Source organism: Poecilia reticulata, chromosome 1, assembly GCF_904066995.2.
Source record: "Poecilia reticulata chromosome 1, P_reticulata-male-v2, whole genome shotgun sequence".
NCBI lineage: Eukaryota > Metazoa > Chordata > Actinopteri > Cyprinodontiformes > Poeciliidae > Poecilia > Poecilia reticulata.
In genome coordinates this window covers 23204410-23331479 of record NC_088830.1, presented here as the reverse complement: position 1 = coordinate 23331479, position 127070 = coordinate 23204410, and the positions used below count along the sequence as shown (strand labels likewise).

Here is a 127070-nt window from a genome sequence, read left to right as displayed (position 1 = left end):
TAATAACATGTATCCATGTGATATAGATTAATGTGCAATGTACATCACACGTTAAAAGTGTGACATAGATGTTCTTTCCTTTGACGTGAAGTCAGCTCCAGCTGTTTTCACATCCATGTGACAAGTTTTTATTTTATAGCTTCTCCTCATAAACGTCTCCTAACTTACCCTCCTCCAGGGACACTCAAGCTGTACACACAGCCCATCTGTTAGTGATTGTCACTCGAGTTCAGTTTTTGCTATGCAAGACTTTTGCAGGTTCATGAATCTTGATTAAGCGGCGTTCAGAAAAAAAAAAAACAAAAAAAAAAGTGCATCTTCTCCCTGGGGTTCGAAAGGATTTCCCTCAGAGTCCTGGAAGTAGCTGAAGTAGTTCTGCTTTCACATATTGTTCGGGGTGGTATCAGAACTCCAGAGTTGAGAAACACCACCTCTTGTGCATGTTTTAATCCAGTTGTATGAAACCTCCCCTGTATGACTCCAGTACATCACGTTCTGTGTTTGAATAAATACACTGATGCACCGCAGAGCTGAAATTAGCAGGGTCACTCGGCATCCTCGCTGCCACATTTCGCTTATGCAGCTTTTTATTACAACCCAACTACAGTGACTGACTTGTGTAAGTTATTTATATAAAAATGCTCTGACCTACCTGCACTGTGGTAATGTAGTAGTTGTAAAGTTTTCCCATGCGTTGATGGTAATCAGCTCCAGATTTTAAAGCCTCATTTCCCAAACGTGAGTCACCAATTTTGTCTGTTTCAAGTGTGACTATTCATTTATTGTCCTGGCAACATCATGGTCTGTTTGGTCCAGCACATTAAGAGACTCTGGAAACAGGAAGGAGGTTTGTGGTCAGCTCAAACTCCAGTCGCTAAGCAAATCACACATATTCCGCTTGTGCGCTTTGTTCTTAAAATTGTGGTTAGTTCACCTCCAGGGGCCCATAAACCCATACGGTGCTGTGAAACCTCTATTGAATTTCTTTTTAATACTCAAGTATTTCAGATCAAACAGATTTTAATATCAAAGACCCTGAGCAAAAACAAGGTGGAATTTTCAAATGTTGATTTGATTTAGTTTAATGGGGAAAATTGCAATGAGTGTTTTAAACCGCTGCAGAGGAATTCCAGCACACTCTTCTTTGCTGAATAGTTCGAATTAAGCCACACTGAAGAGTCCGTAAGCATAAACAGCTTGTTTATAGCCATGCCTCTGAATCTCAGTCTCATTTTTAGTCTGGACTTTGACTAGATCGCTCACCAAAATGACCATTTTGTGTGCTTCAAATTATTAATTGAGGACTGCTTTTCGAAAACCTCTGTTCAATCTGACTGAGCATGAAAATAATCAACATTTTTAGACGCGTGTGTAAAGCTGACAGAGTCATAAGCAACACAGGCTTCTCCAAAGAACCGACTCAGTAGACTGAATAGAAATGGATGCTACACTTTTTATTTAATAAAAAAACAGGTTTCCTTTCATCCCACAACTGTGCACTACTTTGTGTTGATCTGTCCCTTTTGTTTAAGTGATAAAATGCTTTTATAGGGAACTCTTTGTCATCTAGCTTTTTACACAGCGGTATCTTTGCAACCAATAAGTTACAAACCTGTTGTTTTTTTATTTTTTTTAATCCAGCACGATTTTCACATGAGAACTTCACATGGTTTAGTTTCTATTTAAATCACGCCTGAATTAGAATCTCCAGATTTTTCTGAACGTAGATAATTGAAACATCTTTCCCCAGGTTCTTTGGAAAACTGTATTAACTGATAGTGGTCAGGCCTTGTGTCTGTTCAGTTGAAACAAAAAGCCATTTTGATGCACGGTACTGGAAATCTCTCATTTGCCCTTAAACAGTATCCAGTGTTCATCACAGCATCCCTGCACTATTCTTTAAATGACCTCCCACAGTGCATGATACATGGTACAACCAGTTCAGAAAAACAACTTTATGTTTTTCCTTTGCTCTGTGACTCACCTCCTGTCATGGCTTTTCCATTTGTCTTCAACACAGTTATTCTTTGCCTTTCTGTCTTTCTTTCTTTTTTAACTCATCTTGCGACAGCTTGTTGGCAAGTGCAGAATAAATCTGTGGTGGGCTCCGTATAGTCAGAACTAACCAGTACAAAAACCTAGATAAATGTTCTGTTTTGAAGTTTCTGGTAAATTGGAACCATAGCATGCAGACGGCTAGTTGTTAAAATTGGTAAAAGATGGAAACTGCACTGGGCTTTGGGAAGGCAGCCTCAATTAGCCTGTCTCCATGGCAGATTTATTTAATTTTGGTTTTTTTTATTTGCTCAGTGTTGGCAACATTAAACAACTTCTGGGAAATTCTTAATTCTTCTCACTTTCAGGAAATATTTGTGTTGTTTTTTGGGGGGTCAAATGTTATTTAACAGACCCCTTGCAACGTCCTTCAAGATCAATATATATTTTACTGGGATTTTGTGTGATGAGCCATATCAGAGAAAAACAGAGAAAAAAATCAATTGCAATAAATTGCCTCCACAAGTTACCTAATTAGTAAATAAAGTCCCTCTGTGTGTGTTTTTATCTCAATGTAAATCCAGCTGAAGACTTCAGATGCTGGTGAATATTAGGGAACAAAATGCTAAAAACTTAAGGAAATGCTTTGTTCTTTGTTTTCTTTTGTTTGCTTTATTGGACTCCTGAGCTAAACCGACAACCCAGGGAAAGAGTTTTTATCAAAAAATCAGGTAAGAGGCCCATGGTAACTCTGGAGGAGCTGCAGAGATCCACAGCTCAGGTTGGAGAATCCATCAACAGGAAACCCTGTTGGTGATGCACTGAACAAATGTGAGCTTGGCAAGAGGAAAGCCACTGTAGTGATGTCAGCAAAAAGTGATAAAGTATAAATTCAGGGGACCCAATGCAAATGGATGCCACTGTCTTCAGACTCATTTGTGTTTCTCCTAATGAAGAAACGTTGCACCCTGCTGACACTGGCTTGACCTAATGGGAGAAGAGTCAACATACAGAGTTCAAATATTTGGGGGGAGAGTTCACAGAGGCTGTGGAAATAGCTGGCAGAAGTGACTGTACTCTAAAGGTTGTGACGGCCTTGTGACCAAGACATTTGTTTCTTCACGGTGATGAAATGTAGAGATCACGCGAGGCCGTTGCTCCTTATTTAAACCTCCTAACCCCAAGCCGCAGTTTTTCATATTTACTGGTGGTTGTCGCAGTTATGTCTTCATGTGCTGGTGTTTGTATGTGGATTGTTCTGAAAGGCATCATTGCCACATCTGGTGAGCAGAGGAAAGTGCTGCTGAGTCAGAGTGATCGAAATCGAGACGCGTTTGCCCGGAGTCAAGTTTCCACCATATGGTGAAAATGTTGCACTCCCACTTTTTTACTGGTAAAATTCACTTCCTGGCTGTCACTATGATGTTATTGCAGGACGTTTTTGCTGAATGACTCACATGAAGGGACCGTTGAGAAAACTTGCTCTTTGACTGTCCTCTTGAGTTATACACACCCATCTCCAGTCTCATAAAGACAAATAAACGGCAGCGCATAAATTACTCATGTTCACAGCTAAGATGAAAGGGAAAATAGGTCATTGTGTGGTACAGACGGTGCGTTTTCGAATGTGCGATGACTGTAAATCCTCTTTCGCTGCAGCGAATTAGATATATCTAAGCTTAGGAACATTTTAACATTGTGCAAAAAACATCTAGACGGAATGTAAAACGCAGCTAAACAGAGGTTTATATTTTAAGAAGCAAAAAAAATTTATTTATATGAAAAGAAAGTTAAAGATAGATTTCTAAGTAACTGGTTTAGTCTTGAAATTTAACAGAATCTCAAACTGACATATGTTTTATGCTGATCAAATTAATGAACGCCAACAGAATAAATGATGTCAATGCCACCTCCCTAAAAGTTTAGATTATAGAAAAAATATTTAAAACTATTTAGAGTATAATAAGAAAAGTCTGCTGTGCATTTGTACTCTGCTAAAATACGCTAACTGATATTTTAGCAGCATGTTTTGAATATCAGTTTGTTTCTAGCCTAAATGTTGCCCAAATGTATCTCCAGAGGCTTTGTTGTCTTAGTAAACGGGAGATTAGATTGTTAATTTTAGACGAAGAGCATTAGGAGAGGAATAAATAATTTTTGTCTTTCTTTCTTTCGTTTCTCATATTTTCTTCCACTAAGCCCAAAATGATCTGTTTAGTGTTTTCCAAAACCAATGAAATAGTGATCTGGAAGCAATCTTCTTCTCTGGTTACAATTACAACCCCTTCAAGCTAAAGGGGCTAAAAGTTCTACCTTTTAATTAAGCACATTATCCAGCGTGGAAAAATACCCACATTAGGAAATAACTTTTTGTTAGTTTTTTCCTTTTTGGGGGAAATCACAATTAGTACCACTCCTAAAATTACCAATGAAGGAAATGGAATTGTACAATTTTTGTAAAACATTACGCACTTCACTTTTTTTTTTTTACGTTGATCAGATTGCGTAGAGTAACTTCTGATTTGGACGGGTATTTTTGCAAACAGACGCCCGTTTCTCTTTGTTGCAAAGCCGAGAGGATTTAGGTGAGGAAGATTCTACTTAACCTAAACTCGTCCGCATCTACAGTCACCACAGTACTAAAAAATGTTTAGTTACATCGACAATTTGGGGTCACAGAGTTTCAATCATAACTATTAGATGTTATTTATATTCAAACTGGTTATTTAGGCGCCTTTTCTGCCCCACTGTGACAAACATAAATATGTGGATTTTAGATTTTACAGGGATTTTATCTGTTCCTGTTTGGTCAGAGAATTCTTTGAGTTTTTCAGCTACCAGGTAGGTCTGGTATAGAACAAGGGGTGTATATGTACAAAACCTTTTAATGGCTGCTGCTTGGTAAGGTGAAGAATCTGTGATGCTGTGGGCCAATTCCTCTGCCAAAGACCCCTGGATGGCGTAACTAATTATATATTTTTAACAAAGCTTATGATAAAATCCACACACGCGGGTCAACAAATTAGCTTTCTTCCATGACTATCTCATCTCCTAGATCTAAACTGTATTAAAATCTGTAAAAGCTGAAAAGAATAGCACGAGGGAAGACCCATGACTCTGGTCAATCTGCAGATCAAAGACCCCCTCTCTACAATCTGTATGCTCCAACCTTGTGAAATGTTATAGGAGATGACTAATTTCTGTCATCTTGGAAATAAAAAGGGGGCTTTCAAAGTCGTCACAGCAATTAAATAAAAGGACACTGTTAATTCTGTTGAAATGGAGTTGTGCCCTATTTCTTAATGTAGGAGTTTTTACCTTCTGCGTAAATGTTTTAAAGTAAAAGCTTTTTTTTAGCATGCAAGTGTAAAGGACATTGCCTCTTTGTGGCTGTGAACTTGCCCTGACTAATATTTTCCTAAACCAGCTGAGCTTAATAACCCTTATCATCCTCCCCCTCATAATCATCATCCTGTACCTGGAGTGTTGACCAGCTGTTCTGGCAGTTCCGTCAATGCCTCTTGCCCTCTGTCTCTGTGCCACCGCTAATGTTTTCCTAGAATTCCTCCCTGCAGGGAAGCAATTTTTAGCTTCAAAAGTTTTCCTTGGACATAACTTGATTGCCGTTATTATTATTTTTTACATCTGAGCTTTCAGGACCATCCATACATGATGGTTGTGTCATGAATCATTACTTGCTGTTACTTTATGTCCCTCAGATTGAGGCAGATTAAGGGACTGATACCCACATAAAAAAGATAACAATGGAAGAAATTGGTGAAGGTTAACTGACTGTAGACTTTGGTTCAGTAACCAGAGTTTGGTTCAGTAAAAAGCCTTTTTATTTCTTATGTTGATAAAGCAGTAATTCGACTCTCTGGTTCTGATCAATACTGTCATGTTCTTAGTGTTTCACTCTGCCTCTCTGACTTTCTGAAACGTCAGCACATTTCTTCTTCCCTCAGCTAGTCTCACATTTTTTGTAAGAAATAAATATTGGTGCTATTTAAAATTACTAATTTGAATTGATTTTTACAAATTTGCAAAAGCCACATTTGGCATTTGGTCAGGGAGTCAGCAGACAGCCTGACTAATTTAGCAGCTAACTTTGCCTTGTCTAAGTAAGCAAAAAGCTAGACTGGTGTTATGTTGTTGAAACCTATTACAGAATTCACCTGGTTTTTATTTTTGCTTTAGTGTATGTGACAGAAAAAAACAGTACGTGTTATAGATAACATAACTGATGTTTTAGCAGTATCCATCCATCCATCCATCCATCCATCCATCCATCCATCCATCCATCCATCCATCCATCCATCCATCCATCCATCCATCCATCCATCCATCCATCCATCCATCCATCCATCCATCCATCCATCCATCCATCCATCCAGTTAATTAACAGCAGTCACATATTTCTTTCTTTATTGCTTATTTGCATGGGGACAAGTGTTAAGCATAAACAAATACAGAACGCTATAACATTTATAGTCTTAGCTAATTTGCAACATGCATCCCCTGATGGGCCTTTAACAACAAAAAACAGTTTAAAAGGAAAACACAATATACCAAGATAAAATATCTAAAATTAACTTTTAAAACAGACCACAATGGAACAAGAAACCCATCACGGAGTCATGGCGCTGTTAGCCATGACTACAAGTCACTCCTTCAGGCTTAATCTAAAAATGTGCCAGTCTGGAATCAGTTTCCAGTCTTCAGGAAATAAATTCCACATATTTTAATGTTCTAGATTTTTTTATCATTGCATTGCAAACAACGTGAAACCGTGATATTTTACTCAGGAAATGGACCCATGCCGAGTTCACTCATACTCAGCCTTTTGATGCCTGCAGTTCTGCAGCGGGCCCAGACAGAGGCAGTGTTCGTCAGCCACACAGCTGCTGACCCTCTGGCCTGTTGGGATGCAGGGCTTGTAGCTCAGTCGGCTGCAACACATCATCAGCCTGTGACGACCTGCTTGACTGGCGATTCCGCCTGCCTACCTGTCTGTCCCCTACTCATCTGCCTGTGTCTATCATCCTTTATGTTTTAGTACTGTTTAGACACACTTCCTGCCTGTCTACCCAGGCAGCCTGTAGGCTCTTGAGACATTTTCTTTCATGCTACTTTGTTTCCCTTACACACCTCCCTCTCGGCCTGTCAGTCCTGCTGTGATAACTGACCAGTTGTCAGTCCGTCCTCCGCTCTGGCCCCCTTTTTGTCAGTCTATCTGCACGGCTGCGTGTCTGGCTGTCTGGCTGTCTGGCTTCCCAGCCGAGGAATGTCTGGATAGGTGCTGGATAACAAGCACCCTGCAGACACAAGAGGAAAGGTACATATGGATGGTGTGAGAGAGTCTCTCTTGCACCATCCGTATGTACCTCTCTTCTTGACACAGGGGGGAAGGAGGAGGTGGCCATGAGAGATTGAAGGAGAGATAAATAGGAAGTTAGGAGAAAATATGTAAACCTGGCAAGGGAGGCATCCTGGTGTGGCAGAGAGGAGCTAAATCAGATGGATATGTGGCTGAGTGGAAGCTGTGGAGTGACAAGAGACTGGGAAACAGAGAGTCTCGCTGCTTATTAAGAGGCTTACACTCTGTGGCTGGGCTTTTATTGAATTAACACGTTGATGTACTGCTAGTCTTTGGAGGAGCAGGAGTGCGACTCTGCCAGGGTTTCTGCATGTGCTCTCTCTCTCCCGCTCTCTCTCTGACATCTCCTCTCACACCTTCTCAGGCAGTTGTCTGCTGTCATACTGGGATGAGAGTCACAGCTGAGTTAGAAAGGAGAAACTGTAAAGGGCTTCAGTCTGAAACATGCAGCTGATTTGTATAAGGTGAGACTTTTAGATGATATAATTCTCACAGAGAGATAGAGGGAGCGGGGGAACTCCCTAAAGGAGTATCTGCCTGCAGGCGTTTCTTCCTCTAGTTGAATTTGCATCACGGATATTTTATGCTGAATTGAAGTCAAAGCCTTCCGGCAGTTGACAGATGAGTCCAAATTGTGTTGCAATTTCTCTCCTCTGTATGAGCTGACGGGGCTTGACTGTCAGCTCATTCCACTGCATTTGCTCTCACCTTGCAGAGGTTAGTCAGGAATTTTTTGCCGTGTGTCTTTCTGGCGAAGCACACCTTACTGTAACAGCTGGAGTTTGTTTATTTTAAATCCAGTTCTCTAAAACAAAGACTGAATCTTGGAAGCTGCAGTATGTAACTTATATATATAAAAACAAGTCACTGTGCCATGGTAGTGCATTATGAGACAGATAATCTGTGAAGCATTAGCAGGCATTTAATTATACTTTTCCATGAAATTTAGAAAAAATAAATAAAACCCACAGCGCTTCAGGCCATAAATTCTGTTTGGGTTGAAGCATTTTGTTAAACTGTAATTACATTTGTGGACTGACCTAATCATGAGTTTGACTTCTCTGCCCAGCTCTTTATTCATTAAGACAGAAAGGGAGAGTGATTGCTTTACTACAGGCAAGACGCCGATCTGCCAGTTGATCTGCTCCATCTCACTGTCACTGGAAAACAAGACGCCGAGATACCTGAACAGCTGAGTCAGTACACCAAATTCCTGTTTAGGGTTTTTTTCCACCAAAGCAGCTGATGATAGAGCCGGTTCTATCTGCTTCTGGTTTGGTTTTCCGCAGCCGTAGAGCCAACGCTGAACCATGTCATTATATCTCTGTGACAGTCTCCTCTTTTCCTTATTCAGAATTTTTGTGCAAATCCACTTTATCCAACCAAATAAGCAATGATTGTGAACTCTTCACAGTCCCAACCAGCACATCTGTTCAGCAGCGGCGGCGCTGCGAGAAGCAGGTATATAACTTTTTACAGCAGGATTTGTTAACTTGATGATTATAATAGGCTAATTATTATAATTGATTGAGTTGAAAATACTGGTTGTAAACACAGCTTCATTATTTATTTCCTTAAACTCTGTGATGGACACAATCAAAATAAACATGCAGACAATAACAAAAAAGGAGCTAATCTGAACTTTTAATGTTTTTCTTTAATTAACGTTATTATTTTTGTTTTGTCTTACATAAGGCAGATCACATCAAACTCACTGCAGAGTTTATTACATAGTGCCCACAGTATTTGTACATGGTTGTTGGTCTTCACATCCCACATCCAGCTTATGGGGAAAAAAACCCCAAAACTGTTCTTTCCTCTTGCCCAGGTCAGAGCTGGTGCTAAGAAACAACCACTTGACCATTGCCAGAGCTTGAGGTTGTGGAAACACAAAGAACCGGTGCAAAGTCAGCACAAACAAAACCCTGTTGAGAGCCAGAGGATTCAACTTTTATACAAAATAGAACCACATCATCAGCAAAAAGCATAGAAGAGACCTAGTGACTTTATCTTTGTGAAGCAAAACCAGACAATCTCCACTCCATAAATACACCTTTAGATTTCCACGATCACCACACACACAACATCAGTGGCCAGGGTCAGCTCTGGCAAAGTTCAACCAATACTGGCAACAAGCTGGTTTTTGTGTTAGCATTATACACAAAACTTCCCCCAACTTGCCTTGGGGGACACAGTCCTGGGCCTGCTGTAGATATAGACCCTCAGAGGCAAAAGTAATCCATGCTATTTGGTTGCAAGTTGCAACTCATTTGTATCAGATAATGATTGTGTCAAAGTTTGATTTATTTATTTTTTATTTTCAAATGTATGCATCCTGCTTTATTAGCTCAGTATGCAATATGCAGATCAGGATTTAAAAGACTTAGTGTTTCAGTGAATACTTAGTCTAATCAGCAGTTTTTAATATCCTGTTTATGTGGCTGCTGACAGGTGTTTGTTTTATTTTTGACATTTACGTTGATAAGATTTGGCTAGGTGACAGAAAACCGTCACTACTTTTGGCAAGACACGCTTGGCATCCGGATGTACATTGAATTCAGACTGCATTCTCAGAAACAGTTGACATTTTTTTTGACATTTTTTTTTTTTATTAAGCTCACCGAGATCCATATGAGGTCCATTGAGAGATCACTACTGGCGTAAGCCAAGCGTTAAACATTGGTGTGTTTGTTTGAGAGGGCTGGAAGGGAAGAGAGACGTTTGTGCATCAGCGTCTCCATGTCTTTGATCAACAGGCAGAACCTAGAATCCTCTTTCTCCACATTTCTCTGTGGAGAAGTAAGATGAGTTGTAGCTAGCCAGCTAACACCTCCTACGCCTGTGTGTGCAACACACACACACACAGACACCATACATCAACCAGGAATCTGCCCTTTTAAAGATGAATCACTTTCACTTTCTTGTCTCTGTCTGCCTCTCCCTTTTTTTCCTCTCTCAAACACACACACGCAGACACACACGTCCAGTCTCCCAGCTGAAACATTCTAATACACGATTAAGTCCAAGATTTTACAGCATGTTTGCCATCCATTCAGAAAAAACTTGCCCTTTTTTTTCTTTTTTAGCCCATCTTCCTCCCTTGTTTGCCTCGGCCCATGCGTTCTGTGTCCAAGCCTTTTCTAGCTGCGGTCATCAGAACCATTGCTGCTGTTGCATTCACAGTGGTAACAACAGCACATAGCAAAGGAATGTGACCCGACTGTCACAGCTGATAGAGATATCTGTGTTCCTGTGAGTTCTTTTGCATCCCTACAGTATCTGGTACTTGCTAGCCGCCAGCTTCAGCTTGATTTGTTTGTGTCAAATAAGGATGTTAAAGAATGTCTCCATCAGTCTTTTTTTTTTTTGTTCACTCCCGGTTCCAACACCTTTAACATTACTATCAGGTAAAATCTGACTTGAAGTTGTATGCATCCTTTCATCTGAAAGGATGGTGTTGTAAACACAGCCACATTATTGATTTCCTTAAACTCTGTGATGGATGCAATCAAAATAAACATGCAGACAATAGCAGACAGGAAGCTAATATTTTTTTTTTAAATTAACATTATTTTTGTTTTGTCTTACATAAGGCAGATCACATCAAACTCACTGGTGTTTGGAGTTCCTGATTGGTCCTAGGTTTTCTGCTAAACTCTCATATTGCTATTGATGTTCAGACTTCTCACAAATCATTTAGAGCAAATAGTTAGGATATATAGAATCCACTGAACTGATGAGCAATACCAACGGTGTTGGCAAATTAATGAATGAAGCAATTTTACCAAATTCTTTGAAATATTAGAATTTTCAGTGAAAACTCAGATTTCTAACATTTATTACGCCTCCACGGTTGTATTATCAAAAACTAGAATGGTTAAAGAAGATTATTACCACATTATTACCATCTGCAAAAACTACATTAAATGTTTGTTAAGCTCGCTGTGAGACAGACGGAGCTGTGTTTTTCATGGAGCTGCACCTCTGTGCTTGTGGCTCTGTAACCTGGCACCAGGTGCAGGGAGGTGACAGCGGGCTGGGAGTACACTTGGCAGACAAACGGGGGAGCGGGCACCATATTCAGGACAAGCAAGGACGCCTGCCGGTTGATTGAGTGCTTGTAGGTGTGGGTGACCTCCTTCGCTTCCCCTGGGTGGCAGAAGACAGAGGAGACTGAAGGGAGGAGAACGCAGGAGAGAAGATGAGGCTGCTTATGAACATTGTTCTGATGCTTGTCTGTCCCACTTGCACTTCCCTCTTTAATTTTGGGGCTGCACGCTCAATAACAGACCAGATCTGCCATTAACAGAACTCACCTCTGTACATAGTCATCAGGCCAGACTTTAACTCTCCCTTCATACTTACAGTTTAGTGTACATATTATATATTACATAGTCTGTGTATCTTGTGTACAGCATACAGCAAAATGTGATCCTTTTCACATTTTGTTACAACCACCAACTTCAATGTACTTTATTAAAATGCTATGTGTTACACTAACACATAGTAATTGTGAAATGGAAGTAAAGTGTGATGTTTTTTTTGCCCTCCTGAGTCAATACTTTGTAGAATCACCGTATGCTACAATTGCTACTCCAAGTTTTTTGGTTTGTTCTTCAGATATATTTTCTCATTCCTCTTTGGAAAGTAGATCAAGTTCAGTGAGAGCAAAATGAAAAGTAAATTTCAAGTCTTGCCATTAACTCTAATTTAGATATGTCTGGACTTTGACTGGACCATTCTAACACATCTAAACCATTACACTGTACTTCTGCCTGTGAGATGATGCTGTTGTCCTGCCAAAAGGTCAACAAGGCCCTGGTCAACAAGAGAAAGGTGAATGATGGTGATCCACTGAAACTAGTAAATAAAGGTAGAGGGCAGAGCTGCTGTATGCAGCCAGAAAAAAAATTTAATTGCTCTTGACAAATATTTGTCTGGGGTTTTATTTGAACCCATAAAAGAGCTGTGGCAGAAACATTTTGTACCATAACTTTCTAAAACCATGTTTAGAATGATGTATAGTGTTAGATTTTCCACCAAATATAGCATCTCAGACGTAGATCAGAAAGTTCATCTCAGTTTCTGTTAATCTGAACACCTCGTTCCACATGTTTGCCATGTCCGCCGTGTGGCTTGCAGTTTTATTTTCACAGGGGATTAACTTATAATGCTCTCATAAAGATCAAATTTGTGGACTGCACTAATTGCTGTCCTTTCAGCAGATTCAAGCTGCGGATCTCTGCAGCTCCTCCAGAGTTACCACGATTCTCTCAGCTGCTGCTCTGATCATTGCTCTACTGTAATGTGAGAAAATGTGAAAGACTCGAGTGGTGTAAATACTTTTGCAGGGCACTGTATTTTCTCTTTCATCCGACGAGGCCGCGGGTTTATATTTATCCGTGACGGCCGTCAGAGGCGGATCACATCTAATCACTGTGCCAGATAAGCATGTTGGTGAGTCAGTGGACATGTACGTGTCCGAAGATGATTTGTGACCGAAAAATAACAGACAAGCTAAAAAGTCCATCTGTCCAGACATGAGAACGCACCAGAGCTGATGCGTGGCGAGCGAAGAGGAACTAAAGGATCTGCACTCGTTAGCTTTCTGCTGAGGCTGAGGAGACGGGCTATTGGTTTCATGCCTGGAGGCTAAATGTGAAGATACAGATAGCAACCCTTTCACGCCTCTTAGCTCTCAGACTGGTAACAGGAGAGATCTGCTAATATAGGTGACTTTGGGCTGGGATGGTTCTCACTTTGATGCAGCAGAGCTCTGTCTGTCCCCACAAACTTTACAGTGACAAGATCCTACATGTAGTGCGACAGAAGCAGAGCGCTGTTGAAGTGTAGGCTGGATGGGATTGATCTTCGCTGATCTGTGAAGACTTGTAGACATTTTTACAAAAATAGCAAACAGTTTGAATGGAAGAGAGCATGTTCTGCTTTACTCTGTAAATAGATTATTTTTGCTGATTGAGGCATTAATGTTTACCGATAATGTTACTGTATCCGTTCAGCGAGTCACTTCTTGTAATAATTTGACCCTTGGAATAAATGCTTGGGTAAAATGAGCTACGTTTTGCTTCGATTAAATGGTTTATTTTGGAGAACAACAATTTTGTTAGCATCCCAGTACCACAGTCCTCTGCAGCTTTTTTCTCCCTGCTGTATGTCTTCTTGTGTGTGCGTTTTTGTTTTCCATTGCTTGTTTTGTGCGTGTGTGACGGTGAACCAAACTAGGCAGTGCCGTAAATTTCAAGCGTAGAGCTGTGAAAAGGCAAGTTTGTCCACCCACTTGACAAACGAGATGCAGTCAGAGCCTCCCACATTCTTTTGTGTGCAGTTTCATGTCTGGTAGAGCCACCTTTATTTTAGTTAACGTACTAGTGCAGCTTCTTATTTAGTCAGTTCCTCTTTTATTTGTTTCTCTTCGCCTTAATGATTTGTTTAAGTTGATGCAAGTTCCAGTGTAGCTGTTGTCTAAAAATAGTTGCATTGACTTCTTGTACACCTATGAACTCTCTCTGTGGGTCTTCTCATTTCCTCATCCTTGGCAGCTACATATTCAGCATTCTTTGCTCAGTTTAGCCACTTTCGCCCTTCTACCCATGCCTGAGATATTAACATTATTTTTCTGAAGTCAAGTCTCAGGTGTTTGAGAAGTTAAATCCAATTCAAGTCTCAAATCTCTAATAACTAAAGTGTCGACTAGTCTGCCTCCAAGATTAGAAGTTCCGATCCTGTACTGCTGTCCTTTGGCCTAATCAACTCATCCACCTTTAGTGGCTCTACTCCTTCCATCTTTGTTATTTCCCCAGTCTTACTCTGGTTCACACACATCTGAATTCAACTGAGTTGCTTTCTTATTCTCTTCACAGTGTACCACCACCTCTCCATGATGTCACTTCTACTACAGACGATGATATCATCATCCGTGAACCTCTTGACCTCGTCTATTTACCTATAAATCTACCTTGTGAAGCAAAAGGAGCTCCAAGTTGATTCCTGATGTAATCACACCAGCACAGTGAACCTATCAGTGGCTCCCGCTGCACACCTCACCACTGTCTTACCGTCCTTGAACCACACCACCATCACATTCACCTCACTTGACTTCTTCTTATGGTGTCACACTTTCTCAGAGTTACCAGTGATAAGCTTTCTGTTGGCCTACAAAAATCCAGTGCAACTCCTTTTCTATAATTCTCCTGATTTGATTTTTTTTTCTTGTTGAATAAGTAAAAGAAATAAAAATAATTCAGAAACTATCTGGCTTTGATTTGTCATCCATTTTCCTCCATCCATTTATTCCTCCTTCCTTGTAATTTTTTTCTAAGGTTTGTATTTTGTATGTCCCAGGATTGAATAAATCTCCCTTTTCTTACTCTGGTATGTCCAAACTGTTGAAGCAGAAAGCAGCCTCAAGACAAGTTTCAGTGCAGAATGCTCTGATGATTAGAAGTTACACCTCCAGAAATTATTCGACATTCTGAAATAAGTGGAGCATTCCTGTAAAATATGCTACATTGCATGATTGTTTTTCAACATGGTTGGCTGAACGCAGTGTGTCACATATCATCAGGGAAGAATAACAAAGTTAGTCTCAGATATGTGCTCGGCTGGCATGCGATTTAGTTAACTGGATGCATTAGAGGGAAATGTGCTCTCGCTTTTTAAACAGAATGGATCGATTTCTTTCTCTTGATTTGAATGGAGGTTATGTCTACATCTATGTAGAACAAATTTAATTATTTATAAATTGTGTTAAACCGAGTTGGGACTAAGGAGTTTGATTTTGACCATCTTTGAGGGGTTTCTTATTGAAACTAAAATATTTTTCCCTCCTTATACCCTCCGTGTTTCTATTTAGACCAGGAGAGTTCTAACCTCTCATATAAGCAGTTTTTAAAAGCAGTTAGTGGAAGCAAATGAGTCAGAATAAGTTAAATTTAAGGTTGACCGGTGCCAAATACCCGGTAGGGGAAAACATACACTGCTCATCCTCTTGAACGCACCCTCCCCAAGGTAGAAAGCATGGTGGTGGCAGCACCATGCTCTGGGGATGTTTGCCTTACTCAGGGACACCAAAGGTGGAGATAAACAAGCTAAGTAAGCTAATATTTAGCTTAACAAGCTAATAAAAAGCTGTAATTGCAGCAAAATTTGGTCCTGAAAATATATTGACTCAGATGAGCTGATTTAAAATGTACGCCGCACTTTTCAGATTTTATTAGTAAAGACATGCGAGAACCCTCACCGACTTGGTTTGTTGCTTAAAGTCCTATTAAATTACATCGAAGTTTGTAGCCGTAACGTGAGAAAATGGGAAAAAGTTCAAGGAAGGGATAGGAATACTTTTTGCAAGGTACTGTATATGCACGCTGTGTGTGAAACTGAGCACCCCTTCCACCCCCCATATGTTTCTAACAGGTGCCTGTGGACGCTCTGTATCTATGTCTGCTGAGATATGCGCCTGGGATGATGTGTTCGTCCGTGTGGGCTTGTGTGTACGTGTGAGTGTTGGCACCGCTTCCTGCATCCTCTCGGGGAGGGCGGGTCATCGAGGGCACTCAGTGTAAACAGATCTTCGTGGGCATCAGCAAGTCCTATGGCTCCAGCACGTGCTCTTTACCATTCTATTATGCTCTCCGTCACATGCATGTAAACAAACGCAGGTCACAGCATAAACACGCCCAGCCGTGCATTAACACGTTTCCTTTATCTGCTGGTCGGAGGCTTTGGTCTCGCTGCGCGCTCCCTGTCACACTTTCTGCCCCTTTCCCTGACAGCGGGGCCTCCCACTTGCTTGAGTGTTTCCAAGAAGTGGGCAAAACCAGTTTTGAGTTTCCCTCCCCTCCGACCCAGAGCTTCCAGGTGAAGAAAATAGACCCTGCTGTCACCCTTGTCCAAGTCTGTCCCCATGCTGGAGTAGAAAACAAACATTGGAGCTGCCTGAAAGGTCCATGGGGGGGAAGTCATGAGAACCTGCAGGATATTTGAACAGAGTCCAAGACAAGGAGTGAAGAGACCTTGCAAGCTGCACTTCTCCATTTTAATCTGTTCTCCATCTCCTCCAGGGTCGCGTTATCCGTCATTTACACCAACATCTGGATTCGACAGACTTTAACTTCATCAATCATCAATCCTCACTGATTCTCGCAGCCGTCAAGTTGATTTAATGGCTTTTTCTAAGATGCTGGATACTAGAAAAAGATTTGAAAATAGGCGACGATGTTTCTTCAGAAGGACTTTGATGCTTTTAAGAAACCACATGGGATTGTTTCTCGGTAGCACCTTTCGCTCCTTGGTTTCAGGGGCCCAACCCACTGACATCTCTCCATAGACGACCACAGACATTTCTAGGGAAGACAGCAACTAAAATGACAGTTTAGGTGAAGAAGGAAAACGTGATCATCACATTTTCTTTGTTGTTGTGTGATTCACTGTACTGGAGGTTGTTATTATGTAATTACAGGTTGCTATTCCTAATTTCTTCCTTCCATTGTCATGTGTTTCTCGAGATAACACACATAGAATGTTTTGCACAAGTGTTCCTAAACTGTGAACTTTTTGTATAATCACAAACTTTAATGTATTTTATTAGCATAGTATCTTAGAAACCAACACAAAGTAGTGCATAATTGTGAAGTCGCAGATATTTTTTTTTGCAAATAAAATTCTGAGTCGTGCATCTTTATTCAGCCCCCTTGAATCAATCTTTTGCAGAACGCAAGTCTTTTTTGTGCTACTTTCCTACCAACTTAACACATCTGCAGACTGATGTTTTTGCCCACTGTTTTTTCAAAGCTCAAGCTCAATCAGACTGGATGGAGAGAATCTATGTACATCAGTTCTGAAGTCTTGCCGTTGTTTCTCAGTTTGGACTATGACTGGACCAAACTACACGTTGTCCTGCTGGAAGGTGAACCTCCTTGCCTATTTTATGTCTTTTGCAGCCTCCAACGGGATTTCTATCAGTATTCCAGTGTTTTTAGCATGATTAATCTACCCATCAGTCCCCAGGGTAGATGCCGCCTCTCCCACGTTCCACCTTTGGGATGGTGTGTTCAGTTTTATGTGCAGTGTTAAATGTTCCACTTTAAATTGGATGCCTCTCCTTCAACAGTCCGTTACTTATTGCCAATTTTCCAAACAATCATTATTGTATTGCACATCTTGCAGTTGTCCTGTCAGCAGATTCTACCATATGAGTTGAGGATCTCTGCAGCTTCTGGTCTGTCCTTCGGTTTTCATGTTTGTTCTCTAATGATTAATTTACACCAAGGGATAGATGAAAGCAGTTGGTTGCACTAGATTTTATTCAGGGGTACTTAGAGAAAAGAAAATCTTTGTGGAGGGTGGCATTTGTTGACACATGGATCAGTGTACAGGGGATTGTTGATCATTCTAGGTTCTTCTGCATAATCTTTGAAAGAGCATAAAGTGTTTATGCTGTATAAACACTTTATGCAGCTTCAAATGTTCCTAAGGATGCTTTACCAGTGATTTTTCTGCCTTTAGGCAGAGAAACAACATTTCCTCCTAAAGTTCTAAACTTCCCACACAACAGCTCCCCACCGTCCTGGCAGCTGAGTGACTGAGCAGTGTTTTGGCATTTCTCCCGTGTGTGCGCGCGCGTGTGTGTGTGTGTGATCGCTTTTTGCTGAGTTTCAGGAAGGCTGTTGTTGCCAGAGGCCCTGAAACAATGGAGCACGGTTTTCTGAGCCTGTTGCTGCTCAGCGTAGGCCTTTTGCCTGCAAGAGCAAGAGGGAAACTCTGGACTTGCCACCTCCTGTCTCTCCTCCCCCTCCTTCTTCTTCTTTCTGCTCTTCCCCCTCCGCCCTCTCTTCCCCCTCCGGGATGACTCAGAGAAATGTGCTTGGCGCCATTCCCTGTGGCCAAAGCTCAAGCCCGAGTTTGATAAAAACTGAGTAAAGCAGACTGAGGAGTCCTCTTGAAAAATTTGGCTGGATTAAGACTGTAAGCATTTTCAGATGTGTGAGCTCCGATAAGTCCAATAAGAGACAAAGATAAGTTGGAGATAGAGCAAGCAGACCCATGTTTCTAACTCAAAACATGACCATGTGCTGTGTCGTCGTGCTGGAATCAGTTTCAAACACAGAGTTTCTGCCAAGAAACTCTGTAAAAAAAGAAAAGTGCAAAAAGATAATGTGGTGAAAACTACTAAAGATTTATTTCAGGATAATGTTGATTTGTACTGTTAGTTTTCAGTGCAACACTGCGTAAATCTGGAGTGTATCTGTTCTAAAGTTTTCCTTTAGCTCATCCATAACCAGTGACATTGCTCTTATTTATTTTCAATAAATTAATATCGATTTTATCTGCAAATAATTTAGATTAAAATTTTAGTGGTTAATGGATGTTTAAAAAAAAAAAAAGCTACTCAGAAAAACTTGATTCACGATAAAATGTATTTGTAAATCAAAAGGAAAATGAGTTATTTATATTTGTATCATTCTGTCATTTTTTGACAACATTTTCTGAAATAAGCAGAATAAAGAAAATCTAAAATTTTAGTAACTAAACAAAGCTGTTCAAAGCTACCCTCACACACACACATGAGCACACACACACACACGCATGCACACACACACACACACTCACCAATTTTTATTCTGATAAAAAACGAGACGGGTATCTTTCAGAAGTTAATAAAAAGATGCAAAAGTTTGAAAAAGTCATTAAATCTCTACACGCACACACACACACACGCACACACACACACACACACACACACACACACACACACACACACACACCTACACACACACACACACACACACACACACACATTTTGCATGTTTCTATTGCCTTTCTCTAATTTGTTGTGTTTCCACTATATTTAAAGGCAAATTTAAGGTTCTAATAAGAACAACATGTCATCAATTAAAACATCTTGCTGAGCTTATATTTACTGATAAATATTTAAGTGGGTTTTTTTGTATATGAAGGAATATTTAAAAAAATTTAAACAAACACTTACAGCCCTGAAAGCAAAAGCACATTGTAGGTCATATAAATTATCATGACACTCCTGCTTCAAATGTATTTTTTTAACTGAGAAAATAAAGGGCAAAGTCCAAAACAATTTACTCTGAAAACTGAATGAAAAGTTTCAAAATGAATCATCAGCCTCGCTGCTTCTTTATTCTTGTTATCTGTGCTCCTTAAAATAGGCTGCTTCTGTTTTTCTGTCCTGCCCTCTGAACAAATGTGTTTCTCTTTTGCTCAGTGGATAATACTATAATAGCTTGTTGTTGGTAACTTGAAATATTTGTATTTGTCTTTACCCTGATCGCGGTTTTTCCTTCTCCTATTTCAGACCTCCTTTTTCCCATTTTTGTTTAGCTGAATCTCTTACCAACGCTCTGCTGTCTGACGCTAATATTACTCATAGAAACAGATATTTGTGGGAAATGCTAGCTCACTGTCTTCGTGTGTCACACACCTCTGACAACAAGAAATCATACACAACATGTAAAAACTCCTGATCGTACTGTCAGAAATGTTTACCTCCTCATCACATTGTACAGTTTATGCAGAAATTTGATCAGTTTGTAATCTCAAATGAGAAGTGTGGTCAAACAGAGATGGCTGACTTGTTCATGTAGCGCTGGTAGAGTTACTTGGCACTGCCTCTGTGGGTTAGATTACAGCATTAGATTGAATAGTGTCAGACTGCTGTAATAATGTAATAATTACTTTAACGCCGTTGTTCTGAATCTGGAGGGCCTGCACCCATAAGAGTGGCACCAAAAACCCCAGTCGGGGGGTTTCAGGTGTAAAGACATCCAATTGCACATGTGCAAAATCACTGTCACTGACAGAGGAGGACAACTGGGCCAACCATCAAATTATGGTCAAGATTATTTTTTCCAAAATTAAAAAAAATAAAAAAACAAGTCCAATTGTGTTATGCTTAAGTTATATAAGTGTAATTTATAACTTTACTTCATGTAAATCTTATAACTTATTACTTATTACTGCTAGTTTTCTACAGCAGAATCAAATTTATAACCTCTTCCAAAAAGGAAACTAAAATATCCAACATGCAGAGCAGATTTTAGTTAATTTTCTAACAGTTACTGAATGCCGTAGGTGGGGGCGGGGGGCATTGTCTAAGATAATTTTGGGAGAGTTGTGGATTGAGGGTTGGTGTGTTGTGCAAGAACAAAAAAATTAAAAAAGTTGGAAAAGGTTCGGAGGAGTTCCACAAGGTTAGAACATTGATTGGACCCTTGTACATTTTAATCTGGAATATAATCTACAGTTGAAAATAAGTATCAGAAACCCAGCATGAATACACAGGCGTACAACGAGTGCATGGATGGATTATATAACTACTTTAATTTAAGATGTAGATCTTCATTTTTGTTTTATTGTCTCGCTAAATTTGTAAACTATTTAATTAAGCTGTTAATCTTGGGGTATTTGGTGCATTTGAATTAAATTATAAAGTGCTTGTTCAAGTATAAACACAACTGCCTCCTAATATAATATTTCATTCTACTGAAATTGCTTCAGGCATTCAGCAGCTTTATAGACATAATGCATGTAGAGGTGATTGATTCCTTTATGTTTCTAGATATTGATTGTTCACGTTTTGAGTGATCAGGAACACATCTAAATGGTCGAATTGTTTGTGTCTTCTAGCTTGGATAAAGTTTTTCTTCAGACAACTGACTGGCGGTGTACAGCAACAACTAAGAGAGAGGTATGGTGTTTCATCACTCTACACTCCACACTGTCAAAGAAAGCTTGGGCCACTTCCCGTCTCTGAGGCGACACAAGAAGTGGGTGAAGAAGTGCATAAAAACTAGTTACTTGAATGCCTTTTTGTGAAAATAAGTGCGTCTAGGAGAAGTTTTGCCGCCATGTTCTTCAACATTTACTTGCTTGAGATCACTTTCTGGAGACTCTGTTCACCTAAAGTTACTAATCAAAAATAAGCAACGTTTTAACCAAAAATGCACCAGACAGAAAAAAGTATTTTACTGTTTTTTACAGTGAGACTTACAAACTTCATTATTCTATGTCATTTTATATCTGCTGAGCCTGCTAAAGCTTTGGAGGTCAAGCGAATATATAGCAAATGGTAGTTATTGTCACTGAAAATATCTTTCACTGTTCTGACATATATTTTACCTGCTGTATGTATTGGCTTCAAATTTGACTTCAATTTGACAAACATGTTTGAAAAACAATGTTTGCAGCTTTACTTTGGGAAAATTTTCTTTGGATTTTTCAAATGTTTGTTTCTTCTTTCTGAATTTGCAATTTTATCATTTATTTTTTACTCACATTGTACTCTTAAATCCAAAGGAGACAGAAACGTCAAAGGATAGCTGATCAATCTTAGAAATAACACAAATAAAGATACAGGTGTGTAACGCTGGAGGTAAACTCTTCATGCTGAAGAGGAAATATCTTCGCTACATCCGTTTAGTCAGCTCTCCTTATGATTAAAGGCAAGTGTAGTATGTGCATCCTGTAGGTGTGTCTTTGTGTGCACGCTGCATTATTTGACATTTCTGTTGTCTGCATGCTCAGTGTAACTGTTGTGTGCTGCATATGTGCACAAGTGTTTAATGCATTGGTCAGCATGAGTGTCTCAGCTTACAGAAGTTTTTATTTGGTGGTCAGTATTGGTAGGAGTCCATGTGTGAGCTGGAAAAAGCAGACCACACTGAGGAAGCAGTGTGTGCATCGGAGTGTGTACTGTTTGCTGGTGGGCAGAAATGTGTGTGTGTGTGTGTGTGTGTGTGTGTGTGTGTGTGTGTGTGTGTGTGTGTGTGTGTGTGTGTGTGTGCATGGTTGTGTGTCCTGTCTGTCTTTCTGTGTTGACCTGTCCAGGGTGACCCCGCCTCTCGCCCGGAACGTTAGCTGGAGAGGCACCAGCAACCCTCCCGACCCCATTAAGGGACAAGGGTGTAAGAAAATGGATGGATGGATTACAATTACTAATTATTCACATGTTGTATTCAATAATTTACACATGAACATGAAAGGTACAACACAACATGTCAAAGAACATTACTAATAAATTGGAAATACTTAAACTACCCACTTGTTCAATGGAACTTGGTTGAACAAGCTCATCACCTGCTTGACCATCAGTTGTTTCTGATGAAAAGTTTTCTGTATTAAGCTATTTGTGGGAGGAAAACATACAAAACCATATAAAAAAAGCATGAAGACGGTTGATGGAGTCTTCAGTGGAGAGTCAAAACTTGTGCAGGTCACTTGGAAGAGAGCGTCAGGAATAAATAATTCTGTTTTCCTCAGCTCGTTGCATGCTCGTACATACGTGGTGGTTTTCACACGCCCATGTGCTCGAAGCTAAGGTTGAACGAAATGACACGCTGGGAACGCCGTCTTTAGGCCGTAGCTTAGATAGCGGCCAACAAAAGAAATTAGAAACTATTGTTAGGTTCCTCAACAAAAAAATGTATTGATGAGAAAAACACTGTTGAGCAGATTTAATGGGAAACCAGGTTTATTGTGTTTTGCACATTGTAAAGACTAAATCAGTTACAGCCACATTGGCTGAATCTTGTCTAAATTGTTGGAAAAAGTTACATTTGTGTTAATATGAATGAGTTTATTTGGAAATGTTTTGATGGGTTGAAACATCTCCTTCACTAGGGAGTGTGAATCACTTCAGAGCTTTTCCTGGTTACCATAGCAACTGTTACACTTCTACCCAACTGATGATGTCACTAGGAACCCAGGCTTTGTGTCATAGATTCTATGACATCAGCTCTGAACCCTTTGAATATCTTGTTACGTGTGTTCTAAAGCCAGATGCGCAGAACTCAACGGATTTATAGAGAAGTGCAATTTTTCACCCAGAGACTGAAACGCAAGATGGAGCCCCGTCGATTCCCCAGGAGGCCTGATACCCCTATGCCTATGACGAGAAAGATATTTGACCCAGACCTCCCATGTGATTTTGGATTCAAGAAGAGCGTCAAAATTAAAGATCAGGACCATACTTTAAGGAACTCGATTTTAAAATTACCTAAAATTAAAAAAGATATCCATCCTACCCCAATACCGCAACAAAAAGTAGATATTCGGGAGAATTGCGTAGATATTCAGGAGAATTCCGCCACAAGTGATTCCAAATCTAGCACAAGCTCATGTTTCCTTCTAAGTTTGGTAGACGGAATTGATATAGATGGAATTGATATTCAGGCACGCATTAACCAGTATAATAAATTTCGAAAAGTACAGGAGTTGAAAGAAAGACACGAAGCTGCTCTTCGTAAATTAGAGGAAAAGAAGCCAAGACCAACGAATGCCTACACACAGGATGTGCAAAACTGGAGAGACAAGCGGGAGAAAACTCCATCAAAAACGTTGCTGCAAATTGACAGAGATGTGCAAAAACCTCTCAACTTGTCCACGGATGTGGACAAGTTGAGAGCTGACAAGTTGAGAGCTTGTCCAAAACTCATTGTCCTTTCCAATGAGGATTCTGGAAAGGACAAACATGGCATACAGTTTAAAAAGTCTTCGTCACGTAGAAATGAACAAAAACTCAACAAACAGGTTAGAGAGAAGGCAGAGGAACGATTGGTAAAGCCAAGGCAAACACCCAGAGTTAGTGAAGGCAAACGGTCAGAATATGTACATGACGAGAGGGAGAAAAATGTTCACGAGCAAGTAAAATTTCAAGAGAAATGTAAGAAGATGGCCTATGAAAATATAGAGAATATAAGGAGAAAAGAATATGTCAAAGAAGCTGTTGAGGAGAAAAAGCTTAATCAAGAAAAAGCTAAGCAGGAGTTTGCCCAAAAGTTACTTGACAAACAGGAGAAAGAAAAGAAAGTCAAAATGCAAAAGTATTTGACTGATGCATGGGATGATCAAGTTGAATACAAACGGCAAAAGCAGATTGAAATGGACAAGATAATAAATAAAGGGTCTGATTCCTTGATGGAGCAGTCGCATCGAACGGAGGACGTTGAGAAGAAGAAACAGAAGAAGCAGCAGAAACTCAGAACACAGGACAAGACTGAGCAAAACATGAGGGACCAAAAGTTTAATTCTTTAGAGGAATATAAGCAGATTGTTTATGAAAATCTGGATAATTTTAAGAAGAAGGAAGCTGCCAACTTCGCTCTTTTGGAGGAAAAGCGATTCCAAGAGAGGGTTAAGCAGCAGTTAGGCCAAAAGTTACAAGAGGAACAGGAGAGGGACAAGAAAGCTGCAGCTATAAAGAGTCTAACTAATTCTTGGGATTCCCAGATTCAGCTCAAACGGCAGGAGAAAAAGGAACAGTGTGAGATTGAAAGGAAAAACATGCAGACCTTGATGGAATTAGACAGAGTGTGTGGAGCTGAAAACAGTAAGCCAAGCCACCAGACTCTGCCAGGGAGAAGTACCTCCCTGGCAGAGTCTGCAAGAAGATCTGCAAGAAGATCGGTGGGTACTGCTGACCAACATGACGACACAAGAAACAGACCTATACAGAGTAGTCAGAAAGTTAGGAAGCCTGTCACATTACCTTTACTCAAATCCACCTCTGTGCACTTTGCTGAGGATCACCAACAGCAAAATAAAAGAGTAAAATTCCCGTCCATTTCCAGTCCCAGATAAAATGTCTGTTTCTCAGCTGGCCAAGGAATGTGATGGGAATCCCCCGGAGGAGCTGACTCAAGTGGCTTAGGAGAGGGAAGTTTGTGCCGCCCTACTTAGGCTGCTGCCCCCATGACCTGAAGAAAATGGATGGACGGATAGATGGATAGATGTATAGATAGATGGATAGGTTTTCTCTGGGTGCTCCAGTTTCCCTTCAAAAACGATCGATTGATCGATAGATGGATAGATGTATAGATAGATGGATAGGTTTTCTCTGGGTGCTCCAGTTTCCCTTCAAAAACGATCGATTGGTCGATAGATAGAGATGGATAGATAGATAGATGGATAGATAGATAGATGGATAGATGGATAGATAGATGGATAGATGGATAGATAGATAGATGGATAGATAGATGGATAGATAGATAGATGGATAGATGGATAGGTTTTCTCTGGGTGCTCCAGTTTCCCTTCAAAAACGATCGATTGGTCGATACATAGATGGATAGATGGATAGATAGATGGATAGATGGATAGGTTTTCTCTGGGTGCTCCAGTTTCCCTTCAAAAACGATCGATTGGTCGATAGATAGATGGATAGATGGAAAGGTTTTCTCTGGGTGCTCCAGTTTCCCTTCAAAAACGATCGATAGGTTTTCAGCTTCAGAAGGGAGGCCCAGACTTCCGTCTCCTCAGCCACTTCTTCCAGCTCCTCCGGGGGAATCCCAAGGCGTTCCCATGCCAGCCAAGAGACATAGTCCCTCCAGCGTGTCCATGTCTTTCTGATTAGCTTCCCTGTGTATTTAACCCCACCTGTTGTCTCTGTCCTTCGTCGGGTCCTCGTCATTAGTTCATCGTTCGTCTGTCCGTTTCCAGTGCCGCATGTCTTTCTGAGTTTGTTCCTGATTCTTTATTAAATACATTATTTCCTCATTACTACCTGGGTTTACCGGCGTCTTCCTCACCTACAACCATGCACATATGACAGAATGTCCCTAGTATTAGCTACGGCAGATATAAGGCCAGGGCCGTACAGATACCACTACAGGGGCAGGTGCTCAACAACAAAAAAGGGCCCATCTAACCGCCTTCTAGGACAGAATATTAACAGCCTCTCAGCTTTCAGAGTTTAATAAACAATGATAAATTACAAAATTGTGAGACATACAATCAGAGCTAAAGGAAATCTCTACATAGAGCATAACACTATGCATATGTAAGATATTTTATTAGTAATTTCTTTCTGCAGGTCTATTTTGTAAATCAGAGCTGGTGGTCTAGCTCTGGTTTACATATTTTGTCTTTACAGAATTACACTATTAAAAATATAAACAAGGGCACAAAGCAACCTTTGTGCCCTTGTAATCTTTTTATAGATTACAGATTAGTGGACTGTAATCTATAAAAAGAGCTTCCTGTTTGCTGCAGTGGAGATGAAGACGGTCCAATCAGGAAAGCAGAGCTGCATCAAACTTTAAGGTGGAACTGCAGAAAAAAGAAAAAAACAAAAGCAAAAATTGAATTGTTAATGTATGTCACCATGAGAAAAGCCTACTGAGTTTTGCTTAAAAAAAACCTTTTTAAACATTTAAATCACACATTTGTCTCATGAACAGCAGTCTCATGTCTCAGTGATTGTTTTTGTTAAACTTATTTGTGCTTGTCATAAATCTTTTCCTGATATTCTAAGTTTTTGTTTGACTCAAAGCCAGAGGGGGTGCCAGGGGGGCCATTGCTCCCCCTGTCATCTGATTGGCCCCCCCAGTGGCCCCCCCTGATGATTGACATGTAACGGCACGAGGTTATTCCTGTACATTATTTGGAATCATTCTAAGTCAATCTATCTAAAGAAGAAAAACAATAATAAATATATGAAAAGAAAATGTATACAACTTTATATAAGTCCATGTGATGACATAAATAAATAGATTTTTATCAGGCGCGATACCAGCCTCCTTTATACTCATAACAACAAGCTGATATTCTTCTCCTGGATGTTTCAGTTGTGCTGCGCTGTGGTGCAACTCAAAGGCTAAAGCACTTCATACCTGGTGGTGATGGTAAAACACCAATAAGTTATTTATTGATCCTCCGCAAAAAGAGAAAAACCGAAGAGGGGCCGACAATGTTCGTAGTTTGGAGCAGAGGTGGCGCTGGAGGTTTTTTGTTGTCCGACAAAGAAAAAAATCATTTTATTTCCAATTTGTAGTCATCAAACGCAACATTTATTATTTCTCTGCGAGAACGTTTTTAAAATCAGGTAACATTTCACGAAATGACGTGATTAGAAGACGACAGAACTCTGATCGGTTCCTGATCCCGCATCACTTCCCTCTGCGGGAGAAAAACCCCGCAGAAGCGGATCAGCTGCGCTAGGCGCTTCAAAGCCTCTGGTCCGTTAAAGCGTCCAGATCAGAGTTGATTCTCTGGCAGATATTGTTCTTAGTCTGATTAATAATGAGCTCCACAATGTTCTCTGTGCGTAAAATTGAAACTGTCTGCGCACCAAGTGGTCAGCTGATCACATTCTGGACGAAAACCAGCGAACTGCTCTCTGTTCTTATCAAAATGAGGCTGAGGAGGGAATCTGACATATTAACTAGGTTAAGTTTTTACTGGTTTTGTTTTTAAAACATCATTAACGTAAGCAGTGTAACTATATATTGTATATTTGGCGTTTGTCATCTCATGTGTGATTAATTGGAGCATTTAAGCGCATTTATTGCCCAGCGCTCTGCGCTTGTTTCTGCTTAACGGATCTGCACTTTAATTTCTTTCCTCTCTCAACAGTCAGCTGTTATTCCTCTACTTAAACTAAGTAGATCCTAACATTCTATTTAGTTTTTCTCTGTGTGCTCCAAACTCATTAATGTAAATTCATCAGAAGCCCGAACCACCATCAGGCAAATAATTCTGGTCCGACCCGAACTATTGTTACCTGTCCAATCAGAGCTTCCTAACCAAGGTGTCCATAACTCTTCAACACGCTGTCAGCTCCCGGTCAGAAAGACGCGTTTAGTTCAGTGTCCATGAGATGATATTCAGAAAGGATCTTTTATTTGATTGATTTTAGTTTCCTCTGCGATTAACTCTTTGCATAAAGTCTATCATGTCTCCATGTGCGCCAGTCAAAGGTGTTAATTATAATATGTCAAATGACAGAGGGGCTTAAAAAATAACCAAATATTCAGTTTGGTTATTTTTTTACATATATATATATATATATATATATATATATATATATATATATATATATATATATATATATATATATATATATATATATATATATATATATATATACAGTGGGGAAAATAAGTATTTAGTCAGTCACCAATTGTGCAAGTTCTCCCACTTAAAAAGATGAGAGAGGCCTGTAATTGACATCATAGGTAGACCTCAACTATGAGAGACAAAATGTGAAAAAAAATTTGAGAAAATCATTTTGTCTGAATTTTAAAGAATTTATTTGCAAATAATGGTGGAAAATAAGTATTTGGTCAATAACAAAAGTTCATCTCAATACTTTGTTGTATATCCTTTGTTGGCAATGACAGAGGTCAAATGTTTTCTGTAAGTCTTCACAAGGTTGGCACACACTGTTGCTGGTATGTTGGCCCATTCCTCCATGCAGATCTCCTCTAGAGCAGTGATGTTTTGGGGCTGTCGGCGGGCAACACGGACTTTCAACTCCCTCCAAAGGTTTTCGATGGGGTTGAGATCGGGAGACTGGCTAGGCCACTCCAGGACTTTGAAATGTTTCTTACGAAGCCACTCCTTTGTTGCCCTGGCAGTGTGCTTGGGATCATTGTCATGCTGAAAGACCCAGCCACGTTTCATCTTCATTGCCCTTGCTGATGGAAGGAGGTTTGCACCCAAAATCTCACAATACATGGCCCCATTCATTCTTTCATGTACACGGACCAGTCGTCCTGGTCCCTTTGCAGAGAAACAGCCCCAAAGCATGATGTTGCCACCCCCATGCTTCACAGTAGGCATGGTGTTCTTTGGATGCAACTCCGCATTCACTTTCCTCCAAACACGACGTGTTGTGTTTTTACCAAATAGTTCTACTTTGGTTTCATCTGACCATATGACATTCTCCCAATACTCTTCTGGATCATCCAAATGCTCTCTAGCAAACTTCAGACGTGCCTGGATATGGACTGGCTTAAGCAGGGGGACACGTCTGGCACTGCAAGATCTGAGTCCCTGGCGTCGTAGTGTGTTGCTGATGGTAGCCTTTGTAACATTGGTCCCAGCTTTCTGCAGGTCATTCGCTAGATCCCCCCTTGTGGTTCTGGGATTTTTCCTCACCATTTTTGTGATCATTCTGACCCCATGGGCTGAGATCTTGCATGGAGCCCCAGATCGAGGGAGATTAGTAGTGGTCTTGTAGGTCTTCCATTTTCTGATTATTGCTCCCACAGTAGATTTCTTCACACCAAGCTGCTTGCCTATTGCAGATTCAGTCTTCCCAGCCTGGTGCAGGTCTACAATTCGGTTTCTGGTGTCCTCCGACAGCTCTTTCGTCTTCACCATAGTGGAGTTTGGAGTGTGACTGTTTGAGGTTGTGGGCAGTAATTGGAACATTACTTTCTAACTAATCATAACTTCCATGGTAATATTCCATAAAAACTGTTTAGCATGAGGTACGTGTGTACTGATGCAGAGGTGCTGAAAGTTTTACATTAAATACAATCGCAACGCTACCAGATTTAGTCCATTCATTAAACATGACCTGTTGACTAAAAACTAAAACATTGGCTTAGTGGACACTGTACACAAAAATGCAGCTCTTTATGCTAGTACTTTAAACATTCAAGCTAACAGGCTGTGAGATTTAATCTTTTATGCTAAAACTCATTGGCATACATAAAATCAACTACTGAAAAGTCACAGTAGAGTTCAGGAAAATGTTTTCTGTATGACATTCTTACAGAAAACCAGTTCTTACAGTTCTGCACAGTAGCGCAGGGCTGCACAGTGGTGAAGTTGGTAGAGCTGTTGCCTTGCAGCAAGAAGATTCTGGGTTCTGGGTGCATGGAGTTTGCATGATCTCCCTGTGCATGCGTGGTTTTTATCGGGTTTCCTCCCACAGTCCAAACACATGACTCTCAGGTTAATTGGTTTCTCTAAATTCTCCCTTGTGTGTGTGTGTGTGTGCGTGTGCGTGTGTGTGTGTGTGTGTGTGTGTGTGTGTGTGTGTGTGTGCGTGTGTGCGTGTGTGTGTGTGTGTGTGTTTTAGAGTGCTTCCATGCCTTAAACAGAAGCTGACTGACAGTTTGTTTGAAGCCTGCTACGAAGACTAGCATCAAACACTGCCTCAACTCATTGCCCTGCAGCCTGTAATCACACAGTTTCACAATGCTCACACAGCTCAGACTCTAACTTCCTCTATGATGCATTCAGGAACCCACGCTCCCGTTCTGATATCCTTCACACATCAGCCGAAAAAAAAAATGCAAACCTCCAGAAGCAGATATGCTTTTGTCTTCACTTCCTCCTCCGCTACAGGCGCCTGTCCTGTCCTCCTCCAAGACACTGTCACGGGTCGTCCTGTTTGTCAGATTGCTTGTTTGTTAAGATTGACACATTGGTGCATTTGACCACAAATATCTAATACAGGCGGGAGATGATTAATTGTTGGTTGACTCGAAAACTACATCTCATAGTTATTCTAACACAAGAAAAAACAAACTGTTGTCATCTAAATGACTTATGTTGTTTTAAAGCGTGCCTGTAGAGACACAAAAAACCTGCAGGCCTCTCTGCAAATGATCTAGATTTCTTGATTTCAATAAATCTCCAGCAGGAACATGAAAGTAAGAATTACTGTATTTGGTGAAAAACCAGTCTGGGAAATTCCTCTGTGACTCAGAGTTGGTGTGGGCCAATTCTCTTCGGTTTGGTGAAATTGTAACCCCCCTCGCGGGCCTCTTCAACCAATCTGAGTCAATGAATGGGCGAGTCGGTATAGGGTGGGAGGGTAGGGTGTGGTGCAACACCCTACCTCCCAATGAGTCATGTTTGATTTTGAAGTGCTCCATATTTTTTGTCATGGCTCCTGTTCACACCACACCTTATTCTTACAATAATCTGCCATTTTGCGCTGTATTGTAGATCTACACAGTTGCCTTCAGGCATCTGGTTCTGAATCTGGGTCAAGATCCAATTAGGCGCTAAGAAGTGTTTTACACATTACTCACAAATATTGAAGGAAAATGGATAATATCGTTGCTGTTGTCCCTTTTCAAACAGATCCGGTGTCCCCGGTCTTTGAGCGTCACTTTGAGTATGTCATTTTTGCACACTGAGGGAGATGGTTGCATCACTCTGGGACCAGTGCTACACATGATGCAACCGGTGCCACAGATAAGCTAACATAATGGTCTGACAATTCTGTCTGGTTTCACAAGGAAAGTCATGTTGAAACTGTGTAGAGTCAGACATTTAAACTCTCCAAGGGCCTGCTGCTCATTACCAAAGCTGCACTGACCCACTGTGCAGCTCTGTATGACTGTGGTACAAACTACAGGCTTATTTCACAGCTTGCTGTGTTATCTTTTTGAGCAATGCTACTGACAGGACCTCAGGAAATGATAATGCTGGAATGTCACCCTGTCTGCTTGTTGGTCAGCCAGGTCCTTTGATTGAAGCCTAAAAACCCCAGCCTGAACAATATAGCTAAAGTTTATATGCTGACAAAGAATCTTTGGTATGATGGTCCAAACATGATGGAATGATAGAACCTGATGAAGCCCCAACGTGAATGTTATTCTGAAATATGTTGCCATCCATTTTTTTCACACATGGTGATCAAACAAATACGTTGTTGCAATCGGAGTTTGTTGATGTTTGGCGGTCTAGCCCACATGTGTTTTGTCCCTCTGGAGAAGACTAGAGAGATGATCACGTCTCTCAAATGACTTTTTGCTGCAACAGCAAAAGGGTGTCACAGTTGTCCTTAAGGGCTGTCTATTTCTTCTGTACTCGGTTGGATCATTTTGTCCCTTGTTCTCGATTCTGTTTGTGGTGATCATGGACAACATCTCAAGACCTAGTCATAGAGAGGATGGTGTCTGATTTGGGAACTTCTCATTCCTGATCATGTGGTGTTGTCGCCATCTCAAGCCATGACCCTTCAGCATGTGATAGAAAGGTCAGCAGCTGGTTGCGAGTATGACAGTAGACCTTTTTCTCAGTCCAAAACCGTGGTTCTGGGTCAGAAAAATGTGGGTTGCTCCCTCTGATTGAGAGTTCATTCTCTCCCTTGACCTTAGGAGTTTAGGTATACTGCTGTTTTGTTCATGAGTGGTGGGAGGAAGCAGGACGACACGCTTAGATAGATTGACATGTGTCGAGTCTGTTCAGGTGAGGAAAAAGCTGAGCCAGAATGTTTACTGTACTGTCTACGCTCCTACCTTCACTTATGGTCATGAAATGTATAAATCATGACTAAAAGAACAAGATCCCTGATACAAGTAGCTAAAATAGGCTTCCTGGTGGAACTGTTATCCCAAATAGCCTAATCTCGAATAAGCAAAAGACAATAAATGGATGGATTAATAGAAGTTGGAGAATTTTTTTTTCTCCCATTTCTAAAACAGGTGTTAAAATATTTGTTATAAGCTGTGAATTAAAAACTATATAATGTATTAGTCAAACACATAGATCTATTTTTGTTGTTGTTTGTATCACTGTTTGTAGGCCTTTTTTGTCAGGCTATTGTTGGACATCCCATTAGTGGAAGATGTTCATGATACAAGTACATTTGCAGCTGTAACTGAGCTGGAAAAAAAAACGCTGGCATGATAATGGCTCTGCTGCCCAGCCTCTTCCTCCAAACTCACCACATTTCCCATATTTTAGCTCAGTAAAGTTGGTTAGTTGGCTGCTTTCTCAGCGGTAGGTCATGCAGTTTTTCCTTGAACAAGCTGTCTATTATCTTTCAAGTGGCATCAAAGGTTATTCTATTTTCCATCAAAAAGCAATAAAAATTCATGAAAGAAAAAAATGTACTTTTCCTGGAGCAACAGAGGCAGCTGTGGATGTGGTGCACATCCATTGCTGACATGATGGGTTTTTAAGGACAATTCTTCCCACTTATTTTCTGATCACAAGATGCCGATTTCTCATCATCTCGAAATATAACATTTAAGGCTGCTGTTGTCGAATTAAATAATGAAACTAGAGACTTTTAATCAGTTTTATTCTGTAAGTTCTGCTATGACGAATAAATCAGCATGTAGCGCAAGCAAGAACATCTCCAATATATTTCCCCATCACACTTTTTCCATTCCAGGTACAGGACTAAGCTGAGATACGACAAAGTTGTGAGTTCTACTAAAAGAGCGAAAAAAGGGAAAAGTTAGTGGCCTCAAGTCAGAAACTCACAGTTAAAGTAAACAGTAGTGTGATTTATGTCTATAACTTTTTAACCTTAGATCATGATAGTGATTCTGGAAATTAGCCTGTGTAAATACACGGTCGACTGTTCCTCCGCTGTTCGTGGAGTTCAGGGACATTTCTGAAATAGCTCTGAGTCACAGCGCTAATGCATGTGAATGAGAACATGCTCTGCAGCCCATTTGAAGCTCTTTGATGTTTCTGGTTGATATGAAAGTGTTTTAAATCACTGTGAATGTTTTTTTTTCTTTTTTTTTGTCATTGTGAGGCAAGAAAGCATGTGCAGACAGTTTCCCCTTCAGGAATGGATGCCATTAATGGAGAGTCGATATGTTTGAATAATTGCCAAGGATTTCGAGGGTTGACAGTTTCCCTCGGGGATAATTCATGCCTTCAAGCCTTCATATTCCTAATATCCAGGCAAATATGTTGAATAATCAATTTGATTTTTGAATAGTGAGCCTTCCCACACCCTGGAGGCAACATTAATGCACAGTAAAACCATTTTCCAGCTAAATGACCTCAACTGTTAAATAAAACACAAGCTGATTCTTACCTTTACTTTATGCCTTGTTTCATTTTTTTCATCCACGTGTCCTTTTAAATTGAGCAACAAAGACAGTTGTTCAAAAATAAGTCATCGACTTTCAGCAGTCATCTTCCAGATTTCCAAATTAAATTGAAAGGCAGTTTGTGAAGATTTGCTTGGAAATCTTTGAACTTTGAAAGTTTGGTTGGAGATAGCTGTTAAATTAATAAATCAACTGCTTCGTTATGAATTTATTATTACAGTGTAAACATGGGAAACTTGCTAATGTGTGACTCAGACTATTAATATGTGGAGCCATTACTTTGGCACACACTGTTTGTGTGAATACTGGCCCAAGTCCTACAACAATTTATACTGCAGTCACGGTACACACGTTGGGAGCAACATGGTGAGTAGGTAAAAGCAGGACCTAACAAGAAATGAAATTATTTTATTCCCAATAAATTACATCCGTGGGGCTACCTGAGTCATCAAACCAAAGTGACTCATGCAATCTTTTTACACTGAATTTTTTTTTGCTGAGTTTGAAATTCACTTTCACAAATCATTATTGTTTTAAGGGTGGCACCCTGAAAGATTAATGTACTTATGTGAACTTAGAAACAAAGAAAACTGGCGTGAGCGCTCCACCAAAGTTGTGTCTATTGTACTCCGTGTCTTTTATAAGCTTTATACTTTTATGATCCTTTCATTGTATCTGATATGAAATATGTATTTTCCTCCTGCAGCAACAACATAAGAAGAAAACAGTTTTAGATTCAGTGTTTGATGTAAAGCAAATCCAGGGGTTTCTGTTGTCTGTTACAGGAAACTTGTAGAGCATTCTCATTTTTCGTCTGTCTTTTAACAACAACTGGGCTTTGACTTCAGGCCCAGAGGCTTTGAGCGTAATGTGTCAGAATTTAACAACTACACAAGACCCACAATATAAAACCTGGAAACCAAGTCACCAGTGCATGAAATATATACAAGAAACTGAAAACCACTCATAAATACAAAGACAGGGTAATAAGAGAAATCCATTCTGACATGAAAACATGAAAACTCTACAAAGAAAGACACTAGCAGACATTTAAATGCATTTCAACCTTAAAGATAAATATATATATATATATATATATATATATATATATATATATATATATATATATATACAGAGAGAGAGAGAGAGAGTCATATGACTTTATAATCTCTTGAGAGATGCCTCTCTCATTTCCTATGTTTCAGAAGAGCACACTTTTACTCTTCTGAAACAACAGACGGTCCAGCCACTGTTAGACGACAACTGCAGTCCCATAAAAAAAAAAAAATCTAAAGAGATCAAAAGATGCGTCGTCAAGCATTGGTACATCTTGTGCTGTGACCCAATTATATGCCACAGCTTTCTATGTTTGCCAATAAGCGAGCTTGTAATCTGGGATAACTCTCTCTCAGGGGTTACTGTTACACCTCTCCTCATATCTGTGTGTCATTTCTCTTCTTCTAGTTATACTACAGTGCTGTGATTAAAAGTAATATTTTTCTACATTTTCACTGGAGTTCGTGTATTTTGATTATGTCCGTGTTTATTTACTTAACCTTATATCTCGCCTTGCCAGTTAATTCCTTCATCTTTAGTTTCTTTGCTCTCGCTTTGTGTTTGAGTGTGTCATTAGAGTCGAGTCTTTTCCCTTTGGTCATTGTATACTTCCTTTTCAGCTTCGTTTATCAGCCTCCTTCCCTCGGCCTGCCTGTTTGCTCTTCCTTCTCACCTGCAAACAGTTCCAATAAGCCATCTGTTTCTCATGCAGTAATCAGGACTCGCAGTATTTAATCTCCTCTCCTTCAGTCGTTCTCTGTTGGATCATCCTCTTGCCTACCTCCATTCTGCCTATGGATTTACTCATGTTGTCCTTTGTTTTTGTTTTTGTTTTTTTTTGTTTTTTTTTATTAGATATTCAACTCATAAAATAACTCTGTGCTGATACCTTTCCAAAACATGACATAGAAAATGTAAGTTTTTTATTAATTGTATGCTGTCTGAAATTCTTTTCTTATACTTTTTATTGGTTGCAAAGCGCCCAGCTCATATTGTGATGTCAGAGAGACATGATTCTCAAATGTACAATGAAGAAATTTAATAAGTTATTATTTTTGCCAAGAAACTTTGCTTGTACATCCATTTAACATTGGTATTAATATTCACCAATATTTGCTGAGATAAAGATAAAAAATATAGCATTAAAACTTTAACGAACTCTGAAATTTTCAGCAGAAATTTCTTAATAAAATAAGTTCCCTTCCACATCAGAGTTTTGAAGCGGATTTCTGAATAAACCAGACATCTCGACAAGTTGAATAAAATTCAGTTTCACAGTTTAAATCTGTGTATTTGTTTGAAATGCGTCAACGATTCTGAAAATGGCTTAAATTAACTGAGTCTTCTGTCGGGAACAATTTTCACACCAATGAGTGTTGTCTGTACAATACGGCTTAGTGAGGTGCATTGACTGATGTCAAAAACTTAGAGTTGGGTAAATCAGGCTGAAAATCACCCAATTCAGTTCACCTTTCAGTTTTTCTATAAAATTGCATTTCCTACTTCACTGGACATCAAAATTCAAAGCAAATAAGTGATACTAATACCTTATTTCTGCTTAGTCATTTCTGGGTGCCTGAATGAGAGTTTGTCTGGGACTGAATAATCCAGAAAGGAACTCTACCCACATATTAAAATTGTATTTCATGATGTACAATCATATATTGCCAAAAAAGAAAAACAAAAAAAGACTTCAGTAAACCGGACCTTTTTGGCTGCCTGATGAAAGCAGTTTCACTGCAGAATAATTCAAAGGGAGCCTGTAAAGCGAATCTCACCTTTGACCTGTGCGTAGGCTTGTGAAAAAAGCCAGTGAGTGATCATGACTGTATGTCATGTGGGACTAAAAAAACAACCGAGGCCTCGTTTCAGGAAGGAAGTCATATTGCTTCAAAATATGTTTGGCTTGCATATATGTTTTTTTTTTTTAATCTTTAATCCTGTCGTTCTTACGCTCTCCTCCTTCATTTGTTCTTATTCACATGTAGGTGCCCAAGCGGCACACCATGTGATGCGGTGGGAAGACCTCGGGAGGTTTGGCTCCAGTCGTATTTTAGGAAGCGGCACCAACATGATGACTTGAGCTGTTGGACTGGCTTGATCTGGTCTGGTTGATCAGTTTCTGCCTGGTGATAGAGGGGGGCAGCTGGTAGGTTGCTAAAGAGGAGAAGGAGTTGTTATTAAAAGGCGGTCTGGCTAGAGTTTGATCAGGAGTGTGTGTGTGCGTGTATGCGTGTGTGCGTGCGTGTGCATGTGTGTGTGTGTGTGTAAATGTGTGTATGCTTGCTTTGAATGGAGCTTTTTGTTCCAACGTGACTCACCATGTTCTAGCCACGGTTGGTGCCTGAAGGGAGAGATGAAGGGAGGGTGAACAGCGTGGAGCAGAAAGACTTGATGTGGTTAAGTCATTAGGAGACTGCCTGTTCTGTTGCTATGTCAAGCTTCGGCCTGCTGCTCTGATTAATCAATACGCTAAATCCCTGCCTGCCTGTAGTCCACACACACACTGAGCATCGGAGTGCATCCACAGTCATGGTAAAAAAAAAAGTGGAACCTTCTTGGTTCTAAAGTTTCACATCACACAAAGTCATATTCCAGGACGCAAAGTGGCAGTATTGTGTATTTTCCAGGCACATCATGCCACATAATAGCACAACCAAGTAACTGTTACTTTCAGTTATTATAAAAATGCTGAATATGTCAAGTATGACTTAATTTTTTTTTTTTTACTTTGCATCTTAACTCCTTGAAATTGGGCTTCTGTCTTCTGCTCTTTCTGACATTCCGCCTTCAGCACGTCATCACAAAGTCTTAACCAAGCATTTTACTGAGTAGTAGCTCCTGTGATGAGCTCAGCAGATACACAGTACCACCAGGTGTTTGCTAATTGCTGCTGCCGCTAGTCTCAAGGAGCTCAGTTGAGGTGGAGGGTTGCACTACGAGACATAAGCTCTGCGTGAAGACAGCAGATCTGAGGGGGAGCTCTGTGGAAAAGGCGGTGCTTGGCGAGAAGCAAGCGTTTCCGCACATAGAATGGTTGCCACGGGAGACTAAGATTTCTCACACACGCATGAAATAATCAAAGCATCACTCCGTGTATGTTTTTGAAGAGGAATTTTATAGAATTATGTAGAGCTCAAGAAGTCAATTTTACATAATACTGCCCCTTCAAAGGAAGACCAGCACAAACTAGAAAACAAGATGACAAGTTGTTACATAGATTCTGTCAGAGATGGATCAATGAGAATGCTATCTGTGGATTTTGTGAAGCTGTGACCTGTTGATAGAGATTTTCTGATTTGTGTTTATAAATTATAATACTACATGATACACAATCTGAGAAGTGCAGATGCAATTACCTAAAACCTAGTTTACTACCACCTTTGTAAGCCACATAATATATAAATTATAAATCCAGCTGTGAACAAATAGAATCATGAAGACCAGCAGACAGGTCAGGCAGAAAGATGTAAAAAATAAAGAAAAGTTTAAAGCAGGTGGGTTAGAAAACGGTTTCCAAGATTTTAACATTTGGATTGTTCAATTCATCATCTGAAAATGAAAAAATGGTGCAATTGAGAGCCCATCAAGAATTAAATTGATGGGTATTAATCAGACAGATTGTTACTCTGGATTCTGCAAAAATCCACAGCTCGTGGAAGAATCTGTCAACGGTTTATTATTCTACTTTCTTGCATTATTCAGTCTTAAGTCCAGACCTAAATCTGGTTGGGAATTTGTAACAAAACTTAAAACTTGCAGATATTCACTCCATCTAATTCAACTGAGCAACTTTACAAAAAATATAAATGGGGAAATATGTTCTAATTTCTAAGTGTATAAAACTAGAAGATGCATTCTAAAATACTTGCATCTGTAATTGCTCCCAAAGGCTTTTTTACAACGTATTTCATTTTCACTTTATTTGCCCTTTTATTGTACCAGGATAAAAACCCATTGAGATTAAAATCCTCTTTAGCAAGGGAATCCTGGTCAGGATGCAGCAACAGATACAAATATTGAATTATGGAGCTGCATGCCACACTTTTCAGATTGTTTGCAATAACATTTCAAAACAATACATCCTTTTTCCATTCAGTTCACAATTATACTCCTCTTTGTTTTGGTTTACTATACGAAGAAGTCCATAATATATACATAATGCTTAATCATGCACTCCTATTACAATCGTTTCCTAAACGTCTAGCTGTTACATGGGATCAGATCATAATATCCTTATTTTTTACAAGTGAAGAATCTGTTATCTTTCCTTTTTAACACCTGAAATCTTCAGAGTTCATCTTCCAACATGAAGCTGCTCACACATCAGATCACAGCAGAGCCATGTCTTATTAATGATTCCTTAATTCATATTAAAGCACCCAGGATATACAATCTGAGTTTAGATTAGCTAACATTAAATACTGGAAAAACGTAATTTGCTGTGAGTTAATTATCCGAAATTGAAAGGTTCATTATTTTAATTGTATGACTAAAAGTCTACTTTTGGATTGCTTGGATCAGGAATATTTGACTTTAGCAAAAAGTTTCATCCTAAAAGAAAGTTATTTCACAGATTATTAAATTAGGTGAATTTAAAGACATCATAAATCAAAGTACAGTGCTCGGGAATTTTTGCTCTCTGTGAAGCCATAAATATGGCTTCTGTGAAGTCATAAATATGACTTTCTTGGTTGTCTGGAGTCTGCTGTTTGTCTGTTTTTGTTTAAAAGTGATAAAGTTTAAACACTTCTCCGGGTGTTGTAAGCTTCTGGAGCAGAAGTATAGAAATGATCATTTACTTCCCTAATTTTTACCATAACTCGCTCAGGACACTTAATCGTGCTTGAGAATCATCATTCTCAAGCACAGAATTACACGATAGGAACTTTGGTATATTTAAACAAACTATGCATTTGGCTACTAGACTCTTCTTGCTAATCGGGTGACTTCTGGAAATAAATTGTTTTGTGCATATCAAGAGTGAGGAGGTTGAATACATGTGAAGTTGTAATCTGACAAAACATCTAAAGTTTTGAAAGCATAAGTACTTTGTAAGGTATTGTATATCTATCTTGAAACCATGTGAATCATGTTTTCCACCTGCTGCACAAACCTCCAGCTGTCTGCAGAATCCCACCTTGCTCAACATTCATTGTCACCTTAGTGTAAGCCTTCGCTCCAGGCCCTCCCATGACCACTAACCTCAAAACTCTCCGAGAGGAGACCATGCACTTGTTGCCCTCTTTGTCCATTCCCTCCTGCAACATTTGCCATGGACGTCTCAAAACCATCTGACCTGGCTGTGCTAATGGGCGGCTATTTTTGGGAGAGGGATGGTAAAACAGTCTGCTCTTGCTGAGAAGCACTGGGGAATTGGAAAAGATGGTTTGTTAAGAAGAAGGTCCTCCTGTGCTGGTGCGTGTTCACAGCCACCCATACTGACTTAGTGCTGCGTTGGGTCATGTGTCGCTGTAGGCCAGAGGGAGATTGCTGCTGTAACTCGAGATATCCCAGTCTTGCAAAACTAAGACAGACGTTGAGGTTTATTCTCAGTCCCTTTGGCCTTTCACCCATATCATTATGAAAGTTTCTATTTTGTAAATCTTGTGCTTCTGTCATGTCACATTCCCGGAGGCAGTTTTAAGGCTTACACAAAGCTTGTATTTGTGACTTGCAAGATGTCCATTTTATGAACATTTTCACATAAACGTGCAAGTTTTGCTCCAGGCACTTGGCAGACAAGCTACCCGTGTGAGTTGCCACTTTTGAGAAAAATAGCCCAAAGTGAAATACACATTCAGGACCTCTGAGGAAGAGAAGAGCCTGATCAACAGGTTGAGCAATGGAACATGTAAGTAAGCAAGAGTGTAGCTCTCTGTTCGCACCTGAAACATCATCTCTCTCAGTGGGACTTCACCAACGCAGGCAAGAGGACGTGTGATGGGAAAGTTGGAAGCTGCCATGCATGAAACCTTTGAATCCAGAGCACTAAAGCCATGACCTTGATGCAACCTAAGAGGGACTTTTCAAGTCTTTGAAGTTTTTAAAGTGCGTTTTTGTTGAAAGATATTAGCAATTAACATCTTACTTGCAGTAGATTACTCCCCTAACATCTTCATGGAGAATACGTCCAAATTAGTTTGTCCTGAAAGTTTAAGCTAATGGCTAATTCAGGAGGGATCCGCACGTTTCAGTAGCTCATATTTAAGACCCTTTGTAGATCCTGATTTATTGAATTAAACACCTAACTTGGTTACAAAAAAAAACAGCCTTGCTTAACGGGGGCATTATGTAAAATAAACTTTTTTTAAGCTTTATATCATGTTGTTATTCCAATGCTATTCCCTCACAAAAAACACACCTGGAGTCTTGCTTTGATTGACACGTGTTTGAGGAAGCCTTGAATCTCCCACGGCATCCATTTGGGGTGCCTAAACGCTTGCTCTCACAAAGCGCCACCTTTTCTTCCAAGCTCCTCCTTGAAGCTGCAATCTCCTCCAGACTAGTGACAGCAACAATAAGCAAAAGAACGGCATCTCTGCTGAATAGTTATGAATAGTTGTCAGTGCATCATGGAGAAGCATTGTTGTGATGACATGCTGAAGGCGGTTTGTCGGCATGGGAGCTTCTGTAAGAGACAAAGGCCACTTTCAAGGCATCAAATTATGAAGTCAAATTTCTTTCAAGTTAAATTTGATATATTTATAACAACTGAAGCTAACATGTAGTTACTTGATTGTGTTATAAGTGGTGGTATAAAGGTCTACTAAGTATAATTAATTTACATGACTACAATGTTATTTGTTTTTTTGTCTAACTTTATTTTGGACAGTTATTTTGACCATAAGCCATTTTTCTCTCAGTTCATGTTCCACACAGGAAGATCAATGGTGACACACCACCACCAACCTCCTGTGAGTAATCAACAGCTTCTTTGTAAATAGCCGTTAATTGGTTTTAAAACTTCGCAAAATAGCATTCTCATAAACCTCAAAGACGTTTTTGAGGCTGGAGTTATTTTAAGACGGTAAAAGCCTGCTTGGTCGTGGGCTCGCAATTAGCTTCATCCTCTTATTTGTATTTATGCTAAATGAAGACATAAAAAGGGTTTTCTGCTCTGTTATTACCTGCTTAAAACTCTCTTAAAAGAGCCTCTCTTCAAAAATCCCGAGCTGAACTTAGTGACATTTTATACCGTTGAACTATATAGGGTTAGAGTTAGGCTATCTAAACTAAAATAATGCTGCACTTGTAGAATTTGCTGGCATGTTAAGAGCCCATGTGACTCACTGAGATTTTCACCCTGTTCACTGGGTTGGGACATTTCACATTTAATACAAATAGATTGGTGTGCAGAGCGTGGGCCAGTTCCTCCTGCTATTTATTGTTAATGTGTCCCTTGTGCTGGAGGTGCAGCGCTGCCAGCATTGTTCACTGGCTCCTCTCGATGCTCACAGCTGTGTGTGTTTACTGTTGATAAAAACAACTTATTGCAGATGTTTTAATTGTGTTTATGTATCATAAAGTGCTGTGCCTATAATGTTGGAGGCATGCTAAATGCATGCGGGCAGGAGTTTGTTTGAACTAATCTATGTATCTGTCCAGCATCTGGCAGAAACGCAGCGGAGCCGAGGCGTGTCTGCATGTTTGCAGGGTCTGGCTAATCCTGCAGGACTCTTGGCAGTTCCTCCAGCGCAGCTCCAGGGTGTGGATCACAGGCGGTCCGACCAGGCCTCCTGATGCAGCTCTTCGATCAGGCACATGTCGGAAATGCTGCCCCGGGGCTGGGCTCACAGTTTTATGGAAAGACATTGCTCTGGGTGGAGCGAGCGAAATTGCTTTTGAAGTGCTTTTAAAAAAGGATGAGTTGGATGATTGACAGTTTAAATATTAAGCTTTTTTTTTTTTCTCTGAATTCGTCAGACATGTGCTTACAGTGCAGCATAAAATTTATCAAACCCTTTGAACTCGTCCACAGTTTCTCTTTTAACAGCCACAGATTTATATGTATTTTATTGCGGTTTTATGTGACCAACAAACATGCATAATTTTGATAGATACACAAAAACCTGAAAACAGTGTCATGGCCTTATATTCATTTCCATTTACTCTCTCAGTGAGTAAAATCCAGTCAGTGTAACCGATAAGAGTCCATCCGTGTATGATTTAAGGTCTTTATGAACCCATTTTGTTAGAAAACATTAATGAGCAAACAGCATCATGAAGATCAAGGCAGACAGGGTCAGGAAGAAAGTTTATGGAGCATTTTAAAGCAGGGTTAGGTTGACCATCCTGCTGAACTATCAGACTGGGAGAGGAGCGCATTAATCAGAGAAGCAGACCAAAAAGGCCAACGTAACTCTGGAGTAGCTGCAGAGTGGCACAGTTGGAAGAATCTCAGACGAGGATATCTGTTAGATTACAACACAGGGTCTTACAAGACATTTTTTCCAGTAAGTGAAATAATCTGCCACGGCATTATTGTGAAAAGGTCAACAGGTGTGGATGCTTTTATAACATACTGTAGACGTGCAAAGTGGGTTTCAGCAAAGCCTTTCATAAAATAAATATTAAAAGACAGTTAATAAGAAATTGCTTCAGTGCTGCAGAGTCATCATTCAGAGTCACTGAGTGTCAGACCGGCTTTCATGATACTCAACGTTTCCAAACTGTTTATGTTTCACTTTGTTTAGAAGAGTTAATACTTTGGTCGGGAAGATTTAACAGATTTTTGTGGCTTGCCATTTGGAGCTTTCAAGAATCAGACAAAAAAAACACACACCACAGATTCTTCACACGTGACTAATGGTGAAATCAATACAAACCAGACACTACAGTATGCTTCAATTTGTTCCGTTGAAACTGGACCTACTTTAAAACATCTTCAGTGGCCTCATTTCTGTCATTTCTCTTTCTGAGACAGAAAGGCTGCAAGAGTGAAAACGGTCAACCGGCGAACAGCAGCAGGTTACAAACCCAAGCTTATCAGCCGTTTGTGTGTGAGATCAGTGAAAATCAGTGTAAATGCATGGAATGTCTGACTCATTATCCCTGTGCTTGTCTATGAGTCATTCACATCTCAACAAGGTTAGTTAAATGCTTTGCACTGTTCTCCCCACTGAGGTCATAGACTGTCTTTTTGGCTGTCATTTTGCATAGAGAATGGAGGCCTAACTAGCCTGATTTACATAGCAGTTGAACGTTGATAACATGGTGCATTTTCAAGAACTCCAGCTGCTTGCTTATTGGGCCCTACGGCCTCTGTGTGTGAATGTTTTATACTGTGATGGAAGCATTTTAAATGCAGGCATTAATAGATTCAGAAAATCTAATCTGTTTTTGTTCTTTATGTTTTTTCCTAATTAACATTTTGTTGAACGTGCAAAAGAAAAAAGGTTTCATATTGGCCATTTTGTTTGCTCCTGCCATGCTGCTCCTCCTCAAACTGTGATAAGCGCTTGTAGATAAATTGGAATACGACTGCATATGGAAATATTTATTGCAGAACAACGATTCTGAATGTCTTCCACATTTTATTTTGCAGGCTTCAAGTCTTAATCTTTGAACTGTTCATTTGCCTTTCATGCAGACAGTCTTACTTTAATGAAGAAATCCAACAATTATAACTTTGTGGCCAATTTATTCTGATATCTCTTAATGAGCTGAAGATATGAGAGCATTAAAAATGTTTTCTAGCATCCCCCACTGTCAGCAGTCCACAGTTATTTAGATTTAACAGCAGAGGCAACATCACACTGCACAGAAGTCACTGCTAAACTGGTGTTCAAAGCTTAACAGGATTAAACACAGCAACTTAACAGCAGAGGCACTCTCTCACTCTCTTTGGTTGAATGATATGGAAACATAGCACTATATTCCCAGAAGTGTTGGATCACCTGTCCAAATCAGTTCCAGGGCCACAGATGCACATTATCCTGTACCTGGGCAGGCAGACTGCTCTTACAGACATCTGTAGAAAAAAATGGTTTCTTGGTTTGTGCAGTTACCAAGGGAACAGTAATTACTTGACTATAGTAGACTATGTAAAGTGCAAAGTTTGATGCAAAGTGGATTATGCTGTGGGGGAGCTCCTTAGTTAGAGTTGGCTTCAGCTCCTTAGTTCCAGTGAAAGGAAGAGTTAGTGGTTCATAATACCAGGATATTTTGGACAATGGATGCTCCTGACTCAGTGTGGACAGTATGGGGATGACCTCTTCAGTTCCAAAGCAAGTTCCACAATTACACAGATGAAAGTTTGGTGTGGAAAAACTTCATTGGCCTGAGTGAGGCATAATATATGCTCTAATAACATAATGTTATGTTATTAGAACATAACATATTATTATGTTCTTATAATATTATAACATAATATTATGTCATAATAACATAATATGTCATTATAATAACAAGATATTATGTCATTAAAACATTATAATTATATTAATAACATAATATTATGTTATTAGAACATAATATGCTTCAATTAGAGCAGATATTAGGAGCCAGATATTTTTCTCCAACATTAGTTTGTGACCTCACAAATAGTCAGACAAAAAAACAGTCAAGAATGACCTGAAACCTAATCCTAAACCTTGTGTAGAGACTTCCCATGAACGTTTAGCTACAACGGGTAGCTCAAAAACATATTATATACTTTGAATAAAAATTGGGATGTAGCTAAAAGTCATTTGCGTGCAAAAGCCAGTGATGCAATACTTATAGAAATTTAATGTCTTTTGACCAAGTTCAATTTCCTTTTAAAAAGCCTCTTACATCTTTATGCTTTCTCTGATTTCACGTCTACTTCTGGACTCACTGATTTTGAAAGTAGTTCATTTGGATTCTTCTTCACTGACTAACAACTTCTACACAGAGGAGTGTCGTCACCAGCCAGTTTATTTGCATCTCTGTCACTCCCCACATACCTTTCTTCCACCGATCTCCTGTAGAATGCTTAATGCTATGCAACAATGCACAGCTTAACATATTTCCTTACTCGTGATCTTTGATCCAGTTTTAACAGTCTGCTTTATGAGAAACTGAATTATGCTTGACCTCTTCTTATTCATAGAATTTAAAAAGTACTGTCACATTATCATGTGTCTGCATCTTCATCCCGTTCATCCAGCCCATCCTCGTGAGATGGGACAGAAAATGAAAACACACAGTCATTGTATCCTGGACACAAACAGCGACACAAATTTGATTTTTTTTTTTCCCAACTTCTTTATTCAGCGCTTTACATTTAATACACAAACAGACAAAACAAACTGTGACATTTATTTTTGGAGGCATTCGTCCTTATCAGTCCTTTGGGTTGATGGACTCACCTCAATCATCAGGTCTGGTCGTCACGTGCGGGTTTGCATTTCAGAACTTCTCCACTAGTTTTTCTGCACACAGACAGGAAGTCGGCCTTTTACAGAGCTCCTCTCCAGGAGGAAACACAGATAACTTTGTTTTAGCCATACATTAAATTAATTTAAAGCTCCCCAGTGGATTGTGGCCAGCTGACTCTGGTGGTTTTACACAGACACATATACATTCAAATCTCTTCATATTTTTCTGTTCAGTTTGAGTTAATGATGATGGATAAGCTGCTTCTTCTGGATGTGGGATGTTTTTCTTTATTTCCCAGTGTAACTCCTCTACATGCAAATAAGACACTGAATCTGCATCATAATCAAGCAGAACTGCAACTATGGCACAGATACAAAATAAATCCAGATTTTACATTATAATCTCGCGCACACACACACACACACACACACAAAAAAATTAAGCATTAAAAACAAGAACTGTGACAAACATGGCTCCATATTTACCTTAGAGCAGGATGTTAAAGAAGGTTAAAAAAAATATTGAACGCTTTTGAGAAATGGTACAAAGAACGCCCTGTTGGAATCCGCAAGACTCCATAACAATCAGTTGACACATACTACAACATTGTTTAGAAAACACAGCAGGAAAAAGGTTTTTGTCCTACCATCATAAAAGTAAACTCTTTTAGGTAACAAGCATTTAGGGGGTCTGGTATCTAAAAAAGAAACACGGAGGAGCGTAAGGCAGATCATAAAAAACAAAAAGCCTTTTCAATCTGTTTACTGAACGTAAACAATAAATCCCAGATTTTGTAGGCATTGCTGAAACACATTAAAACTATTTTACATAAAAACTATTTTTTTATGCATTAAATTAATTTAAAGCTCCCCAGTGGATTGTGGCCAGCCGACTCTGGCTGGCCACAATCCACTTACAGTGTTTTTTACAGGAAAATGTAAAAAAAAAAAAGAAAATATGGTTTAGCATTTTCACAGAGGATATGTAAAATATATTTAGCAATATAACTATTTGAAGGATATTTTTTTGAGTAAAATACTAAGTTGATTAAAGAGGTAAAAGTCTTAAAAATAGTTGTATATGTATGGCAATATAATGTAAAACATAGAGGAGGATCTGTGATGCTGTGGGCTGTTCTTCCACTGGAATTTGTTTAGAAAGATTGGCATTATAAATTTAATCTAATATCTGGAAACATCTATTAAAATTTTGTGAAGTCTGCCTGAAAACTGAAAGTGCGACATCACTGTATCGTGTAGGGAAGTTATTTGCAATATATGGCCAAGTAAACACAAAACTGCTTTTATCAGACATAAAATCAACATTCTTTCATGACCACTCTATATCCCAGATCTAAATCCTGAATGAAGCAGATTTATGCCCCTGAACTCTGGATGATTCTAGAGAGATTATTCAGTAAGGAATGAACAAAGCTCCCTCTACTGTATGTATCATCCAGCCATGTGAAATGTTCAGACTAAGTGCTGCCCTATTGACAAAAAGGGATGTATGGAGTAGTAGCAGCAGGGTTACCAATAAATGTGGAGGGTATCGTAGCTCACCATCTGAGCACATGCTGATATGTTATGACAGTTCTGACAGTGAAACTATAGGAATCCATCAGCATACCACTGGAAAACGATCAGTTAATGGCCGCAAACATTGACGTTAATATACCCCCGCACACTGAGTGGCTAAAATATAAATAAATTCTCACTCAGGCACTTCACACCCTTTGGGGTTGACATTTTCGGCTGTTATCAAAAAAAAAAAAAAAAATCCAAAGACTCCATTCTTGTCCCGTTGACTCCCCCAGTCCAACCTCAGCCCAGATGTAGCGCTGCTCTCCTCAAGATCAGCATCTGATTTATTGAACATTCCGCCACAGCTGAATGTTTTTAAAGGCAAGGGGGATTTTTTTTTCAACTGAAGCATTTTATGCACTTTTAACCACGAGACACAGCGTGGCGAACAGAATGGAGACCTCATGACTGCCGACAAACAGGACAGGAGGAGAGGCTCCGTCTGCCCCCGCCAGCTCTCTCTGTGGGACGCTTTTGTCCGATAAGAGATCACGCACCAAACTCGATTCAAGTCATGTGCTACTCATTACATGATGAGCAACGCAGGACAACAGGGATGTGTTCTGTGACTTACATGTTCGAGTTTCTTTTGGAGCCCGTTTTCCTCCCCTGTATTTCTGTTAACGTTTCCCAACATATGTCCATTTGTATATTTCTTTGCTGCATTGCCAAACTGTTGAAACGTGTTCTGGACCGGAGAGGATGCTGCTATGTCCCTGTGAGTGGGTGAACACCAGGTCCAGGTCAAAAGCTTTTTAGTACTGCAAGACCCTAGCTGTGCTCCAGGGGGAATCTTTTCCACACCCACGCTCCATTCTATTAAACTTTGGACCACATCAACATTCCACAAACCCTATGGCTACTCATGCATACATGCAATCTATTACCGCCATGAGAAACATTCACGTTGCCAGCAGAACGCTGTTTGTCAGCCCATGTGAATGCCAAAAGTTCAAGAATCGCTGGGATACAACGCATAGTGAGTGACAGTTTCATCCTGTTGCTGAAGGCAGCACATGAACTCACTGAGATACCTAACGGAGGTCGCACACTGAGAATAATCTCATTCAGTGTTTAATTAGGAGCTCAGATTCCTCACACTAACTGTCACAGTTTCAAAGGTTTGTTTCTATTCTTCACTGGGATTTTTCATTATTCCTGCCTGTGCATATGAAGGAAACAAAACAAAACAAACAAAAAAGAAAACCAAATAAACAGAGATCGTTTGCAGTTAAGTCCAAAATTATCCCTAGACGTTAGAAGTGGTTTAAAGTCATATTTTAACCAACATGATTCTTTTGTATATTAAATTTAATGTTAAGGTTTTGATAGAGAATCTGGAAGGCAGCTAAAGCTTTGGGTGATGGCAAAGAGGCCTCCCAACTAGGCCTGTCACAATTACAGCCTTTGATAGACAATGACTTTTTTCAAAAATTATTGCAATAAACAATAATATTGTCATTTGAGAACATTTTCAGGGAATATAATGATAATGGCATAATGATGCAAGTACGGCCTCTCAGAGATCAATAAACTTTAATTTCTGAAGAACAATTAACACCGGACCTGGAAAACATTTAAAATATCCAAACTAAAAAGACAAAACAGCCAAAAACAAAAAAAGAAAATAAAATAAAAACCAAACACAACCAGAACCATAAACATACTGGATTACGGAGTCTCTGCAAACCAAATTGCCTTTTAAAAATTGTTGATCATTTGGCTCAGACATGTAAAACAGTCAAATCTGCCAGTCAGTACTTTTGTCATTATTGAGTTCAGTTTTAGCTTATTATGCGATTCGTATGATAAATTACCATTATTTGAGGCTGAATGATAGATAGTCTCAGAGCCTATCATTAAAATAAATCACCAAAACACCTGGGAGAACCACGCAAATAAAGATATTTCCATTGATTATTGGGAATGTTTGGAAAATTCTTGACATTCTTTAATAAATGCAAATGAAAGTAAGAAAATTATATTTTCAAAATATATACTCCTTTTATCTTGCTTTACAATGTTTTAAGACATGTTATGTTTTTCTCTCATAAGCTAACTTCTTGGTTGGATGAAACAATTTGAATCTAAATTTAACGGGGGTATGAATAATTTTTGGGTTTAAGTAGTCTCGTTACATCTGTCTCGTGAGACGAGAAGGGTTTAGGTTTTCACAAATACGCCAAGGATACGCAAAACGCAAACTGTGCTTTAATGAATTTGAAACCAGGTAGAATAATTCACTAGAGATTTTTACTACTCCTTACATTGTGGAAATAATGCTGGTTTAATTGATCCATAATGCTTTTGAACTGGAGGTAATCAAGCCAGACTCGTTAAAGAAAACGTAGTGAAAAACCCTGCGAGCTTCCAGACAGAGGCTAATTTTAGCTGCTAACCGTTAACTAGCTGCAGTTTTCTCACAAGGCTAATTGTTTGCATCTTGTCTCGCAGCTCATCGGTTCTTTCTGCCGACTGTTTCATATGCCACCCTGGCCATGTTTTTATTAGCTCTGTCAACACGGCGAGAAGGCCACAACCTAAGATCATATGTTGCTGTCAGAAGACCATGAGCCTCTGTTAAAGCCTCGGTTTGTGATGGAAAAAAGACCCCAGAACAGGATAAAGTCTCAAAACAATGCAACTGTATGCAATCAAGCACGTTAGAACAAAAATGTAGAAACTATTATACAGCTGCAACAAATGTGCCCTCCATTAAAAATAATACTTTATGGAGGATTCACATACAGCATTCAGTCATTTTTAACATCACACCTGCCACCAGTTATACCGAAATGAAGCAAAGGTAAGGTTCAGCCGTCCTACGAGCACTTAGTTGACCTTTACTCAATTATATATATAATTTTGTGTTCCAGCCTGGGACTGCTTAAACCTGTACCCCCTGCTCTGATGTTCCCAATAAATGTTGAGAGAGAGATCAAGAGAAAATAGAGGGAGAGAAAGAGACAGAGAGAGAGAGAGAGCCTTAATTTTTTACATCCAAAAAAGGTGACATTTTCACACGGGTGTGTAGAGTTTTTAGAGCAGTAAAGCTGTAGATGGGGGCTCAAACTTAAAACCACACTCCTTCACATCCAGGTTTCCTAGTAGATTTTAAGAAAAAAAAAAAAGAAAAAAAAAACACTTCACCCAGACAAAAAGACGTCTGGACGACGGCAAAAAAATGGAAGGTGAACTTCTGTTTGGTGAAACATATTGGGATGTTTTAATATCTGCAATTGTTTGAAACAAATTGCTTGAAGTTCAGACTTACGTCTGCATCATAAGTCTGGGCGAATAGAGATTTGTGCTTTCCTTCGTTTCGCTCATTTGACCTGTTGTAAACATCCGACAGAACATGAGCCAGGGTCAGCTGCCAGTGTTGGAGCTGCAGCTGACGTCTGTCTGAATGACCACAGGTTGGAGAAACGTGAAGATAAGTTCTTCTAGGCGACTCGATGGTAGTCTTTAAACAACATTTAAACAACTTTAAATGTAGTGAAAGACTCAACACATTCATCTGTTTTTATTCATTATAAAAGATAACCAAAATAGGAAAGTTGTGTTAAATAAAGTAAATGCATCCTAACTTCTTCCATTGGACTTCAAAGGAGAAGCTGCTAATGAAAGTACTTAATTAATCGATCACATAAATGAATGGAGTTTTGAATGGTTGGTGCTCTGGGCTACAGAGGTGTGTGTGTTAACACACTGCTTAGGAGGAAAAAAACCAGCAACGAGATGCCACTGTTGCAGTCCGTCAGTTTTGAAAGCATTATGAGGCCATTTCTGGATCACTTGGAGTCCATCGCTCAACAATAAATTAAATAAATTAAAAAAAACAACATTTGAAACAGTTGCCAATTTTCCCAGCAATAAACGAGCCAGCAAATTCAGTCCAATGTCAGATCTTGCAATACTCAAAGGAATTACATGGAGCCCAAAAGTCCCCTCTTAAAATATGTAGGCCTCTGTTAGCATGTTAAATTTCTCTACAGCAAAACTGGAAAAAGACTGAACAGATATGTCTTGCTTGGAGTTGCTGCAGACATAATGTCTCTTCTGTCTAAAAAAAAAAAAAGTATGGGTGCAGGATTTAGGATTGAAAACCTGCATCAAGAAGCTGCCACAAGTTCTGCAGCTGCTGGTTTTGCAGCCACAGGACTTGGTCACTTTGCAGGATGATCTGTTCTCCAGATCATATTCTCCAGCCAAATGAGTTCTGCATCTAAAGTTGGATCATGAAACAAAGAGATTATTTTATTTTGATGACCCAAGCACATCAAAATAAAGAGAAAAATAAAGTGTTGGAAAGGTTTAGTCAAAGTTCAAACTTTGACCTGGTGGAAATGCTTAAAAGAAAGCCTGACTCCTTTTAAGTTATTGCTGCTCCAGGGGATTCTACAAGCTGCAAAAATGTGGGATGAAATACATCTTGCCATATCATTTTGTTTTATCTTTGTTTATTGCTGTTAATGATGACAGTGTGGGATATGTATTACGCTTTCGTATTCTTGTGATTATATTTAAACAATTATAGAATCAGTTAAAGCCTGAAAGCATTCGAAATTGAAAGAGAATATGTCCTTTCTTTTTACCATCAATGGTTCACATTGACATTTAAAAACTGAGAGATTGTTCTGTGGTTTGTTAACTACAGCATTTCATGTGAAAAGCTACGCAGGAGAAAAATAAAATTCATTTGGACCTAATAATGGCAAAACATTTTAGAAATATAGTTCAGAATTCAAAAATGTATGTGACAGTGACTTACTTTTAGTTAACTTGGACAAAAACTCCCTGAAGCTTTGCTTCAAAATAAATGTATCTGAATGAACTTGAGAACATTCATTTTCTCAACTCTTACACATTTCACTCATTAAAACATAAAAGCAAAACTTTACTGTGAAGATTTCAGCAAAGGCAATAAAGCAACAGGCAGGAATATCTAAGAACAGTCTTAGATATTTCATTATTCTAAATATGCAAATAACTGGATAACCTACAACTACAATTTACAACACATTTTTTTAAACATTTGTTCTTAAAACGACAGACATTTGGATACAATGTAAGTAATCAGAGCTGTGGAGTCGCTTACAGCACAATTACTGCCTGCTCTCTTCTGCACAGGATACACATTTTTATACTGAACATAAATCACACACATCCTCATAAATGCTACTCCTCCTCCCTTCACTCAGGCGGATCATTCCAGCTGATCGAAGCCTTGATCTCAAACTCCCACCGACGGCTGGAGATCCTGTTGGAGAATATTAAAGCATGTGTGTAAAGCACATGGTGCACATTTCATTTGTTTGCTGATACCACATTTCTGCATGTGCTGCATGTGCTGCATGCGCGTGTGTGCGTGTTGTGTATCAGAGGTTTCTGTGGCTCTAACTCAAACGAATGAATGAAATGGAGGTGGATATTTGTATGCAGAGGGACATGAACAGACTGGAAATAGCTACAGCGTCTTACAGACGTCTTCATATGCGTTGAGCAACTTCCTCACATGACAGCTGTAAACTTTCATGTCTTTTATTGCCATTTTATGTGACAAACCAACACAAAATAATGTGTAATTGTAAAGTAGACGTGTAAAGTACATGGTTTTCAATTTAGTTTTAGAAATAACAATCTGAAATGTGTGGCATGCTTCTGTCTTTAGCTCACCTGAGTCAATACTTAAAATTGCATGCAATCTGTTGTGATATGTCTCCAATACATTTGCAATAACATTTCTGTCCATTCTTCATTTCAAACAGGCTTGAAATCAGTCAGATCGGACGGAGAGAATCTTTGAAAATCCAATTTCAAGTCTTGGCACAGGTTCTCAATTCGATTTAGAACTTTATTTGGACTTTGACTGAGCCATTCTAGCATATGCCTAACCCATCACACTGTAGACCAGGCTGTTTAAGGTTTCTGTCCTGCTGGAAAGTGAACCTTAGTGCCCTGATTTCAAGACTGTAGCACGGATTGAAAAGTCAAAATGTATTTGTTAATTTATACTTTTTTTATATCAGGTAAACTGGTACACAGCATTTCTTTTGCGATTTAATATCAGACATCTCAGAAGCATAATATCAGACTCTTTCCAAGAAACTCTGTTGCAGCTGTGGGGAGGATTCTGTGATTGGGTGAATTATTTGGAGGAACTGCTGGTATTCTATAAATGTACGGGGAAATACTGTTTACCGCTGCTACAACTCCCACAGAGGGAAGACCTCCGAGGAATCTGTGACCTGTTAATAGCATATAAATAAAAGACATAATTCCAGCTCTCTGGGTCAAATCATTCCTGTCTGACTCCTCGCTGACTGACTGGGTTTCCATGATCTGCCTCCACAAGCCTTTCTTCCAGGATTATCCTGTATTAAGGTCCATCCATCTTCCAAACAGTTCTGACACGCTTTCATGTCACAGCTGGAGAAAAGACACAATGCTGCTTCCTTTCATCAAGTCCGTGACTCAATGTAATCTGCTGGGTTTTCTTAGACGGAAAACCTTTTAACCCTTTCATGCATAGTGGTCACTACAGTGGACAGCTATTTAAAAGCCATTTTTTTGTGCTTCCTGTGGATTTTTATGTTATAAATGCACACAGACCACTGAAGTGGACACAAATACATCATAAAATACACTATCAACTACTGGCCATCAGCTGCAAAAATGCAAGAAATTATTTTTGTTAAATCCATTATGGCTGACAGACAAAAAAGCATGTCGACCGATCCGGTCACCTCCTACTGTAGACGACTCTTGCAGGTAAAATAAATATTGTGACATCAGATAAGCCCTAAAGAACAATACTACTGATGTATTTTTCAAATAACAACTTTGTATTTGGAGAAAATTACAATTGATCACCTAAAAAACATAAAATAAAATAAAAAAATATTTTACAAAATTTTTTTCCTTACCTTTTTTTATGCCTTAAGAAAATAAACAAAAAAAATGGAAAAAAAAAATCCTGACGCAAAGGATCATAATTAATGCATGAATGGGTTTAACTAATTTTAATAATTATGCACTGATTGATAATTAGGATTAATTAGAATGTATGTGTGATTGAACTGAATTATTATTATTATTATTATTTTGGAAAATAACAAGAGATGACATTTGTATATAAGTAAACTGAAAGGTGATGTGAAGTGTTAAAAAATTACCTTTTTTTATTTTTAACATAGGCTATCCTCTGCCACTGGTTCGTAAGTCAAATTTATTAAGTGCACGACTAATAGTCGTCGCGTTAGAAGATCTGCCCACATGAGCTGTAGCTCTCTGCAGTACCTCGAGAGTTAGCATGCTATTGGACAGCATAGAACTATTTGCTTCCATTTTAAAATTTGCATTCAGATTTTTATTATTTAAAAAAGCTGAAAACCATGTTTAGTTTTCCTTCCTCTTTACCAAAAAAATGTAAAATAAAATTAAAAACTAGGATCTCAGTAAAACACTGAAGTGCTCTGCATGTTCACAGAAAATTTAAATTTTTGGATCGACACATTCAATCCATTGTCTTCAATGTGGGCTTGCACCTGCATGCCTACACACTGTGGGTGTGTCTTTTCATATTAATGTGTGTGTGTGTGTGTGTGTGTTTGCGTGTGTGTCAGGAGCATGGGTTGTGACTCACTCTCTGGGAGCCGAGGCCTCTGGCAGAGAGAGAGCAGCAGACCTGGCAGGTCCCGGCAGGGCCCTGAAGCCGCTCTGCGGCTCGCCTCGGCTGCCCCCTCGGTTGCCAACTCACACCAAGTGAGCACTCGCCAGAACGCCACACTGGGAGGCCTCCGGCACGAAAAACAGGACGTCAAGTCTTACTGCTGACAGCCATGTCAGGGCCATGATAGATTCAGAGCCACTGTGGGGAATTGAGGCATGGGCATTTATCCATGTGATGCGTTCAGTGTTTGCCGCGTTCCCATGATAAATGGGAGTCAGGTTATGGTGACTGCAAGACAACATTCAGCAGAGTGGCACCACTTTGAAACGAAATCAAAATCTGCTTCTGGCTCTCAACAGCAACGGACTGAGCTAAAACATTTAGACCAGTAAGTGTCGTGATAAGATAAAACAATCAGCGACTTATCTGCTTCTCCTGTCACATTGAAAACTACTTCAAACTAGCAGCTAAAAACCAAAGACTTGTGGTCTTGTCATGTGTTCTCAGCTCAGGCATGACCATGCCAGACTAACTACTGGGTCTGAGTTCGCAACAAACCGATCAGCTTTGCACCATTACAAAAGGAAGAAAAAATAAAACGCACATGATGCCTGAGCTGCATCTCTCAGATCACGAAATAAAAACATCTGTGAGCAAAGCGACGCATGCCCCAACACATCCAGCTCATATGTCAGGCTTATTTCACAGAATATTGGAGAGCAGTTTTTAGAGCCTAGCCAGGGATGTCGCCCTCATTCCGTTTATCTCTGCTCAGAAAAAGAATGTCCTCCATTTACAGATCCAGTAAATCACTCATCTTCGGCAGGAGTGATATATAATTTTAGCATTTTAATGATTCATTTAAACATATAACTTCATTGTTTCTGTAAAACAGAAATTTTAGGCACAACTTTGAATTCATTGTGGATTTTCCGTTTGCAACACACAGTTAGAGTCACACACACAAACTCCTTAGTCACTTTATTACTAATGGTACATATACCTGTGTAGTAGCAAATATTTGTTTTTACAATGTTCTACCAGAGAAAACTAAACAACCTAAAAGACATGAAGCTCAAAAGACCAAAAGTCACAAATACCAGTGGAGGCAAGAAAAAAAAAAAGTCAGTCAATATTAAAAAAAAAAAATCTGAGATAAATTGTCAAAAAGGCTTTTCTATTAATCTTCAAGCAGTGCATAAATAGTTCTTCACATGCAATGGTTTTGTTAAAATGTTGACATATCATTTGTCATATCATCAGTTGACAAGCTGAAAGTACGGCCACCGTGCCTCTGACAAAAACTGTTTTTCTAAAACATTCCTACTCCAAACCGGTTTATTGTGTCGCTTATTAATCCTGAATTATCCACCGTAATTTAAATAACTGAACACACCGTTTAACAAGAATAGAAGACATATTGCAGTACATGACAGTGTTCACCTTTATGCATTTAACACATTCTGATAAAACACTGATGACATTCATCTCACATCTGTGCTCATGACTCAGCACATTACAAAGAGAATGGACGATGAGGATAGAGCTCGAATGGACTGAGCAGACGCATAAACGGCGAGCAGAGTTAAAGGCAGAGCGCTGAGATGAAGATGAAACGGGCTGCAGAGGAGGGACAGCGAGAGCAAGGTTACGGCCTGGACTCTGACCCAGATTATAAATAAGGCCTCCGAAAACCCGATCTGACCGTGCCGCTGTGTGGTCCTCCTCTCTGTTCAGCTCGCTGTGGACGCATTAAGACCACACAGCTCTCGTCTCGCTGTGCTCCGTGCGGCCCTTCGACGAGTCAGAACACGTTCTTTAAGTGCTGCATGAAAACGACGAGGTCAGAGGATCGCGAGATTCAATTAAAGGCTGCTCAAAACCCACACGTTATCAAACTCAGAGCACAGGCAGAAGGCCGGGAAGACGAAGGATCGCATGTAGCTGCTTTAACGGCTGTGATCCTTCCTCGACGTTTCGACTCAAACCGTTTTCCTCGCAGGCAGACTAATGCTGTAACTCAAGGACGAAAGCAGAACATTTTTGTATGTACCAGTAAGAGAACAGCACTGGGTACAGGCCGAAGTCTTTGGCAGAGGCTGCTGGCAACCGGTTTGCTTTTCGCTTTAGCTGGTTTGCTGGCAATTCCTTCGCCTATTTGGTTATTTACTAGCCAAGTAAGAGCTTGAAACAAGCCTGGAGAAATCAGCACTGTGGGTGTTTTTCTGGGTTTAACTGGATTATTTTTTGATGCTCAGCATTAACAATTCATTTAAGAAAGCTTTACATCAAGGAAACAGTAGGAGCACAATAGCATGTCACTAATAAGCAGCTGCGATTAGGCAAACAAGCTCCTCATTGTCTGAAGATTTTTCATCTTCGGGATGGTCTAACGTTCATGTGCATTTCTTGAATTTATATTTGTCCTCTGTGGATAAACATGGACCATCATGCACACGTACACACCGACACCTCCGGCTCTCTGTGTTGAGATAGTTGGGAGTTAGGTGACAGATACTGAGAATGCCTGGGACTAAATTAAGCTCCATGTTTCATGAAAAACATCCTGCCCAGGCGGCGGCGGCTGCTGGGACCTCTAATGGGGGGCACAGGTATACTTGTGGGAATAAACACTGCTGGGTTACTTCATATGCTCAAGGACAGACAGGAAACCTGCTTTGGTTTAGTTTAAACATCTAGTATAAGGACTTGTAACGCCCCACTTTGGATTTACGGTTAAAACGAGCCAAGCATTTTTTCAACAACTCTAATCTTTATATGGAACAACAGGGATATTTAAACATGTGCTGTGTCAGCCATGTTTACTGACACACCTGGCAAATAGGCGAAAAAGCATTATAAATCTTTTATTGCAGTAACTTAATCTCACTGTGATTTTTTTTTTAATTCACAATTTAATTTAAGTGCTTTTGTTCAGGTGTGTAAAACTTCCATGAAAAGAAAATAATATTATTTAAATGTGATAAGTTCCCATATTAGCACATTTATTATCACTCAACCTTTAATACTTTGTACAGCTGTTCTTCTGCCAAAAGGACAGCTTTGATTCCTCTGTAACATTTCACAAGGTTGGAGTGCACAAAGAGAGGGATCCTTGACTATTCTTCTTTCACAACCTCTTTAGATCGTCCAGAATCCTGTATCCTCTTTTATGCTCTTTTATTCAGCTCAACCCGAAGGTTTTCTTGCTTGCTTCCCTTCTCTTCCCTTTGTTCTGTCTTTGTTTCTTTCTTTAAATTAAATACTAAAAGGAAATATTAACATTTTCGATCAGAACAATCTACAGGATTAATTCACAATTTTTTTGTTCAGCTTTATGTTGTTTCCCTTTGCAACCCAAATCCAACCACTGGATTTTGTAGAAATGATGTGCAAGCAAATTTTAGATATATGAACAAGTTTAATGCAACTGAAAAACTTGTTGATGGAAAAATGTTTCAAGAAATAAAAACAGAACTTTTATCTTTGTGGATCGCGAAGTCATGCTGGCACCGTTCATTACAACACCTTCAGCCACTCCCACATAGCTCTGCTGCATGTAAATCACCAAAAAGGCTCCAACCAAGCTTTAAAATTCAGCCCTGATGGGCCATAATGTTTCATTTTAAACACACCAAATAATGGTCTTCCTATTTCTGTGTGCTTTTTGCTTGAGGTTGCAGCTTGCAGTAAAGCTCCAATATAGTTGTTTCAGTTGCAAAATATCTCTCTCTCAATATATATATATATATATATTTGATATATATTTGATATATACAGTATATATATCAAACAAACATCCTTAACTTGCTCTGAGCCTAATGGGGGAACAATCTGATTAACGATAAACAAACAGGCAGTATTGAAATTCAAAAACCAATAAAAATGAGGGATATTTTGTGGGGTGTGACCCCAAGATGTGTCTATTTGCTCTGGAGATTTTCTTTTTTTCTTATTGTCTTGCTGTAAATGTGGGCCCTTATATTCAGCCCTGAAAGGATTCGAAAGAGCCTCTGTGTTATCTTATGAATCAGGGAAAACAGAAAGAAATTGATTAATCATTAGATAACTGACGGCAACTTACAAAAGTAAAGTATATGCAATCTTTATTGTAGCGACAATTCAACGGGTTTATTCCTGAAATGGGATTTTTCACACCTTGAATAGATGCGCTAGTTGCAATTTTCTAACACTTCTCATAGTAAAATCATGCTACTGCACTGAAATATTCATTTATTTTAAAGCTTTTCCCACATCTTCGCCGGGGGTGCATCGTGAAGCATCACATCTGTTGTGGAAAGTCCTGACCTTTGCTATTAATGCTGAATTTTTCCACAGTGCTGTTTTATTTGACAGTAACACTTTGAGTATTTTTTTTTCCATCTGCACTCTGAGAAAGAAAAGAGAACATATTCACCTGGATGTGCACCCAGAGTGACCTACATACAGGGGAGAAGAGAAGATGAAGGAGGCCTGGAGAGAGCAGGAGAGCTCTGCACCACTCTGCTCCAGCTCCACTTCCACTGGTGACCCCGTGGCTATAAATCTGAACCTGGAAGCCTCTATTTGACTTCCTTCTCTCCCCTTTACATTTTGGCACTGAACAGGCATGACTGTCATATTTTAACAAATGATTTTCACAAAGAACTTCAGCAGGTAAAAACACGGCCGTGTTACAGAGACTACGTTTTGTTCCTTTTTCTGTAAAATTAAAGAAATGTCATTTTGCTGACACGGCAACACACTGTTTATAGTTTAAGAACCTGTTCCACCTGATAAATGAATCAAATGGAAAGGTTTTGTTACTCTGCAGCAGAAACAAGAACAAGGCCACAGTTTTGCTCTTTGTGTTCAAGCACCCATGCATGTGGTGGGCATGCTCTTTGTGCTATATTAGCAAAGTTTTCCTACTTCATTTCCTGCAACATGAAACTAACAGTGAGAAGTGCCCAAAAAAGAAACCCACATTTCCAAACTTTGAGTTGAGTTATTGTGTTGGTGAAGAGCTTGTTCTGGAACAGAGCTCTTCGTCCCAGAATTAACTATGTCAGCATTTCTGAGCCGTCGTCCCAGAACACCGACTGCTGTAGTGACAAAGCCATCTTCAGTGTGGTTCCACTGAATGATCAGGTCCCTGAGCAACATTCTGCTCTGAATTCTGACTTATATGATCTGAGGCTGGTGTGCTTTTATCCACCTAAAAGCACTAAGAAACACCACACACACACTGGTGGCCTTTGCAGCCCGTTTATTCCTTCAGAACACAATTTCAATACAATACGAACCAACCACACAGGCGCAGGGAATGAGGGAGCAACAGTTATTTTCAACTTGGACTTCAAAATTGCCATATCCTAACGTGGCGAACATCTGGGTCTCGTCTGAAATTGCTCTGGTCCGGATTAACAAGACGCTAACTTTTCCAACCGGCATTCCTTCCAAGACAATCCCACAGAAAGACCCTACATACAAGCTACTACTTCCTAATGCTCAATTACCAGCTCTCGGTTCAGAGCTAAAAAGGATTTGACTTAAAAGGAATAAAGTTTACGGCTTGGTTCTTTCTGAGTTAAAGTTAATGGGGATTAAAAGTGGATGAAATTTTATTAGGAAAATTTACTTAGTCAAGCTTTATCGTAACACTCTCCAATGAATGGCTTTTAAAAGTAATATAAAGACCCAGAAAGGCATATTATAAATATATACCTTTATATATATATATTTTTTTAAATCTAGACTTCAATGGAGTACTTGCGAGTAGTAAGTGTCCTACACTCAATGCATACTGGAGCATTCTCAGTTGTAGGATCAGAAAATATGGAGATCCAATCAAACATATTCTCAAATTGTGGACAATTGATATTTTCAAAGGCAAAAATTCATTAGTTCACTTCAGATACAAATATCACCTTTCCACCAGACACCTATTTTCTTTTCAGTATTTTCTCAACCAAGTAATGTGTTATGCCGCTAATCAATTGCGACTCATAAGTCCACTTGTTCAAGTGTAAAACAAACACAACAAGACATTAAAAATGAGAAATGGGATGAAAACCAGCAGCATGGGCAGTCTTAAACATTTTCTCTTAGCTAGTAGTCAAGCCATTTCAGAGTTTATAGAAGAAAAACCTAAATAAATACAGGCTAAGTGTCACACAGAATGTTCTGCTTGGGCCTCCAGAGTGGGCACACTTTTTCTTTTCAAAAAGAAAACCAGGGTGATACATGCAGTATCATTTGCATCCCTGTTTGTTCTTTAGAAGATGCTTTCACCCGAAGCAACTTGGACGGTATTTATATTATTACACTCGCATTGACACCATTGAGAGAAAAAAGATTGAATTAGATGTTTTTAACAAGTTTAAACATGCCAGCAATACTGACAGTGTCACATGTAACATTGTAAGGAATGGTTTAGTTTGTAGTCAATATTCTTAGAGCAATCTTTCTCTTAAGGTTTTCAAACTGAAACTAAGCTCTGCGCTTTGTTTAGGAGCAGCCTATTATGGATCAGTGGAGGGAGCACGGACAGTGGGAGAGGGACTGAGGGGAATTTGGTGCACTGACAAAGTTAAGCCAAGCTGATCCTCCTAACTCCATCACCCTATTACTCCCCCAACTTCATCCTCCCGAGCAGCCTTGAGAAAGAAGGGACTGTTTATTCTCCAATGTGTATTTGCCTTTTAACTAGTTGATTTATGAAACAGCTGAAAGAGCTGCTAAAGCTCTGCTGGCAGAATAAGGACAGTTGCCATTATTTCAGCCTTCTTTAAAACAGCTATGTCCTCTTTGTGCTTTATGCAGTCAGAGGCAGCAGATGGTTAAACCGTCAGATTTATATTTAGGTAAAAGCAGAAAACAGGTGAAAATTTATTATTGCATCAGTGTTTCTTACATCTGTGTAGCTTGAGAAGGAATGAAATGATCCCGATCACCTTCCAATTCGAATTAAAGATGGTGCCTTCAGGGAGGCATGCATGTGCATCCTCATATTTGTTACTACACAGCTTCCTCAGTGTTGTGCGTACCTAATGCCTGAACAGCACTGAGCAGTGACGGATCCGAACCATGTCGTCGATCTGCTGCGTCATGCTCCTTTTCACCACACCTACGACTGCGGCCGTTCAGAAAAGCCGTTCTCCCGATCACCTTTGGAAAACAAAATATTTTTTTTTAAGCTCACAGGAATCTTAGACTAATAGCTCAGCTTTTTAAGAAACACACTTACTTTCTTTATTGCTAAGAAAATACTGACGGCGCTGACGGCGATCTGTATGGTATATGCAGCTGCGTCAGTCCTACAGATGTGTTGCAGCCTGTTTAAATTAATTGTGAGACTTTAATTACTTCATTCAAAAGACTAAAAATTAAAACTATTTTTATAGCTGAGTGATAAATCTGTAATTTATTACAGGACGGTAAATTAAATACCGATGCTTTAGAGTTTCAATCAGTCATGACAGTAAACAACTTCAAATTATAAGATGTTTACGGGTGTGGCAACAAGACAACAAGACGAGAAAATATATCTCTATCTTGTGTCTAATTCTCAATGCCAAAAGAGCCATTTAAATGTAATTGTCTTATGGTTTTCAAAATTTTTGCATGTTTCAATCATGCCTCTGTTTATATCTGTGGGGTGAATACGATTATATGTAAACTGAAACGAAGAAAGAAACTAGCAGAAACAGTAAAGATTAATCAATTAAGCTGTAAAATAGGGCTAAATCACCTGCTCTATTGATGGACTCATTGTTAAATCCAAGTACCACATTGACTGATATGTCTATCGCTATTCTGGTTCAAAACTCCTCAAACATAGATGTAACACAAAGCCTCGCTTAAAGCTCTCAACCTCCTTTACGGCCCTCTAATAACAGAACAGGTGGAAAACATGACAGGCTTCACTGATAATTAAATCATAAAATATCCTTATGTTTAATTCCCCCATAAGGAATTAAACAATTTCCTGATATTTTATAGTTTAAATGGCCAAACGGTAATCTAACAACACTAAACAATTTCAAGTAGCAGCACAAGTTTGCACTCAGAATGCAAACAGTTCCAGAAGAACAGGAAAAAAAACAAACAGTATCTCATTAAACTTTTCTGTGTTTAACTGAGAGGAGATAATAACTATCAGAGATGACTGCATGGTGTGTCTTTTGATTTTTATCCCTTCGAGACCTGGACGTCTCACAGAATGACCGACTGAAATTAAGTCAGGTGGGTTCATTCTCCTTATCTAAAAAAAAAAAAAAAATCTGGTGCTAGGGATATCCATGGAAGAAATGTCTGTTCCAGTTTTTCTGTCTGTCGCTTGTTGTCTGCAGTTGTTTGCTCTGGAATTTACTCTTTTTTTTTTTAGGTGATGAAGTGCTGTCGTCCCACACCTTAATGGTTAACTTACCCAGTGGTGTAATGTGACTAAATACACAAACCCAGCTGCTTTACTGGAGTACTTTGTTTCTGTCGTTTTGCTTTACAATGCCTTGCAAAAGCATCCAAACCCCATGAGCAACCAATTCCCTTCAAGTCACGTAATTAGAGTCCATCTGTGCCGAATTGTATCTCAGTATAAATCCAGCTGTTTTGTGAAGGCCTCTGAGGTTTGTTGGAGAACATCAGTGAACAAACATCCTCTGTTTATGAAGACCAAGGAACACAGCAGACAGGTGAGGGGTAAAGCTTAAAAAGTCAAGTTCTAAAACAATGGTTTAATCCATCATCTGAAAAAAGAAAATGTCTGGCACAACTGCAGACCTACCAACACATGGGTGGCCATCTACACTGTCAGGCCGGGCAAGGGACGGCATTAATCAGGGAAGCACCCAAGATGTCCACGGTAACCCTGGAGAACCCAGAGATCAAAAGCTCAGTTGAGATAAAATATTAGTCATGCACTCATAAAATCTGGAAAGGAGGGAGTTATTGGTGCAAGACAATCAGATGTTTAGTTTCCCACAGTCAAGTAGGTGAATTAGCAAACATGTACAAGAAGGAGTTCTGATAAGATAAGACAAAAACTTAATTTTACGGCAATTTCCCGACAGGGAAGACGGTCATAGTTGAGGGGAAGAAAGAGAGAGGTATACACACATCAATCCTTGGGGGGGGGGGGGGGTTAAATGCTGAAAAAAAGACTTGACAGTGGACCAGATGTTCACCGTTCTGCAAAACACCCAGAAATTTAGGTTTCAAAGATTGTATCCATCCAATCAGAACTTGAGCTATTTTCAAAAGAAGAATGGACAAAGTCTCAGTCTCTAGATATGCAGAGCTGATAGAGACAAAAGGCTTGCAGCAATAGCTGCAGCAAAAGTTGGTTCTGCAAAGCAGCGACTCAGAAAGGCCGACTTGAAATGCAGTCTGCAGTTCTGAGATTTTTAATTGTTAAAAAATATATATATATTCCATTTCATAATTATGCACTACATTGTTTGTGTTGGTCTATGATTTAACTGTAAATACAATTGAATAAATTACATTACAGGTAGTGATTGCTATGTGAAAAATGGGTTTAAAAGTACAGTATGCACATTTCCTCATCTACTCAGCTACATCTTACAGAGTAATATTGCTGTAGTAGATTTTTGCTCTTCTAATAAATCTGTGAAATTAAATCACTAGGCACGACTTGAGCAAGGATTCACTCACTCGTTTTATCAGGCAGTTTGTGGCTTTGTGTTCACCATTAAGAGACTAAATTGTTTTAACTTTGAACACTTATCAGGCTTGTGCAATATTTTAAGCTAAGAAGCCACCGAATAGTGCAGTCAGTGCTACTGATGTGACATAAAAAGTCCTATTTATACAACGCAAAAAAAGCCCCAGACAGCCGAAAATAGTGTATACCACATACATATGAATATTTGACATGTAAATGTATGCGTTGGTGTTTCTGAATCATCCAGTCAGAGAACCACAAACTCATGACACGAGGAAGTTCAAAGAAAGCTGTTGAGGCCTTCCTGTCACAATCCTGTTCCCATCACTCTGACCCCAACATGAAAAATGCTCCTAATTTAACATTCACACATATGCACACGCACGCACACAGGCAATGTGTTTGTGCCTGTATCATTTGCAAAGACTGCAAGGATGCAAAACTATGCGGATTCTATCTAATCACTGGTGATACATCAAGGCCCCAGAAAGAAAAAAATCAGAAGCAGCAACTGATGTTTTTCCAGTAGCTTGGATAACTTTAAGAGAAGCAGAAACCTTCTCTTCTACATTAGAAGAAGGTCTGGGGAAATATGGGGTTTCCCATCTTTTTTGTAATATCTTCAGAGACAAACTTGGCACAGAGATCCTTTTGAATTTGCGGGACGTCAGCTCGGACAGTGATGAAAGAACTGTGGAAAACATCAGTGTGGCCATGATGTTCTGCTGTGTCTCTGATTAGATTAAAATCGTTAGTTGGATATCTTGGTAAAAACAAATGTGCCACTGAGGTCTTTGAACACAGGACAGGCAGTACAGACAGAAAATTACTGTGAGGGGAGTATTACTGCCAAACTGAAAACCACTGCAACAGTGGTCCCATGAACTGATCGACTTTTTTGAGTTTTTAGATAGGAACTTGTGTTTGATCGTTTCATGATCCGCATTCCAGTACAGCGGGGGGCAGCACCAAGAAGCAGGATCAGTATCTTAACAGGATAAGATTTGAGCCTTCAGCGTTCTGATGTTTCACTATAGAAACTTTGAACCTTTAAGGCGAGAAAAAAAAACCTGACAACCTTTCAGCTGCCTTTATAAAGAAATAGAAAAAGATTCAGTAGTAAGAGGCTGTTATAAATAAAATCGCACCGCTGAGCTCATATTCATAGCTAGATTATGGTAATCACGACGCAAATAAAAAGTTATTTTGGCAACATTTCAGAGTCTGATCAAAACATGAGCTCAGGTATTCAGGGCAAGTTCAAAATTGTTTCAATTATATTGACTAATTTATTTAAGAAACAGCATGGAAACTATACACAAACATAACAAAATATATTTATATTTGGCTTATGAAGGGCTGCGCATCTCCTTTTCCTAAATGGCATGACCTTTTGTTTCCTTTTGAAAAATAAAACGAAATGGACTTTTTTTGCAATTTGTCATATTTTGTGCTTTGTCATATTTATACACCATGAGAAAAAGAAAATCATAGATCATGATTACACGTTTCTGAACACTGATCTTCTTTAAAAAAAAAAAAAGTGTAAAAATGCAAAACATTGTGGTTTTGCAATTGAGTTTCAGTCATTTGTCATTCTGTATGGAGCTCAAAAAATCGATGTTCTTTAAGACAAATGTAGTTAATTACAATCAAACAAATGACTGTTTCCTTCTCAAAAATCTCAGAAGCCAACGTCTGAAGAGATGCAGCTCTTGGCCACATTTACAACCACACAAAAACCCACTCTGAAAAAAGCCTGCCACAGCTAACCACAGCCCACTGGTAGACCTCTCAGCTCAAACAAAATGCAGCAGAGAGGATATTGCGGAGAGTAAAAATGGCCTCCTTGTCATTTTGACTCATGAAGAGGTTGAATGGATAAAGCACTCAGCGCCTCAGGTTTGTTTGGTGAGCTTTGGCTGCCGATCCACTTCTTTGGCAAGCAGCGCTCTGCCAAAACAAAGACTTGCTTTTCCTCGCCCTTTTTATACAAACCCACTTCTTTCACTCGCTGGCATGAGTGTATCTGAAGCATCAAACGCACATCTGCCAATTGCCCTGCGGAGATCACGGTTTCCCAATATTGGGACACACAAACGCCGAGCCGAGCGCTGCCTTCGACTGGTTTTGCAATGCAAAGAGACAGTGTCACTGGGAGCTGCCAAAATGCACTGTTGGCAACAAACAGCTAGAAAACAACTGGAAAATGCCCCTCACTGCAGGTGGACAAAAAAAAAAAAAAAAGAAACAAGGTTGAAAACAGGATCAGCCCAAGTGGAGGAGCAGCTGAAAACTGTAACTGTAACTGTAACTTTGTGCTGCAGCGAAGAGTCTTTAAACAACACAACCGGCAGCACTCTTTGGGTAGGCCCACTGTTTTCTTATTCAAACACAATCACAAAGATAAACAGCTGAAGATGCAGCACGGCTGGGCTGAAATGAATCCGTAAGAGTGCAGAAAACCTGTGACCTGCTCTACAGCAAACAAACAACAAGAGGTCTGGCTAAGGGCACTTGTGTCTCACATGATCTTGTACACAGCTACGACCCTGTGAAGCTGCAGATCTCATTCTGATCCGAGTGTGAAAGACAAAGACAAAACCCCCTTCCTCCTTTTTCTCCTCCTCCTCTTTTTCCTCCTCCTCCTCCTCCTCCTCCAGTTCAAGTCATGTGTAGCATTTATTTTTGACCTTTCCATGCATTTTTCAGATCTTCTCCACTGCAATCTGTCTCTCGGGGCGTTTATTTTATGAGGCCTGAAAACAAATAAGTGGATCTTTACAATAACTTGCTTTTAAACCATTGATGCACGTCCAGGAATGCTTTCGCGAGTGGGGATGGTGGTAATGTCTGGAAGGGTTGCAGGGAAACATCTGTGTCTCCGTACCATCAAAAGGATTCAGCAGTGGGAGCCGGAAATCACTTTTAGCACCACAAGCTAAAACAAATGGACCAAAAGATATTAAATGCAAATGCTACATTTTTTGTCTGTTGGTTTTTCTTAGCCTTACATGCAATTATACAGAGCAACCTGTGTGCTTCTGGTAATCCTGACTACTAAATTTAGAATACAGTTCAGTGTTAATGGCATCATAGTCTTTTTTCTGGCAATTAAAAGTGGGATTTTCCTTCATTGGAGAGCTTTATTCTGGATGTACACCTAAAACATAAAATGAGTTGTTAGCCTAGCAATAACACCTTACTCAGCTGCTAGTAGGTTTGCCAAGCATTTCATGAAATACAGAATTGTTCCTTATTTTAAACTTATAAGAGCTATTCCATGTTAAATAGACTCTGAATGCACTTTAGTCAAACTTTTGAACTGTCTGCAAATGCAGCAATAGATGGCGATGATACAGGAAAGCCACGGCTCAATCTGAATAGCAAATCCGTCAGTGATAGCAGACTGTGACTCCTGCAGTCCTGAGTGGTGCTAACTGTCAGCGTTGTTAGAATTTGCCTCAAAACAGCATGGCATTTCGAGAAAAGTACAAGCCTAGCTGGCAGGTAAAAACGAGGAAGGCCAGGAAATTACACACGGCAAGTTCTGATGGCTTTATTTACACGTGGAGGAATCGGTGATGTCAAAACCCCGAGGTGGAGAGAAAGGCAGTGAAGACACCGACCAAGAGCGAGGCTGGTCTGTGCCCTTGAGGATTTTCTTACAGCAAAGAAAAAGTCCCGACAACTGCACCACCACGCAGCCTTGTAAGATGATGCTCAGTGTTACCCACTTCACCTGTCAGTGCTATTCTTGTTTGCGTGGCTCTTTAGCTAATTTAAATAAGAATTTATAACTGAATCTTAAAATAAGCGATTGCATTCCCCTCCTCATTGATGTCTGGTTAATCATGAGTCGGCCGTCACTATCTGCTGAAAGCAGGTCAGGGGGGTATAACAGGAGGGATCCACTCTGGGGAAGGTCTGCTCCAGTTTTTCTCGTTGTCTAGCTTTTGTCTGCAGTGTTTGCTCTGGATTTCAGTGGTTTTCCTCTTGGAGCCCTGTCAGCCCACACCCTAATGGAAACTGTTAGAACTGGGAGGGTGTCGGCACTTCTAAGAGGAGGGTATGAGCTGGTGCTGTGGGTGTGCCCATTTCACCTGTTGAGTCAAGCCAAAGAGGAATACTGATCCCCATTTTTGCAGAATATGCATATTTAACAATAGATGCGTAGTAGATCTAAATTGTTGCACAACTATGGTTTTTTTATGTCCTGCATAGAGATTTATACATGAGAACCAAAGGGGTGCATTATGTTGAAGCCTTCCTGTTGATTTTATCCCCTTTTGTCATGCACAAATCGACTGATGCCTTATTCTGCACCACTTTTACACCAAAGACTTCTACTGATTCAGCTGTTGAATCCAAAGCAGACAAAGAGAAGACAGTGTGGATGTCATGTGGGTAGTCCTTTTTGTCCATATTTACTGTCTTGTCATCACTCTGCACGGCTTTATCGTCTGTAAGCTCACTGTAAAGGCTCATTCATCACTTCTAAGATGGATTTACACAGACGTGACAATGTAAGCTGAAGGGTAAAAGAAAAGAAGCCTTAAAATGTCACTCCGCACCAGGTAGACATATTTGTAAAGTCATTTTCATTTCTTCTTTTCTCAATTTTCTCTGGTTATGTATTTTTGTCAGCTTTGCCTAATTAAAAGAAGGAGGGCCACATCAACTTGACATAATTTACCCTCCTGATCGCAAGAAGATGGTGAATAAAGTTAAACTCATGCTTAACGATCTTGCATAGATAATGCCCCTCTTTCTCTGTTTGAACCAGGAACTGGGCCAGTGTGACCTCCCACGCCCTGCCGGTTCAAGTAATGACAATAACTGCCCTATTCCAACGGGTTAAACCAAAGTCCCCACATCTCTAAGTACCACTATAAAGCTAAACCCATGCTTATCAAGAGATCCACAGTTGCAAACCCAATGTTTCTGTCAAATATCAATGCAGTATTTCCTGCTTATCCTCATCAGTCACAAGAGATGGAACGTTTGTGGGGAATTTCGTGTGACTCAACGCAGCTGGAGCGCATTTCAGCCTTGCCAAAGAATTCATTTATCAATGTTTGTGCCTTATGATTTTCCATTGCCCCCAAGCTGGAACGGACCCTGCTTTTATGAAAGAAGTTAAAACGCCATCCCCAGAGCCCCCACCGGTCCACAGTGTCGAGCTGGAACCTCGGGGACTGATGGCGGTTGAGCGGCAGCCTTGGGGGAAGCACATTGCCTGTCCTGTGATAGCCATATGAGATTCCACATGCTCTGATGAGTAATTCCTCCCTCCCCTCTCCATCGCCATGTGGTTCGTGGCCCTGAGTCATCATCCACACTTTCCCTTACACCCTCTCCCCTTGTCTGTGAAGAGGATTCTTCCTTCCTCCAGCAGCAGCCGTTTCTGCAGGGAAACTCAACCGAATACGCTCCCTGTGATGACTCATTCACCAATATCGAGACCTCCATACCAGCCACTCTCCAGCCATGACTGTCCAGCATGCCACACCCAAGTCTGGAGTCCCTTAAAGGCCTGCTTGCCTCTCAGTCTTTCCCTCCGCTCTGTCTGTTTCCTTGTCATCATCCTGCCTGTTTGTTTCTCTCTTTATGCATAGCTGATGCGCTGTCAATCTGTTCGCCCTGCATTTCTACATTGTTCTACTCTAAAACAGCATTTAGCCTATTTTTCTTTTTCTTTTAGAATAACAACTGCTCTTCCTTTCTGTCTCTGTCTTGGAGCGTCTCCCTTGGTACTTTGTGGCAATGTCAAAACACAGAAGGACACAGCGTGTCGGCTTCCCCGTCTGCATATTAATACTAAACTGGGGCGACTTCGGCAGATGCATAACGACAACACAAGTCAACACACTGCCAGAGAGAAACGTTTCCACAATTTGTAGAGGAATGCTGGTCATTCTGCCTCCTCCTCCCCCTTGACAATATCGCAAACTTTTGCAACCCCAAGCTTATCTTCACTGACATTTAAGCAAAAGTTTGATTCCCTCTTCACATGTGTTACTCTGTGACTTTTATGATTAGTTCAAAATCTCCGAGTGTGATGTCAGGTCAGTGACCCGATCAAAACTACCCAATTGCTTCTTGGCCAGCAGCGCAACATGTCCCTACATGTTGCTCTGAGATCCTCGACATGTTGCAACAGGAGCCTTGTTGACCATTGCAAGAGCAATAAGGATTTTTAGGGGCATTATGACTGGGTTAATAAAACACAGCTGCCCCTAAAAGTCCCTCACTTTTCTTGCTGCCTTTTTTCTTTTTTCCCCCCTCTCTCTCCCTGCCTAACCTAGAATTTGTCTCTCATTCCAAACGTTTGAGATCAAACAGCAACGCTTGTCGGGTTGTCAAACATGATTTTGAGCATAACTGATGTCTGTTCAGTCGAAGCAGAGGAAAGTGACCACAACCTGTGGAGTTTGACCTTTTCGAAAAGGTTGGCTCACGTATATCTGTAGTAAAACAACTTGGATTGCTTTCCAGCCTTTGTGAATTGCATATTTATAATGGCAGAGTTTTATTGGAATTTGCAGTGACGTTTTTAAAAGGGGAGTTGAACGAGTTCAGAGCAGAATTTCCAAGAAGTAACGCTCCGTGTGATTTCACGGTGGAAGTAAACACACAATCCCTCCACATGCGTTCTATGCAATGCTACACATGTCGGCTTTTAACAAACAGGCTCTCTGACCCACACTGGACTACTTAAAGCAGGTCTGAAATGCTCCAAAGCTGGTAGTGTGAGAATATGATCGAATGGAGATGGGAAAAAGCAGCACTGTACAAGTACAACAGAGGCAAGTGGCGAGATGAGTCCGTTTGGGCCTTTTAAACAATATGAAAATGCCACTGAGAGCAGCTTGGCAGGCAGCAGCAGGAGCCAGCACTGCTTAATATCACAATTTTAATCAGCGGACTTGGTGACTATCCCAGAGCTCCCTGCAGCCGTGCTGCTTTATTCAAACCAGGCGGCAAGCCTCCCTCTCTCAGGCCCTCGGCTCTCGCACTCGCGAAGACTTGCAGCATATATGGACAGCTCCTGGCTGCACTCTTTTATTTATTTATACCTCTAAACTGCATTCTGCGACGTGTCGCTGAGTTTTTATGGACCTACATCGGAGGCAGCGGAGGATTGTGGGGCTCTGACAATTGTTTTAAAATCTGCTCCACGGGCAGCAGAGAAATAGTGCAAAATGTGGCACCGGCGTATCACTGTTAATAAGCATTAGGATGTTGCTGACAGTGTTGAGGAATCCAATTAGAACCAGAGTCAACTTTCCATAAACTCCAGTCCACAGCAACTTCTTATAGACTCAAGAAGTAATAGCAGGCTTGTAAAAACAAATGACCTGCCACTGATGTGTTATGCATCACCTAAAATAACCTGTGGTGATTAGTATTAACAGGTCAATAAATAAAAGCTGACACATCCCTGCTTTTGTGCTGTCAGTGAGGCGGGGGTCCTGTTTCATTTGCACGGCTGTTTTAGGTGGGCTGTAAAAATGCCTGCGCCCGCCTTGTGTTTTTAAAAATAAGAATCTCGTACTTCAGCGAATGTCTCACCTATGTGTCACTGGCAGCATGTAGATGCCACCCTAGCCTTGAGCTCTATTAATTACATAAAGCATCTAGTGTCAGGATGCTGAATTCATTAGCATGGTATGCGCGGCATGCCGGGGTCAGGACAGATATAGAAACAAGCCTCCGAAGCAGACCTCTTCTCCCCTCCTTGACAGGCTTGTTCAACATAACAGTTAGTGACACTTTGTGATTTCTCACAATCTGACCTCTGCTTTTTTTATTTATTTTTTTTATTGCTACAGCTGTGTATGTTCAACTTTGTTATATTAAGTTGCTTTTACTCAATCTTGAACTGATCTGATCATGAACAGGCTCCAAATTTTCATTCGTCACGTCTCTGAATTAATCACAGTCAGAATTATCAGGTTTAGGTTTTCTTACATGGCCAGAGTAATCAACTTAAGGTAACTACTGAAACATAATTGTTCTTTTAAGCAACCAATCAAGTGCTGTACAGATAAATGGTGGCGAGCAATGTCACTTTTTGGCATGATTTGGCATTTGTAAATCGCTATGTTCACTAGAAAGGACATCTGCTTTGGGCATGTGACACTTTTGTAACTTCAGATAAAAAGTCTACTTTGATTAAAAATAAAAAATAAATACAAAAAATCTTTACAGCCTCTCCAGTTTGATTGGAGTTTGAAATTGTTAATTTTGCATAAATAGAGCACCCACCTCTGCTTCGACATTTAAACTGACTGTGTGTGCGTGTGTGTGTGTGTGTGTGTGTGCGTGTGTGTGTGTGTATATATATATATATATATATATATATATATATATATATATATATATATATATATATATATATATATATATATATATACAAGCATATTTCCGGTTTTCTTTGAAGCATACTGATTAGCCTACTGATTCCACAGACCATGACAAATTAAAGGATAAGGGTGTGCGCCACATGTCTTTCGATTGAAAAAAAGACATAAGTATGCCCACATTTTATGTCCCTAATTCTTATCAGACTTTTATTAAATTTTTAAAAAGTGATAGCCATCAGCTAATTCTTAGATCAGGGGTCTGCAACCTGCGGCTCCAGAGCCACGTGTGGCTCTCTGGCCAAGTCACTGAGGTCAAAGAAATGCCTTTGATTATTAATGCAATAAGAAAAAAGGACATTTTAGGAGGTTTTTGTTTGTTTTTTTTTTTCAAATTTCTACAACAGGTATTTAAAAGTAACTAGCTTCAAACTATCTTACCTAAATTTCTTTATTTTTCAGATTTAAAGAAAAGACTTGACTCAATCTACATTTTTTTTGTAAAAGATCTTTCATTTTGCTCTAAAATCTGAAAATTAAAAAAAAATGTTTAATTTTTCCTTGTTAATAAAATAAAACGTATCTAATAAATATTTAGAAAATTGTTTTTTGAGGCTCTAGTTTTATTTCTAGGTGAGTTTTAGGCTGCAACAGTGGGAGCAAAAGTGGCTCTTTGACTAGAAAATGTCTTAGAACAATAAAATGCAGAGAGTTCTTAATTATTTACGTTACATTTTCACAACATTCTTCTGACTATAAGTAAAAGTATTATTTTGGAGTGGCACAGCCAGAACTATGACTTGAACCAAGAGTTTGTGGTGGGAGCAAGGAGGCGTAACGGCAAGGAGGTGTTCCAGACTTGAAACTAACCTTCAAAGATAAATTGTAAAAAAAATACTAGTGGAAACATGCAAAAAGCTAGTCAGAAATTATAAGATGGTCTGATCGATATAATTTAAATAAATATTTATTTTATTGTTTATTGAGAAAAGTTTAAAGAATTTTCAACACGTTGATTTTTAATTAAAATGTTTTAAAAAATCGCTAAGTTATATAGATATTGATGTACTGTTTTCCTATTTTTTTTTTTTGCATGAAACAAATTTTACATGTAAATCTGACATAAGCATAAACTGTTTTTCGATAAAATACATATTATGTTTATTTAAAAATAATCCTTACAAGTAAAACATTAAAATATCGAGACTAAGCCACCCAAATATAGTAATGGTTGGTGTTATGTTGGAGTAAATATAAATATAAATATGATTTATTTTTAAATGGCCATGTGTTTTTATTTTTTATTTTTTTTATAACGTGATTTGGTGAACATGGGAATCAGTAAAAATCGGCATATCAGACCTCAAAGAGAAGAGGATTTTTTTTTAGGCCAGAAAAAGCCTTATGTGTTTATTTATACATATGTATATGCAGTTATATTACTGCATATATGTATGCAATAATTTATGTGCTGGAGTACAAATAAAGTTTAAATTGTATTAAGGCGGGTTTTAAGGTATGCTGCATCTGTTCCCAGCTTCTTTCTCTCTCCCTCTTTGTTTTCTTTTTTTTTTTCTATATATAAATTCGTACCAGAGGAGTTTTGTCTTGGTCATGGTGGGCTTATGAGCCAGAAACTGGGACTTTGTAGGCCAGTTGAATGAAGTGAGGACTCACCTTGCCCGCAAAGACCCAGCCTCTGACCCACACCTTCAGCAGCCCCGTGGATCAAACTCCAACAGGTTTAATCCTGAACCCGCATGACTTCCCATCGAATCCAGAGACATGAGCTGATCCGTGCATGCCCACTGTCAAGTGCTGCCTGTCGGTGTGTATGCGGTTACCTGCGCTCCGGACAGGTGTCAGCATCCCGCAGCCAATGGCGGGGGTGTGGGGGGGCGTCTGGGTGGATGTGCGGCTGCCTGACTCCCTGTCTGTCTGCCTGCTTGCTGTTGATCGCGTCTTTGTAAGCGAAGTTTAACTTCACCGTCCAGCCCCAGCTCCGGCGCCACCGCCGCCCAACTAATATATGATCACTTGGTGTTGCACGCATCCCAAATTTGTGCAAGAATATTCCTTTTGGGGGTGGAGAGGTGGGGAGGGGGGGGGGACGAATTGTCTTTAGGGAAAAGTCGGACTGTCCAACCCCTGGCCCATCTTCCTCCCTCTGTCCAGGGAGGAAAAAAAAAAAAAAAACATGCAACAGTGTCGCGCCTTGTGCCAGTCACCCATCTCCTGCCCTCCCTCCCTTTTAGAAAGGAAAAAAAAAAACCGTCTGCGTCTCCTCGCCGTGAGATTCCCTGTGCGCACCCAGTCCACTCATCCAGTTCTGGAACGATGGAGGGAAAGGGGAAAGGGCAGCTTGTTGCTGCTACTGCTACTACTGCCATGTTACAGCTTCGAAAAATCCGAGCAGGATATTCCCAAACAGCTGGAAGGAGGTGATATATGGTGCTGCGCCCTCACGCTGGCTGGGCCCTCCCCAAAATGGACCGGTACTGTGCGCTAACCTGGTTATTTTCAGCGCGTCACTGGCTCGCGTCCAATTATAGGTTTCCGTCCGGGGGCGCAGTAGTTGTCCTGAAAGAGGACTTGAAAACGGATCAAGAGCTCTAGACAGAGAAATGTCCGAGCATGTGCCTCTCAGCTGCACATATTCCTGCGGCGCGCTGACTCTCCCCTGTACGCGGGCCACCCAGGCCCGGGGCTGAACTCCGCCGCCGGTCCTCCTTAGCACGTCGCCTCCGGGGCGACTCGTCTGCGCCTCTCTCAAGGTGTTCCCCCCTTTTTATCGTTTCTGACTGTGTACATCCCGGGTTCATCACACCTCTCCCGTTATCTCCACTCACCAGCAACATGTTGGTGCACAGCGACCTCTGGCGACACTGACTACGTAATTACTTTGATTACTTGCAAGCAGCTGGTAACTGTAGTGAGTGATTTACGCATTCGATCTCTTACAGGATAGTTTGGCTCCAAAAAGTGGAAAAATGTGAAATTTTAAAAATGTCATCTCAAGAACTCTCTGTGACGATAAAGTATCCAGTGATAATATTGAGAACAATTACGCTAATAAAGCTGTTAAGGTCAATAATGGGTCAATTAGGACACGTGAGATACTGGGCCCAGTCTCCATTCAAGCTTAATGTTTGGGGCTTTGTTCCTATACAATACACTAAATCATAATTATTTTTGCATTTCGCTTTATTTTGCTTACATGCAGCTTTTATCAGTTTATTGTAATTCGTACCGTTTCAATTATAACTTTCATTTACCCTTGCGTATGATTTTATTTTATTTTATTTTATTTTATTTTATTTTATTTTATTTTATTTTATTTTATTTTATTTTATTTTATTTTATTTTGACATCTTATTCAAGGCTCTCCGAATCAGATTTTCTGTTTTGTCATCTCACATGGCTTCAGTCAGGTGCTTCACATAACGAGGTCGTTTGCTTCAAAATAAAAGCACTTTCATGTCTGGCCCTTTAAAGATAAAAATGGATTGACAAAACAGACTGAGTTTTCACTTTGGTTACTCCTGCGTCTCAAAATACTTCACAACAGCGGCCTGTTGCTGTCGCTTTGCCGTAAAACGCTTGTGCCAGGTGGGCTTTTATCGTGAAAACCCTGCCCGGAAACGAGACGTGCTGTCGACGTGAGCTTTATTGTAGAATAGCAATGTCAGACTTTGTGTCTAACGGGGACACCCCGGCTTCTTATAAACAGAATAACTCAGCACCAAAGGGGCGGATGTTGACCTCCGTCTGAACCGTGTGGGTGAGTTTCACTTCATAAACTTCCCCTCGTCTTCCAGGGCTCAGCTGGGTCCGAGCAGTGTACGTCACACTCCCATCGCCTTGTTGCTGATGTCCTGAAAGTTGGGACGCAGTGGAGATTCAGACCTGACATGTTGACGCTTTCTGAGCATGATAAAAGAAAAAAAAAAAAAAAAAAGGCCAGGTGATGAGAACGGCATCAGGTTTACTGATGACGTCACCATGTCATTAGTAGACCTGTGTTGTGTTGAATGAATCACTGAGGAATGGACAGAGCCTGCATGTATAGAGATAAACAGCTGTTCCTGTTAGTTTTAACTGGTGGACAAACTGTCCTGGTGACAACTGTGTATATATAGAAGCCACAATGTGTTAATCATTGTTTTTACAGTGATGTCATACTGATTGGCTTGCTGTCAAATTGTATTTTGTGTAGTCAAACCACAAACTACAGTGATGTCATTGCTTAGCGTAGAGCACAAATTACCTTTTTCTTTTGTGTTTTTTGTTTTTCTTACAAATACAAATCAGAAACATATGAAAAACATTTGTATCCATTACCTTGTAGCCCCTGATTAAAACTGGGTGTCCAATTGCTGCAAGTTGGTAAAGTTCATCTGTGCATTTAATGTCAGTATAAAGCAGTTTTGTGAAGGCCTACCTATATATATTTTTATTTTTATTTTTTTATTTTGATAAAAATTAATGAACAGCATCATGAAAACCAAGGAACACAGCACAGAGATAAGAGATAATCTACTAATGAATCTAAAAGTGGAAAGACTGGCCCCACTGCAACACCACCAAGACATGACCGTACACCTGAAACGACGAGCTGGTCAACGAGAGCATTAATCAGAGAAGCAGCCAAGAGGTCTAACATTGGAAGAGCTGCAGAGATTTACAGCTCAGGTGGGAAAATATGTTGCTATTCAGGTGTTATTAGAAGTGGCGAGAAGGAAGGTTCTTTTGAAAGAGCCTCAAGAAATCCTACTTGCAGTTTACTACAAGCAAAGGGTAAACAGCAAATGTGGAAAGAGGCACTCTGTTTAGATAGGAAGACCTACAACAGAGCCTGTGACATTATATGTAACAAAAATAGAAAAAAAAAAAAAACTATTAAATAATGTATTTTTGTGATTACCTATTAAACTGGTTGCATTTAGTCCAAACTGGTTGGTGAATGTGAAGTTTAGTTCTCAGCCCACACGCTGCAGTGAGTGTCGCCCTCTCCTCTCCCCGCAGAGCAGGGGAGACCAGCAGCCAATGAGGCGGCAGGTCGGCCGCAGGCGGCACTCTCGATGGTCTCCCCCACCATGAAGGCGGTGGTGGATGCCGTGTGGGCAGTGTGGAGCATCGGCGCCTCCATCTATGACTACATCCACACCAACGCCATGGAGGAGCGCATCCACGCCCTGGAGAACGTCATAACCATCCATCAGTGTGTGATCGGGCTGCTGACTGCCGGCGTGCTGGCTCTCTTCACCTACATCCTCCTCAAGAAGCTCTGACCCGATGACCTGAAGAGGAAGACTGATGCCGAGTGTGAGAAAGGAGAGCATTCTGGGATACTTGTAGTTTTTCCGCGATGAAAGAAAACAGGCACGTCTGCACAGTTTGCTACGTTGGAAGGAGAGAACTGTGTAAAATAATACCATCCACATTGGAAGCTGCTTTTTTATTGTGTCATCATCTCTGCAGGATTTTTAAGAGCAGTCGTTGATTTTTCACTGTCCTGATCTTTTTTTTTTCCTTTTTGAAGGTCTGACAGGATTGTTCATTTTGATTTAATAATGCTCTGTTAATTTACAGGGTAAAGACACTCAGTATACTGTCCTTAAATTTAGCCTTAATTGAATTCCTATAAAAATAAAAGCATTTACACTGTTGACTAACATACATCCAACACATATTTCTCAGGTAATATAAGGAAACTCTCCAGCATCCAAAGGAAATGTCACTCGATTTCTTTACATTCTTTTAAAGACGGCTGTTGCTTTTCACTCGCTGTTCCTGTCAACAAGAAGTTCAGTCAGCATCATGGGAAATATAACATTTAAGAGTATAGATGTCTTCTGACAAGTTTAGTTTATAGTTGCATTTAGTAACTTAAATAATGATAAAAATCAGTTATTATTCTTAAATATAGTTGTAATAACAAATTCGGGTTTAGGATGTTTTTTTTATTTATTTTTTATTCATTTTTCCATGGAATAACTATTGAATTTCCTTAACAGAATGAAAAAGTACCAGTGATAGATTTTTTTTTGCCATTATGTTGGAAATGTGATTTATTAATTTGTTTTTTTTTCCTTTTTACATTATTTTTCACAATTGACACCCCACAGAGGAAAACACATGTATCCTCTTTTGGAAAATGAGTTATTTCAAAATTGACATTCTCTATGAAAGATATTTATCAGAATTTACAGTTTGTCTTTTTTTTTTCAAAAGGTCAGGTAACATTTGCGTCTCGTAGCATTTTATTTAGTTGCACTGAGGAGAAAAAATAAGTTTTGGACTGTAAAAGTTTTAATCCCCTGATATGTTTTTGTTTAACCCAATTTTTACATTTATTCTGTTGTGGTCAGGAACATGTTGCTCCATCAGAGTTTAAGAGACTTTACAGTTGGTTAGTGTGTTTCATATTAAGATCAAATGGGTGGTTAATGGATTTTAACAGGAGTTTCTGTGATAGACCAGCACAATGTAGTGAAAATTGTGAAGTGGAAAGAAGGAAGTAAAGGGTTCCAAGTTTTTTCACTAAGATCTTCATCGTCCTCCACCTGCCCCAGCTGAACAACAGCAGCCCACAGCATGACGCTGCTCTGACCCGTTCATGCCATTATGATGATGTGCAGTTCAGTGTTTTTTTTATGTCTCATACTTTTAAGTTTTTGTAACATTCTGGACATTTGAGTGTCGGGTCATTTTGCTACTTTTGTTGCATCTGGACTAATTTGGGTCAGCTGTATTTCAAAATGTAAAGTTTTCCGGACTGCCATTTGGTGTCTGGTTGTTTTGTTACCCGAGCTGAGGCACCAAGTGACTCCCACGACCATAACCCTAATGAAGAGTTACGATACCTGCTAATTTCAGTCACTAATGGAGGCTGTTGGTTGTACTGGGTTTTATGTATTCGTAGTAAAGGGGGCATTGATGTTCATTTTGAGAACCTACTTCCACTTTATAATTGTGCTCTATTTTGTGGTGGTCCACCACTTAAAATGTTTTGAAATTTGAAGTTTTAAACTAAGTACTTTTACACATTAACTGAATGCATTTTCTACTTGCTCTTATATGTTATGTTGCATAGAATATGAAGATCTATTTTGATTTTTTTCCCCCATAAACATTGTATACCTCATAACCAAGACTTTAGGTGCCACTGCAGTAAAAATAAGCCACTAATTGTAAGTGTCCTTAAAATCTGTAATTAAATATGGAGGTTTATTGCCATTTTAATGTTTCATATAGGTTTGCTTTATACTTTTAAACAGTTTCAGAATTTTTTATTTTTTACATTGAAAGTTTGCAACTTCTATGACAATATTTATAGTGAAGGCAAACACTGGATTTATGTGCTGGTATTTTAGAGGGATCAGAAAACGCAGTCAGATTAAACTTTTTTTTTTTAATATAACAGCCTTAAAATTGGTATTGTAAAAAGAAAAAGAAATGTAGAATTCACAGAACCAAATGAATTGCTGACTTCTTAAACTGAAACATGGCTAGAACCCTAAAGAAGAATCAACAGGCTCCTTCATGCTGCACAATTTTCCAAAGTCAAATTTAAAAAGCATATAATTAGTTTACACTTTTGTGTAACTGGTTTCAGAAGTCACTGAAAAAAAAAATGATATAGCAGTGTTGAAAATGACACAAAATTTTAGGAGATTGCTTGTGGTAAAAATCTTTATTTTAGCAAATGGCCAACAAAGTCCATATTCAGACATACTTGTGGTGGGTTACCAGTTAATACCCTTCAACCTGGTTCATGCACCAATCTCTATTCTTTTGCTACATTACAGTACAGAGTTTTAGGTAATTATTAGCGTAACACCAGTCCAATACGTGCAGATGTGGTCATTTGTTAGGCTGCATTTTTTGTTTCCCCTCCCAAGTGTCCGGTCTGGAACAGAGTGTATTTGGCGGTGAATCTCTCCACGCTCTCCCCCTCCAGGAACTTCATGGCTCTCCAGTGGATCTTTGCGCAGTTTTCTGGCTGGCCGAGCGCTCCCATCTCCTCCTGGATGTACTGCAGCCACAGGTCTTTGGGAAAAAAAAAAAACAAAAAACGAGAGAATGTTGCATTTTAAACATAGCAGCACTGTTTGAAAAGTTTATGACCTTGAGTCAAATGTAATGCCCCATGGTCCTTAAATCAAACCTCGGTGTTAGCCAATTCTGCTCAAATGTTTTTATTGAAATTCTCTAGTTTTTGCAGAGAGAGAGAGTCGTTACTCATCTGTCTCTGTTTAACATGAAGCTATAAATAAAAGTTTTTAACTAACAGTTCTTCTGCCGGTTTTTCAACCTGGACTCACCATCGTCTGCAGCGCCAAACTCCTGCAGTGCTCTCTCATAATAATCTCTCAGATTGTTTATCTTCGGCGTTACCTGCAGAACAAATAAAGTTATTCATACACTTAGGATCAGAGCCGGCCCGAGGCATCAATAAACCGCTTCTTTCCTTTCAGTTCTTATTCTTCTTTATTCAAGTTATTAGTGGAAAATAGTTGATTGTATCAATGGAGCAAGGTGACCACAAAACCGCTGTCATACGTACTTGTTCCTTCTCGATTTGAATCATGCTGGTGAAAAACCTCTTAGACAACGGACGATTTTCTTGCAGACTACGGAAAAAAGGGAAAACGTGAGCAATCTTCAATTTGTCTTTAAAACATGAAAGGTGTTTAAGGATTATCCTCCACTACTTTTCCCCCTCCCTTTTAGTTTTTATTTGCTTGAGGAGCACACTACCTTGTAAAGGTCTTTCTGGCTTTCTTATATCCTCCGACTGAGTAAGACCAATCGAGATAGAGCTCTTTCATCTCCATGGCGATAGCCGTGACAGAGGACAGCAAACCTCTCTGAGAGCAAAGAGATGAAATGTCTGAAAATACTGCAAAATGTCAATGTAATTTAATTCACAAAGGAGTGCTTTTGTGTCCAAGTTTTGAAAGCAAGACAAAAGTCTCAACATGCTGCTCTGTCAGACTTGCCACTTTGCTTAATGGGAGGATTGGTGCTACCTTAAAGATTGCTTCCGTCTCCTCAGCACTCTGGTCGGCCATGCTCCACTGAAGCTGCAGCTGCCATAGTGGTAGACTCTCCTGTACAAAATAACTGAATATTACCACCACAAGCTTACATAAAATGCAGAACAATTTTCATTGCTCTAAAATTGCGATGTGTGAGTCAGTTTTAGAGCAATTCATGAAATTGTCAACATAGTTTGTCAAAGCGTGAGTGGGGAAAACCGTACAAGGTGATTTAAGATTTTGAGAATGATTTAATGAATTCATTTCACTCTACTTTAAATATACTAGAACAGGAAATGTTAAATAAATATAATAACACCATCCAAATTCATATTCAAGTTCAGAAAGCCTAGAATCAAAAGACATTATACCACTATCCTGAACACACTTCTTTTAACCCAGGTGTGTTTTACAATTTATGCAGGATTTTGTACAACATATCCCAATGAAAACTTGATGGTCACTCTGGAGGCGCTGCAGAGACCCACAGCTCCAGTGGGAATCTCTGCTGACAGAACAATAATAAGTCGTGTATCCTACATGTCTGGAAAGAAGATGTGGAAAATGTGGACTATGTCCTTTAAGTTGTTGGAGTGACCAAGCAGTCCCAGATTAAATTAGACTCATTTTTACACATGTAGTTATTAAGTACATCGATTACATCAAGAGATCTGAAGCAAAATTAATCATTTATAATCTTAAAAATATGAAAGCAACATTTATGTAATCTGTAATAAACCTCAATTTTTACCTCAATATTTTACAAACTGTGTATTTATGTTTTAAGGGTATGTAGACATACACACCAAACCCCAAGCCCTGCAGGTTTTACATATCTACTCCACACTTGAGCAAACAAAGAGGAAAGACTTGCATAATGAGCAAATGTGTAATCCTCCTCAAGCAGCTACTTTACAGAGCTGGAGTTGGGAAACCCCACCACAACAAGCACTTATTCTGCAGACAGCCATCAGGGCATTTGACCGAGTTTAAAGCATGTGTGTGAGGAGAAATGCACTAATAATTCATCGTGTAGCATTTATACTAGACAGCTAGCGTTCAGCCGGTCCTCGGTTTGTCTCACATACAGGCCGAGGCTGCAGCGGACGGTATGGAGCGGAGACTAATTGGGCCAAGGAGATGACCTACTTATGCTGCAGTGCCAGTGGGTAACGTGTGTGACTCTGTTCTCCAGAGAGCGCAATTAAATTGGTTACTGTAACCGCATGTGTGCGCCTCGGAAATGATCAAACCGAATGAGAATGAGAATGAGAAATAAAGACTAATTATTTGGATGTATGTGTGACTGTGTGTGCATACCTTGGGATTAACGTGTGTGAGAGAGTCGTGGAACAGCTTGTCCATGTCTCCACACCCCAGACTCCTTAAAGTTTGCAGACAGAGACTCCAGACCGACACAGATTGGTTGTAGCGCTGCGTGGCCGACAAGGCGAGGCTAGCTGCCGCTTCGGCTTGCTCAGACGACAGCAAGATCTCCAGCTGGTCACACGGAGAGCATCAGGTTTGATTCTAAACATCTTTTCAGGGTGTTTCTTCTACCAGTTTAACATTATCTCAACCCTTAAAAAACACTGGGCTCCTAGCAACGCTTGCACTGTGATTGCTTTCAATGCATTGTCACATTATAAACTGTAAAGCTCTACTCTCAATTACCAACCTTAAAATCAAAACTAGGTCTAGAATCCTCCTTCAAATAGGACCTGTAAATAAGCTAGTTTTAATCTCAGTAAAACGAGTCAGTATACATGAAAGCTAAAAGAGAAATTACAATGTTAAAACACTGGGGGTAACAAAGACATGTTGGTTGAGAAGTTATTTGGAAAGACAAGTTATCCAACGCTTTGTGCAGAGTTCCCCACGGCTCCGTTCTTGGCCCACTGTTAGTTCTTTGGTACATCTATGAAACTTGCACGCTTGTCAAATTATTGCTCTAAAGCCTTTTAACGCAGTCGTCAAGACTGGCCCACGTTAAAATGGTTTGCTTTAAGAGCATAATTTGTGAACTGTGAAGCCAGCAGTATACATGTCAGCATCAATGAATGAATATTCAGGGGTCTTACCCAGTTTTTGTAAAAATTCTCCTTCAGCAGTGAGGAGTCATGGGCACGTTGTAAAACTTCCAGCAGCCTCTCTTGCCTCTGTGACACAAACATAAACATGCAAAGCAATTTACTCCTCCGCCTCTTAAATATTTTACCCCCTGAAACTTCACAGTGCATAAGAACTAAAAGTGCAATTTGTTATTTCCATACTTTGTCCTTGAGGTCTTGGACGTTGGTCTTCCTCTTTAGTCTTTCCAAGCAGAAAACAACATAGCGAGTCCACATCGGCTCTGAAAGCAAAAAAAAGTAGCAATTTCTTATCCAGACATGTAATGGTATTAACATCGAGTGTGCGTACAATGTTAAGACAGGAAATCCAACAATGATTTTACTGATATCATAATTTTTCAGAGCTCTTACCAGTGTTGAGGCTCTTGAGGCCTTCTTCATAGACCTGGCAGCAGCGCTCCTCTCTGCAGTTGATGTCCAAAGCCTGGCCTTTGGCCGTGCGGAGCTCCTCATCCACCTTTGGGGCCACCAACTCCCTCTTAGCCATGAAATCCCACGTCAAGCTGTCCTCTGTGTAGTTGGCCTGCAAGCTGCAAATAGAGGAAGCAGGAAAGTTCAATAATTCAGCCTCGGACAGATGCTAAAGAAAGAAAATAAACACGTCTGTAGTTATGTTTTCTTCTTACTCTTGCAGGATGGAGTCTTGGAGTTCTTTGGTAAAATCAAAGATGGCCGCTATGTTCAGGAGTGAGATGACAAATTCTGCTTCTGTGGGCCACAAATGCCAACAACAAATAAATCCTTGTTCATATTCAAGTCTGTGCTAAAATAAGTCATAAAAACCAACTAAAACTACTTAGATATTTAACACATTTTTACAGAAGAGTAAAATAAATCGTACCTTCGATTTTTGCCGTAGCATCTTTGTACACAACCTCTGCCAGTTTTCCACTGAGGATCTCTGGAGAAAACTCATATTCGCCCTGGAAGGCATCAACAGAAAATGCTGACACAGCATGTCAAGTCACAGGCTCTACTGTGCCTTGCAACATTTCTCCAAACTAATAGGTTTTTAACAGTCACAATGGCACAAATGTCACTGTCACTTCTTGGGGTTTTATTTAATAAAGCAACACAAACAGATGATTAATACAGCTGGTTAACAAAGAAGAATGGACAGACACATCTCTATGTGTGCAAAACACAAACGTAATTACAGTGAAAGGCTGTCCTACACAAATAGCACTCTAGCGTTAAATATATTGACACGGCACAATTTTCAGCACTTTTATTTATTGCTTTGCTTTTCACTTCCAATCATGAACTATTTATGTCGGCCTACCGCACAAGTCCCAATAAAAATGTTACGTGTAGGTGTAACGTGACAGAAGCTGAAAAGCAGAGATTCTTTAGCCAGATAAAGCCCTCACCAAATCCATATCGGCTTTCTCCAGCTCTTCCTTCTCCTTCCTCAGCTTCTCGCAGTGCAGCAGCTCCATACGGAAGTACTGAAGCACACAAGGACGGAGGATTCAGAACAACACGACAGAAATTGCACTCATCCTTGCATTCACACACTTGGGCCTTTTCCATTTGCCCGCTTTACCTCCTGGTAGATCTTCTTGTTGTCTGGGTGGAAACGCAGCGCTCGCAGGAACAAGTGTCGGGCACTCTCAGAGGACTTTCGGTCCTCGAGCTCACTCTTGGCAGCCATGATCCAAAAGGCTAACGTAAAAAGCTTCAGTTCAGTTCTTTTGAATTCATATCATGGATCATTAAGCGATCTGCGTTGATGCCGTGTTTTCTTTACCTGGTTTGTCAGGGTGGATAGCTAACATAGATGCAAACACCTTGCTGATCTGACCTTTGGTTTCCTGATGAGAGAAGCCCGACAGAAGTTAATAGCGGTGTAAACTGTGTGAGTATGAAAAGAAATTCAGAGAGCTCTACATACCCATTTCTTGCAGAAAGCAACATGTGAAAGCCACAGCTGCACATCGTCCTGTTTGTAAAAAGACATCAGGATATTGGTGAAATGATACACAAAACAAAAATGTCATAGAAGTTTAAGTGAACGCTATTTTGATGCCTTTTTTTGTTAGTTGCTCCGACCTGAAACCGTTCACATGCTCCATTCTCAATACTTGTTCCACAGGAAGATCATTAGTGGTCTCCAAACTCTTTATCCTGTCTAAATAGGGATCCACTTTCTGCAAGTATCTGTCCAATGCAAAGGTGACAAAGGATTGCGCTGTGGGACTAGCCATTAACTTCCATCTCCAAAACCAACCAATCTGGTTTTATTTTAGTTGAAGACACCGAAAGAGTCGCCTTAAAAATCCTCAACTAACCACTCAACAGACATTTCCTCTACAATTTAAGAGATGTAAGCCCCCAATGCTAAACCTAAATGAAAAGCCTTCATTATCACTTAGCAGCAAAATTGTGTCATAAGAAAAGTGCTACTAAGAATGTAGCATCTAAAAGAAAAGTTACAATGAAGAAAGTACAAAGATTGTGAAGTGAATGCCAGGACTGTCTCCCACTAGCTGTTGCCACGGCTGCATAGATTGGTCGACATAAGCAGCTGATGTTGGAGGTAGTGAGGCAAAGCCTTTTTGACAAAGGCCTTTTTGTCAAGCAGAGCAGCAAAAAGCTGCTTCTGTCCAAGAACAATATCAAGGAAAAAGAAAATCTGCAGGAGGAAGCACAAGGATGAATAGCAGAAGACTTGTTCTAAGTATTTTATTTGATGAATCCTCCTCCTGTGAGAAACATCTCACATTTTCTTCAGACAAGAAAACGTGAGAGCAACAACAAATCCTTTGTCTTTCCTACAGTGAAGCATGCTGGCACAATCTATGAGTGGGGATAGTCAGAATGCTGCAATGAGGAAGAAAAAGTTGTACCAAGACGTCAACCAAGATCAACTTGTAAAAATCCAGGCACAAGTTGTCGATAATCCAGAGTGTTTTCCAATATTTCTCAGAGTCTAACTCTATTGAGAAATGGGAGTCAGCTCTCAAAACCAGGTGAATAAACAAACTGGCATCTGCAGAAATTAGGATCAACTCTGTAAAAATTGACTCTTCACATAATGCTATACTTAATAAAATATGTAAAATCTTAAACCATATTGCCCTGAATGCCTAATGTCGGACGCCTTCAGAAGAGGGTTCGCGATTACGCAAGAATCTTAAAGAGACAGGAGCAAAAATATTTTCCTACTCATATCTGAGGAACTGGGTTGATGCTGAAAGCAGACATAATAAATAAACAGTTTTTAAAATTGTGATTCATGTAAAACGTTTCTAGTGCAGTAAAACACAAAACATAATTTAGCAGTAAGAAGAGTTGTGCGAACAGTACCAACCTTCCACTTCTTTGTTGCTCTTCTGAATGTGCTATTTATTCTGTGGATGATGGGGAATTCAATCTCCTCTCGTTTGAAATGATAGTTTATGTGCTGAAAAAGAATACAAAAGGTAAGAAAAGACTTTTTTCCATTTTTGATCAGCTGTTTTGTAGTAAGAACCAGCAGCTACATACCCCTCTTCTTTTCTTGATCAACTCCAAGACATTGATTTCATACTGCAACAACAAAAGGACAGAAATAAGATGTGTAATCTTTAAAAACTTATATAGAACTCAGCTGATAAAAACCAGCTTCTACCTGAATGTATGCAATGAAGTCCTCCTTGTTCACGATCAGCCTGTGGAGCTTGTACTCAAGAGCTGTAACCTTTTTGATTGTAGATCTAAATCAATCACATGTAAAAACAACAAATCAGTTTTGCACAATGCACAATTTCATGCAGGCTTCAGAACTCTTCTCATCACAACTGGTATTTGAATTGGTTGCTTTCCCTGCATACACTCTGGCTTTTAACCATAGTTCATACATTTTCAATCGAGTTAGGGCAATTTATAAAGCTTATTTTTGACCCGTTTATTTAATTAATTTTAACCTGTTTATTTATTTTCTATTTTGTGGTCAAATACTGAGCTTTTTAACCACAAAAATAGGAAATTACATGTACAGGTTAATATTAATAGCGAGAAAATGAGTTAAAAAAAACAAAACAAAAAAAAGATTAATAGGTCGTTGTTGTTGTTTTTTTTTTTTATTAAAAACTGTTTCATTTAAGTCCGGGAAGAACAACTAAAATCATCCATCTTGATTCAGATTCATTCGAAGATGAGCTCAACTGAACAGTTTCCCAATAACCAGAGAAATATTTAAGCCTCATTCCGTACTTGATTTCTTTCTTGGTGAATAGTCCCACTCTCTCCAGCTGCTCCAGCTCAGGAATCCTGTCCTCGATCCGATGCTGAACGATCTCCGCCATGTTTTCACCGAGCCCGCAACGGAAGCCTCACACCGCTGATATCAAACTAAATCAAGACGAGAAAATTTATTCTAACTAGCCTGAAGTCGATCACACTGGAGTCTCCACATACACACATGGGTGGAAGTTGTGATCGGAGGCTTTTCCGGTTACATCCGCAAATAGGTCCGACTGGGAACGTGAAACAGTGAAGCAGAGAGTTCCGCATATATATATATACATATATATATATATATATATATATATATATATATATATATATATATATATATATATATATATATATATATATATATATATATATATATATATATATATATATAAATAATATTTAACATAAATAAAAATATGTTAAATATAGCTGTTTTACACTTTTACTAAAGGTACCATATCTTTACTTTCTATAAATGTTCTTTTGGATTTTATCAGAATTCTGTCTCAATTGAGGCTGAAGATGAATGACTTTTATTGTGAAAGTTACTAAGGAATGCTATCGTTACCTCCTTATTTTTTTGAACTAGCCATTCAGGTTTCTTGGGTTTCCCGAGAGGATCGACTGAGCAAGAAGAAGGTAATTTTTTTCCCCGAAAGAATAATAATAATGACTGTAAACTGATTATTCACCTACCAGGCGCTGCTTTTAAGTCAAAAGGAAACCCGATAATGTAAAAATTACACTTCCTGTTCCGGAAGTGTGAAGGCAGAGAAGTCATCTAACTCTGCTTAGCTTCCGCTTTTCTCGTATCCAGCAAGAGCAAGCTTCCTGCGCTGTTTTTTTTTTTTTTTTTTTTTTCCCCCCCGAGATGCAAACCAAAATCTTTAATGAGCTTTTCAGAGCGATAAAAGATGTCGCTCCTGTTGTCACCAGTGGAGCTCTCGTAGTGGCCCTTTTCTCCTGCGTTTTGTTTGCCATCCGAACCTATCTCAGCCTGCCTGAGGAGAGCTTCAGCATCGGAGCAACAGTTTTCCAAAGCGGCCACATCCACCGCCTCTTCCTGTTCCCCTTTCACCACCGAAGCCTCCCTCAGCTCCTGCTGAGCATCACTGCTCTGCTGTTTCTGACTGGCAGTGTGGAGAAAGGCTTCGGCACGGTTCGCTTCCTGTTCATCTTCCTCCTTCTCGCCTCCATTACTGGTGTGATTTACAGCTTCTTGGATCTTCTGCAGGATGCCAGCCGGCACACAGAGGGTCTGCTCCCAGTGGTCTTGGCCTGTGTGGCCCTGACCACCCTACACACTAAGATGACCAAAGGTTTTCTCTGTGGGGTCAGTTTTCCTGCAGTGGCCCTCCCCTGGGTGCTCCTCATCATCTGCACGGCCCTCGTCCCTCACAGTGTGCTTCTCTGCAATGTTATTGCCATACTGATCGGCTGGGTGCATGGGAAAGGCTGGCTGTCTCCTGTGGACCTGTCTGAGTCCAGGGCTGCCGTTCTGGAGAAGACTCTGCTGTTTAAGTTGCTGAGGAGCTTCAGCGGTGTCATGTTCGTCCCTGCATCCTCGCAGGAGAGGAGGAAGACCCTGCTTCCACAAATAAACCCCACTCCTGGATCGTACCCGGTTCAAGCTTATGCACCGCTGCCCAGCACTACCACCGCTCACATCCCAGCTACAGTGTATGAGGGCTGGCCACACTCAGCCAGCTTGACACCATCTCAGCATCCTCATGGACGCCTTTCACCAAACAGTGATGGACACAATCATGGACATTTCGCAACACACAGTGTTGGACACAACCATGGACATTTCTCAGATCAAATTGTGGGACATAGTTGTAGCCACGGCCACAGTCATAGTCATGGACCTACGCAGTAGTTGTGGATTTTTTATTTGATTGCTTAACGAGTCCTCTCACTTCTGTGTTTCATTCTTAGATGTTACAGCATCCTGGTTTTTTTTTTTTTAAATGTGGTGTTTCTTTGTAAAAAAAATTGTTTCTTTGTTTTACAACTTTTATACTTCCAGTAATAAGTCTGTATTTCAAAAGGCCTCTACTTGTAAATGTGATCTGATAACTAATTAAAAGTATCAGGCTGTAGTTACTCACAGCAACAGGGTGGTTGAATTTATCAAGGTTTTAAAATGTCATGGTTTCAAAACCACTAAAATTATCCATGAAAATAAAATAAAATATTTTTAGGGAAATACAAGAAAAAGTACCAGGTTGACCAGACCTAGGGCTGGTCAATATGGAATTTCATCATGATATTTTGTGATACTGTCAAAATAATGATAAAAAAAAAAATGGCGCATTACTGAACATTGTTCAGTAATGTTTTCCAACAAACCTCTTAAACAGAACTGTTTGACCCCCACACCCCCAAAATAAAAACCTTTAAAAGAAAGATTTTTTGTCCTTTTTATCCAATGATGCATCTGTTTTATATAACCCGATATTGTTTAATAAAATTAACTCAAATAAAAACGTCAAATTAGAGCAAGTCATCGACCAGTTTGGTTTAATTCACACCGTCAATGTCACACTGGTCACAAACTGAATCAAAAACGCAGAAGAACAGGAAGAACGTTGAGCCCTACATCACACTGTTATCGATGATGTCAGAGCACAGGCACATCATCCGGCCAATGGAAGGACTCATTCTTCCCACGTGTCTCCGTAGATGTTCTTCTTCACTGAAACGTAAGCAACACCGAAAATGATAAGGTTTTAGTCTTTTCCATCCAAACTATGCACGTCTGTCTCTTTACTTTTCCCTCCTTTGCTGTCCTTTCTGCTACAACTTTCCAATCGTAGCCACTCACCCGGTTTCTTGCTTCTCTCTGGGACCTTCTCTGTGGGCGCTTTGAGCATGGTGTCAGTCTTCTGAGTGAGCGTCACCTCGTAGTTCTCCCGGTTTTTGAGCCTCAGGTCCTCATAGAGGATCGATTTCTTCTGAGGTACTCCGTCTTCCTCCAAATACGACTGTACTGAGGCGAACAGAGACAAAGAGATAAACAATCAAAATTGAATTATGACCGACTGACAACTAATTGCGTAAAGCGATAATAGCTGTGCACCACATGCAGAAACTTTAGCGGTAGCTGTTAGGTGTTTGCCGTTTACAGGAACTGGATAGAGCAAGATTTTAAAGTTACTGCTTAAAAAGAAAAAGAAAAAATGATTTTAACAAGACGACTTGAGAAACTGAGAGGAGTAGCAGCGCTCTCGTTTGAGGTGAACAGTGACTCTTCTGATATGAACCTGGAGCACTGAAGTCATCTGCTCTGTCCATCTGACCAGGAGGGTCAGAGCTGAATTCATATCCGTGATCCTTGGTCTGGCTGGACGCTGCGCTGGGAGCGTCTGGAGGCTGGAACATGGAATCAAACGACGGACTGTTTGGGTCGCTGAGCTCTGACTGAGGACCACCGGGGCTGTGAGGAGGAGCACACAAACGAAAGCGGCTACTGAGGCTGTCGCTAGCAAAAACTGAGACAAAGACAGGCAGAGAATTTAAGGAGGCTGCCGCCTGCGGTGTGTCCGACTCACAAATGCGGCGGCATCCCTGCCCTCTGCCTCAGGATTTCTCCCAGAGGAGAGTTCTCCAGTTTCTTGAACTTTTCCTGGCACTTTTTCATGTACGACAATTTCCCAGCCATGTAGCCACAAAAGCCAGCAACTGGAAGATGAAGCATAACGCAGAAGCTTATTTGTTCAGAAACAAAAAAAAAGAAATTTTTTTTGTTTTTTTGGAAAACACTGAAAATACTTTCTACTTTCAACAGTCAGACAATTCATCATTATCCCCCCCACCCCGATAATTTCAGGCGACATGTGAAGGTTATCACTCAGACATAAGAGGCGTTAACTTACAGGCCACTTTAGGTAAAGATCCGAACCTCGGAGACCGAGTCAGAGTCCCTACAAACGTTTACAGATCCATGTAACGTTTAGGTTCAACTGACGTGACATTGGCATATGAATGTGATTTCACAGTGGGATGCAAATTACCTCTGGCAACGAGGGCTTGAGTGATCGCTATGCTGACCACAGAGAAGGGCACCGCTGTGAAAGAAAGGAAAATATTATTGTAAAAAGTTCAGGTGGGCAAAAGGCAGCTGGAGACCTTGAAAAGATTTTGATTTCTTATTTAAACTTACATCGATAAAAGAAGCTCTCACGGCTGCACTCTTTCAATACTCTCTTCTCCTCCTCTGTGAGGATGTAGTTTTCACCCAGTGGCACCTGCTGATGGTTGCATGAATGTTAAATTAGAGGCAATCAATTGTAACCCTTGTTAGTTTATCGCTACATAAATTAATATCCAAACTTTACATGGCAAAACTGCTATGTAACGACCTTCTACCTAAAATGACTGGACAAGGAGAGGGTCAGTCAAAGAAGACAAGAGTCCTATGGTGACAGAGAGGGAGAATCTGTCAACAAAATAGCCATCAGTGATGGACCTGAAGTCCCATCTCCATTTTGCCCAAAGCAAAGTATGAGGCAGAAGATGTTCAGCCAGATGAGAGCAAAGCTGATCAACATACAAAGCACTTTGTGTGGTGAAAAAGTAGCAACACAAATCAACCAAAACAAACCATCCACACTGCAAAGCATGGTAGGAACATGCTTTTTTTCCCCCAAAGTAGGGACTGGGATTCCGGTCAGTGTTGATACAAAGATAGATGAAACTATATACAGGGCCATTCTGATAGAAAAGGAAGCTTCTCCCAAGTTCATAAGCATTATTCTGTAATTTAATTTCTACAATAAATGTAATCTTCTTAGGACACTTTCCAAGGGGAATTCCCCAAGTTAGATCATATGAGATGAAATTAACCCGTTCAGTTAAACTCCTCCAGATATTATAAGCACAATGCTGCAGCCTCAGACTGAAGAGATTAAAAACGCGAGTGGGGAGAGAGCTGTTTGTTTCCAAAGTCAACGCAAGCTAAAGTTAGCTACCAGGCTAACTGCTTAGATAGAGCGTGTGTTTACCTGCGTTGTTCTGCGCTGCTGCTCCTCTGTAAACCCTGGATGACTAGAAGACATGTTGACGGCACGGCAAGCACTTCTTGGCTCTTCAAAGCATGTGTTTTAACAAAGTAGAAACCACACAATAGCCAGACTTCTTTAGTGTTTGGTACAATGTCATTGCGCCTGCAACCCACATTTAACCCGGAAGTAGAAACAAAACTTGGCTTTATCTAACTGGTTCAACTAGGAAAAAGGGTCACAATTGTTCCTTAATAATGAAAAATAATTAAGATACATGGACAAAATAAAAATAAAAATTCCGATGCATCTTATTAAACAAGTTTCCAGTTGTATCTTATTTTGAAAGTTAAACATACATCGCCAATTAGCGCCCTCTGATGGCAGTGAACACACTGTAACTACATTTCATTACAACGGGAAAAAGTCTAACCTGCTTTTGGGTTGAGATTTGGGAGGTTTCGAGTCAAACCAACTCTGAATCATTTTTAGCTTTGTGGTAGGGTGATTCATCCCAATCAAAGAAGATGAACACTATTCTACAGTGTTATGCCCCATATCTATAGATATAGAACATAAGGATTCACACCAAAGGCCAGCTTGGAGTGTGATTGCTTTCCTTCAAGGTGTAATAGCAGCACTTGGGCCCTAGATGGTGCTCTTGGACTTGCAAAGTAACACTAAAGACTACACTTGGGCTGCTTTCTGCATAGACTTTTAAACTTTTCAGATTTTACAAGACACAACAAAAAAATGAAAAAGTAGGGTAACCAAATTAGAGAAGTTGATTTTAATTTGAATTATGCTGTGTGAGGCAATATGCATATTACATATCATCTTCTCTGTCCAGTTGTGTCTGTCAGACAGGTTCATCATTGCTCTCTGTTAAACTAGTCCCAGGGGGGTATCTGGGATAATGTGTGTTGACATTAGTCTCACTGGGTCACCGAGGGGTCAGCTGGGCAAACCATTCTGTCAGTTGCGTATACTTGTAAGATTGTGCTTTGTGAGATATGCTGGGACAAAACTGTGTAGAAAAAGGGAATTTATTCTAGTTTTTATCCCTCATTTATAGCTTAGATTGATGTACTAATAAAAATCAAATTCAGTCGATGTCAGTCTCAAAATGAGAAACATCCCTCAAAAGATTTGCAAACCAATGCTTCACTCCAGTTCCTTTTTATGTCGACCCATCATATAAAATCTCATTAAAATGAATATTATTTGTGGTAATAACATGATGAAATGTGGAGAAATAAGAAGAAGTATTTTTAGCGAGGTGCACCAAACAAATGAGGAACTCGGGAGTATAGTAGGGTGGATAGGAATCGTTATGACATTAAAACAAGCAATAGAAAGGGATTGTAGCCTGTCACTCACAACTATCGAAACATCCATGGAAAGTCCAGTACATTAGCTTGACCTGAACTGACCCTAAGCTCCCATCGGCTGCTTTGTAGGTCGGCTGATCTCTGAAGTATTGACCAGTGGGTAACTATTGTTAAAAAGAAAAATCTATAGATTTTTACTCCAAAAATAGAACACTGACACAACCACAAACTCAAGTTGTACCGCTTTGATTCAGGGCACATCCTGTACCCCTCCCTCGAGCCAGCTATTCCCATGAGGTCGTGGATAAACTTTTGGGACCCAGTCCTCTCCCGCAGTTAATCAAAGAGTCAACCAGCTGGAATTACAGGCGTTTTAATGCAGAATATTAATGGATGGGGGGACAAAAAGGATTTTCTCAGAAAAGGTCTGCGGATGGTCATTTCTTCACACAGGACAATAGAAGAACCAGTAATAGATTCTGGGTGTAAAATCTGCAAAGCATTTCGGGTGAGCTGACGTTTACCAGCAGCAGGTATACAGGTGCAGGGAGACCACATCAGCTCCAGGCTTATGGCCGGGTACAGTGTGAGCAGTGGATTGCGACACAGCAGTAAGAGATGTTACACCAGCGACAGGTAAGGTTAATCAAAGTTTGAAAGGTGTGTCCAGATTATGTGATAAACGGAAGTGTTCCAGGAAGGATGTGAGGGCAATCATCAAACCTTCTTCTGATGCCTTGTTTGTAAAGAGGCAGCATTTCTGAACTTGCAGTCCAGGTGAACTTCCCACCAAAGGAGCATGGATTCCCTCGGCGTGCCACAGGTGAGCAGAGAAAGTTTTTTTTTTTTTTATCTTCCATCACAAGAACAGGGCACAAGAGACAAAACATACAATATCTACATAATGAAAAGAAAACATTTTAGAAATTAAGCTGATGTATATGGAATCAAAATATGTTCCTAATGCATAGGGCATCTTAGATGACTAATGTTACTAACGTTGTCTGGACATTGCATTAAATTTGGGGAAATTGCCAGTGGAAAGCTCACAATGAGCACATGAAACATATGTTTAATGTCTCATTTATTTAGTCATTAAATAAATGAAACATTTAATCAAGTTAAGTTGCATGGAGAAACTTAACGGGAATAAATTTATCAAAAAATGCATAGGAGACAGAGGAGGTCTGTTATCAAGGAGTTAATTAATAAAGACTACGTTTTTTCAGTGGTAAATCTTTTGTTCATGCATTTATTTGTGAGAATGGAATTTTACTGCAACCGCAGCATGTGACTGCAAGATCAATAACATGGCATGTGATCAGCTGTGTGTGTGTGTCTGTATGTTGGAGGGAGCCGTTTCCTTTTTGAATTTATTTTGTTTTGGAGGGAGGGAGGGGCGACTACATCTGCAGAGTTTACCAACAGATGTCATACTGTAGGTAAAAAATATGTTTATGTGTCAAAAAAAAAAAACCCTAATGCCACCGGCTCCACATGGTAAAAATGTTTTGTTTTGTTTTTTTAAGTTAAAATACAGCAAACAGCATTTTTGCATATGCAATATATCTCAAGCATGATCTGTGTATTATTTTCTCTTTCAGTCAACTGACACACAGAACAACACTAAGGACAACCAAGATAAGAAATATGAAAAGAAAACTAAAGGTTACATTTTTCATTTTTTTATGACAGTAATCCATATAAAATCATGTAAAACAGTGATTTCTAAAGACAGAAATGGCTCATTCTTTTAATCTGGACTCTTACATGTTTCAGATGTCAAAGCGCACTCCACTCTGGCTTTGGTGGAGCAGGACTCAGAGGACCCTTGGGATCTTCCTGAGCTGAAAGACGCAGGGGTCCCGTGGTCAGGTAAGGATGGTTTATATGATTTAAATTTCTATGAAGATGGCTTCTTCTTAGCTAAATTAGTTGTAGGTTTATGGTAACTGTCTGTTTTGAAGACTTTAACTTCCTGGATGATGTTTTCTAATGTTTGTTTAATATGCCCACATATTGTTTTTTTCCTCATTTTTCCTGCTTTTTTGATGATCACCAGTTCCCCCTGCACTAAAACACCCAAGCAACATTTGTATTTGTAATTTACTTATTTGTAAAGGGACAATACATATTGATGAACACAATGTAAATATGTCAGATTGTAGCCAGGGCTAATTTCCATCACCAGTGCCTTGGCTGGCCACACACAAATAAACATTATGCAGTAACAAAAACAACTCAGTGAAATGCTTGAATTTAACATGGTGCTTCCACCTCTGTTCTTCACAATTAGGAGGAAATTTGCAGAGTTCCAAATTCCCTCTTCTGTTCTTCCGATTATAACAACGGTCATTATAGCCAAAGACTTCAGTTTTAGATTCATTAGATTGCAGGACAAAAATTGGGTCATTCATTATGTCACATGTGCATTTTCAAACTGTAATATGGCTTTTTATGTTACTTTTTAGGGAGATGACTTGCGTTTCTCTGAGTATCTGAGTGGCATCTCTCAGCCAGTGTCAGTAAATTGTTTAATTGATGGTACAGAGTCTCTCTTATTAGTAGCTTCAGTCAGCATCTTCACAAGGTTCTTCGCTCTTAATAAATATAGGACCAAAACAAGTTTATAATTGGAAACCAGAACCAGAGATGGGTAGTAGCTAATTACTTTTGCTCAGTTGAAGTATAGATAATCTTACTTCAGTCAAAAAAATAAATAAATCTATATACACGACACAGTGTGAGTAACTTCACTCAACGGAGAAGTAACCAAAAGAACTGCACCAGGTTCAGACACTTGGAGTTCAAGTGAGAGTTGTTGTTGTTTGAGCGCCACCTTTGTTGTTCTGATGTTAGTTCCTATCTGCTGAGACTCCTGAGACATTTAAGAGTGAAAAAGATACAGTAGGCTACATATCAGTGGAAGTACTTTAGCCTGTTCTAACTACACACATACATTACCTGCTGTATTAGTTAATTACATTTTATATTGAAACTAAAATTCTTGGAAAAGTATTATTTATTTGGATTGATTTTATATTTTTTATTTTAGTCTTTAAATGACCAAACTTTGCACATAACTTTATAAATTATGTTTAAATATGAAATCAGATGTTCTGATCAGCTACTCAGTACTCATGTAGCCTTTTTTACCAAATACTTTTTACTCTAATTTCTTGGATGGACAGTTCTTAATTTTACTTGACTAAAAATATATTGAAGTAACGTCACTAATCTAATCAGAACCCATATCCTTCCTGAACAGGATGAGTGCTAGATGACCCATGGTGTTAATAATTGTTTAAACAAACAAATGTGGCACTGTCATGCATATTGAAATAGTTCCCATAGTACCCATAGTAAAATGACACCTAATAAACTACTAGCAGACGTTAGGCTTTGATTGGGGAACTCTTCAATCGAACTTGTGGTGAACAAAGTCCAACAAGTTGTTCAAGTTTCAGCTGCTTTATATACCAACCTTGAACACATAGAATAATCTATTTCTATGTGCCTTAAGCAACACCATATAGAGTCATTAACTAATAGATAATCAGTTCCAGCAGTCAAACGGCACTGAAGACAATAGAATTAGAACACAAAAGGAGCAGAAAATACAGACATGATCACACTAACACTTAGTATAAGTATAAGTGTTAGTATCAATAAATTGATCTTTGACCTAATTCTTTCTGAGAGCATGGGTGTAATAAATTATATGATTGTGGTAATAATGGGAGAAACTGCTGAGTGGGAGCCAAAAATATTGCTGCCAAAGTTAAGATAAAGGCGCCGTCAAGGTTGTGTATCTCATCAACGTTTCTGTGGCCAATTTTCTGCATAGTCATTAAAAATGAAATAATAAAAAAAAATTATATATATATATATATATATATATATATATATATATATATATATATATATATATATATATATATATATCATTTTTTTTTTTTTTTCTAACACCAGAAAAAAGTGTTCAACCAGATTATTCTGGTTAAACCCCAGATTAATCTGGTGTTTAATCAGATTAAACACCAGATTAATCTGGTGTTTAATCAGATTAAACACCAGATTAATCTGGTGTTCTCTCAGCACTTCACAACTTTTCCCACATATTCACTTGTTTCAGCGCTGGACACCAAGGGTAAAGTGCTGAAAGTGCTGGTTTCAGTGATGAAGTTCATCATCCTCCTGGGCCTCCTTTACATGTTCATCTGCTCCCTCGACATCCTCAGCTCAGCCTTTCAGCTGGTTGGAGGTAAATGCATTTTTAACTTATAACATATAACCTGCGAAAAAAAGGCCTCTGTTGTGCAATAAATGTAATTCAGTCATGAATGATGTTTTTTCTAATCATTTCTTCACATCAAAATGACAGACCAGCATCCGTTTTGTACTTAGCACGGTTATAAAATAGATATGAGACGGTCCCTTGTTCTTCTTGTCCAGGCAGAGCAGCAGGCGACATCTTTCAGGAGAACTCCGTCTTGTCTAACCCTCTGGCTGGTTTGGTCATTGGCGTTCTTGTCACCCTGCTCGTCCAAAGCTCATCCACCTCCTCCTCTATAGTTGTCAGCATGGTCTCCTCAGGCAGTGAGTGTGAACCTCTTTAAACAACCGCAGCACGTAGCCGAGGGGTTAAAAGAACACATGGATAGACGATGATACGGTTTGATCTGGATCTGTGTTCTCTGACAGTACTCACAGTAAAGGTGGCTGTTCCCATCATCATGGGCACCAACATCGGCACTTCTGTTACAAACACACTGGTCGCCATGACGCAGGCTGCTGACCGTAGTACGTTTCGCAGGTAATACTTTGACTGTTTTTCTTTTGTACTGAGGGATGTAACTATTGAAAAAAATAGCAACTTCTTTAGCCTTAGCTAACCACGAGGATGTTACAAAACATTTAAGGGTCACTGGTGTTTTGCAAAACAGTGAGGAAGACCTTTTTTTTTTCAAAATATGAATAGCAAATTGGATTACAGAAAATGCATACAGTGCCTTGCAGAAGTGTACAAACCCCACTGAACTGTTAGTCACAATACAACCACAAAATGTAAGTATTTCATAGATCAAGTCAGAGTGGTGCATAATTATGATGTGGAAAGAATCTTATTGATTTGCTCTCGCTGTAATTACAACTGCAAGTCTTGTTGGACCTGTGAGTCTACTAGGTTTTTACATGTTTGTGCTCGTATGGTGAAAAGCTGCTTAAGTGCAAGAGGTTAGGAATTTTCATCATTTTTAACCTCAGTTGAAGAACAAAGAATCAGTACATGTGGAAAACTCAAACCTCAAATAAACATACAGCTGTTACAAATGTCCATGCTGAGCTATTATAATAATTTCAGTTGTATTGCTTGGAGGCTATAATGTTGAAGTTTAACTTTTCTTTTCTCCACGCACTTAGGGCTTTTGCGGGGGCTACTGTGCACGACTTCTTTAACTGGCTCTCTGTTCTGGTGCTGCTGCCTCTGGAAGTGGCCAGCGGTTATTTGTACCGAGTGACCGAGCTCATCATCGAGTCCTTTCAGATCGAGAGCGGAGAGGCGCCAGATCTGTTGAACGTTATCACTGATGTCCTCACAGAGGCCATCATACAGGTGAGATGCCGTGAATGTTATCTTAATTATTAGGCCTAAGATAAGTTTGTCCTTGTGTAAACCGTCTGAAGATAAGTGTAGGAGATCGGCATTGCATCTGGATGGCTCTTCTGCTATTGTCTAACTGCTTTTGTTCATATTTCCTTTAAACAGTGCCACCTCTTTTCGAAATACAAAAATGTCACAGTGAGATACATTTCGATCTGCCGTTTAGTGCTGGTAGTCCCTGTGATGATGTTGTCTCCATATTCCCATCTTTATCTGGATGATAAGAGACAATTGTAAAGTGCTTTTATCTTTGAACCGCTTACTTCTTTTCTTGTGATTCAGCTGGATGAATCTGTCATCGGTGGAATTGCCAGTGGAGACTCAGATTCCAGGAATAAAAGCATGATCAAGATATGGTGCCAAACTGCAAATGAAACCGTAAGACACGCAGTGAACTGTGTCAAACCTGTCACAAATTGCTGGCAGTGTACAATCGCAAGATGAAAATTAATTACTGTCTTAACTGTGTTTGTGCTTTAGATCTTACAGAACTTCACAGTTCCTGGTGTAGTGAACTGCACCTTTCCAACTCTCTGCTGGGTTGAGGGCAACTATACTGTAATAGTGAAAAACGTGTCTGTAATGTCCAACATAAAGAAATGTAAGACAAAGAAATTTTTCTTCTTTTACACTCATTTGAAAAAAACAATAAAAATCACAAAATGTATGATGTAGTCAGTAATATAATGAAGGATTGTCACATCACAACCACATTACACAACCTGATGTATAACAAACCTCTGAGTTTATTATACTCAATTACTACCAGGTGATTGATTCAGTACTTTTGTTATGTTCACTGTGCTTCTACTGAATCACAGTGAACAGTGATAAACAGTGATAAAGATTTGCAGATAGACTACATCTCTTTATCAATTAGGTACCATTTGAATGCAATTGTTTGCACAACACTTAAATCATAGATATCTGAGAATAGAGGGCAGGGCTGCATAAACATCTTTTCTCCAGACATTGGTTATTCCTGCTTTTACTACTTTGTTATTGTTGTTTTTGGGCATCTCCCTTCATGCTGTTGCCACACCACAGCTGCGTGCACACAGACTTGGCAGATGCTTAATGCCAAATGGGATAGGCAAGGCACGAGAGTCGAACTGGGAACCTCCACCTTCTCTATCACCGAGCCAATGTTTATACTGCTTTATCCATTTGAAAAAAAATAAAAAATCCAACCAAAACTTGAATCAGTTCTATACCTTCTACTAACAAGATATAATTAATTTGAGAAATTGACAAGATTTTTTTTAATTGCCGACCAAAGTAAATAATATGTATTCTTATTTGTTTTTCTTAAATGAGGTTTACCGAATACCTACCAAACCATGACTGTAAAACATGAAAAGATACCTAACCATCATTTTTGTGTGCCTTATGGCCTCTGATCTGTAATCTTTTAAGTTGGCCTTGATCAATAGTTTTCTAGACTCTCTGAAGGTCCCTCAAGTATTTTTCTTTGGCTGCCTTTTCTTATTTTTATCTCCACTTCTGGCACCTGACTGCAGCGTTTGTCTAAAATGTGAAAACTGGAGCCAATTTAGAGTATTAAAACAACAGTACACATCAGCAGTGGCCTGTAATATGACATTACAGCTGCTGCATCCTTCTTATGTTCATTTACTGCATAAGATAAGATAAGATGTCCTTTATTAATCCCAGAATAGGGCAATTATTGGGCAGCACAACATTGTTAACAGATAGCATACTCAACACAGATAAAAATAAGACATAGATTTCAATACAATAAAATGGTGTCAGCGAAATTGAGACTTATGTTTTTATAGTATGCTATATTAAATTTTACTGACCTGATGATGGCTGTGTATGGAAATCCCAGTAGGTCACCAGTTTCTACCTTGCTCAGAATCCCCTAAGTGCCATTTCTTCCCCATTAAATCTTGTCATGACATCTTTACAACTCATAATGTTTCAGTGCATTCAACTACTACCAGGTGATTGATTCAGTACTTTTGTTATAAAGCAATTCAATAGGTGTTCTTGATACAGCATCACAAATGTACACCATTCTGAGTGCAGAATGACGTACATCCTCAACGCCATCACCTTCATGTTATTCGTGTGTGTGTGTGTGTGTGTTTTTGCAGGTAATCACCTCTTTGTGAATACGACCCTGCCTGACCTGGCTGTGGGTCTCATCCTGCTGGCTCTCTCTCTGCTGGTCCTCTGTTCCTGCCTGATCTGCATCGTAAAATTGCTTAACTCCATGCTGAAGGGACAAGTGGCTTCAGTCATCAAGAAAATCCTCAACACCGGTGAGCAACTTCACACTCTGGATATCCAGTCAGCTGAATGACACGAACAAGATGGCAAAAAAGTATTAAGACGTGCACGTGCATGCATGTGTACGTGTGCACAGATTTCCCGTTTCCGTTTGGCTGGGTGACGGGTTACATCGCCATCGTAGTCGGAGCTGGAATGACTTTCATTGTGCAGAGCAGTTCAGTGTTCACGTCAGCCATCACTCCTCTTGTCGGTGAGAACAATCAATGTGTAAAATAAATGGACATAACAAGTGGTATTTAAAAATGTGTTTGATTCTAATTAATTGAGAATTATTGGTGAAATAGGTATTGGTGTCATCAGCATAGAGAGGGCATATCCACTGTCTTTGGGCTCAAACATTGGCACCACCACCACAGCCATTCTGGCAGCCATGGCTAGTCCCGGAGATAGACTGGCGAATGCTCTACAGGTCAGTAAACCATCCACAAAATAACTGGTAATGGTCACTATGTGGGAATGTTTCTGACACGCCTTCATTATATATTTTTTTTTTTACTTGCTTGGTGTAGCGTTGAACACAACTGTTTCTTCTTTATCTAGAGACATAGTCATTTAAAAAAAATGTAGCTAATACCATTTGACTGATATATAAATCTAATTGAATTAATATGACATTAATATGAAAAACATTTAAGTCAAATAAAAATTTGAAAAGACAATGACAAAATAATAAATGTATTGATTTTGTATGTTACAAAACCCTATAAAAACAGGCGTTTCGCATTTGCTTCACACAAACAAACTAATTTGAATTACTGCTTTAACAATCGATGGCTGTGAATTACCTCTTTAACAGAAATCACTGGATGTAAAGGATCGTTCCATCAGGCAGATATAGCCTGAATGTGCATAGAAAGAATGTAACTTTTTTATTTCTAAGTAAAATAAGTGAAATTAATAAAATGTTTCAATCATTTTGTCTAGATTGCCCTTGTCCACTTCCTGTTCAACATCTCTGGAATCATTTTGTGGTATCCAATTCCCTTCACTCGTATCCCCATCCGGATGGCTAAAAGCCTTGGAAACATCACCGCCAGCTACCGCTGGTTTGCTGCAGTGTACATCATCCTCTGTTTCTTCGTCTTACCCCTCCTCGTATTCAGCCTGTCGCTGGCCGGGTGGCAGGTCCTTGTGGGCGTGGGTGTACCTTTAGTTGTCATGTTGATCGTCGTGGTGGTGATCAATGTGCTGCAGAAAAGAAAACCTGGATTTCTGCCTGCAGGATTGCGATCCTGGGACTTCCTCCCTCTCTGGGCCCACTCCCTGGATCCCTGGGATAAAGTGGTTGTAGCATTCACAGCCAAATGCTGCTGCTGCTGCAAATGCTGCCAAGACTCAAATGATGATCAGGGACATGAAGTACAAGAATCTGTGGAGCAGAGCACAGAAATACACAAAGCAGCGTACGATAATCCAGCGATGGCTGTAGAAAAAGAAGTAGAGGATGAGATAAAGATAGAACTGGATATTATAAAAGCAGCAAAACTTTGAGATGTAGTATTTATTTTGTATGTGATTTCTTTTGTATGATTTGTAGAGGAACAGTGGTCATGGCAATAAAAATATTTATTATATACCTACAAGTGAAAAATAATAAGAAAAACAATAAACACTGATGGTTGTGGTTCATTGAAGTAGTGAATTAATTAGGATTCCACTTTTGTTTTGTTGGACAGATTGCAGATGCAATGCATCTCATGTCTGTCAGTATGCTCCTCTGGTTATAACTTTTACCCAACTGATTTCACTTTTACATTTTTGACGTTCGGTTGTATGAAAACACGCAACACCGATGTGTCTTGCGAGACACAGATCTGATCAATGTCATTTTGCAGAATCAGAGATTGATCTGAGCTGATGTCAGGGAGAAGTCAGTGCCAAATGGGATTTCTAACTTTTTTTTTTTAGAAAACCTTTATGCAAATAATATTACATCAACTTATGCACCCTTGTCATTGATGCTTTACTTGATGTCTGTAATTCCTTTTCAAAAAGGTTCCATGCAAAACAGCAAGAATAACTACAACAATAACTCCTGCATGCCCTTGCCCTTATTGTTTAAGGGAAAGAGGCTTTAAACATCCTTTTCCACACCTGGATGTGCACACTTAGCTAATCTTCTTTTATAATTGAGAGTAGCTTCATAAACCTAACCTATTTGTTAATATGCTGTTAAATTGTGAAATGTCCAAAATGTGCCATGAGCGTTTCCTACATGCAGGCTGTGAAATGTGTTAAACTGCAAAAAAATGTGGGAAAGACTAAATAGAAGTGTAAAGTTGTTCACATATCTGTCAGTTTTTTGTATGTTTTTTTTTACATACTTTTATTTTACTGTGAATAGACAATAGAGAGAGATCATTTACACATCATTTTAAGGTGTTGATAATTTAGCAGTTGAAAAGATAGATTATTTTCCTTTAACCCAATCTATAACAATGCACAATTATTGTATTCAAAGAATATAGAAACTAAGTTTGGATGACTTTACATCTAATTAAATGTTTTACATGTTTATTATTTAATTTAAAGCCATGTATTTTGAACAATGGTATTAAATACTGAGAAACATAAAATAATGCTATATAAAAGATTGATCGGTGAAGTTCAGTAACTGTCTTGCTGAAATCACCAGTGTCATCATTAAAACATTTCCTGAACAGTATGTATTGTTGACCCTGTATTTATTGCTCTCTTATCACAGTTATCTGCAGTTTTTTCCATGACAAAACAAAGTGGGTGTGGGCAATTAATACAGATAATTAACATTTCATCACATTCGGAGAAACAAACAAGCTCTGTGTCAATAAACCCTATCATCATCCTTATTTCTAGCCAATTAATGTTTCACCATTTGTGCACTCTTTAAAGACGACAGTTTTTTTTTTTTTTTTTTTTTTTTATATATATATTCAGCCTCATTTGTCAAGTTTTTTTTTTTCTTTTTATCTTTTGTGTTTCTGGAACGTAAGTGTCAGTATTGAGGAAAATCAAACTGTTGGCCTGACAAAGAGACATGTTCAAAGACTACCACTTACAGAATCAATATATCAGCATTGATTGTGCACTGTGGATGACACAACAACCACATACGCACATGCTCATTGTAAAGAACTGACTCACACACCGCACAATGTGACATACGCTTGCTTATCTAAACTTTTGTCAATATGTCAGCAAATTAGTGCTTAAAGTGCTTCTTAATGGCCAACTTTTATCTACAAATTTATCACAACACTGCCCATTTCTAAGAAACATCACCTCCAAGAACAAAGGCTGAATACTTTACTCGGAAGTAGGGCAACATGCACAGTGGAAAGATGTTCTCTCTCACATCAGCCACTTTCAACAGATGTATTTGACATTCCAGTTTGAAAATGGACCTGAGAAAATATAACTGTGACATTTCCATTTGCGTTATTCAAATATAATGTTTTGTTGTGTAAGGCATGTGTCAAAAATGTGGTTAGATTTATTCCAGAGTATTTTATTCATCTTTAAGGTTAAAGGAAAACACTATATGATTTTCACACTTGTTTACCAAATCTTGAAGGTGTGGCATAAGTTTGTGTTAATTCCCCTAAGTCAATAGAATCACCTGTCAAAGCAAGAACCGCTTTAAGTCTTTTACAGGTGTTTTCACCAGCCTTGGTCAATTTCCAGCAAAGCTGCTTATTTTCAGTCAGACTGGACAGATAACTGATATAAACATTATTTTTGTTATTCTTGTCACAGATTTGAAGCTGAATTTAGGTCTGGGTTTTATACTTTCGTCTCAGCCATTCCATCAATGATTCTGTATAATCAGAATCATTGCCATGCTACAAAACAAACATCTACTCAAACTCAAGTCTTTTGCAACAGATTTTCTCCCAGTCTCCCAGTCTGTCTCCCCATTCATTTTTCTAACTTCTTTACATGGGAAAAAGAAACTCATTCTCTTCTGATAATGCTGCCATCACCATGTTTCATGTGGTGTGACAAACACTGTCTCCAAACATGTTCAAAGGATCTTGGTTCATAACAAGGGGTGAAAGGTAGAGCTGTTGCCTTGCAGCAAGAAGATTCTGGGTTCAATTCCCGGCCCCAGTCTTTCTGCATGGAGTTTGCATGTTCTCCCTGTGCATGCGTGGGTTTTCTCCCGGAACTCCGGTTTCCTCCCACAGTCCAAAAACATGACTGTCAGGTTAATTGACCTCTCCAAATTGCCCCTAGGTAAGAGGGCTATAAAGAAACTTTACTGAGCCTCCTGGCAAAGTCTAATAGAGGTGTTGTTTTTCCAGGAATGTCCTTGGTAGCGTTCAGCTTCGCAACTCCATGGATACAGGAGGGGATGAGGAGGGAAGAGCGTTGTGTTTACACATCTTCAAGGAGGTTGGAAATATGCAGCCCTTCCAAGGCAACACGGGGAAAGCCAATTCAGGTTCAGAATGTCTTAGGTCGGGAAAATTATAAATTTCAATCTTCCCTAAAGTCTCTCCAATACATCTCAGTTCCCAATCATCTAAATTAGTTTTGTCGTTCTACTGAGCCGAAACTAGCAACTTCTCCAAGATTGATTCCAACTCGTTAGTTAGTTTTAGAGTCCTCGTCTCTGTCCACACCAACAGTCCGAGTGTTTGCCAGTTCGGCCAAGTCCATCACAAATTTGTCGACAAGCCAGGAATCCGCAAGCTCCAAACAGCAGAAATCCTGTTATCATGAATAAATCCAGGGTGAATCCCGCCGGGTGTGTCCCTGCAGGACAAGAGGGCCCTCCTGTGCCCAGACTTCTCGTCAAAAATGGGATCAATTGCATTGAGAGATCGGTTGACTTGGATTTGAAAGTCAACCGACTTTCAAGGCTCCAAAAGTATAGAAAAAGACAAGACAGAAACAGAGCAAGCAGTGCAGGCATGGGCAGGGACGGAGCAGAGGAAAGAAGTGTCCGCCTTCATCGAGAGCAAGAGAGAAAAGAGTTACATTCTGTTAGACGCTAAGGCCCATTCCTCAGAAAACAGAAACTTATCAGGCCGCAAAGACATGGTGTGATTTCAGGGAGTGTCTTCAGTCCATACAATCAGCTACCCTCCTCCTTTTCCTTAGACGCTGCACAGACTTCTTTTTAGAAACTCTTCTCAAATGAAATGGTAAAAGTATCTCTTTTCAATGCTGAAAGTGAATAAAATAAGTAAAGTCTGAATGATTTTGTTGGCTGATTTTATGCTCCGTGTGTCAGTACATTTTTGATCCATCAGTTAGGATTTTTCATCCTCAACAATTGCTATCTCAGAGGATAGTTGTGTGCTGAGACAAGAGCAGAGATTGGATTGGTAGTTGAAATTCTTGGGGGTACTATAGTTATAGTATATATAATTATATATATATATATATATATATATATATATATATATATATATATATATATATATATATATATATATATATACCCGCCCCCGGTCTTTCTGCATGGAGTTTGCATGTTCTCCCTGTGCATGCGTGGGTTTTAAACCGTTTGCTCTGAACATTGATTTATTAAAGTTGAACAATACCAGGGCAGCGCATAATATAATAAAGTCAACACTTTTAGTCCTTAATCAACAACCCCCTCCCTCTCAAAAGTGTCTCAACAGTCTTTGTGTAACCAGAAAATGCCTCCTAACTTAAAGGAACAGTGACAGTACAACAGCACTAATGAACACCTAACAATAATTTTAGATAATAATTATAGATTAATTATTATCTAAATAATTAATAATTACAGTATAAACATAAAACGTAAATATTTAAACAAGTGCTTGTTTTAACAGTGTAGTGTGAAATTTTCAGTGCTACAGCAGCAAAAATCAAAAACATTGAAATTTGATACCTGGAACAACAGTATAAAATAAATTGAAATAAACAGATGGTCATGAGCAAAACCAAAAAGTGTATGTACCCCTCATTAAAACATAACACCTAAAAGATTTTCCACAGAGGCCTAAAGTAGTATGTATAACTGAACCTCACTGTAAAGTTAGCTAGAGTTGTGTCCTTGTCCTGTCTAGTGAGCTCATGATATTGTTTGCTAATCCTCTCTAACAAATAAAAGACCTTCACAGAACGCCTGCATTCATTAGTTCACTTTGGGGATGAAAGGGGGTGAATATAAATGCAAGCCAGTTGTCAACATTCCCTGGTGCATGAAAGATATATAAGATATGTTTTTTTTCATCCTGTCAACATTCACTTGCATTCAAAAGGTTCTAATAGTCATTATGCCAAGGTTTGGACTAAAAACGCTGCCATCTAATGGTGGATACAAGCCAACCACAAAGGGTTTGAAGACAACAGCAGCTTTTGAAAGGACTTTTCACGCAGTTGTCAACTTTAAATGTGATTTGTGTTCAGACGTGTATGTCATGTTTTCTTTAAACAGGTTCTTCATGCTGGTGTTTCAGTGATAACTTTCCCTCTCCGCTCATTTCCAGCATTGACCAACAGCTGTTAAGAGCAAAGTCCCAAAAATAAAATTGTAGCCCGAGAGCTTAAAATGCGAGTGATGCATTAGCTAGTAGATGTTAATTACAACCCAAAGACCTGCATGTAAATACTGTTGTGATCACAAGCAAGAATGAGGACAATAATGCTACTCTTTTTCACATCTCAATTAGGACAAGACAACAATTTGAAAAAGAAAACAAAATAATTTATTTTTCAAACCAAGAGGCAGTTTGTGGTTATTACAGACTGCAGATGTGTGTTTATACACCTATTGCACACAAACAAAATCAGCTTATTCCTACATCCACTACTCATTAGAACTGCTAATTAAGTAAAAGATAAAGCACCATATACAAAAAGAAAAAAAAACATTAACACAGAATACATTTCAAATTGTAGCACCATTCATTGAATAACTCTAAAGGACAAAAGAATCATTTACACTCGGATGGGCTTCTACATAATTCACAGGCTTGTGTTTCCATGTGCCTTTTTCCAGCCTAAAGGGGGGGAACCCTTAACAGGCCCACATGCAGGACTGCTGCAGGTGTCCGTGCATGCAATGACAGGCAGCTTATAAATTCAGAAGACACTTCGGTCCTCTCCATTTTGTTCTTTTTTGTTCCTCCTGCTTCTTGTCTGGATTTAAGGGAGCGTTTTTAATGTTAATGCTATCAAAAGGCACAAAAAAAATGCCCAAAAACAGATGAAAGAGGACAATTTAAGTTAGAAAGGGACGGGTCCATAGTAGGCGGTGTACGCTGCGACGATGCCTTCAGTGTCAGCCATGTCATCACAGGCAACATTCAGCTCACACACCTCTTTAAGGCTGTAAGAAATGGGAGAAAGACCGAGTCAGACACGTGTAATATCAGTTGTTGATCCAACAGCAATTAGCTGAATTAACTGCAAATATTTCTGCAAACGTTAAGATGAAAAGATAAGACTGATTATACCTTTCCAGCTGCAGGGGGCTGAGACTGCCGTGGGCAGCTCTTCTTCTCCTGAGAAGAACAGAAGCCAGGTCTCTCTTCATAACCACATGGGACTCTGAGGAACGAAGGAGAAAACAGCATATTAAACTGTTTATTTTTTTTTGTAAGCTCTAATATGGAACTATATTTCTAAAACCAGAAAAATGATTCTCAATTCAGCAAAACCCCAACCGATTACCTTCAACACTGGCTGACTCTGAGGAGGACGAAGAGGAGGAAGATGAAGAGGCAGCAGAGTCAGAGGCTGAGGAGTTCGATTCAGAGGAGGAAGACTCTGAGGATTCGGCGGAGGAGGACTCGGAAGACTCGGATGAGGAAGAGGAGGAGGAGGAATCTGATGTTGAATCGGAGGCTGAGGAGTCGGAGGCAGAGTCGGAGGCAGAGGATGAAGCTGAATCAGACTCGGATGAGGAAGAGGATGATGAAGCGGTAGCATCCACTGCGGGATCAGCGGCTGTGTCAGCAGCAGGATCCACGACGACCTCGGGTTCAACTGCTGAACAGGACAAAACAAAATGTCAAACCAATGTCACACACACGCACACACACGCACACACACACACACACACACACACACACACACACACACACACACGCACACACGCACACACACACACACACACACACACACACACACACACACACACATCCCTGACATCAACATTTGATGCAAAGGTTTTTCTCCTTACCTCCCATGGACCAGCACACCGACAGAAGAGCACAGATGGAGAGCAGAGCCAGAGTCTTCATGGTGTCTTGTAGATTTGGTTCTCTCTGTAGACAAGCTGATATTATTTTATCGGTTGCTTTTCTTCCGACGTCTTGTTCTGTTTCTGTCCCCAAAGTCGAGGTCAATATATACTGTAGTCCGGCTGTATTGTCAGACCAGACCCACACATTGAACCCAACTCTCTGATTGGCTGGAGAATCAAATATCAACGTTTCCGCTTCCACTTGTCATGAAAGCTCCCACAAGCACCCACGCAACCTCTGGCACTGAGTTGAAAAACTCATGCAGCGTACGCAGCCACAAGCATTCCTTTCATTTGCCTGTTTGCAGACTACATGGCAGGGATTTGTACCTCTTCAGTGCTGCATGAAAGTATTCACATCCGCTGGAATTTTTCATATTTTGCCGTGGTGCAGCCATAAACTTAAATTTAAGGGTAAATAACTCAGGTTCAGGACAATTTAATTGGGGCAGTCTGTGACCATAATTTTTTCAGCCTTGCCACAAATCCTTAAGAGGATCTAAGTTTGAACTTTGATTTGGCCATTCTATCAGATGGATGTGTAAATATGAATAAATCTAACGATTCCTTTGTCCCTCTGGATGCATGTTTAGGGTTGTTTTGCTGCTGGAAAGTGAACCTCAAACTCCGGTCTCAATACATTTGCAGCATCCGACAAGATTTTACCCTGTTTTTGTCCCGTTCCCTTTTCACCATCAACTCTGACCAAATTCCCAGGCCCTGTTACAGAAGAGCATCCCTATAGCATGAGGCGCTCTGGCCATCATGTTTCATGGTGAGAATGACACATTCAGGCTGATGTGCTGTATTAATTTTCCATCAAATGTACAGTTTTGTATGTGGCCTGATCCTTTTTTTTGGACTGACAGATCATCCCTGTCAGTTACCAGGAATGTCCTTGTTCAATTAATACTCTGCTTGCCTGGATTGCCGGTGTAGCTGGATAGCTATGTCTTGGAAGGTTTGCAGTTTGCCATGCTCTTTTTGCACTTAGATTTTGTATCACGGATTGAGATGTTTAAAGCTTGGAATATTGTTTCCTTTCCTAATCTGCTTCACAACATTCTCATGATGCTGTTTGTTCAACAGTGTTTTCTAACAAACCCCTGAGAAAAGCTACATTAGTGCAGAGATAACATTAGAGGAAAATACGAAATATGCACCCATTTTTTTCCAAATTTGTACTTGAGAAATGTTGCAAAGTTGTGAATCGTTTTCCTTCCACTTCAAATTTATAAACTGCGTGGTTGGTCTGTCGCATAAAATCCAATAAAAATTTAAAAAATCACTGAAATTTGTCTGTCAAATATATTAGCGTGAAACATTTAAAAACGACAGCAGTTGACTAGACTTGTGTTTGCAAAGTGAAAACGGGTACAGAGGTTCACGAGGTTTGAAGACTTTTCTATTGCACTGTATATTCTTATAGTTAAGCCGCCAAATGTGTTAAATCACCTACCCTAGGGGTGTCCAAAGTGCCAATCCAAGAGCCTTGGATTTATTTTTTGTGGCCTCAACTGCAGTTCAAGAATGACACAACTTTGTCCTGTCTAGCGCAGGTGGTTGATGCAGATGAAGAGGTTTTATTTTTAATCAGGGTAAAACAATTACCAACATATTTTCTTACAATGGAAAATGTTATGTATGATACACATTTGAGTTTAAATAATCATGTTTTTATAATAAGTAGACTATCATCTATCTAGAGATTTTTACCTAAAAGGTGACTTTGTGCAGACTGATCAACATTGTAAATGTGTCTCAATAACTGTCCTGCTGCTTTGTTGATAATAATTTGTTGAAAATAATAAATATAGGCCTATATTTAAAAAGAAGTTGACTTTGTTCCAACCAAATCAGCTTTTAGTTCATTTATTTCACATACTTAAAGTAAGCATTTTGAAAGCACGTAACACAAATCCTGTTTTAATAACTAAAATAAAATTGTTCAATCAAGCCCAAAAGAATTTTAAAACTGGATTATTTTCTGATTATTTTTCTTTTAATACAGCAAATATGTAGAATCCTTTTTTAAGTTTTGGATTCCAACATCCTTTATCTATAAAAAAAAACTTTTTTGAATTTAGTTTTTTTTTATTTTACTTTTGACCTGACAATTTTTGGTCCATATGTCAAAAAGTCTGGAGACCCTGTGTTCAGTGGATTCATTTTGAACACATTTACTATCAAATTCATAGTTTCATGCATGATTTCAGATTTCTCTGTAGCAACAATCCAGTCTATCCTCTCGCAATCAAACTCAAACTGATCCTTTTGTGTTTATCTTTTCTGACAATTCTGTGCATCTTCTTCAAACCACAGTTTCCATTACCGAGTATAAATATTGCAAGCCCTGCAAGTCTACAGTGGTGTTACGAGATTTCCACAAAATACCCCTAAGATGCAACTGGATTCTAATCAAGGAGACCCAGTGGAACGCTGCGTCTTCCACAACAAGGTTGCTTCTCGTTCCATCACAGTTGTGCTCCTACCCTCTTTGCCCCAGATGTGATCCCCCACCCCCACAAACCCCAAACTATAGCTTCAGACGACCGCAAGCTACTAATCGAGTGACACAGAACAGCAGTGAGCCTCATTATGCGACAGAGCTTAATTAGAGTGTTGCTCAGTCTCTCTCAAACCGCAGTCAGTCACTATTTCCAGATTCTACTTGGCCCGGGACCTGGAGAGATCCAGAGCACGGCCACGGCCTGCAAACACCGACCTGTGGCCCAACACACGGCCTTGCTTGAGGTATTTCAGCGTATATGGAGGTATATTTAGGCAAGCCCCATGTGTTGGATGCAAAGCGTATTGCATGCGGCTTTGGCTGCAGCGTTGTGTTTATACGATACGGTTCAAGAGTAACCGTAACTGCGGTTTTCTTGATAAAAATAAATATTTGGAGATGGCAAATTTGGCTCGAAATGTGCTGCAGTTGTGAGGATCACCAACCATTTATGGTTCGGGTATAAATATCCTTGAGGACCCCTGATAGGTTAATCTGTCATGTGGGGAGAGACTCAGTCTGCTGCAGAGTGACCTCGGTGTCCGTAATGTATTGCAGTCGGTCGTTATTCCTGGTGTCAGTGATTTGTTTTGGACCTTACGCTGTATAATTTCAGTGTCTGGTTCAAATCTCCATTTTTGTGGATGCATTTCAGAGTGTGTGGGGGGACAAAGCCGTAGAAAACAATTGCTATAATGTCCACGAAGAGGCTGGAAAAACATCGTCTGGGGCTTTTCTGCCTTGGGTCAAGTTTCTCCTGTGGCGTTCGGCAAAGCTCTGCCGAACGCCACAAAGCCTGCATGCTGGCCCATGCATGTCCACTGGAGAAACACACTGTGGAATAGATCCTGTGCATTCTGAAAGGAGATCATCCCACAGGCGGATTATCGGAGATAAAAAAAAGAATATTTCAAGCACAAACAATTTGGTCCAAATAAAACATCTTTATTGATTTTACTCTATTTTAGCAGTAACAAGTTCAGGTGTATTCTAATTAGAAATCTGAATATCTTCTCTTATGGACATAAGGATCAAAACAAGGAAGTAAAAGAAAGAACAGAGACTTGACTCTTTTCAAATAAACCCTAAGCCGATTTTGCTGTTGTTTTGTATTGATTTGACACTTTGCATAATTTGCTGTTCCTTTGATCAAGTCCTTCAATTCATTTCAAGCCATAGGAGAAAAAAAATGTAAATAATTAAAATGCCTATCCTGCTCTAATCCCTCGATCCAAAGAACATGGAAAAGTAGAACTTGAAAGAACACACCAAGGACGTAAAACACTGTTTAAAACAGGTTATGAAAAAACATCCCAAGCTTTGAACATTTCACAGTTCACTGTTCAGTCCCTCATCTGTAGCATAAAGGAAGCAATTTGTTGGAAGAAGCCCTCAAAAAAATCCCATTTGCAGTTTGACACGAGTCATACGGGAGAAGGAATTCAGGTTCTGGTTGTATTTGATACAGTAAGTTACAATAAAACAGCAATACAACAATAATAATGGGGAGTTATTTTTGAGTTTCCTCTTGAACAAAAACATGTTCTTAGTTCTTTATCTGGAATAATAAAAGACTGAGCAGCTGTAGCAGTAGACAGTATCTATACAATGTATTTGTCCCCTTGGATATTTGACCTTTTTATTTCTTTTGCAAATCAATCATAGTAAAAAAAAAATCTTTATTTTTTTTTAGCATAATAAGTGATAGCATAAATATTCTACCCTTCAAGTCAGTGTAGACTTTCAGTGGCAATCACATCAGAGACTGTGCGGATAGGTTTCAATCAGGTTTGACCATCAGATCAATGTCTAGGCTTTGACTGGGCCATTCCAGAACATCAGTCTTGTCATCTTCAAACAATTTCTATGTAGCTTTAAATTGATGTTTCAGATTGTTGCCTTGCAGGAAAATAACTGTTCTCAGAAGACACAGTTCTTATGCAGATGAAGACAAATTGTCCTCTAGGACATGACACATTTAAGAACAGAAGAAATCTGTTCTTCTGTTCTTTTATTATTTTTTTAACCACAATGTAGTAACATAAATACATCAATAATTAAATAAAATGTAAGAAAATAAAAATGACATTTTTAATGTTCTGCCAAAAAAGTAAACAAACTAAAAACATGGGAGATTTTCTTCACCATCAGATGTTATAAAACCAAAGCCACACCTTCAAGTCTGTTCCCTTTGACCCCGCTCAGCTTTACATTCGTCTTCTCTGTCAGCTGCCTCACTTGCAGCCACAAACAAAATCGAATGGCAGGCGTTGCTCACTGCATATTTCCATCTGGTCTCTGAGAAACGGTCACCTGCCAGGCTTCCCTGATTCCGCCGGATGTATCCGCTTGGCAGCGCAGCACTACTAATTATACTGATCCCAGTCTGGGCCTTGAAATTCCCGTCTTGCTTGACAGATTATTTTTGGGACAAGCCCAAACTTTTCTTCGCTCTTGATGTCTACAGCCCATCTGTTGTTCTTTTACTGAGTTTCTACAGCTTTTACAGCAAAATAATCGTACTTTCACTCCGCATTTAGAGAACCGCATATGTTCTCAAGACAAATATAGAGATTTTTTTTTTTTTATTTAGATGCCCCAGTTATTCAGTGTGTGTATTTGCTACAAATGTGGCTTCTTAGCGTTTTTAATGAGGATTTCAAAATTGGCCTGATCTCCCTATTTATTTATTTATTTTTGCATACTATACCACACAGAATGAATAAAACCAGCAATAGCAACTCCGTCTTGCTTCCCTCCACTCTTGTCTCCCCAGTCTGCTTTCTGTCAGTCTCCCTGAGGTTGGTGTGTTGTGGTTTGGACGCTAACATTTGCAGACAGAATATCAAACTCCACCACATCACTGCAACTTGTGGCCAGTGACCTGTGGCTGCCTAACCAGACCGTAGACTGGCTCACACTTTGTGTAAACAGACAAATCCTAACATGCACCACCAAAGAGGTGAATGTAAACACTTTTTTTGTTTTTCACCACATCACCTGTGCTGAAGAAAGGAAATCGCATGACAGTAGAGTCAAGTGTTTCGTTTTCCATATATTTGTTTTTATTTTGATGTTTAATAAACGGGTTACATTTTGGGTGAGTTTTACAGTTCTGTTTTGGGCTCTTCTCCTGCTTGCTTCACGTCCTGAAAAAAAAAAAAAAAAAAGAAAGAGGATTTAGTGAGTGACATACAGTTACACGTATTGTACAAGTTAACTTGTATCCTGTTTTCAACAACAACTTTAGCTGAGTGATAAAAAGTATCCATTTTTCTTGAACTTTTTGACATTTTATTCAGTCGCTTCTTTTCAATGTATTTGAATATGTGTTTACTTGAAACGCCATTACATTATTGTGCAGGGGGGAAAAAATAATAACCGATTTCCAAACGTTTTTACAAATAAAAATCTTTGGACACACAAACACGCTGCGGTACAGGTCAAATGAGACTTTGGTCTAAATGCAAAAACGCTAAACGCCTGTTCTTGGGAAACAAGACGCACCACTCTGAACACATCATTTTTTCATCCAACAGTGAAACGTGGTGGTGCCAGTATCATGCCGACAAAATGCTTTAATGAAGGTGCTCAAGGGGAGCTGCTCAAAACTGGAAAAAGATGAACTGAGCTAAGATCACTGAACCCGAGGGTCGTCTTAATGCCAAAAACAAAAGTAAAATCCTATAATTTCACTGTCATGATGTTTGTCCTTGAAACAAACTGACTCCGATTGTTTATGTAGTGCAGATTTGATCAAGGAGGCAATGATGTGTTCACTATTGTATTACACCTAACACCTCAACCTGTTGTTTTTTCAAAGTTCAATATGATGAATTCTTATTTACACATGCAGAAGGACTTGTATCCATCCATCGTCTCTGGATATTTTAAAAATTGTTTTCCACTCTACATGCTGAGGTGCTATGGAGACAGTTTGCTTTGAGAACATAGAGCCACAAACGGTCGTCCTTCAGTTTGCCTCCAAACTGCTACGCCCAGCTGTGCTGGGTTCCTGTGTTTTAACTGGCACACACAAACACACGCATGCATTCATGCACGCATGCCCGCCCACACAAACATAGACAATTATAGCCAGGAAATCATATAGATGCTTCTGTTATGTAAGGAATGAATTTAAATTGTTTCCAGCTTATAAAAAGTTGGCATTTTTGAATTTGGCAGTAATTTAGACTGAAGCTAATGATTATTTACAACGGACATGGCAGTAAGAGGACGTACGGCGATAATTGAGGAATTCACATGTGAAGAATTTCAGGTCAGACGCGACGGATTTACCAGGAGAGGGATTTAAGAGCTTTACTTTATTGGTTTGTGACAAATACTCTGAACATTTTCTTGTTCTTCTTTGAGTTACCATTTCACACGTAAAAATCGTTTGTGCTGCACTGCCTCCTAAACCTATTTTTGTGTCATTTTTCTTATGTAACCTGGAGAAAGCGTGAGATTAAAAATCAAATTTTCAAGAATTTTAGTAGCTGTGTTTTCTTTACAAATGTGTGCAAGAGTTTGTCAATATTCTGTTAATGTTGAAAAAAAAAATAAATTTCACAATTACAGTGTTTCCATTAAATAAGAAAATGCAATTAAAATCACTTGAATAAGTTTGTCCACTCGATAAGTCATTAAGAAACATTCTGCACCGTCATCCTCCTGTTCACTTCCTGTCATCTCCTTTGTCTTTTCTGCCAGTAGCAACATCCGGTTGTTGATCATGTGACTCGTGTGATGCACACAAAAAAAGTGTGCAAAATGTAAACATTTTCATAAACCCTATAACCACCTCATCCTCTTGCAATACGTTTTCATCAAAAAATGTGAGTGTTTTCAAAATTGTTTATGGGAAATGTTTCCATTAAGCCAATTTATTTTTGTAATTCCAATTTGTGCACTTATGTGGTCAATGGAAATGCATTTACTATAATCTTGGCCCTCAGTGCAGCTGTTAGCTTTAGCCTCCGTAACCAATTAGTCTGGATTGATAACAAATTAAGATGCAAAGTGAATTTATTTTCTGCATGAGGTCACTTTTGGAGGGTGAATGTTTTCCAACAACGCTACTGCTTTCTTTCCCTTCACGTTAGAAAAAAATAATGACATACTTATTTTTTCTATGATAATTATTAAGTATTTGTGCAGTCAGTTGAACTAAATTTCCACCAAAGTTGGTACGAATTAAGCAGTCGTTGAACTGGGTGTCGGTTTTATTTATTTATTTATTTTCATTATCTATGACAGCATTTTTTATTGTATTCACACAGTTATTAATTATTCATAAAAAGTGATGGCACAGATAGGAAACTAGTTTCAGATAATGGCTCACCTTCAGTTCTCCATTTAGGAAAGATTGACAGAAGTCCCGGACACGCTCTGTGGAAATTTCTCCTTCAGGTAGGAGCCACTTCATGTCGGAATGTTTATCATAGAGCCCGACCCGAGGCAGGTCTGTTGACTTCAGGCCAAAGTAGTTGAGTGACTTGAAATTGGACTTTATGCCTCCGTTGATAAGCACGAATAAGAACTGGAACAAATAAGTTTAATTACATCATGACATCAAACGTCTGATCCCTTCGTTTATCTAGGACAGAACGTCCATAAAGCCTACTGGGAGTGTACTTTTACTTTAATTGTCCAAATACTTCTGTTTGAACTCACTGACATCTCTAAAGTGAAGTTTAACATGAACCTATTTTTCTCTAGAAAAATATATTTCAGGAATATCTTCACCTTGCCTGTGAACTCGGGGGCCAGAGCTCCCAGTCTCTCCTTGAGCTCGGTATATTCTTTACTCCCCCTGTTGGCAAAGAGCACAAGGTGTGTCTTCACCTCTGAATTGAACAGGCCCACAGCTGTCTGGGAAAATAAAGAGAGGCAATTGAACATCATGAGACTGTTAAGATGCCAGACATACCTATTTCCACTTGTGGAGCTCTTTAAGGGCCTCTAACTTGACCGGCTCTATTGCAGCACTTGAAAAAGTATTCTTTCATGACAGCCTTTTCCATTTTTGATCACATTACAATCACAAACCTGGCTGGGATTTTAGTCGACAGACCATTACAAAGCAATGCATAATTCTGACGCAAAAAGGAAAATGAGACAGGAAATTAAAAATGTTTAGTGGTTTACATACAGTATGTACTCAGCTTCCTTTATTCTTTTTCTGAATTGAATCCCTTGCAACTAATTAGTTCCGGAGTTGTTTGGTAAGCAAATAATCATTCTGTGTAATACTGTAAATCCAGCTGTTCAATGAGGCCTCAGAAGTTTGTAAGAGAACAAACAGTAACATGAAACCCTGAATATTGCTCTCTACCTAAACTGAAAAACACCAGCAAGGAGATCATTAATCAGAGAAACAGCCAGGAAGCCAACGGTAGCTTTGGAGGAGCTGCTGAGATCCACGGCTCTCCTGGGAGGATCTATCTGGCTAAAGATTTTCAGGGGACTCTGCAAGCATGTAGAGGAAGATACTAGTCAGGTGAAACCAGGTTTTTTTTGTTTTGTTTGCTTTAAAATGTGTGGTGGAGAACTAATATTGCACATGAAATATGGAAAGCTGATCGAAACGATACCCTGAAATATCTGCTGTTGTACCCGCAGTGAAAGGTGCTCCAATAAAGTGCTGACTCTGAGGGGCTGAGTATAAATAGAAGATCCACCTTTTGGACTTTTAGTCATGAATACATTTTAAATCCCTGTCCCTCTAGTTCAGTTATGTAATGTTTTGTGTTGGTCTACCAATAAAATTCAGTAGAATATGAAAAATTCAAGAAAATTCAAGTAGTTTAAAAACTTTTGCAGGACACTGAACATGTTTTAAATTTTGAGCAACTAGCTGTTTCTCTCCTATTTGTCTTTTTAATTGTCATTTTGTCTTGACTTGAGTCATCAATTTGTATTAATTGCTGATTTTGTGTTAATTAAGAAAATACATTGTGTATTACATATTATTTGACTGTAAATGGATGCATTTTTCTAACATTCATTCGAAAGACTCCAGTGCTTTCAAAATTGGTATAAAATATAAAATATTTTTCATGGTATCAGTACAGAAGTTTATTTTTTCTCTAGTTTAACACCCCTACTCACCACTTGGTCGTATTCTGTGATGTATCTGAGCTCATTGGTGGAGATGAAGTTCACAAGTCCATCAGACTTTAACGTCTTGATCTCATCGAGAACTAGGTTCTCCTGGTGGTTATCTACCTGGATCACAAGACAGATGCGTGTGACAAAGTTAGAATCATCATCATCTCAAAACCCCCTGCATCCCTAATAATAAAGACATGCATAAAATCTTTAAATGGTTTAAGCACTTTTCTGAAGAGACTGATGGTTCCTGAAGAGATGCTGAAGTCAGCCCACACTTCCTTCACTGTGCAAATGGCTGCAGGGACAAGGTCAACTTTCTGTGACGCTGCCAGAAGTTCCTCGTATCCAAAGCTCTCCTCATTCTAAAAGAAAAAAAAACAGATAGTGTCAATCTTCTCTTATCACGCCATCCACACTTACTTCTTCAAAAGTGTGTCTTCATGACATGCTTCTGCGCCGTCTTGGCCTCGACTGCTGATCGCCTTCCATGAAAATGCAATCACTCTGACATAAATCTTATGTAACCTGGCCAAGACTGTCTGAGGTTGCCGTGGACTGTCGGTGGGAAAAGAAGTGGAAAAGTTAAAGAGAGAAATGGAGGCTGCCTCAAAGAGGGGTGAATCATCGCTATTTTTGAGACACTGTTTTATGAGCTCTGGCAATCTGATTTTTCATTTTGAAGCCTCCATGTGATCATTCTCTGTGAGTCACTGCTCCAATATTTTGGTCTCATGATGCCTCCAGCATCCAGCTCCGTGCTATCCTCATATGCTCTTGCTTCTCCACTCTGCTCCTCGTGAATCCCCTCCCTGCACTTTGCAGTTGCGGACATAAAAGTCTGCCGAGCCAATCCCGCAAGTCTTAGTATGTATTTCCTGTTAGTTCTTCCGTCTTCCCACACAAGCAGCGTCTGGCCAAGGAAGTTTGGACAGAAGGACACTGTCTCTTCTCTGCCAAAGGTGTGGTGACATTCGTCAAAATCTATTTGTGAGAATATCGTATTATAATGAGCAGGTTAGGAATGGCTGCTTTTTAGGTTTCGCATTTTTCATCTTTGCCAGAATTTTTCTTTGCGCGACTTTCTTTCTTCCACTGTTCTATGAAGCTCAGGTTTTTGACATGTATCACAAGTAGTTGTCAACAGATTTCCCACCTGAGCATTGTATCTCTTCAGCTCCTCTAGAGTTACCATGAACCTCTTGGCTGCTTCCATGATTAATGTTCTTACCCAGCCTGTTGACCGCCATGTCCTGGTGGGTTTGCAGTAGCGATGGGCAATTATCATATTGTGTAGGATGTAGCACTAGTAGCTTTAATCATTTGACATGAGCAAGGGCAAAGAAAGAGGATGATATGACGTAAATATCCGAGGATCGGGATTCAGCTGTGTTGAGGATCTCCATTTATGCCTTATATGGTCAACAGGAGATCATCTTAAAAGCTCTGTTTCTCCACAACTGTCTCTCGGACCTGTCTTCTGTTATTCCTTGGCTTTCATTATGCTGCTTGTTTACTAAAGTTTTCCAACAAACCTTTAAGGACTTCACAGAACAATTGGATTTATGGTTAGATTAAATTACACATAAGTGGAGTCTGCTTACTAATGAGGTGATTTGTGGGGTCAGTTGGCTGCACTGGGCCTTATTAAAGGGTTTTCGGAGTTAAAAGGACATGAATAACAACCCTCACAGATTTCTCCTGATAGAAAATGTGAAAACCTCCACTTCTCTAATATGATCAGTTGATGCTGTTTCCTGATTAGCTGACTTCTGAAGGCGTCATTAACTCCTCTGACCTCCAGGAATCCGATGACCACCACTTCAGCGGAGTCGATGAAGGCCTTAACAGCTTCCGCATCATCAAGCTTCGGAAGGCCGCTTTCTGTGAAACAAAGACATAACACCACATGGCGTGAGCAGCCGACTGTAGTGGCTCTACTGTCACTTTCAGAACCATACAGACTAAACTCGTTATAATGCTAGCCGCTAGTAAGACTGGACAAAGGCACAGGATTGGTTTGGGGTGAACTCGAACATAAACAGATTAGAATGCTAACATCAGGAATCCTGTTTCTCCTTTCACTTAAACAGATCAATTTATTCTCAAGTAGGTTCAAATGTTTCTTTTCATTCAAATGCAAAATAAAAATAAGCAAATTACACATTCCTGTTTTCTAAGTCGCCAATAAGATAAGAGTGGGCAGAAATAAGTCCTTTGAATAATAACTGAAGTCACTAAAAAGGCATTTATATACCTGTACAAGTGAGAAACACAAAATGTAGGTGAATAAAATACATGGACACAACAAGAAGAGCTCTGGCATAAATTTCAACATTTGTTTTTTTAAGCTCAGTCTGCAAGTTGTAAAAAAAAACATGGAATTGTAACCACCTCAACCTTCTATTTAAACATTTAAATGTATTTGTACACAGTTCATAGTTAATAAGGAATCTTAAAAAAAAAAAAAAAAAAGAAAAAAACGTACATTATCAGGACAAAACACACTCATTCAAAATTACTCGTTTCAACAATGGTTAATGTTACTGCTAAATTTTAGTTGAAAGTTTTCCAGGTATTTTTACTGCAGAGTAACAAGCGATGTGTCTTGTTTGGGACCTGATTCAATCTGGGATCCAATCCTGTTTAAGGCATTTTTAAACGAGTCCTTGCAGAAACTAAAGTGATACTGATTCTGATGTTGGCTTTTGTATTGTGTGTGAATTTATACCTACTCCATCACCAGCAACGAAAATGTGCATGAAACTGCTTGTTTTCATGCACACCAGCTTGAAAACCTGATATAGGGCGAGTAAATGATTTATTTGTTTTTACCCTTTGTTTCCCACAACAGTCTTAGTGTTTTTACCCAGTATGGTACGAGGCCACAATGACTGCTGTAGAGTCCAGCAGGTCATGCCATGTGCTCTGTACTCAGAGATCGCTTGTAATTGTGGGAGAGGTGATTAGAGAGTAACAGAAACACTACACATCAAATTTTAAGACGTTTAAAGCAAAGTGTTAATTTTTTTAGTTAGAACAACTTTTTCAGCAAATTTTATAGATGCACAATTAACTGGGACCTCAATAAAAACGATTGTATCAAAACAGAGACTAAACATGTTAATGTTAGATTTCATCAAACTGTTCCTCTTAATAACCCTGGAGCAAGATACAAGTTTTTCTGTTCTGTAGTTGGTAAAAAAAAAAAAAAAAAAGTTCCTGAAAAAAAAACTGATTTGAGAAACTGCAATGTCCAGAAAATCATGAGTGATTTAAGTTGGATACGATTTTAATACTAATGTAGACCATGCAATTGTAATTTAAAGTACTCTGTTACATGGAGCTTCACTCTGAAGCTTCACTCTGAAGCTCCATATTTGTAAGCATATTTCACCAATACCAAAATGGGACTGAGTATTAGCAAATACCTGACCTTCAAATTGTCAGATCAGAATCTTGAACAAATATCCTGATTGACACACAGAAGTAATCTCTAGTGGCTCGTTGCTTCAAGGGAGGCACAAAACTGTTCAAAGTGTTATCAGAGTGGAAACGCTCTAGAGAAGGTGCACAGAAAAACTCAGAGAACATATGAAGTAATTTACCTTTGTCTGCGGCAACAACAGAGGACACCAGAAGGGTCAAACACAGAGTGACCAGCATGTTTGGACCAATTTAGCTCACAGGGAAGAAGGCAAAGAGAAAGCCAAGCAAGGAAAGCCCAGGACACTATGTCTGTTCTTTTCTGTCCCCTCTGCTCTATCTGTGATGGTTGCCTCATGGCTGCCAGCAGAGACGCAGCAACGTCTGTGGGTTGTGATTGGAAGCTCTGTGGGAATCATCCAGGTGCTCCTCAGAAGTCAGACAATCAGCAATCTTAGACTACGTGTCACTGTGCCACAGGAGACACGTGTGAGTGCGTGTGTATGTGTGTGTGTCTCCGTATCTAACTGTAATGTAGGGATGACGGTATCAAAACTCACACGGTCGGTTCCACCGGTCTTTCATTTGGCTCCGTCATACGTTCACATTCCTTAAATGTTTGCACTTTTATTTGCACTTTTAATCTGAGAAACATGCAGAGAAGTTGCAGTGAGTGTTTAGGATGCTTGTGTGAGCAGCAAAGCACCAAGTTTAAGCAAAGCGCAGTTTTCTACTTTCACCACATGATGGAAACGTATCCCATTTATTTACCTCCAAGCAGAACGCAGCCATCTCACTCTCTGACATGAACACCAGACTTTTCCAGTTTGACATTATTGTTCCCAATATTTCTGTTTTCTAAAAAAAAAAAAAAAGACATTATTATAAACATAATTGTTGTTTATTTTCTTCTTTATATTCAGAGCTTTTACACATGGTGACATTATTTTGCCTTTGAATTATTTGGGAAAGCCCAGATGACGATGTCCTCTCTTTGATGGCTTCTGATTAATTTACATTTGAGATAAATGGATGCACACTGGCAGATGCATGTTAGGGCATCATCAGTAACTAATTTATGGAAATTATCACAAAAAAAAATCTAAAGAAAGCTGTCAAGACAGGCGTAAGACAATGGTGGTCATCCACCATTGTGTCCAAATGTCAGATGCCTGATGCTTCAGTTTATGGAGACATTTTGAAAACGTCTGGCCATCAGCAAAGAGACGGATTCTGTGTCTCAGAGATGAGATGTGATGTGTGCATTAACCGTGGAACAAAAGCAAAATACACTGTGAAGATTCTGTTTGAAATAGGTGAATAAGTGCTAAACATGGACTGGAAAGCCACTCAGGGAGACCGAAGCCGTTACTCTGAAATGACCGGATTACAGTTTGCAAATTACACACAGCGACAAAAATTCTAGCAAATGATTGTTAGTTGTGGGATACCAAGAAAGCTTAACTCGAGTTATCAGTTTTTAAAGGAAACCATGCAAAATAATAATACGTGTAAACGTATTACACATAAACTCTCTCTCGTTATTCTGGTATTTAGCAAATAGAAATACTGACCACAGGCAATAAAAGTCTTAGTTTGATTTAATGTCAGACAGCATTTTATAATTGAATATTTAAACAATGACCAGAAAAAGTTACAGTCAAACAGCTAAAAAATATGTTTTCTTGATGCTGAAAGTGTTCAAAATACTAACAAAGGTACATGTATTCAAGATGGCATTTATTAAGAAAAATTGTTAAAAGGGCAATTGAGGTAACATACAACTGCACTTTTTCTTGAACAATAGCTTCATTTTGGGAAAAAAATTGCTACACTTGAAATTACACAAAGAAGCTTGATGAACATTTAATTGGGAACCTCACAAACTCTCCCCTTGTATCATTAAAATCTAAATACATGTTCTAAAAAGACTTAGAAGAAAATGAGTGTTCTTTTGAAAACCTATTCTTGTTGTGCCTTTTTTTGTCTTATCCAGAAGTCGGTTTACAAGTGGTCTCTAAATAAGACAGAGACACACACAGCAGGGATATAAAGGCTTGGTGGGAAACTTTGAGAATTTTAATGAACCAGAAGACAAGCGATCCTTAAACTGTGCAGAGACTGGAGAGGAAGTGGAATATAAACGTATCAGATAATCAGAAATATCAGCCAGCACACAAGAACAATTCAGGAAATATTGCTAAACTTCTTCGACCAACATGTCAACACCTCTAAATAAATTGCCAAAGCAAAAAAGCAAAGTCAGTGTCTTAAAATACATTTACTCCCACAGGTTGAACTACTTGGAGGATTAGACTAAAATAAAGTATGCATGCAGATCAAAAGGTAAAAGGTTTGAATTCACAGGTGCTGGTCTGTCCAGAGCAGCAGCAGGACAAAGTGGTAGCATCAAATCTGGACTGATAGTGCAACAGGCAGTTAGTTGAA

General features: G+C 39.5%; 7 protein-coding genes and 1 long non-coding RNA gene across 16 annotated transcripts; 3 read left to right on the top strand and 5 right to left on the bottom strand.

Annotated features, from left to right (window-relative positions):
- Positions 1–46228: 46228 nt before the first annotated feature.
- On the bottom strand, positions 46229–76445 carry LOC145552308 (uncharacterized). Of its 6 annotated transcripts, XR_014088306.1 has the most exons (5): positions 75498–76445; positions 64388–64471; positions 62849–62936; positions 62649–62769; positions 46229–53208 (listed from the first exon to the last, which is right to left on the bottom strand). XR_014088306.1 is itself a non-coding variant. In XM_081609337.1 (4 exons), exons 1-4 carry the CDS (start codon positions 75704–75706, stop codon positions 46393–46395), a joined length of 441 nt encoding a protein of 146 aa, XP_081465463.1. In that variant the 5' UTR covers positions 75707–76445; the 3' UTR covers positions 46229–46392. The 6 variants fall into 6 exon arrangements, 1 of the variants encoding a protein (XP_081465463.1); XR_014088308.1 differs by lacking the exon at positions 62849–62936; XM_081609337.1 differs by lacking the exon at positions 64388–64471 and having other exon boundaries at positions 46229–46415.
- A 107-nt stretch (positions 76446–76552) lies between these two features.
- On the top strand, positions 76553–80892 carry LOC103468649 (uncharacterized). Its single transcript, XR_534238.3, has 2 exons — positions 76553–77434; positions 78679–80892. It is a non-coding gene; the product is annotated as an uncharacterized LOC103468649 (long non-coding RNA).
- Positions 80893–81334: 442 nt separating this feature from the next.
- Positions 81335–89295, bottom strand: utp6 (UTP6 small subunit processome component). Its single transcript, XM_008415867.3, has 19 exons — positions 89027–89295; positions 88443–88527; positions 88319–88360; positions 88143–88235; positions 86724–86771; positions 86580–86643; positions 86376–86494; positions 86200–86277; positions 85671–85752; positions 85456–85537; positions 85181–85359; positions 84971–85050; positions 84779–84856; positions 84018–84197; positions 82689–82769; positions 82417–82526; positions 82223–82289; positions 81981–82053; positions 81335–81705 (listed from the first exon to the last, which is right to left on the bottom strand). The coding sequence occupies exons 1-19, from the start codon at positions 89116–89118 to the stop codon at positions 81527–81529; spliced, it is 1812 nt and encodes a 603-aa protein (XP_008414089.1). The 5' UTR covers positions 89119–89295; the 3' UTR covers positions 81335–81526.
- Positions 89296–89608: 313 nt separating this feature from the next.
- Positions 89609–91551, top strand: rhbdd2 (rhomboid domain containing 2). The gene has a single exon (XM_008415882.3). The coding sequence runs from the start codon at positions 89922–89924 to the stop codon at positions 90927–90929; it is 1008 nt and encodes a 335-aa protein (XP_008414104.1). The 5' UTR covers positions 89609–89921; the 3' UTR covers positions 90930–91551.
- Positions 91552–91556: 5 nt separating this feature from the next.
- Positions 91557–94257, bottom strand: LOC103468660 (OCIA domain-containing protein 1). The gene is made up of 8 exons (XM_008415896.3): positions 94057–94257; positions 93216–93303; positions 93067–93120; positions 92929–92976; positions 92605–92734; positions 92317–92489; positions 91878–92042; positions 91557–91748 (listed from the first exon to the last, which is right to left on the bottom strand). Exons 1-8 carry the CDS (start codon positions 94108–94110, stop codon positions 91711–91713), a joined length of 750 nt encoding a protein of 249 aa, XP_008414118.1. The 5' UTR covers positions 94111–94257; the 3' UTR covers positions 91557–91710.
- A 1031-nt stretch (positions 94258–95288) lies between these two features.
- On the top strand, positions 95289–106030 carry slc34a2a (solute carrier family 34 member 2a). Of its 2 annotated transcripts, XM_008415916.2 has the most exons (14): positions 95289–96020; positions 96134–96207; positions 96989–97052; positions 97164–97259; positions 99520–99648; positions 99840–99983; positions 100089–100200; positions 100806–100998; positions 101329–101424; positions 101527–101647; positions 103167–103334; positions 103439–103555; positions 103650–103774; positions 104290–106030. In XM_008415916.2, the coding sequence occupies exons 2-14, from the start codon at positions 96184–96186 to the stop codon at positions 104854–104856; spliced, it is 1956 nt and encodes a 651-aa protein (XP_008414138.1). In that variant the 5' UTR covers positions 95289–96020; positions 96134–96183; the 3' UTR covers positions 104857–106030. The 2 variants fall into 2 exon arrangements, with proteins under 2 accessions (XP_008414138.1, XP_081465430.1); XM_081609304.1 differs by having other exon boundaries at positions 95289–96207.
- A 3980-nt stretch (positions 106031–110010) lies between these two features.
- On the bottom strand, positions 110011–111670 carry bglapl (bone gamma-carboxyglutamate (gla) protein, like). 2 transcript variants are annotated; one of them, XM_008415933.3, is made up of 4 exons: positions 111512–111670; positions 111001–111315; positions 110784–110877; positions 110011–110656 (listed from the first exon to the last, which is right to left on the bottom strand). In XM_008415933.3, exons 1-4 carry the CDS (start codon positions 111570–111572, stop codon positions 110554–110556), a joined length of 573 nt encoding a protein of 190 aa, XP_008414155.1. In that variant the 5' UTR covers positions 111573–111670; the 3' UTR covers positions 110011–110553. The 2 variants fall into 2 exon arrangements, with proteins under 2 accessions (XP_008414155.1, XP_008414150.1); XM_008415928.3 differs by having other exon boundaries at positions 111001–111318; positions 111512–111668.
- A 5455-nt stretch (positions 111671–117125) lies between these two features.
- On the bottom strand, positions 117126–125405 carry erp27 (endoplasmic reticulum protein 27). 2 transcript variants are annotated; one of them, XM_008415953.3, is made up of 7 exons: positions 124805–125391; positions 122995–123080; positions 121424–121561; positions 121197–121313; positions 119832–119957; positions 119428–119625; positions 117126–117232 (listed from the first exon to the last, which is right to left on the bottom strand). In XM_008415953.3, exons 1-7 carry the CDS (start codon positions 124860–124862, stop codon positions 117191–117193), a joined length of 765 nt encoding a protein of 254 aa, XP_008414175.1. In that variant the 5' UTR covers positions 124863–125391; the 3' UTR covers positions 117126–117190. The 2 variants fall into 2 exon arrangements, with proteins under 2 accessions (XP_008414175.1, XP_008414166.1); XM_008415944.3 differs by lacking the exon at positions 117126–117232 and adding an exon at positions 118728–118824 and having other exon boundaries at positions 124805–125405.
- Between the last annotated feature and the right edge of the window lie 1665 nt (positions 125406–127070).

What these genes read in the sequence shown, in the direction of transcription:
- LOC145552308 (XM_081609337.1), bottom strand. Translation starts at nt 75,706, where the DNA reads ATGCGTGCAACACCAAGTGATCATATATTAGTTGGGCGGCGGTGGCGC. An exon ending in TTTTCTTAGCAATAAAGAAA is followed by an intron (nt 62,770 to 62,848) that starts GTAAGTGTGTTT and finishes TGTTTTCCAAAG; the next exon opens with GTGATCGGGAGAACGGCTTT. An exon ending in CAGTGCTGTTCAGGCATTAG is followed by an intron (nt 46,416 to 62,648) that starts GTACGCACAACA and finishes GTCTGTGTGCAG; the next exon opens with AAAAACTAGTGGAGAAGTTC.
- utp6 (XM_008415867.3), bottom strand. Translation starts at nt 89,118, where the DNA reads ATGGCGGAGATCGTTCAGCATCGGATCGAGGACAGGATTCCTGAGCTG. An exon ending in ACTTCATTGCATACATTCAG is followed by an intron (nt 88,361 to 88,442) that starts GTAGAAGCTGGT and finishes TTGTTGTTGCAG; the next exon opens with TATGAAATCAATGTCTTGGA. An exon ending in ACAAGAAGATCTACCAGGAG is followed by an intron (nt 86,278 to 86,375) that starts GTAAAGCGGGCA and finishes TGTGTGCTTCAG; the next exon opens with TACTTCCGTATGGAGCTGCT.
- rhbdd2 (XM_008415882.3), top strand. Translation starts at nt 89,922, where the DNA reads ATGCAAACCAAAATCTTTAATGAGCTTTTCAGAGCGATAAAAGATGTC.
- LOC103468660 (XM_008415896.3), bottom strand. Translation starts at nt 94,110, where the DNA reads ATGTCTTCTAGTCATCCAGGGTTTACAGAGGAGCAGCAGCGCAGAACA. An exon ending in TGAGAGCTTCTTTTATCGAT is followed by an intron (nt 93,121 to 93,215) that starts GTAAGTTTAAAT and finishes TTTCTTTCACAG; the next exon opens with CGGTGCCCTTCTCTGTGGTC. An exon ending in AGAGAGAAGCAAGAAACCGG is followed by an intron (nt 91,749 to 91,877) that starts GTGAGTGGCTAC and finishes CTTACGTTTCAG; the next exon opens with TGAAGAAGAACATCTACGGA.
- slc34a2a (XM_008415916.2), top strand. Translation starts at nt 96,184, where the DNA reads ATGGATTCCCTCGGCGTGCCACAG. An exon ending in GCCAAACTGCAAATGAAACC is followed by an intron (nt 101,425 to 101,526) that starts GTAAGACACGCA and finishes TTTGTGCTTTAG; the next exon opens with ATCTTACAGAACTTCACAGT. An exon ending in AATGTCCAACATAAAGAAAT is followed by an intron (nt 101,648 to 103,166) that starts GTAAGACAAAGA and finishes GTGTTTTTGCAG; the next exon opens with GTAATCACCTCTTTGTGAAT.
- bglapl (XM_008415928.3), bottom strand. Translation starts at nt 111,572, where the DNA reads ATGAAGACTCTGGCTCTGCTCTCCATCTGTGCTCTTCTGTCGGTGTGC. An exon ending in AGAGTCAGCCAGTGTTGAAG is followed by an intron (nt 110,878 to 111,000) that starts GTAATCGGTTGG and finishes TTCGTTCCTCAG; the next exon opens with AGTCCCATGTGGTTATGAAG. An exon ending in AGCCCCCTGCAGCTGGAAAG is followed by an intron (nt 110,657 to 110,783) that starts GTATAATCAGTC and finishes CATTTCTTACAG; the next exon opens with CCTTAAAGAGGTGTGTGAGC.
- erp27 (XM_008415944.3), bottom strand. Translation starts at nt 124,862, where the DNA reads ATGCTGGTCACTCTGTGTTTGACCCTTCTGGTGTCCTCTGTTGTTGCC. An exon ending in TGTTGTTGCCGCAGACAAAG is followed by an intron (nt 123,081 to 124,804) that starts GTAAATTACTTC and finishes TTTGTTTCACAG; the next exon opens with AAAGCGGCCTTCCGAAGCTT. An exon ending in CCATCAGTCTCTTCAGAAAA is followed by an intron (nt 121,314 to 121,423) that starts GTGCTTAAACCA and finishes CTTGTGATCCAG; the next exon opens with GTAGATAACCACCAGGAGAA.